This window comes from Pistacia vera, unplaced genomic scaffold (genome assembly GCF_008641045.1).
Source record: "Pistacia vera cultivar Batoury unplaced genomic scaffold, PisVer_v2 Contig122, whole genome shotgun sequence".
Taxonomy (NCBI): Eukaryota; Viridiplantae; Streptophyta; class Magnoliopsida; order Sapindales; family Anacardiaceae; genus Pistacia; species Pistacia vera.
The window spans coordinates 444273-586201 of NW_022195271.1; the positions used below are offsets into that span (position 1 = coordinate 444273).

The window sequence follows — 141929 nt, forward strand, 5'->3', positions numbered from 1 at the left end:
GTGAGACTTTTTGTTTAAATTAAGGCAAGCAATGGGAGATGAGCTCATAAGGAAAACGAACGTTTCCTACCCCATGGAAAGTTATAAAAGAAGAGAATGAAGATATATACCAAGGGTAGGATTGGATTTATCATAATATCAATTTGTATATTCATTCAATATAAAGTATATAAATTATTAAAGTGATAAATTGACATGTATGAAGCTGATTTTATTGACTGGTTGTGTTTTTTTCTGATAAATTGGCCGCCAAACTCTGAAAAACAAATTAAAGGTAATCAGTCAACATCTACATCGCAAAGATACGGCATACTGTTCAGTGTTCTTATCTTTTTGAAGGGGTAACTAGCTCTTGTTGATTATGAATCTAATCTTATATCACATGACTTTACTATTCTCGGCATTTTTTACCATTAAGCTGTGACTCCAGCATCGAGCTTCTGTGTTGTGTGTTAGCTTCATCCTGTGAGGTGCATGAATGATTATTAACAGCTTGCTTGCATTGCATCTCCAGAAGTTGGTGATATCCACAATTATCCTTTGAGGTACAATTCAACATCTATAATCTGGAGAATTGACCAAGTTGTTAAATAGTAGAATTAAAGCACAACTAATTAATGCTATTTTGGACTAAATTTAAGAAAGGTGAGATTTGTCCACTTCAGAGAGTAATTGTCAGAAAAAGACAACATATCATGGATTCTTCACTCACATACACCTTTCACATTAGACACTATCTGCTTAGGATTTGCAAGTTCATACACAATTTTATTTTATTTTTCCAATTTGTAAGTTTACTTACACCTCTACCTCCACAACCCTCGACGCACGTCAGATCTAGGGTTTCTGCATAAAACCCTTTATATACAGTAATTAAAAATAAATTTTATGGATTACGTTATATAATACCAGATTAATGAATGGATAAAGCAATTCAATAAATTAATAGATTAATAGCTCTAAAGTTTATAGCAGGTGCATCAGCAGCTGAGTTTATTGACTGACGAGGTGGAAGAGATTTGTATGGCTCATTGGCTCTGGTAAACAACTGTCAAAATTTTGAGCCACGTACTGATGACTCAACGTTAACCTTGAAGACCAAGTTCTCTTGTTTGTTAATGTGAGTTGAAAGCCGCTGAAATGCTTTAGTTTGATCATTAAACAATATTTTCTAATAATTATTTGTAGGATTAGGATTTATTGCGTCTTTTCTTTATCTTTCTCAAATCGAGAGAATGGCTTAAGATCATATTAGAGGGATCCAACACGACTTTCTATTGGTGACATGTGGTCCAGAACTAGGGGGAATGGGGTACACCAATCAGGAATACCAACACTTTTGACTATTATACATTTTGTATAGTCCAAAAAGTAAGGAAAGTAATGATATCAATGTTGAAAAAACCAATTAATTGAAATTAAAAGTCTTCGGTCCTTGATTTGATTTTGACGAGAAATTAATTAATGATTTATATTAAACAGTTCAAGTCTTTAAGAACCTTCGTCTTTGAAGACAAATTAACCACAAATTATTAGTCAATCTTCCTTTGCCAGCTTATAAATAGAATGGTCCACAAATTAAACCTCTTGCACGTCATCTCATCTCATTAAATGTGATATATATTGGCAAATTAATTGTTAAATGAATGGTTGTTCCTTGAAAGGAAAGCTCAAGGTTTTATAATATGAATCCATTTAATTTCAGAGCACACGTTTTGAAAATTTAATAAATTAACAAATATTTTAAGTCCACTGTATTTTATATATAGCATTGATGAAGTAGTTCATTTTGCTTGGCTGTTACGTAGATTAAAAATTGATAGATTGTGATTGTTTTGATCATCATCACCTAATTACACGATAAAAGAAGGGAAAAAGAGGGCAGAAAATTGTTGAGCATCAATCAAGTTGATGAAGCATGCAACACCTTTTGACCTAGCCATTTATATATTATTTAAATTACGAGTTGATGGAAATAGTAATCCAAATTAACATTCAGACTAACTACATGAGACAAATATAGTTACTTCATCTTTAATACATTGAATTTATCATGAATATAAGTTGTATACATACAACAAATATAATTATATTTAACATCACCACATATGTAAGAGGAGTATAAAAGGACGGTACAACTAAAATACGTAATAATAAGAACACATTATACATAATATAAAGCTTTCGAATAATTAATTAATTATATCTTATTTATAGAATTGTAAAAGAGTTAAATGTTTTTCCTATGTGAATTCACACACACACGTGTGGAGAAAACCTACCAAGAGCAACAAGGTAAATATTATCTACCGTCAACATAAAGATTATATAATAAATTAATCATATGTTTCTATATTATATGATGTTTCACCTTCATTTTGACCATAAGATAAAAGGGTACCGAGAGACATCAAGATAACGACAAACAATAGACATTTAAAATGGTAAATAATAGTAAATCACAAATGTATATGGATTGAAAGCTAAGGCCAATTAAGTATATAATAATATTGGCAATTAAAGTCAAAACATGCATCCTCTAACCCTTACGTCTTGCTTTGCATAATGAACAAATCATGCTCATCGTGGAATATTAAGGCTTTCTTGTTCCTTTAATCAAACAAAAGTATCATTGTTGTCTGTTGACTTTTGTTTGCCATGACAAAATTAAAATCAATTCATTTTCTTGTCTTCAGTATCCTAAGAGTTGTATAAGAATACTTAACATTACTTCTTTTTTTGCATTAAATATTAATTTTACATATATGCTTATATTACTTACCCTCACCGATAGAGATAATTGACAGTGTGTTTCTTATTATATAATAATTAATAATTATTATTCATCTTTGCTTGTTTGACTCAAAGAGATAAAAGAAATCATAAATAAATAATGCTATTTCCCAAGGTTGGTTTTGTGGTCTAAGTGTGACTAAGAAATACATGTATATTTCCTTATTCTAAAATTCAATTTTATTTATTCAATTATTTTTAAACCCCAAGATTTGTTAATTTAACTAAACACCTTAACAACAACAAAAAAAAAAAAAAGATTAAAAATTGTTAAAACACCCCCCATCCACCCCCATTTGCCAAATTTGGCCACCACTGTCGCAAGGTGGCGAATCTAGCGTAATTGCGCACTACCAGCTAGATTTGTCCGGTAGTGTACCAATCTATCTTTTTTCGTAGATCCACTGTAGCTAGTCGTCAACGCGACCATATTTTGCCGTCGTGACAACTAAATGTGGCCAGATTTGGCGATCTGACTAAAAAATGTCATATCGACACAAGAGCAGTCAGATCTACCGGTGTGCGCCATTATAGCAATTTGACATACCCTTCAGTGGTAGTGGCCGACTACAGTATTTAATGGAGTAGGTGGAGGTATTTGTTCACTCTCAATTTTTTATTAAAGGTGCTAAGCAATTAACAAACTTATATGGGATTTTTTAATTTTTAAATTTACCTCCTAATAATAATTACCATCTCAACTTTTAAAAAAATCAACCTAAAATAATGAAACAAACCATCAAATGCTTTTGAGGTAAGTAAAACTGTGTGAACATCCAGATGAAACCAAGTAACGTGTCTTGTAAAGGAAGCGAATTGATGTGAGCATTTGCATCTGGGTCAAACACGTGCAACAACGATTGCGATGTTGTTTGCATTATTTCTTGGATGCTTTTAAATCTAATTAATGACACATGCGGTGTCGTTTGCTTATGCGATTATTATTCTTCTCTTCACATCATTCCTTTGAAACTTTTCAGTTTCAGAAATAATTCTAAAGTAGATGTGAAGAGCAGTGTATATCAACTTAAGAGGTGAATTGAATAGCTTGCGTCAATTCCGATTAATATGTAGGGGTGGGATAAATAATTCGAAAATTGGACTGAACTAAAAATTAGGTTTTTTTACAAACCGATTCGGTTTTCAGTTTGTGAAATTCAAAAAACCGGAAAACCGGTTCGGTTTGAAAAAAATTTCAAACTGGTTAACCGAAAATCGATTTTTAAACCAGTTTTACCCTAAATATAAAAGCAAAAAAATTTTTTTTTACTACTCACTCTATTTCTCTTCACAGTTCGTCTTTCTCCGCCTCCGAATCTGAAAATTGAAATCTCTACACTTCATCTGTTCATCACTTCAAAAGTTCCAGACTCCAGTTTGGCAGTTCCAGTCTTCCACACCGTGAGCTACTCCATCCACAGTCCACACTGTGAGGCGTGAGCTCCTCCATCCACAGTTCCACATCGTGAGCTACTGAGCAAAGCTGACTCCATCCACTATCCAGTCACCATGAGCTACTCCATCCACACCGTGAGCTACATTCGTCGTTCGCCAGCACCCAGCACTCCAGTAGACTCCACTCTCCAGTCAAGCAGTCATGCCATTGTCCCACCGTGAGCAGGCTCGTCTCTCCAAGCTCCGATCTGGCGATCTTCACGTTCACAATCCACAGATCACTCTCCAGTCAAGCCACCATGAGGAATTAAAGGATAATTTGAAACATTGAAGAATTTTAAGGATTAAAGGATAATTTGAAAATTGGTTAACCGGTAACCGAACCAAAAATTCGGTTTGGTTTACATTCGGTTTTTAACCGAAACCGGTCCGATTCGGTTAACCGGATTATCCCTCCCCTATTAATCTGCTGATGTAATTAAAATTAGTAATCTTTTCTATTACTATATCATAAAATAAACCCATATTATATGNCCGTCATTTTGACCATAAGATAAAACGTGTAACGAATAGACATCAAGATAACGACAAACAATAGACATTTAAAATGGTAAATTAATTGTAAATCACAAAATGTATATATGGATTGAAAGCTAAGGCCAATTAAGTTATATAATAATATTGGCAATTAAAGTCAAAACATGCATCTCTCTAACCCTTACGTCTTGCTTTGCAAATAATGAACAAATCATGCTCGATCGTGGAATTATAAGGCTTTCTTGTTCCTTTAATGAAAACAAAAGTATCATTGTTGTCTGTTGACTTTTGTTTGCCATGACAAAATTAATAATCAATTCATTTTCTTGGGCTTCAGTATCCTAAGAGTTGTATAAGAAATACTTAACATTTTACTTCTTTTTTTTGCATTAAATATTAATTTTACATAATATGCTTATAATTACTTACCCTCACCGATAGAGTATGGGGGTGTTTGTCTGAGCTTATGAAAATTAGCTTATAAGCAATTGTTGCTTATAAGCTAAAATTAACTTATAAGCATTTAAAATTTTAAGCAATTACGTGTTTGGTTAAAATACTTATAAGTGATTGATAAGTAATTGACGTGTTTGGTAAAATATGGCTTATAAGTATATTTTATTATAAAATTACTAAAAAAAGTACTACATTAAACAAGGGCATACTATGGAATTTTAAAATTAAATAAGGATAATGTAGTAATATACTTAGTCAAACTAGCTTATAAGCAAAGTACTTATAAGCCAAAAAAAAAAAATACCTCCCCCCTAACTTATTTTTTTGAGCTTATAAGCTCAAAAAAATTACAAACAAATAGGTCAACTTAATTTTAGAACTTATAAGCAAGTTTGACCAGCTTATAAGCTTAGACAAACACCCCCTATAATTGACAGTGTTTTCTCATTATATAATCATTAATAATTATTATTCATCTTTGCTTGTTTGACTTAAAAAGAGATAAAAGAAATCATAAATAAATAATGTTATTTCCTGAGAGGTTGGTTTCGTGGTCTAAGTGTAATTAAGAAATACATATCTGTTTCCTTATTCTAAAAATTCAATTTTATTCTATTCAATTATTTTTAAACCCCCTAAATTTGTTAATTTAATTAAACACTTCCAACAAAACAAATAAAAAAAATTAAAAATTGACAAAAACACCCCCACCTACAGTTATTTGCCAGATTCCAGCCACTATCATCGGAAGGTGGCCGAAATCTAGCTAGATATGGCTGGTAGTGCGTCGATTTATCCTTTTTAGGTCAAATCCACCGTAGTCGATCGTCAACAATCAAATGTGGCCAGATTTGGTCGTAGATCTAGTTGAAAAGGCCATATCAGCACAAGACTAGCCAGATCTACCGGTTGTGCATCATTACGACAACTTCGGACCATCTTTTAGTGCTGGTGGCTGGCTACCAGCATTTAATGGATAGGTGAAGGTGTTTTTTATTCATTTTTAATTTTTGTTATAAGAGTGTTTAGCTAAATTAACAAGCCTATGTTATGTTTTTGTTAATTTTTAAATTCTACCTTTTAATAATACCCATCTCAACTTTTAAAAAAGTCTACCTAAAATAATGAAACAAACACACCCATTCAAAAGCTTTTGAAGGTAAGTAAAACTGTGTGAACATCCAGACTGAAACCAAGTAACGTGTCTTGTAAAGGAAGCGAATTGATGTGAGCATTTGCATCTGGGTCTAACACGTGCAACAACGATTGCGATGTTGTTTGCATTATTTCTTTGGATGCTTTTCTAAATCTAATTAATGACACATGCGGTGTCGTTTGCTTATGCGATTATTATTCTTCCCTTAACATCATTCCTTTGAAACTTTTCAGTTTCAGAAATAATTCTAAAGTAGATGTGAAGAGCAGTGTATGTAAACTTAAGAGGTGAATTGAATAGTTTGCGTTAATTCCGATTAATCTGCTGATGTAATTAAACTTAGTAATCTTTTCTATTACTATATCATAAAATAAACCCATATTATATGCACATGGGCCGTAAGCACAATAGGCCCAAAGTTGAAACATACAACCTCAGTATTATTGAGCTCCGGCCTAACTGTATATGGGCTTCAATGCAGCAAATTTGGGCTCTTACAAATTTTGTTTAGTCTATGGTGCTGGCTATCAAAACTTTGAAATTGTTTTGTTGTATTTTTATTTGTATAAATCATTATTGTAGTTGTCTTGCCATTTATTATAGAGTAACATTATACAATCTGCATATTATTACAAGCATTCTTTGATCCTGATATATTTACTTTTTATAAGCAAATACTGATACTGATACATAAACAACAGAAACCTCACTGAAAGTCTGAAAACACTTAATATAAGACTCCGTGCAGTTAAAAGAGTAGAAGAAAAACATACAAAAACCAAACCACATTTGGAAAAGGAGATTCAGAACTCCTAAACAAAACCTGATCTCAGGCAACTAAATGGAACTGTACAACTGTTGGATCTTCTTCCAGGATGGTCTGTTACTAATCTCATCCCACCAAATACTCACATGCTTTCTGTCTCTTATCATATACTCTCTCTCTATTGGACCTACCAAGTATTCTGTCATTGGAATTTAACTAAGATCGGCTAAGCTGAAGAATTCTCCACCTAAGTACTTGCTTTCTGAGAGTCTCTTCTCATAAATATCCAGAGCTTTTCCTAGCTTTTCTTCATTTTCGTTTATCAACTTTTCATCTTGAGTAAATCCCAGTTTTGAAGCAAATAAAATATGCATGGTCATGTCCAAAATTGGTGGGTGATAATTGTGTGCCTCAATCTCCACCCACTGCTCCACAACTCCTCTTTCTTCTATAGTTTTTCCCAGGAGATCAGTTCCTTGAGACTTGTACTTCTCTGCATTGTATCTTATGATTGCCCGTGATTCTAAAGAGTAATTGCATGAGAACGTTTCCATGTCAGCGAACAGTTTTATAATAGATATAAAAGAGAAAACAAAAGATATATAATATGTAATTAAGTAAAAGACAATTAATAATCTTTTTTTTGATAAGTTAATTATTTTTTTTTGATAAGTTACAATTAATTACAATAAACCACCAATATTTGATCAGACATGAATATAATCAAATAGACTATCTCATTAAAGAAAAACAAGAAAAAGAAAAGAAGTTTCTTAGAAACCTGTAACTCGAGGAACTTAGGAGTTTTATGCTCTCCTTTGAAGAGATCAATAGGGACAGGCTCAAATTTTATCCCTTTCTCAGCCAGGCATAACATCAGCCGTTTTGAGGAAGCGTAGGCAGGGCCGTACACCTTTACCACCATTACTGTTGCTGATATTAAGCTCTTAAATTTATCGAAACGCTTTGACTGTTGGTGTCAATGAGCATTCAGTTTCTCATCATTTATAGTGATTGTAGTATGAAGCTCTAGGCTAAGCAACGAAGTTTTTAGTCAAATGGCATACCTACGTGGTGTGATTATAGTAGAAAACTTGCATGTAAAATTGGATCTTTAAATTCCTTTAAGTATCATCACAAAATATCATCCATGACCATATCCTTTGTTCAGAATTTGTATAACTTATATACTCTCTATTAAGTTCTAGAGGTCAAGCAGATAAGGAAGACTCTTGGCTTCCAAGCTTACTCTAGTAAGTTGGTATGCATGTCCCTATCTTTCCTATGACCAAAAGAAATTAACGTGAATCATATAAATTGGGACCATTGAAAAGCTTATAACTACGTACTGGCAACATGTAGCAATTAATAGATATATTAATGGAGGGAATCAATTATTATATGAATGATATTGGTAATGTTCAACGAATGGATTATAAATACTAGTTTAAAAAGGATAACCAGGTTTATTGACAAACAATAATGCATCATTGTGTGTTCAGTAGAAGGCAATATTTTGTGATACACGTTGTGACTTGTAGGATATTGCACCATTCATGGTCGTTGGGACATTGATGGCTGTTGCTTTCATTACTTATTTAAGTAATTGTAACCTCTTGTGGTGAAGATTTGGTTCATTTACATTATTAAGTGTATAAGATAATTTATTAGCAAGACTATAATTTATGTGATAAGCCATATGCTACGACATCGCTCTTTTTGAGATAGATATTGAGATGGATTTGCCCAACAAAATGCTCTTGTGAAACTTTTGATGTATGTAGAGCAAAAGAGAGAACTTCAATTATGATCTCAGTAAAAGAAAATTCAAAGAGCAGGGCCAATTATAAAACATTAAGCTGCCCCAACGTTTCAGAAGTGACATTTACCCGCTCATTTGTAAAGGAATTTGAATATAGTGTTATGGATTGAGTTGAGAATATAAGAAAAACTAGTAGATGGAACCTGGAGTTATCATACTCTTAACTAATTAACAAGAAAAGCTCACTTATACCCTTTATTAAGCGAACAACTGAAAACAGAGTCGGGAAACAAACACAAACTGAAAACAAGCACAAAGCCAGACTTGTAAATAAAACAGCATTCAGAACATGATCACAACCAAACTGAAGTGGATAAAAGAAAACAAGCCATTTCTAGAACTGCATGATCTTCTTCCAGGATGGTCTGTTGCTAATTTCATTCCACCAACGACTCACATTCTTCCTGTCTCTTATCATATACTCCTTTCCCATTGGACCAACCAAGTATTGTGTAAATGGAAGGTGACTCAGATCAGCCAGGCTGAAGAAATCTCCACCTAAGTACTTGCTTTCAGAGAGTCTCTTCTCATAAATGTCCAGAACTTTTCCAAGCTTTTCTTCACTCTCCTTAATCAACTTTTCATCTGAGGGAAATCCAAGTTTTGAAGCAAATAAAATGTGCACTGTCATGTCATAAATTGGTGGATGAAAGTTGTGTGCCTCAACCTCTAGCCATTGTTCCACAACGCCTCTTTCTTCTATGGTTTTACCCAGAAGATCAGTTCCCTGAGACTTGTATTTTTCTGCATAGTACCTTATGATAGCTCTTGATTCTACAGATTCATTACATGAAAAGTACAATCTAATCAATATATGATTTTATAGGAAATGAAAGAAATATAGAACAAAGACTAATACATCCATTCATTAATTACCATATAAAGTATAATCTCCATCTTGAATCACGGGAACTGCTCCAAAAGGCTGGATTTTTCATGAGATTTCAACCACCAATTGATCAGAAAATGAAATTAAAACTATATGTATAAACAAATTGGTTATCTCTAAAACAAAAGTAAAAATATTTACTGTTAATATTTAACCTGTAACTTGAGGTACTCAGGATTTCTATGCTCTCCTTTGATAAGATCAACAGTGACAGTCTCAAATTCAATTCCCTTCTCAGCCAGGCATACCATCACCCGCTTTGGCGAAGCATAGGCTGGTCCGTACACTTTTACTACCATTGCTATTTAATTTCTCTAAAAACTCTGCTTTCTCGGTGTTAATGGACCCTCCATTTATAGTGATTTGTATGGCTTTCAGGGACTTATCTGTACACAACTCAGATTTCAGAAAATGACACTTACACACCTATTATTTGACGGACGGTTAAAGTAACGATTTCATAAGAATATTTGCTGAAAAGGCTAGTATCCTCCATTCAAAATCTCTAGCTAGTCATCCTTATCGCATTGAATTTACTCTTGTACTTTGAATATTAACAATAATTGAGTCAAAAATATACGCACTTACGTTTCCAACTTTAATATAATTTCTCGGCGTTAATGGACTCTCCATTTATAGTGATTTGTATGGCTTTCAGTCTGTATACAACTCAGATTTCAGAAAATGACACTTACACACCTATTATTTGACGGACGGTTAGTGTAAAGTAACGGTTTCATAAGAAATATTTGCTGAAAAGACTAGTATCCTCCATTCAAAACCTCTAGCTAGTCATCCTTATCGCATTGAATTTACTCTTATACTTTGAATATTAACAATAATTGAGTCAAAAATGGCTTTGGTTGGATTTTGGGAATACTACTTTTAATATTCCCAAAAAAATTAAATAGTAAAATACCCAAAAACTCACAATATTATTCAACTTTATTCAATATTTTTTAAACCCTCTAAATTTTTTAATTCAATTAAATACCTCTAAATATTTTTAATGTTTTTGTTACGGCGACTCCGGCCACCCTCCGGCGGTGGTGGCCGACTGTCCGGATTTGAGGGTGGATTAGGGGTGTTTTTGTTAACTTTTAATGTTTTATTATAAGGGGTGTTTTGTAAAAAAACAAACATAGGGGGTATTTTAAATTTATAAATCTTACATCGTAATACCCGCCCAATTCAACTTTTTTTTTAACTTTTTTCAAAAAACTTTTCCCAAAAACACAAAATTGTGAACCAAACGGAGCCATACGCACTTACATTTCCAACTTTAATATAATATCTATAGGTAAACAGTAACCAACTAAGATTTTTTGAATGACATTCAAGAGATTATAAGTTCGATCCATTGAATTGTTAACGAGGATTTCCACTAGAGAGATTTACTCCTACTGTTAACACCAAGAATTTCACATGATTACTTGAAGTGGAAGTGGTCATAAACTGACCGACGTTATGGACTATATAATAAAGAAAAAAAGAATTAAATATAATCCAAAATTTTAAAACCTAACCAACGTATCCAAAATCCAAATCCAAAACATTATCAGACGTTACTTGAAAAAAGTACCGGCTAAAATCTTTCAATCAAATAATAATAACATAATGAAACTCGCTCAGAGTCACCGCTACCTCAACAATCTTTCCTACACTATCTTGTATTTTTAGAAAGAACACCATCTGTTTGATAAAAGTCCCAACAATATTTAACAACAAAATACAATGGGTTTTCACATGTCGCACTTATCATTCACCCCCATTTCAAACCAAACCATACAACGAACGCAACACTAAATTCACAGCCAAGTCGTTAACCACCGCCACTAAATCAAACCTACAATGAGTTTCTAGATGTGATGACTTGAATATACAGAAATCCTTTAGTGAAAGAAAGATTAAATGTTCGGCAAAAGAATTGAACTTCAGGTGACAAATCTAATAAAACAAACTTGCAGAGCGAGAGCGCTAAAGAGACGAGTGCGTTTGGTAAAAGCTGTTGAGGTACTTTTGGTTGGTGGTTGGAGACCGGTGGATTGGTGGTGATCGATGAGAAAAAATAAAAAGAAAATGAAAAAACACGCGGGCGGAAACAGAGTGTAAGAATTTTGGGAATGTTTACTAAATTTATTTATTTATTTATTTTAAATTTTTGAATAGATTGTTGGTAGGCAGAAATCAAAATTATTTCGAAAATACATTAAATTGTCGAATGTGAAGTTAACAATTAATCTGTAAAAAAGAACCTTCAGAGCTTAGAGCTCATCATCACGAGGCTCAAAAGGAAGGATTAAGGGAAACTTATAGAGATTTTGAGAAACGAAGGAACACGAGCGGCAAAACATTGAATTCAGATTGAAAACTATCAATTAAGACAATAATTGAAGAACATCATGATCCCCTCAGGTTTTCGTATCCACATGTTGATTGCCGCTTCAAGTGTTCGCATTGTTTCTCTTTCACTCTTTCTAAAACCCTAACCCTCGCCTAAACAGCAATCGTGTTGCAGCTTCCTTTAAACGTTTTAAGGGCTTTATTTTTTCTTTTTTTTTTTTGTTTTTTTTTTTGAACCCTTGGTTTCTTTATTATTTTTCTTGATAACCCCATAAGGGCATAAGGCAAACGTTGGGTTGGCTGGGTTCTGAATTCTGATAACCCCACTAGGCTGAGAAGGAGCGGCCAACAAAGCTAGTTTAGACGTTTGTGAATACGAAGATATTTTGCGATTGAAATTAATGAGAAAATATGCAGGAATAAAATTCCATCATACATAAAAGAGAATTTAATTTAGTGTGGTGAGTGATTAAGTTCAATTTGCCCATACCACTGGTATATTAACATTTAGATTAATAGTTTTGGAAAATAAATTAAAATGATAGAAAATGCAAGCTCAATTAATTATGAGCTTTATCACTGTTCATAATCGATTTCAGCCTCCAAAAACATTCCAGTTGTAACTGAAACATTAGTTAATATGTAAAAAACTACAATGAAACTGAAATTGATTCAGAAAAACCCGCGCATCAGATCAGTGATGCAAAGAGTTGTATTACTGATTTACATCGCATCAGGATGCTTACAAGCAGTGTATCCAGAAAAAGCTTTGTTCAATGAATCGCTGCACACCAATCATCATGTTTCAAAATGTAGACTTGTATTATATTGACAGATCAATCTCAAACTCAAGAGCAGGACACTGGAAAAAGATCAGCATGAAACAACCGACTTAGAATGTGGGGAAGGCCGCAACTGAGAAAGAGCAGTATCACTTTCTTCATTCTCATCCAAAACCATGGGAGTCTGGTTTATATTCTTTCTGAAAATCAGATAACTAAAAGATCAGACTTCACATCTTAAATCCACGTTGACAACCTTTTACTATAACCAACAAAACAAAATAGAAATAGAGATCAAACACTTTTTATTCAATTTAAAAAAGAGCCTGTCCCGTATAAGCACACATCGATCTACAGTATGGGGTGTACACTACATTTTTATATTCTCTAATGACATTTAAGTTTAAAGGAGTGTCCATACCTTTGAGAGATGAAACTCTCTTCAGACAATGCCTTTTCTAACCTCTCCTCAAATGGTGTTGCATGCCAACTAACTTTCTGATCCTGCAAAGAAAACCAGCAGTTTAAATGAAACGTTCCATGAGTCAAAACAAAATGATAAAAAGCTTTAAACAACCATAAGATACCTCCTTGTATTTATTAGTTGAATTTGGAATGCCATTTCCATCCCACCACCTGGGCGGAACTTGAGGAGTTTCATCCTCATTCCAATGAGCAGCGACCATCCCAATGATAGGCCTGTCCGATGGAGTTCTACCAAAATAACGGTTTCGACCAGAAGCAACTCCAAGATTTTTATTTTCCTCATCGAGAGTGGATGCCGGTGGCTTCAACCAAGCAGACAAGCTTGCTTCCACCTTCAAGTCTTTACCGATAGAAGTTTCTTGTATCCCCTTCTTCGACATTGGGGTTGCATCTTCTGACTGTTCAAGAGATTCTCTCAACTCACCTGATAGTTGATGAGAGTCAAAATCACCTGTCTTCAATGCCTTCCACTGAGAATCATTCTCCACTGGGTTTGAAACTGAATATACATACTGAGACCTGATCCGAGTATTCCCATTAGCTAAACTTTTAAGATTTGTAGGAAACACAGTCCCAGGTGTTTGCATATCATCAGATAGCTTTAGTGGGGTTGGATTTGGTGAAGGCTTTGACACACTCTCAGTGCCTGGGGATTCATGTTTGGAATTTTGGCTACAATTTCCAGATGAAGACCCTTTAGATGTATATACGTCAAAATCACATTCAAAACGAACAGATTTGTTCTTGCCCTGGACATTAGTGCCTGAAACCCAAGGTGAAAGCGATGTTGTAACGTTTTCAGTCTGCGCAGCATGTGCCTTCCCTGCTACATTAGCACTCCCTGCTTCACTTCCTTCAACAGAGATGATTGAGATCCTTCCGGAGTTTTGTACATTTGATATACAGCTACAGAATGAGAAAGACATTGGACATATGTTAATTAGCAATAGAATTTTCGGAAATGAATTATATGGTATAATTTAAAAGGGAACATGCACATTGCAAGCATTTATACTTCTAAGAAACCATTATGCCCAAGACATAAAATAATAAAAACCGTCTCACCAAGCAACAAATTTTCCTCTTTAAAACCATCAGAAGGAAACCTAGTGGATTGAATATAAAAAAAAAATAGTTTTCCTAAGGCAATGAAAGAGTAAACCTCGTAGTTGAGACAGAGAGTTAAGATACAGTGATCTTCCTTCCATTTCATAAGTGTTCAAAGAGTAAATATTGTATACATTAACTGGTTGTTAACAATTTGTTAAATTAGAAGTCCAACCTGCTTGGTGAAGAAGCTGATTCCGTTCCCCACTCTTCAAAAAGTTTGGTGGGAGTAGGGCGCTGATCACATTGTCTGTCCAGCTGAAGTTTCTTTATGGATGTATTAGGAAGCCATGAATGGAACTTTGAGGGTTCTGAATCTTTATCCTGAGAAGGTGAAACTTTAAATTTCTCAGATGCTTTCCTGATTTCGGCTGGAGTCTCAGGTAAAGTACCACAAGCTTTAAGAAACTTGGCCTGCAAAACTTCGAGAGGTCTTTTAATACATCGAGGACTAGAGAGAATCTTTTTTAAACTGTGATGAATATTGAATAAAATTAACTATATAAGAGCCACTTTTCTCTTTTTATCCCTTCTTCCTCTAAATCCTAACTTAGCTTGCAACAACATCCAGTATGATATAACCCTTGTAACAACTGTTACAAAGTATGAGTACACACTCGTGTGAAGAGCAACAAAAGCAATAACAATAACAATAGTAACCCTTATAACAATGGAGTTAAAGTATAACCACACCCTTTATTGCAAATATATATATATATAGAGAAAGAAGAGGAAGAAGAGTCAGCAAAACCATAAAATGCCAAGTCGTTTTTCTAATTGAAAAACAATCTTACATTTCGTTGGAATCAAAAAACAAGACAACAATTTTCTAAAAGGGGTGGGTAATGGCATTATAATAGATTGCAACTGTAACCTACTCAACTCACAAACTAAGAATGTCAGCTGATCTAGCTCATTTTAGCTCTACATGCAGCTAAATTCCCATTTAACTAATTTATGTGTCACCTCATTATCAATTTTTCCAGTCATTGACTGTCAGACTAAAACAAAAAATTTCCTGGCACTACAAAAAGTACTTTTAGATAGTAAAATTACTTTCGTATTAGTTTCAGAATTTTGATGAAATACCTTAAAAAAAAAAAAAAAAAAAAAAAACTTAAAGTGCATTTTGAACGAGTGTTTCACTTCATAAATGTCGAAAGTGCTTTCATGAAAGTTGCTTTTGCTCAAAACAAACAGCATTACATCCTACAAAAACACTGCCAAACACGCCCTGCCTTCTTCTTCCAAAGGATACACCTCTGCTTCCACACGCAAAATTAACATAATAATTAACTTACAAAGATTTAGCAAACAATAAGAGAAAGAGAAATAACGCTACCAGTACACATACCTCATCCTTGAGCCCCTTTTCTATCTGCGGAGATCCAACACGCAGATTTCCCCGACTCCATGACTCTTCTTTCTCTTCAAAACACACATAAACAAATTTCAAGAAACCACAATGAAATCCAAACAAAACAAGAAACAAAAATATAAAAACAAACACGCACCTTCAGAAATAAAAAGAGCGGACAAGCGATTCTTGGAAACCCCAGGCTCCTAATAAGAACAAACAAATGCTGATCCATTACATTCCTTTGTTCACATAAATTTGAAAGACTTAAACAAAAGAAAAGCTTACAGTGTATCTAGGGATGGTAGAATGAGAGATACGAGAACGATCGTCTTTGATGCGAAAGCAACCGAAGAAACAGCCCATGGCTCTAGACACCGATCTGTAAAAAAATGTAAAAACTGATCTGCAAATGTTACGAATTCCACGATTTAACAGCTCAAATATCATATCATATTATCGGCAATTTCTCCTTTGTTGTCAGTGTCAATAATGAAACCCTATCTTTTTTGCTCTATTTCTTGAGGGTTTTATTTTTAATCGCTCGTATAACAGTGCGAAGAGAGTTGTTGCGTCGTTTTTAAAATTTGAACTAATTAAACGAGGGAAAAGAAACGCCTCGAAAATTAAAATAATTATTTAGTAAAGGGCCGCGCGTGTAGAAAATTCTCTAGACTCGCTATTAATATCTGACACATCCTGCGTTGATTCATCTTTTATTAGGTGATAGTTAAATGGGCGAGTGTTTATACTGTTGTGTGGGGTGCGAGTGGTAAGCGAGAATGGTAAGTATTGTTATGAACTTATATGTACTTACTAGAATGTGTGGAATCAGCGGCGTAATGTATAAAATTACACTTTTATTTTCTAATTAATTGAAATTATTTTTTTTCTTAAGTTGCGGATAAATATTGTTTACTTACCGCCCCGACTTTGACCTGTTGAGTAAATGCCAGAAAATGTTAAAAACACTACTCCTCTTAGATATGGCAATAAGCATGATATTTTCAGATACCCGACTCGATCTGACCTAAAAAGGGTGGGCTTTACCCAAAGTTTACAGGCTTGGGCTTGAGTCTGAGCTTGATTTTAAGGTTTAATCTCGGATACGGGCTGGATATGGGTATATCTTTAGGCCCAGCCCGTCCTCAAAAATTTTAGTATTAATTTTACTAATTTACCCTTATACTGTATATTTAATTACAATGTTATCCTATATATATATATTCATTTTTCCCAAACCCTAACCTCAATTTTCATCCCATATTGAAGGTTTAACATGTTAAAATTGTCTTTTAATGAGTTAGATGGGTTTGGTTCAACTTATAAAAGTGGATTTCACCATAACATATTATGCACAGCTGAAAAGTTAGTATAATCAAATATTATCGAGTTTTAATTGCTCACTTATTGCTTAAATTATTTGCGAAAATAGCTTCAATTAATATTTAAAAACTATTTCTATAATTAAAAGTATAAAAAAAATTTGAAATTTATTAATATTTAAAAATAAACATTATTAAAAAAGGCAGGCTTAGGCCGGGCCTGCGGTTATAAAAAACCTGTCGGGCCAGGCTTGGGCTTTGCCTATCATACTCGTAACGGGCTTGGGCCTGTGTCATGAGGTCGGACTTGGGTCTGGGCCAAGGGATATCCGGTCCCGGCTCGGCCCATTGCCATCACTAACTCCTCAACAAGTGTCAATTTTATTTCATTTTTTATACTTTATATAAAACAAACGTTATTGGTCCGTTTGGTTCATTATTTGATCGTTTTTAGAATAATATTTTGAAAATAATTAAATTCGACGGGTATTACGATGTAAGATTTAGAAATTAACAAAAATATCTCTTATGTTTGTTTATTTACTAAACACCCCTATAATAAAATATTAAAAGTTAACAAAAACACCCTTAATCCATCCATTAAATATGGACAATCGGAATTTGGTAAATGTGGGTTGCTGGGGTGTTTTTGTAATTTTTTAAAAAATTATTTGAGGGTATTTAGTTAAATTAATAAATTTAGAGGGTTTAAAATAAAATTGAATAATATAGAATAATATTTTGAGAATAAGTCATTTTGACTGTTTAACTTTATTGGGAATACTAATAATAGTATTCCCAAGAGTAAACCAAACGGACCCTATGTTGTTGAATTTGAGAGGGACTTTTGAACAATTTATAATGAAACTATATTTGAGTTTAACCGATATATCTAAGATTTTGTAGAGGGGTGGATTGTGATTGTGTGGTCTCTTTTGTTACCAAAAAAATGAAAGTTGGGAGTTAGTTCAACTCTACCTATTAGCTAAAGATTCTCTTCTAATTTAGGCAAAGATAAATTTATAACAAAATGAGAAAATATGTGGGGACATTTAACACTTCCTTTTTTTAAATCAATTATGACTAAAGCCACCACCATATTTTGCATCTTCAATTACCTTTCCTCTCTTCTTACTTGTCTACGCATTTCCCTCCCAAAAACTATCCTTCATATTTATTTATAACACCCTTTCTGTTTTCATATTCTAAATCATGTCACGATTACCTTCCAAATGATTTAGACCGGATTTAGTTTCCATTTGATTTCCCTTTTAATTTCTTCAAGTTTTCACTTCCTACTTCAACACTAGTACACTAAAATGTTGTATGGGCCAAAAACTATATTGGGTTTAACGAAGTCCAATAACGAAATAAATATATTACGGCTCAATTCTAGTTGGCCTATGCTTAAAATTCTCATTGTTGATTGACTACTCTATGAGTTGAGTATTCCTACAAGTTAAACCAAATCGGGCTTTAGCCCATTAGCCCACTTTCGTCTAAAAATAGGAATTATAATTCTATCACCTTCCTAATTCATATAAGATCTAGTATCTTACATGAATTAGTACTTTTGAACCGATAAATGTAAGTCACAAGACTTTTTTCTTGATTACCAAGTACGACTCAGGAATCTACTAGGACTCAAGCTCCTTTAAACTCCTATATAAACAAAAGTCGAGCCTCTTGTTATGCATTGAGAAATCACTTATAACTTTAGCTCCTAATTTTTTGCTCTCAAGAATCTCCGTTTTTCCCAATGTAAAGCTTAGTTCTGACTAACTTTACCCCCTTCAACCACCACAAAGCTATGCTCCAGTCATTTTGTGTTTCAATTTGTGTTAGTCTAGCCCTAGCCATATTACGGTAAACTCTTTCCTGCTCTTAACCCTCACTAAAATACCTTCAATCGTGCTGATTTGAGCGTCTAAATGCTTACGACAGACACTACACCGGTGTCACCTAAGCCTTCGCATTCATGCTTTCTTTTTATGCATGTCCATTCAATTGTCAATGGCTCACTTCTCATAAGATCTGTCATTTTCGAATCAACCGTAGATTTTACATCTACAAATACCATGACATCCCATTTTTGCATCAAGATAAAATCATTACAACGAGCATTCCTCCACAATCCTACAATGTTCTCTTTTGCGTTTTTGTAAAGTAATGACAATGCGTTTTTGATATTGTTGTGACGCTAGTTTTGTGTTAGAAAAATGATAGGATTTTATTAGTGCTAATGAAAGAGAAGTCTTTTAAAAAAAAAAAAAAAAAAAAAACCTAAAATTGACCTTTTGGAATGAAGAACGAGGGTAATCAATATTAATTATGACCATTTAGGATTGAATCTTAAAAATTCAAAGTAAATACATATGGAATTAATTACACTAGAAATAGTGAAAATTCACCTATTAACCTCAATAACGAGAATGAGTCTAGAAAGATCGTGAGAATTCACTATATTAATCGATAAGACCAAGGTTCTATGCTCTAATAACTAAAGTCCACCACAAGTTTCTAGTAATATCATGAACTAAGGTATCTGCTTTTTGGGTCATGTCGCTTCAAGTACATATAATTTAAATCCGTGGTGCAACTTACCACGTGAGAGAAGTGATGTCATTTTTTTATCCACACAAATATTTCCCATTAATCTTTATCACTTCTAGAATATATGCACGTGATTCATGTTTTTTTAAAAGAGTTATAAAACATTAACAATTACTTTTTACAAAATTTTCTCTCATAACCCTATAATCTTGACATAATAATTTATAATTAATTAATTTATAATTGATTAATAAAACTTATATGAAATCCGTTATAAACTAATCAATTATAAATTATTATGTACAAATTGTAAAATCAATTTTGTAAAAACGAATTATTGGTATAATATTATTTTTTTTAAATATACATTTAGTTGTTAAACCATTACGTCGACTTTAACTTTCTTTTTCATTTTGGGCATAAACTTTTAGACCAGCCTTGGGAGACCGACCACATGCACTCTAATCCACTAGTTAGCAATCTTTTCTACCCATGTCAGATGATAAAGGATAAAGTGAATTATTTATTTTGTTTTTATGCATGCCGAAAAGCCGTAGTAGAATGGTAGAAATACATCATTTCAATTAAAATATAGATGATAACTAATTCTGTGTCATATTGCTACCCAGATCATACCTAATTTTCTCATAGAAAGAGAGAGTAGTTAGAACTTAGAAACTTCTCCTTTGATTTTGGGTATCCTTTCAAAAAAATATTAAAACATTCTCTATTCAATTATGTGGATGAGTACTTCCAAAAACAATAATAATAATTAAAATTGCTTCTTTAGTCATGACCTAACAACGTGTGCCGGGTGGTAGAGGAGAATCGATATGTCAGTTTCAATGTTACGTGACAATTATAAAATAACAAATATAAAGATATCCAACAAGTTTCATGTGTTTGGATCGATAAATATACCATATATAAAATAGATTCTTGTACCATATTTTTTGCCTTTCATATACAATGTCCAACAAGTTTCATATGTTTGGATACATATACCATAGATAAAATAAAATATGTAATTCCATGGAAGCAAACAGAATTTATTCAATGAAAAATAATTTAATTATATTCTATTGACCCATCTTACTTACTATATTATGTCGTGCGGATATAATTAATTATAGGTTACAAGTCATTTGAAGGTATGAAAGTCGTCCACCTACAATCATTAAAAAAAAAAGAATAGACATTGTGGGGGATGATTCACAAATTAGGAGCAATTGTGTGAATGGAATTAATAGGATTAGACGCAAGTGCTTTTGAAAAGATTCCATTTGACTGACATAAGTTACCAAGAACCTTCCAGTATAATATCCTTATCATCTTTGATTAATTATACAATTATCTTAATTAATTTGTCTTTTTCAAAAATAATGCATCCTTTTATCGTAAAATTCCTCACAAAGAAAACGTATTAATTTATTGAAAAGGTCATAACCTCAATCTATTTTAATTGGAAAGGAGAAGAAATCGATATGTAAGAGTTTCAAGTAAATGAGTAAAAAGAAAAGGGTAGTTGATCCATTAAATAGCATTGACATTAATGCAATGAAATATGTATATACATCTAACCACCGTATGTTAATTAATAATGGCTTCGTGTTTTTTCTTGCAGATTGAATTTTGAGGGAGTGTAGTGTTGAACACGGCAGTAGAAGACAGAGCAATGGGTCCAAAAGTAGGCACCGTCTTTTATTGACATGACGGTGATTGGGGGTAGCTTTTGTCTTTCTCTTTTTATTTTTATTTTTTTCCCCACCTTGACTTTGCTTCTTTATCTACAGGCCATCACCACCCCCAATAGGCCATAAACTGGAGGAAATTCAATTAAAACAATAAAAAGATGAATGCATGTCCTAGGTTTTCCCGCATGAGTCGCCATACGAACTTGCGTGTAAAGAATATAATCATTGTGTTAATGATAAAACCATGACTTAAAAGTATGAAGTTGTTTAGTGGGTCTCATCTAGAACTACTGTATATATGCAACTGGAAGCCACTGTCTCTTTTAATTTTTTAATTATTTTTCAATAACTTTATTTACATAATCTAAATTTGTAAATATCATAAATACATAATCTAAGTCTATTAAATCTGTAAATAGAATATCATTTTGTTTTTGAAACATGCAGATAAAAATACTAGATTATTACACTTAATTAAAAGTTTCCACTGTTCATTTTTGACCATGATGTAGACAATTTATGACTTCTTCTTCATCAATCATCATTCAATTCTTATTGCCTCATTAATTATCGACAACTTCTTCGTCTTGGCTAATTCTATACTCCAAGGATTAATCTTTATTTCTGTTTTTCTCTAAATTAGATAAAGTTAAAATTACATATACTATATCGTTGAAGTTGAAGTAATTAAATGTTTTAGTTTATGACGTTAAAATAAATAGATATTGGTGAATATATCAAATCAAATTCAACCAATCAATTCGTGGCTTCAAGGAATAATCATTGACTCCTAAATATTTCAACGGTTTCTTTTTTAGCACATATAATAACAATTATTTATAGTAATACTATGTACTCTCGAATAGTATATAAAAATTTCCATTCTAAGTAACATATTTGCCTATTAAACATTGTTATATATGTAAATAATATAATAATGATGTTAAAAAATCGCTTTAAAAAAAGAAAGAAAGAAAGAAAAGGTGGCCGGATAAAGTTGGAAGAGAGTGGTATTACTCCTAATTTAGTTTAGTAAATGATTAAGTTAACCGCATTTATAATTAAAAAAATAAAATAAAAACTTGTTTGAAATATAAACTTTACGTGTTTACAAAAGTCTATGGTCTTAGACCCAGCCAGCATGTGTTGTTTTTTGCTGCTGCATTCATATTCAAGCTAGAGAGACAAAGTCCGGCGAATTTTATTGGCAATTAAGAGCTATCTTCTCTAATAGCTTGATGAACCAGATCAAATGATGAGAAATTCTCAGAGAACAACTGAAGTAAGGCAGTACAACAAATCTGATCTTCCACGTTTGCGGTGGACGCCTGAGCTTCATGAACTCTTTGCTGCAGCTGTTGAACGCCTTGGTGGAAAATATGGTAAGTTTGAGTAGTTTCAATGAAAAACTTTAGATGCTGGCTTAAATAAACAACGATCGTAGGATCATCCAACTTGGAGCAAGATCTTTAATTATTTAAAGAAGCTATTGATCGATCTCTTTTATTCTTCAAGTCAATGCTGTTTCTGGTCACTGTTTAGGGTATATGTAACCCTAAAACTTCTTTGCCTTTGCGTTTAAATTGGTTCCGAAACTGAGCATAGTTAAGAGTTGAATTGTCTGTAATTGGAGGAATATTAATTTAATTTGTTGTGGGGTTTGCAGAAGCAACACCCAAGCGCATTATGCAGCTGATGAATGTTAAAGGACTGAAGATTTCTCACATCAAAAGCCATCTGCAGGTACAGCTTCCAAAATCTGCTGAGGAAAAAACTTAAAAATTAATAGTATCGTGAATTATATATTCGTAATCAAATATTATTATATTTGTATGTTAGAAAAGAGAATTTTTTAATAAGCTTATAATGATGTTTGTGCAATTATGTAAACTACTTTTAGTCTAGAAAATCAATTAAAAGTTACAACATCTAATATTAAATGCTGATTGCTGAAGTGCTCTTTGAACTCTTACACAATTCTTTTTCTACGTGAGGTATTCCCACAGGTTTAATTTTGCATAAAGAAAAAGTTCGATAAATATACCATATATAAAATAGATTCTTGTACCATATTTTTTGCCTTTCATATACAATGTCCAACAAGTTTCATATGTTTGGATTCATATACCATATATAAAATAAAATATGTAATTCCATGGAAGCAAACATAATTTATTCAATGAAAAATAATTTAATTATATTCTATTGACCCTTCTTACTTACTATATTATGTCGTGCGGCTATAATTAATTATAGGTTACAAGTCATTTGAAGGTATGAAAGTCGTCCACCTACAATCATTAAAAAAAAAATAATAGACATTGTGGGGGATGATTCACAAATTAGGAGCAATTGTGTGAACGGAATTAATAGGATTAGACGCAAGTGCTTTTGAAAAGATTTCATTTGACTGACATAAGTTGCCAAGAACCTTCCAGTATAATATCCTTATCATCTTTGATTAATTATAAAATTATCTTAATTAATTTGTCTCTTTCAAATATAATGCATCCTTTTATCGTAAAATTCCTCACAAAGAAAACGTATTAATTTATTGAAAAGGTCATAACCTCAATCTATTTTAATTGGAAAGGAGAAGAATTCAATATGTAAGAGTTTCAAGTAATTGAGTAAGGAAAAATGAGTAAAAAGTTGATCCATTAAATACCATTGACATTAACGCAATGAAATATGTATATACGTCTAACCACCATATGTGAATTAATAATGGCTTCGTGTTTTTTCTTGGAGATTGAATTTTGAGGGAGTGTAGTGTTGAACACGGCAGTAGAAGACAGAGCAATGGGTCCAAAAGTAGGCACCGTCTTTTATTGACATGACGGTGATTGGGGGTAGCTTTTGTCTTTCTCTTTTTATTTTTATTTTTATTTTTATTTTTATTTTTATTTTTGTCCCCACCTTGACTTTGCTTCTTTATCTACAGGCCATCACCACACCCAATAGGCCATAAACTGGAGGAAATTGAATTAAAATAATAAAAAGAAAGAAAGAAAAGATGAATGCATGTCCTAGGTTTTCCCGCATGAGTCGCCATACGAACTTGCGTGTAAAGAATATAATCATTGTGTTAATGATAAAACCATGACTTAAAAGTATGAAGTTGTTTAGTGGGTCTCATCTAGAACTACTGTATATATGCAACTGGAAGCCACTCTCTCTTTTAATTTTTTAATTATTTTTCAATAACTTTATTTACATAATCTAAATTTGTAAATATCATAAATACATAATCTAAGTCTATTAAATCTGTAAATAGAATATCATTTTGTTTTTGAAACATGCAGATAAAAATACTAGATTATTACACTTAATTAAAAGTTTCCACTGTTCATTTTTGACCATGATGTAGACAATTTATGACTTCTTCTTCATCAATCATCATTCAATTCTTACTGCCTCATTAATTATCGACAACTTCTTCGTCTTGGCTAATTCTATACTCCAAGGATTAATCTTTATTTCTGTTTTTCTCTAAATTAGATAAAGTTAAAATTACATATACTATATCGTTGAAGTTGAAGTAATTAAATGTTTTAGTTTATGACGTTAAAATAAATAGATATTGGTGAATATATCAAATCAAATTCAACCAATCAATTCGTGGCTTCAAGGAATAATCATTGACTCCTAAATATTTCAACGGTTTCTTTTTTACCACATATAATAACAATTATTTATAGTAATACTATGTACTCCAAATAGTATATAAAAAAATTTCCATTCTAAGTAACATATTTACCTATTAAACATTGTTATATATGTAAATAATATAATAATGATGTTAAAAAATCGCTTTAAAAAAAGAAAGAAAGAAAGAAAAGGTGGCCGGATAAAGTTGGAAGAGAGTGGTATTACTCCTAATTTAGTTTAGTAAATGATTAAGTTAACCGCATTTATAATTAAAAAAATAAAATAAAAACTTGTTTGAAATATAAACTTTACGTGTTTACAAAAGTCTATGGTCTTAGACCCAGCCAGCATGTGTTGTTTTTTGCTGCTGCATTCATATTCAAGCTAGAGAGACAAAGTCCGGCGAATTTTATTGGCAATTAAGAGCTATCTTCTCTAATAGCTTGATGAACCAGATCAAATGATGAGAAATTCTCAGAGAACAACTGAAGTAAGGCAGTACAACAAATCTGATCTTCCACGTTTGCGGTGGACGCCTGAGCTTCATGAACTCTTTGCCGCAGCTGTTGAACGCCTTGGTGGAAAATATGGTAAGTTTGAGTAGTTTCAATGAAAAACTTTAGATGCTGGCTTAAATAAACAACGATCGTAGGATCATCCAACTTGGAGCAAGATCTTTAATTATTTAAAGAAGCTATTGATCGATCTCTTTTATTCTTCAAGTCAATGCTGTTTCTGGTCACTGTTTAGGGTATATGTAACCCTAAAACTTCTTTGCCTTTGCGTTTAAATTGGTTCCGAAACTGAGCATAGTTAAGAGTTGACTTGTATGTAATTGGAGGAATATTAATTTAATTTGTTGTGGGGTTTGCAGAAGCAACACCCAAGCGCATTATGCAGCTGATGAATGTTAAAGGACTGAAGATTTCTCACATCAAAAGCCATCTGCAGGTACAGCTTCCAAAATCTGCTGAGGAAACAACTTAAAAATTAATAGTATATATCGTGAATTATATATTTGTATGTTAGAAAAGAGAATTATTTAATAAGCTTATAATGATGTTTGTGCAATTATGTAAACTACTTTTAGTCTATAAAATCAATTAAAAGTTACAACATCTAATATTAAATGCTGATTGCTGAAGTGCTCTTTGAACTCTTACACAATTCTTTTTCTACGTGAGGTATTCCCACAGGTTTAATTTTGCATAAAGAAAAACACAAGTTGATCTTTTCATTGCCACCTAAAGAGAAAAATAAATTAACGATAAAAAATGGCCAGAACAAACTTGAACAATCAAGAAGTGCACAGAATTTTACTATGAAACCGGCCGCAACTTATATTAATTTCTAGTGTACTGAAAAATAAATGAAAACAAAAATATGTCTTTCTTGATTTGACATACGTACTGTACTGCATACATAAAAACCATTTAAGTTCTTTAATTATGAAGTGCACTACTAAAATCATCAACACCTTTTTATTAATCTTTATTATCAATACAAGCATAAGAATAATTTATCACATTATAATTAATTCGCTCCTTCGTTTTAGTTCTTTTCATCATTTCCTCATTTTTCCCATGCATTAAAGTTAAATCAGAACTTATTAGATTTTTCAATTTTGAAGTTATATATATATATATATATATCTTGGTTTGTAACTTTGTATATACATCTGTTATATTTAATCAGGTCTAGATAGGTACGTAGTATATAACTTTAAACTTTAATATATGCCCATGTGATATTTTTAAAGAAAGCTTAAAGTTAATGGAGATAGAGTGACAACTCAGTGTTCAGGAATTAGTCAGAATTTACGGGTTGTGAGTTGTGACCAGAAAACTAATTAGATAGAACTAACTGATATTGGTTAAATAAGTAGTGGGTTATGACCTAACCAGATTTTCATGCTTGAATTTTTTTATCAAATCTCTTCTCTTGTGTTATAAGTACTTAATACACTTTATTTCATAAAATACTATTACAACGTCTGATCATAATTACTATATTAACACAATTTCTATTTTTTCCTTGTATCCTTGGCATCATTATAATTTGGACCTTATTATTCCTCTTGAGTAATTCATTTAGGAGAAGAAATGAATCAGTTGGATAATATTATGGCTATGACCTAGCTAGGGTTCTTGGAATTAGATAATATACATATATATATAGTATTTGTCATGCATATTACGAAAGCAGAATGTTTATAGTATGTAAAATGTTTCTTGTATGAGTTTGGGTTTTTAATTGAAACAATTGTGGTTGAATATTAGATGTACAGAAGCACGAAGGGCTGTAATGACGATGATGAAATTATAGCGAAGGAGCAATTGCCAGCACAGACACCACATTTCAGTGATCATGGAGCCTTGTCCATTTGCTCCCCTCAGTCCCAGAGGTATATATATCAATCATCTTCTCAAATAACACAAATAAATAAATTATTATTCTAACATGAATATATTTTTTTTTATATAATTTCTTTTTGAATAAGAACTTGCCGTAAAATCCTAACTTAGTGGGTTGCTACCAATTAAGTTGGAAACTCATATAAACTGGTCCTTAACTTTAATTGACACTTCTATCATTTTCAGCTTACTATAATCACTGATATAATTGCACATGCATGGTTTGAAGTTATTTTTGTCGTTCTAGCGAAAAAGTTTGGCAAGGTCTATCATATATCAGCTATCAGGCAACTATCAACGCTTAATTAATTATATACAGGTAGGAAATTAACCACTGCATAATCAGATTTGGCAGTTTCCAGAGCCTCGTCAAATGTGGTAACCAGCTAAAGCTAGCCATTTGAAAAATTAAATAACGTGGCATCTTGAGTGTTGATAAGTCATCGTGAATATATAAAAAGTGTTGGGTTGATGATCGATGGCATCAAAACTGTGTTTGTAGTACTTGAAGAATAAGCTAAATAAAACATTTAAATCAATATTGTTGATGCATGAATCACAATTACATAAATATCTGCCATGGAGAAGAGATTACAAAATATACTTTTACATTTGTTAAGAGTTTTTGATGGAGTTGATGACTCATGCAGGCAAATAGGAGATGGATTGTTCGTCGATTTTGAATGTAGAAGTGAAAATATCAAACACGAATTAGCGTTTTCCGAGGTAAGTTACCGACTTCTGCATATCAAAAAACAGTAGTCGGTGACCATATGAACATCAATTATTGGTGGAGTACTAAGTTATCTTCTACAATTATTGGGGGGGTTGGTCAATTAATTGCATTGTAAAATTGGGTCCTCTTTAAATGTTGTACGTTGAATTTGTAAAAAGACAAAAATATTAGGAAAACTGAAACTCATGCACAATTTCCTTATAAAATAATTAACATATTAAACAATAATGAATTTTTATTGTTATTATATATAGTAATAGTAGGAATATGATTAGCAGCATCTTAATTTTGCAGGATTGTAGAGATATACATGGGAAAAGGAGGAACGAAGAAGAATATGGAAGCTTAGACGAAACTTGTCAGCTCTCACTATCCTTCACTCCCATGGAAATGGATCAAGAACAGGAAGAGAGAGAGTCTTGGCCTTTAACTGATGGGCTGAGCCGACTATCTCCTAGTACTTCTACAATAGATACCAATTTTCCAGATTTTCACTCTCTTGGGACCAATCATCACTTAAACTTGGACCTTACCATCTAATTAAACTTATTTTTCCTTTTAATTTAGAATTAGGATTTTTTTTTTTCTTTTTTTAAATTTTTAGCGTACATTATAACTATTAATATGAGGATCCTCGCTGTGTCTACTTTTAAATACGGTTTGTACTACAAAAATAAATAAACTACTGGTTAACATTATATGTTATAGAAATTTAACTTTGCATTACACACCTGATCTCAACACCAAATTAAGAGTAATATTATTTGACAAAATGAATGCATTGTAATTTAATGTGTCAATTCTTCCAGGGAAATGATCAAGAAACTAATATCCACATTCATTTCACCACATAAAGTCATAAACAGCTCAAAATTAAATTTTGCTTTTGAATGAGATCAATTTACCCATCTAGCATAAGGAAATTTCTTCTCAATTTCCAAACATATAAATACCACCATTTACTTCCACTTGTTTATGTTCAAACTTTACACCAAAATGATATCTGAACATATTCACATCAAAGTAAATTTCATGATAACTTTACTGTTCTATCTTTAACCTCTGAACCTTTTACATAAAGAGGAAGAATGTACAGGAATGGCGGAATAGAGGATCACACTCATCGATGTCGAGAATTTGAAATATCCTTCTGCCTCTCTTTCTATATTTTCTTAACCAATGTCACCAATCCATGAATCCTTCACTGTCTCTTTGCTAATGTCTTCGTTAATCCCTTGATAATTTTCATAAACCACACCAGGTTCATGATTGTTAGAACTATTGGTACAATGCATACTAATAATTGTCCACAGGTGTCCAATTCCTTAACCTGGTAAATGAGAAAACAGTTAGACGTGACTTCTGAAAGTGAATATATTATAATAGTTTCAGAGGTGATGTTTCTTGTAATTTAACCATGCTAATAAGGGCTCTAATGATTTTGCCCCCCCTGCCCCAGATTATCTAGGGTACCTAGGATTTTATTTTGCCTGGGTTTATATTTATATAGAAAAGAATATACCGTATTGTCTTGGAGCAGATAAATTTCCAGTAAGTAATTAAATCATGTTAACACCACCAACTTGGATTCTTAATTTTGTCTTGAAATATCATTAATACTGGAATTTCTATGATGATAGAAGAACTATCATCTGTGTAATTTCATTCTCGTGGGAAAGCTCAGTTTTCAAATTTTAGCTTGTAACCTTATAGTGTAATAGAGTTTGCAGGTATTACTTTACCTGATCATAGTGCAAGTAGACGTGGTAAAAAATGTACATGAACAGAAGTATTCTGGCAACCTGCACATAAAAACTACACTTCAGCCAAAGTCTATATATCAATGAACATATGACATAACATCAATAGCAATGGTTATTTGCATAAGGGATCTTCCACTAACAAGAATGTGAAAATAAACTAAAAGTTCTAAAGTATATTAAATGATTAACCTACCAGCCAAGCAATGAATATTACAACTCCATTGATGAGATAGGCTCTGGATCTCTTCATTCCAGCTGTGTCCAGATACCTAGATATATCCAATAGATGCATAAAATAGAATATAAAATATCATATATAATAGAAATGAATGAAGTATTGACATGAAATTACCATCTCAAATTGATTCCTGGGGTTGTTGTCTCAGAGATAAGTACCATATACGTATAAAGTTGCCCCTCCCCAGTCAACATAGAGTATGCTACTGCTCCTATTGAAAGAAGATGATGAATCACCTGAAAAAATGATAAGTCGTCAACATTTGCCAGACAAATTTAATGTTAAATTAGTTGAGATTAGATTACGATTCCCCTCCTTGCTCACTCTTCCACATCACCATTTGCCAGGACAATTTCATGTTTAAATAATTAAAGATAGAACATCATCACCCAAACCCATCCCACCATCCCCTGTTCAAAAAGCTTAACAGAAGTAAGAAACATTTTTCCAGGAGCAAATTTAATTTTTTAAAACAATGCACTTACATACTCCATTCCACCAAGAGAGGGATAAAACCAGATAATCATCCCAAGGTCCGCAAGGAAGTAACCAACTGAAACCTGTCAAATTTTCCCTGAAGCATTAGACTTAGTTACTAGATAGAACTAGGAGGTGAGATTGATTAAAATGAAGCACGTTTTTCTTGTTTTTTTCGTTTATCCAACTTTTTGCTAGGTGATTGTAGCAGGTAGAACACTTTGGAGTACAGCTAACATCAGAAGAATACTTTCAACAGTGTTAATATTCAGCAATATCTGAAATAGTGGCAACAAGTTCAGGAAGCAGGCACTGTATGGGTTTAGAATGTATTCTCACTACTCTGAATTCTGAAAGCCTCCTCCTAGGCAAACACGATGCAACCTAATATAAGTAACTAAGAATTGGTTATCATATATTTCTGCAACAGGGAAGGTTCAAGCTTAGACAGGACAATATCCTATATTCCTAGCACTTTAAAACCTATGGAAAATTCATATTTAAGAGAAAAGCAAAAGAAAAAATATCCTCACCCCCAATATAAATGTAGATAGTGACGAACTTCGAAACGTAATAAGGCCATACTGGTTGTCAGAAAAGAGCTCTGACCAAAACACAAAGTACAAAGACATAACTGTAATAAAAATGGCATGGATGGTTGAAACAGCCCTGCACAAGTAGTTCATTAAGACAAATGTTTAAAATTTATGTCAATGGAGAAAAGAAATGAATTTGGACTTAGAGAAAATGTTCAATTACCGGTTACTCCACTCAACGCGTTGAATTTTCGAGAAGCTGGAAAAACTTTTGAAGTGAACAGTACAAATCAACTGGGTAAGATCATAAACCTGAAAAAGAAAGCATGCTTAGGAAAAACACAAGAAATAAAAAAGAATCATCTATCCAAAATAACAGATTGCTAATAAAGAAGATAGACGGCTACATTCATAAGAATATGCCAATATCCAACTAATTAGCTTGATTACTGCATAACAGTGAGTATTGATTACAACATGTACCCGTGACAACATACCATCTTGCAAGCAAAAATAGCCCCAACAATTGAAGTGTATGGCATAAATGAATCTCCAAGTAAGTATTCCTTTAGCAGTAATTCAGCCTGGTTCTGGTAAGATTTGATCTCCATAGTCATGCCTTCAGAAATTAGCACTGTAGCATACACCACTGCCAATAGGTCTCACAATAGGCTCTTTCTGTTGTCTAAACTTTGTTCTGTATTCTTTCCTTTCACCTCTTTGTATGTAAACTACAAAGCGGAGGACAAGAAAACTTAGACTTATCAATTGGGGAACAAAAAGAAGTTGATAAAGTTACATATAAAATTGAAAGCATTTAAAACATTATTAAAATAAAAAGAATTGTTGATCTTGAAATGAACTGCATATTAGTTAACAAGAATAAAACATTAAAAACAACAATAAAATATCAAATAATCATCTTTCATACCATTTGAGATCCTATAATTTAACCCCATCTATGCATATATAACAATGATGAGTATACTCTCAAAAGCCTAAAATAAATAAAACAAAATGAATCATATTTCAACAACTGGTGAAGTATCATTACCTTAGAGTCAATGGCAGTAAAATAGATAAAGAAATGCAATCAAGGTGTTTCAATTTGTAAACATAGGTATCAATAACTATCTTGCGGTTCACCGAAGCAAGGGCATTCATATACCAGCCTGCCTGCCCGCTAACATCATATAAGTGATGACCGAAACAAGTTGTTAAAAGTTAAATAATACTAGAAAAAGGACAATAACAATTAAGTAAATTGAGTTGCTTCTGGGAGCGATTCCAGCGAATGAAAAAGAGAGGAATGGTAAAGGAAAATGAGGAGAGTATTTCCTCTTTTTAGTTGAAACAAACAATACAACGAAAGACGCGCAAAGAACTTATAATTCCTCCAGACGCTGGCAAAAGAAAAAAAGCAACATGAATGTTCTATATTATAACATAAGAGAGGTGTATCCCACTAACTATTTCAACTTTACAACCCCATTGGCAATAAACCCATCTAAACATGGCCATAACAAAAAATTTCCTCTAGACCAAATTCAAGTCTTTAGCCTTCTTGAAGTTTGTTGTTATTATTAATTATTATTTTTACTTGATCAGAAAGCCAATAACGAAAACCAAGAATAGAGAACGAGAAAACGAACAGATTAAACTCAACAAACAGAATTAAAACAGTTTATTGATTCTGTTCTGAAGAATATCAGAATACGTTAAAGAAAAAAATGGGTCGTTTATACACGTAAAGATGAATAACAAAGGAGTTTGTTTTGGTGATTTGGTTTACCTGAAATGGAGAAGATCAACCGGAAGTTACGGGGAAAGAGAGTGAAGTTGGTTTTGGTTTGGAGGTTGGAGCAGCTTTAGCCTTTAGTTATATATATATATATATAAATAATTATTAATTTGAGTTTTCTAGTATTTTTATCGTATAAAGTAAACTAAAAATTTTAGTTTCCTTAGGTTTAGACTTTCAAATTCGTGTTTAGAAGGTTGAAGGAGAGGCAGAGAAATAAAACAGGGTAAGGAATCAATCAACAATCAAAGCTTCCCAGCTGAAAGCTAACGCAACTCGAGTCCACTCGTTTAATGTAGAAATTTGTTATTATTGTATTATTATAATTACAGCTTTTTTAATATAGACCGGCCCATCGGCTCTACTGGACCGTTGTTCAATTCAAGCCTGCCAGTCAGAATTTTTAAAAGTATTTAGAAAACGATTTTCTAAAGTTAATAAAGATACCATTTTTTTTACTCAAATGACTCTTTTTAATGACATTTTTCCACCTACCCCACCAATCGTGGATTGATTATGACATTGTTTCGACCCCACATCACTAACATTTTTTTTTTTTTTTGTTTATCGTCATCAAAATCCTTCAAAACTTATTTTTGTTAACCTTGTCAATCGTCAATAATTTAATGATTAGGGTTTACACAATCGTTTATTTTAAGTCAAATTATGATCAATCACAATCACTAAAATTCAATCTTCTAGTATAAAAAAACTCATCGACATTCTTTCTTTAAAAACTCTAATAATATAGATCAAGTTTGCTTTCCGTTCACCGCTAAATCAGAAAATATTTTCTAGATGAAAAACTGATATTTTAAAAGTTTGTGATAAAAAATTACATTAAATCATTACTTGAATGAGCTTCTCTCTTAAAAAACTCTAACAGTATAGATCAAGTTTGCTTTCCATCCACCGCTAAATTCGAAAGTATTTTCTGAATGAGAAAGTGATATTTTAAATTTGTGATTAAAACTATCATTAACTCATTAAATCATTACTTAAGTGAGAAAAGTCGTCAACCCTTTATTAACTCCCATATGACTAGTGACTTGTTCCATATGCAAAGTGCTACTTTTCACATAGAACACGTCAATTTATTAATTATATATTTGGAAACAGTAGAAAAAGTATAAAACACGTTTCTCGCACGAGAAACTGTTTGGATATGGGAATCCAATTCTCCCCCACTCTAACTGTTGCATAATTATATCAATCAAAATCATAGAAAATACAAACACCTCTAATGTTCATAAAGTCTCTTGTAAAACGTTCCTTGCTTTCTAGTATTTGTCGAATTCTTTGATTTCCGACAAAAAAACTAATTTAGTGATATATTTTAGTCAAAATCATTCATCCAAATCCCATCTCCAGAAGTTTCAAGGTAAATTTAGCAGACGAATATGACAGATCATCCATACCAATCCCATCTCCAGCAGACACATCTTAACACAAACAATATTACATTGTTATCTGAACCAAAGTTCTAGAGTAAAGACTACATAAATTGTTACCGGAGTTTACACGAGGCAGCCAATTTTGTAGGGTTAAAAAGGAACAGCCCCAGATTGTAAAATACATAATCTGAATAAAAATGAAAATTACATGGCTCTGAAGTTAAGAAACTCATGCATCATTTTACTATTTTACATGCTAAATATCTAGGGAGAAGTTACCGCAGAACATAGGCTGGCTCTGAAGTATCTCTATGATTGAAAATACCAATCGAACCCAGTAAACTCTTGTTCTTGTTCTATCCTATCAAATGCATATTAACAATAACATTACTTCCTCCTAACCTTGCACTTTACACCTGCCTTTGGAGAGGAGGATGAGGACGACGATGACGACAAAACTGACCGGTTGTTTTCAGCCATGTCCTTGTAAAATGCCTTCTGCACATCATCTTTAAGTTCCATGAACCGCGTTTTCTTAATATTCTGTTCATCTGGAGTTCCCTTTTCTAGGAAGAATGCATCAGGGATATCGATGATATCATCGTCCAAAAATTTATCAAGCACTTCTGAGCAGTGAGGGAAGTAGTGTCGGCCAGTTTCCACTGCCATCATAGAATAGTCAGTAAATGCTCAGAGAAAATAATTGCAATATATCCAAAGGTGAGCTAATGACATATCTGCAGTCAATTTTGCAAGTTTTAATTTTCCACCATTTGACATTTTAAGGAGCTGAATTCATTGCAATAGGCTTAACTCTCGTACTTCCCTTAATGGATGATCCATATTGTACTAAGAAAAATAGTAAAAAAAAATTTTTCTTTTTTTTTTTTCTTGTCATATTTCTCACTTAAATTTATTATTAACAGACTTCCCATAAATTAAATTTCAGAATTTATGAAGACACAGCTTGAGGATGTAATAACTTTTGGCCAACCACAAAGCTGATACTAAACACATTGCAGGTTTAAACCCAGTGCAGCACTAACCATCAATATGCATACACAGTCACATACATACAACAGAGATGCTAAGATTCATGCATGCATGTACCAATAGGCCTCAGTTTCTCCCATTCCTAGATGTCAAGTAAATTACAAGGTACAAGACGTCTGCTGTAATAATCATGAAAATCGAGAACCCTAGGTCGAAAGGTATTGAATAGAAACTGACAGTCTGACAGTTAAAAGAGGTTAACCATTGTTAAGCTCCTTGGGCATAAATGAAGATGCTCATGGAGACATTGCAATAGCAATGATTCTAATGGCACCAAGGGTTCTATCACTTTCCAACCACCCAAAACAATGTACTATCGCAAAGCATAGCAGGACCTGCTGAAGTTAAGATTTTCCTATCAGTGCAGTTAAAAATTCATTTCAGCACGGTACATCAATATATTATGCCAACAAATTTCTTGGAAAAGGGGAGGTGGGGGGAGAGGGTGGACACACAGAGAGAGAGAGAGAGAGAGAGAGAGAGAGAAGAGAACCAGTTACTTTAGTGTACTACATAAATGACCAAAAGCTCTCCTTTCCACCCTCTCGGGTACTCATTTATTTACTTGTATGTGACAAAAATCACTTTTGATACATCTCATTGGCAAACAAATGAAGCATAAAGATTATATTTCACATTTCTCTTTAAATAACTGGGGAGCTAATGTGGATCATGTATTATTTTATTGCTAAACACAGAATCACAAAAAATAAAGGCCCAAAAACTAGTAATGCATATAATACCTGTTTTAAGAAGAGCTTGGAGTCTCATTTGCATTCTCCTTGCTTGCGCAGAGGGGGTTTCATTCAAATCAACCTCTCTTAAGTTCCCACTCGATCCTTTTGATTTTGATGCTGAAAGGCCTGTGTAAACTGAGGTTGAATATGCATCTGCTACCTCCATGGCTAGTCTAGCTTCAGCAGGAAACAACAGGCGTGCAAATGCCACTGCAATATCAAATCACTTTTAAGGCACTGACTATCTCTAAGAAGACAATTAACCAATACCAGTAAAGAAAAGTCACCTCTATTTTCCAGATAATCCAGCTTCATGTGTAAATCATCAGCTATCACTTGTGATGAAACTGACATGTTCCCAGACACTGAATTTCTTCTCATCTCTCTCTCAAGGACATCAATGCATATCCGATCTTTGTTGGATTCCTGCCCCCGGTTTGTTTTTTCATTATAATCCTTTGGCCTAGTCAACCTTCGACAGATTGCAACAGCTGCTTGCCCATCCAATGTAATTTCTGATGCAGAAGCTCCTTTGGTTAGAAGTGCCACTAGAATTGACGGCTCCTTTCGCCTTGCAGCCACATGAAGCACTGTATGTCCTCTACCGTTCCTAAGGTTAAGATCAGCCAAGCCTAGACCAAGCACCTCCTTAACAATCTTAGGATCACAGTAGGCAGTAGCATAGTGCAAAGCATAAGCCCCATCTAAAGTGACATTAGATTCATCCAGCAAAAGCTTGACTAGTTCAACATCATCAGAGTCCAGTGCCTTGTGGATTCTCCTGATTCTCTTCTCATGCACAGAGTCCAGTTCCATAACATCAGGTTCTGAGTCTTCTGGAGGTTTGGAGCGGATTGATTTGATTTCACTGAAAACTTCAGCAGGAAGCTCTTTCTCAAGACAGACATTGTCAAGATCTGACCTTACTACTCTATGGATGCAGTGAGTGCACAGTTGATTCAGTTGGCAATGGAATGCAGCCACAAGAATTGGGATTACATCTTCCACAAAAGCCTTCTCAACAAAGTTCAGAAGGCGACGCTACAAGGATAGACAGATTTTTTTGAGTCAGAACAAATTTTTCTGAATTTCAAATATCCCAAAGCTTGATTACAGATGGTAAATATTAATATAGGAAGGGAAAACATCCTAACTATTGTTTACTTGAAGATGGGATATCCTTAGACCAAATCGTTCTCTCAATTGTTTACTGGTATACTATGAATCTTTATCGTAATAATGAGATTCAAGCTTGCCTTTAAATGTCTTATAAATGGACATAGACACAAACCAGTAAAAGAAAAATGAAAAATAAGAGACTAATGAGTAATGAGTAATGACTGTCAACATAGCTATGGAGATTGTTTGGATCGTATAATCATAATTAATTCCAAGATGTTCTTCATTGGGTTGAAATTGCCTAATTGTTATCAGTGACTTTTAGTGACACGATCTTATCTTCTGCTAAACTTCCTTCAAGTTGAATATAAAAAACAAGAAGCATTAAACAAAATTATGGCAGTAACTCCAGGAGCTACCGCACTTCACATGTGAACCTTGTATCCTACGTATTATCTGAATACAGAAATTTGTGTCATTTCATCCAAATATCGACACATAACTAGTTAAACCATTCAAGCTGTTTAAAGTATTCCATTAATGGCCGTTCTCAAATTAATTAAATACTAATTACAAGGCACCAAAAAAAAATTACCATTTATGCTAGAGAAATAGCTTTAAACCCAAAAGGGAAGCACAATCACAACTTACCTGAGAAAGCAAAACCAGTTCCTTCATCTGAAAGGTTGCAGAAGCATACATCAACTCAATGGCGTAATCAATAGCAGGGCGGCATGCATCATGTGCACAAGCAGCATCAACACACGTGGAAACGTCTGGAGGAGATTGCCTAAGCTTTCCGGTGTACAGATAATTCAAGAAAACATTGAAAGCTTCATATCCCACGTTGCCAAAAGGCACCAATTCGGACATGAGATACTTGGGTTTGCCTTCACTGACAGAAGCATCATTTCCCTTCTTAAAAAGTTCATGAAAGAACTGACTCCGTGCAGATAAGATACACCTATGGACACCCACTGGGATGCCCTCAACAACAATCTGCGCATCCGTGTAATCATAATCATCATCAAGCAATAGCTTTTCAAGACTCCCACTGAGCCTGCTTAAGCTCAAATTTTCAAGATTCGCACCAAGTTCAGGACTTGTGTTGTGAGAGCTAGACCCATTAGAAATAATAGAAGATGAAGCAAAACTTATTGATGATGACAATTCGTTTGCATTTTCCATGATACTAAGTATTGGTAAACACCCCTAGCAAAAACTTTAGTGAATCAAGAACCATTAAAACCAAACAAAGAGTAGAGTTCAAACCGAATCATGGTAAAAATTTGAAGATGAAGAGAATTAAAAGAAGAAGAAGAGGGAAGATTAGATGCAAAGACAGAGAGGCTTGACTTGGTATTGACTTGAAAATGAATGAAGCAAATGATTGATTTTGAGATCAATGAGATGAATCTGCAGAAAAACAGGGGATTCAATAAAACTTAAAGTTGACTTGGAAGATAAACTGAAAATGAAACGAAAGTAAGGAGGCTAGTTGCACGTCGCTCTAATCTATAGATTAAGTAGAAAAAAAACCTGTGGATTGAGATGAATCTAACTGTTTAAAATTGTCTGAACGGAACCAAAAAAAAAAAAAGAAAAAAAAAAAGAAGGTTGACCGACTATTCGACGAAAATAAAATATGTCGAATTAATAAAGTGATATATTCTTTTAAAGCCGAAAGATGTTATTAGTAATTTATTAATCATATTCTATTCAATTATTTTCTATATATAAATCACAATGCCCTTTCGAAATCATTGGGGTTAATTAAAGATGAGAAAGGTAAGCGACAAATGATCAATCTTTTGATATCTTACAATACTTGGGAATGGATCAATTCATACGGTAATTTACCTGACAAAGTATCATCTACAAAAAGTATGTGCCTGTTCATTTTTAGTTTACTAAGTATAGAAATTATTAATTATACTGAGAATTAATATGAATAATGATTGGTTTGAATACTTTAAATGCTCAATTAAATTGGGTTTGATACAATAAAGATTGTCAATATTTGGAGCATGTTTTTAACTATAAAATTAAAGAATATTTAGTTATTTGAAATGATATAATATTGGTGAGTAAGATTAATAGCAATCTTATGATGGAAGCTCTGGGCTTTTCAGAATGACAACTAAAAGTCGAGAAGGGAGTGTGTTTGATTGGAGTTGGAGCTAGCTGTATTCAAGCATATATGCTTTTTTTTTTTAATTAATTTACGTCTTCAAACTATACATGCCAATTGCCAACCATCGTCACTTCATCAACGACCGATCATTATCTAAAACAGTCTCTTAAAAAAAAAAAAAAAAAAAAAAAGCTGAGAGAAAATTAGAATGCTTTCCAAATCTTGATATTGTAATAAAATTAGAAGAACGATGATAGATTACCGAGGAAATTTTTTTTAAAGAAAAATAGAGTTTTTGGATTTGTGTTATTAATATGTATTCTCATATGCATTTTTTCTTTTATGATTTTTCTCATCAGTTGGCACCCACTTTGGCTAATCTCAAAGTTAATTTACAAACCTTATATTTTAAAATATGTATAACTGATTTTAAAGTTCAAACTCAAAAAATAAAAATTAATGAAAGAAACAAATCTTGTTGCTTACCCTATAGTTTTCTACTTATTAGACCTCGGTGGCTCTAAATTTATGATGTAAATAAAATACCCTGAAATATTTAAATTTATTAATATAATATTGATTAATCAAGACAAAAGTTATGATAAAATATTGATTAATCAATATTCAAGATTTAGGTGTGTTTCTTTTAGTATTTTAGAGAGTATTTTTTAAAAAGTAAGAGTTGGATGGTAATAACGAAGTAAAATTTGAAAATTAATAAAAATATTCTTCTAGATTTGTTAGTTTACTAAACACCCATGTAAGAAAAACATTGAAAATTATAAAAACACCCACACCTATCTATTAAATACCGGCAGTCGGTCATCACTGTCGGAGGATGGTTGAAGTCACTGTATCGGCATACGATTGACTAGATCTGACCGGTTGTAGGTAGAGATGACATTTTTCTAGCCAGATTCACTGTGGATTTGGTTAGAAAATGCTAGATCTACAGCTAGATATAGCCATTAACAGTCAAATCTGATCGCGTTTGGTCGTCAACTATAACAAAAGATATGGTCGTCGTTGATGATTAGCTACATCTAAAGATCTGGCCATCAACAGTCAAATCTTGTCAAATCTTTGACTGTAGATCTAGCCAGAAAAGGTTGTATCGATGTATTACTAGTCAAATCTATCCGGTAGTGCACTATTATATAAGATTATGATCACCTTTCAGCGGTGGTGTCTGATAAATGTGGGTAGATATGAGTATTTTTGTTAATTTTTAAATTTTTTTTTAGAGTGTGTTTAGTTAAATTAATAAATTTAAAGGATTTAAAAAATTAAATAGTATGTAATTGTATTTTCAGAATAAGAAACCAAATCGTTTATTTTATTTTGAAAATGATTGGAATAAGAATGGACAAAAATACGAAACAAAAGCACATCATCTTATTTATCATCAAGAGGCGGCAACAAAAACCTCTTAGGAACCTTATCCAGCTGCTGATGACGACAGTATCAAAATCCTGAACAAGATAATGCACCAGTACCATCACCACAAGAATAAATGAAGTCGATAACGTCGGAAACAACCTCTTCAACTCTAATCGCTGCCGTAGTATCCACCACCAGCTTCGGCACATCACCCACCTCATAATCCGTACACCCTCTATATCCTTCCACTAACCTCTCAAGCTCCTCCCACGTACACGGCTTATGCCAGCTGGAGCTGGGTTCATCACTGGCCCCGCGCTTCTCCAGTCTCCTGGGCCACTCCGCCTCATCCGACGGCTTACATTCCACAATCACCAAGCGGGCTTTAGCCGATGAAGCCAATTGGAGGAGGCGGTCCAGATGGGCCCTACGCGAGAGGGGAGAGTCGATGATGACACCGAGGCCGAGACTGATCTGCGTCGAAGCAATTTTCCAAACGACGTCGTAAGAGAGCTGGTTGAGGAGAGAAGAAGCGGTGGCGGGAGAGGTGTGGAGAAGGGTTTGTTGGAGGGAGAGAGTGCAGTCACGGACGTCGTCTTTATCAATGAGAGGAAATTTAAGAGTTGAAGCTAAAGAGTGAGCTAAGGTGGTCTTGCCGGTGCCTGGATGACCTTTCATAGCTATGATCAATGGTGTTGATTGATTAGGTTTCTCTTCTTCTTTTGCCATCTTTAATTTCATTTCAAGGACTGTCTTAAAAGTTAAAAGTTAAAACCAAACGAGAAGGAAGAGTACGGAGGTGATGAGATTCTGTTTCTAAGATTTGATGATTCCACGTCGACATGACAAAGACTCAACCTTTCCCAACATTCAAACAGTGAAATTATTCCTAATTTTGAATTTTCTAAAGAATATTTATTATTTCTGTACTTACAAAGCTACTCAGGTTTGCAAGTTGGAAGTAGTGTAAATATCACAAGGGGGCAGGATATAAAGTGGTTTAAAGCTTATCTTGTCACATGCTTGCTATGGTCTATTGACCCTTTACCTAACTTAAACGCCCAGAAATTGTTAATATAAACAAACCAAAACTTATATGTATGTTAATATGGTCGAAATATATTTTAATAGTTATAAATTAAAATGAAAACATAAAAAATCCCTGTTTCTCCATATTCACAGTAGCAAAATATTTCAGTTGTCACGTCACTGGTCAGTGGAAGTATCAAGTAGCACAAAAAAGATCTGTATTCCTAATGATCTTCTTGTCTACAAAGTATAATCACATGTGATTAAATTACTAGTGCACTTTCGACCCACTCCCACGTTGCCTTTTGAAAGAATCTCCCCTAGGACCATGTGTTACGGACATGCCTGAACCAGACCCTACTATCGTTGATCCTGGTACTGCCACTGGTGGCCTACCATCATAGCTGCTTGATGTTTCGTTTCCTTTTCTTGATCCTTTGAAATGTTCCCTATTTTTGTGATTGTGCAAAGCTGAGTTTTGGTGGGTGTTGTGGTTCATAAGTGACCTAAGGAAATTATTTGGGCTATGACCTGTATCTCTGCTTCTCCCTCCCATGGACTTGTCAATCTCAGTTCCTTGTATCATTGAAGTGATCGAGTCCACAGGTTCTGATGGAAATGAGATTCCCGAGAGTCCATCATAAGACAGAATGCAGGCTATTCCATGTATAGAGGCCTCAAGAGCCGGAGGAAGAGCTGCCCGGGGATGTGTTACCTGTAAAATATAAACCAAAGAATTGAACTTGAGAAAAAAATTCACAATGCAGACAACCAAGCTTGTGTATCAACTTTACATGGCAATATTTCTTCTTGGAGAAACAGTGTAAGTACTTACTTTGAATAAGATTGCTTCTGATAATCGTTCTCTCAAGCAGTAGATTTGGGCAACATCAATGGCTGTTGATCCAAAACAAAGCCATCGATCTACAAAAACTAAAACTGAATTATCAGGAGATGACATCATATTCTCTCCATGTCCGCCTGTCTTATAATCCATCTCCATACCATCCTCATCACTGTCATCTTCATCAGCATCATCATCACTCACATCATCATCTGCATCATCATCTACATTATTGTGTGCAGGAGCCACAGCAATCTCTGTTGCAAGCAGTAGCAACGGGAGTGGCCCAACAACACTACAGTTTCTTATGTGCATACCGCCGTCCCCTCGGGTTACCTCATCAAACATAAATAATGGACAATCCTCAGTTTTCTTAAACGATAATTTGAAATTAATGGAATGAGGGTGCAATCTAACTCTAGCACCACTTGCAGTCTCAACAAATCGTTTTCCATTTTTATGAGGTGGACGCAACCTTGCCACCATTGGATACAAACCAGCCACAAGGACTGCATGTAGTATGCCTGGCACATGTGCATTCTGGCTACAGCTTGAGACATCTACATTACCGAGGTAATTTTTTTTAAAAGAAAAATAGAGTTTTTGGATTTGTGTTATTAATATGTATTCTCATATGCATTGATTAATCATAAAAGAAAAAATGCAATAAGTATTTTTTGAGTTTGAACTTTAGAATCACTCATAGGAGAATACATTTTAAAATATATATTAATACCTTGAAATATTTAAATTTATTAATATAATATTGATTAATCAAGACAAAAGTTAAGAGAAAATATTGACTAATCAATATTGTTAATGTAATATTGATTAATCAAGACAATTTATGTTGTTTGTTTTAGTATTTTGGATAATATATTTTTGAAAAAATAAGAATTTAGTGATAATAACGAAGTAGAATTTGAAAATTAAAAAAAACAACTCATATGTTTGTTAATTTATTAAACACCTATGTAATAAAAACATTAAAAATTATAAGAACACCTCTATCCATCCATTAAATACCGACAGCCGACCACCACCATCGAAAGGTGGTCGAAGTCGCCGTATCGACCCACGATCGACTAGATCTGATCGGTTTGATCGAAAAAGGTCAGATCTACGGCTAGATCTAACTATTGACAATCAGATCTGGCTGCATTTGGTCGTCAACGACGGCCAAAGATTTGGCCATCAACAGCTAAATCTTTGGCCATAGATCTAACAAAAAAATATTATATCGACGTACTATCAGACAGATCTATCCAATAATGTGTCATTATACCAAATTATGATCACCTTTTAACAGTGGTGACCGAAATCTAGTAAATATGGGTGGATGAGAGTGTTTTTGTTAATTTTTTAACTTTTTTGTGAGGTGTGTTTAGTTAAATTAATAAATTTAAAAGGTTTAAAAAACAAAATAAAATATAATATAACAGTATTTTCATAATAAGAAAAGAAACGTGTATTTTGAAAATGATGGAATAAAAAGGGACAAAAATATGAAAGAAACGCACATCATCTTATTTATAATCAGAGGCGGGAACAATAACCTCTTAGCAACCTTATCCAGCTGCTGATGACGACAGTATCAAAATCCTGAACAAGATAAAGCACCAGTACCATCACCACAAGAATAAATGAAGTCGATAACGTCGGAAACAACCTCTTCAACTCTAATCGCTGCCGTAGTATCCACCACCAGCTTCGGCACATCACCCACCTCATAATCCGTACACCCTCCATATCCTTCCACTAACCTCTCAAGCTCCTCCCACGTACACGGCTTATGCCAGCTGGAGCTGGGTTCATCACTGGCCCCGCGCTTCTCTAGTCTCCTGCGCCACTCCGCCTCATCCGACGGCTTACATTCCACAATCACCAAGCGGGCTTTAGCCGATGAAGCCAATTGGAGGAGGCGGTCCAGATGGGCCCTACGCGAGAGGGGAGAGTCGATGATGACACCGAGGCCGAGACTGATCTGCGTCGAAGCAATTTTCCAAACGACGTCGTAAGAGAGCTGGTTGAGGAGAGAAGAAGCGGTGGCGGGAGAGGTGTGGAGAAGGGTTTGTTGGAGGGAGAGAGTGCAGTCACGGACGTCGTCTTTATCAATGAGAGGAAATTTAAGAGTTGAAGCTAAAGAGTGAGCTAAGGTGGTCTTGCCGGTGCCTGGATGACCTTTCATAGCTATGATCAATGGTGTTGATTGATTAGGTTTCTCTTCTTCTTTTGCCATCTTTAATTTCATTTCAAGGACTGTCTTAAAAGTTAAAACCAAACGAGAAGGAAGAGTACGGTGGTGATGAGATTCTGTTTCTAAGATTTGATGATTCCACGTCGACATGACAAAGACTCAACCTCTCGCAACATTCAAACAGTAAAACTATTCCTAATTTTGAATTTTCTAAAGACTATTTATTATTTCTGTAATTACAAAGATGCTCAGCTTTGCAAGTTGGAAGTCGTGTAAATATCACAATGGAGCATAATAAAACGTGGTTTAAATCTTATCTTGTCCCATGCTTGCTCTGGTCTATTGACCCTTTATCTAACTTAAAACGCCCAGAAATTGTTATCATAAACAAACCAAAACTTATATGTATGTTAATATGGTCGAAATATATTTTGATAGTTATAAATTAAAATAAAAACATAAAAAATCCTTGTTTCTTAGAGACCATGCCATATTCACAGTAGCAAAATATTTCAGTCGTCACGTCACTGGTCAGTGGAAGTATCAAGTAAGTAGCACAAAAAGGGCTGTATTCCTAATGATCTTCTTGTCTACAAAATATAATCACATGTGATTAAATTACTAGTGCGCTTTCGACCCACTCCCACGTTGCCTTTTGAAAGAATCTCCCCTAGGACCATGTGTTACGGACATGACTGAACCCGACCCTACTATCGTTGATCCTGGTACTGCCACTGGTGGCCTACCATCATAGCTGCTTGATGTTTCGTTTCCTTTTCTTGATCCTTTGAAATGTTCCCTATTTTTGTGATTGTGCAAAGCTGAGTTTTGGTGGGTGTTGTGGTTCATAAGTGACCTAAGGAAATTATTTGGGCTATGACCTGTATCTCTGCTTCTCCCTCCCATGGACTTGTCAATCTCAGTTCCTTGTATCATTGAAGTGATCGAGTCCACAGGTTCTGATGGAAATGAGATTCCCGAGAGTCCATCATAAGACAGAATGCAGGCTATTCCATGTATAGAGGCCTCAAGAGCCGGAGGAAGAGCTGCCCGGGGATGTGTTACCTGTAAAATATAAACCAAAGAATTGAACTTGAGAAAAAAATTCACAATGCAGACAACCAAGCTTGTGTATCAACTTTACATGGCAATATTTCTTCTTGGAGAAACAGTGTAAGTACTTACTTTGAATAAGATTGCTTCTGATAATCGTTCTCTCAAGCAGTAGATTTGGGCAACATCAATGGCTGTTGATCCAAAACAAAGCCATCGATCTACAAAAACTAAAACTGAATTATCAGGAGATGACATCATATTCTCCCCATGTCCGCCTGTCTTATAATCCATCTCCATACCATCCTCATCACTGTCATCTTCATCAGCATCATCATCACTCACATCATCATCTGCATCATCATCTACATTATTGTGTGCAGGAGCCACAGCAATCTCTGTTGCAAGCAGTAGCAACGGGAGTGGCCCAACAACACTACAGTTTCTTATGTGCATACCACCGTCCCCTCGGGTTACCTCATCAAACATAAATAATGGACAATCCGGTTCTTAAATGATAATTTGAAATTAATGGAATGAGGGTGCAATTAACTCTAGCACCACTTGCAGTCTCAACAAATCGTTTTCCATTTTTATGAGGTGGACGCAACCTTGCCACCATTGGATACAAACCAGCCACAAGGACTGCATGGAGTTGCCTGGCCTGTGCATTCTGGCTACAGCTTGGACATCTTCTGGAAAACCCATTCTAACTAATTCTGTCTGAAGCGCTTACGCATACCAAGCAGCATATTCATGATGCTTGAAGAGACGAAATATAGAGAACAAACCGTGCTTCTTGACCCCTCTGTTTTGCATTCCTCCAGCACTCAAAAGCTGCTATGACTGCTGCTGATCACTCTGCCACCGTACAATGAAGCAAGCTCAAATTTAGCAGCAGTTGCTCTCTTCTTTTCATTTGGTAACATGGAAGGGTAAATGGATCCCTATAGTCAGAAGCACAAGCAAGTGTCAAAGCTGGGTCTAGACAGTTCATCATTATGGCAAAGAAAAGCATCTTGCTCATAAATGGATGAACAGAAAGACAACCTAGCTCTCGCCAAGTGAAGTAACTTTTCACAAGGGACAAAGCCCCAATATCTTGAAGAACAGCGATTGCATTGCATATGGTTCAGAAACTGGAGGGTCCAATGTCTTCTGCAAGAAATCTTTGATTTTGCAATTTGGATCAAGCAACTTCACCTGGCAAAAATATTAAATCACAAAACATCTCAACTATTTTCAAACTGGAAGAATATATATGAAACTGAAGTTAGAACGTCCTTACTAAAAATTGTTTTATATATATATATAATATATATATATATATATATAGAGAGAGAGAGAGAGAGAGAGAGAGAGAGAGAGGAGAGAGAGAGAGAGAGAGAGGATCTTAAATTTACCTGCAAACAAAGTTCCTCAATTGGCATTCTCTTAATTTCAGGAACCTGAAAATCAGGCAAAGAAGCCGCTCGGAGTTTAGAATAAAGATGATAACAGATTCCAGGCTGACAGCGGCCTGCACGCCCTCTCTCTGCTTTGCACTTGCTTTTGAAACCCAAGAAGACTGAAGAGTTGATACATTATTGTAAGGATCAAATTTTTTCTTTCATTCGACCACTATCTATGACATACACAACATCACTCATGGTATGGCAGTTTCAGCAATATTGGTTGAAAGAACAATCTCCGAAACCAAGAGGTGGCCGTTTAAAGACCTCTTTTGCTCCACCGATGGAACATAGAATGCAGAGATATTATAAACAAATTGGAATTATCTCTGAAAAAAGCATCTGCAGATCTCTCCCGAGTTCTATTTATATCTTCCACCCTGGAAGAAAAACAAGGATAGCTCCATTTCTGAATCTTTGCAGTTTTTCAACTAACTGCTCTAAAAGAACAAGATCTATAGTTTCGGGATTGACAGTTGCTAGATATTTATCCAGTAAGTGTGTTTTTTAAGTCTGAAAGGGCAACTTCAGGTTTTTTTTAATATTGAGCCACTTCTTGCTGATCTTCTCGTTCAGCCAACTCTAATGCTGTAGTTCCATCTTTGGCCTTTAAATGGCAGTCTGCACCATGAGAGAGAGCATGCAAACATCACCCACCTACCCTTTGCAGCAAATAACTAATGGTGTTAGACCAGTCAAGGAATGCTGGTAATTGTAGATCTTTGGGGCTCCTTCAGAAGAAACAAAATCTAGGAGCATATCAAACTCATCATTGACCAAGCCAAATTCTGGCTTCTCTAAAGTACTCTTATCACCTCTGTTAATTCAGTGTCCTCATCGGGACACTTATGGCAGCAGAGTCAAGGTGATTACTTCTGCCGATTTCAGGGGCAAGTACATCTTCCAAATAGAAACTTTTTACCTGAATTAGAAAAGGCAAGAGCAAAACAACACAAGTCAACTATGATGCAAAAGTACAGTGTACATAACTTCAGAAATGCATAAGCAACAATGGTTGAGTTTACAGGATGAGTGAACCCAGGGACCGAATATTGGCAGCACCAAAATATTGAGAAAATCATCAGCATCGAGAGTAGCACTCATTAATATCTGTTGGTCATAAATTAAGAGAGATATCATCAATCGCAAACACAATTAACAAAAAAAAAAAAATAATAAGGAAAAAAAAATAAAAATCTGAAAGAGTATACAGAGTTGAAAATGAAAAATAAATCTTAGAACTAACCAGCCGAAGTTGAGGATACACAGGAAGCATGTCTCTGCAGTAATTTTAGATAATCAGAAGAAAAAAAATCCAAAATGTCAAATATGCACGGCAAAATAGTGATGCAAATTATATAATTTTTAATTCACAAAGTTAACAAATATCAAAGCAACATGTATAAATCAAGGAAAGGGATAACTTAAGAGTAAATACCTCATAATTGCCAACATGAAATCAGAGTAGCGATCCCTTTCATGAATTTCATCCTACAAGGCAATTACAAATGCAATCAACACAATCAAACAAACAATGATAGAAGCACATATGTATGATATAGACATCGAAATAAAAGTTGAGGACATCAAAAATCATTAGTCTTCAAAAGAGATTCTGAAAATTAACAGATAAAAACAGCAACAACACTTAGAAAAAAAAAAAAATAAAAAACCATATGAGATAAGCCAGAGGGGGAGGGGTTACACTAAAAAATAGATAATGCAACTTTGATCAGTCTGGATGCAATTTGACCAAGTATAAAACTCTGGGTATAAAAACTAACTAGCAAGCATGCTTAATAATTATAACAATAATAAAAAATAATACAAACTGAACATATTATCCGATAACATGATGCAATTAGGAAGAACTGACCGAAGTAAATAAGAACATAATGATATCCGAAAAGGAATTTAGTAAATCTACAGAGGAATAAGTACAGTACCACAATGTGAGTTATTGCAGAAACATCATCCTTTGAGGGTTATTAGAAGCTTCCTCAAACTATTACACCTTTGGAGACCAGCAATCTCCAAAAGAACCCCATTGTGCAGAACACAATTGAAGAGTGCTTCCCACCTTTACTTTCCAGCCGGATCTGGCATCAAATGTACAAAAAAGATAGATATCAGAAGTATAAAAGTCCACAAGTTTCTATTTCCCTGAAATATAAAATTTTTCAAGTTCCTTCTGTGGAGAATTCTGTAAATCTCAGACTTTAAACAGCTGGTTATGCAATAAAACGTGTAGGTGAATCACCCATTGTTATTGACAAGACAACATTCAAATAAAATTTTATACCAATTTAAATAAGAAAATTCATGAAACATTACCTTGTGATCCAATATTCTCCAACATTTTCCTCTTCATAAGATATTCTCTCAGCCACTAACAAAAATAAGACCAAGGTCATGAACACACAAAGAAAAAAAGTCAACAAAAACTAAAAATATCATAGGCATCATGAGATATACGCACCTGATGTTGCAGAGATACGTCGGGGTTGAGTACAACATATTTACATGCATCACCCTTACCCCACATATGGTCTAACAGATATTGCGGGACCCGGATCACAAGTAATAAGAATACATGTTACATGATGATCAAGAAAGAAAAACATTTTTGGGGCTATCTCTTTGCCTCTCTAAATTCAACCTTTACACTCATGTAAATAAACAGTAATTTATTGAACACTGGACAACTTCGGTTTTTTATGAATAATACTTATCACAATGAATTAGTAGGATTCAGTTCAACATATGAGGAAATGGATGTACTAGGATTGTGAAATACATAAGAGTTGAGATACAAGTATGTTAAGAGCTATCGATAGAAGCTTCGTCTTTCCATGATTCTTGTCTTGTATAATTTGTTCATAGTTTTTGCTTTGTTTAGCTTTCACCATTTCTTCTGCTTTTCCATTTTTTTTTTTTTTTTCTGGTTAAGAGGCTTTCACTTGATTTTTAGAAACCAACAAACGGAAATTCAACCCACAAGTCCTGATGAAATAGTCCATTTTTTTTCTGTCCAATTACAAGTTAGGTTCAATAAAATTCCATATGGTTTTCACCCAACTAAACAGCCTCTAGCTTGGGACTCAATAAGGTTAAGAATAAAAGTTTGCCAGCCCAATGGACACAGCAATTACAGCAGATATATATCAGTTCAGACGATTGTATCAAGCCATATATATGAAAGCACCTATAAGCTTTGTAATAAAGCAATTTGTTCTTCAGTATAGCCATATCATGAATCAAATTAGTAACAACAGACAATTTATGAATCTACTAACAGGAATAACCTATTTTATTTTGCTTCTCATCAAGTGATTACATATGAATACTTCTGTCTACAAATCAGAAAAAGGGCATAATCAAAAGGGATTACTTGCAAACAGGCAGAACAAGCTCAACAAGACCACAAGGAAGAAAAAGATAAAAATCATAACCTGTGTTGTCTTTCCACACCGTTTCACCACAAATGAGGACAACCTATGTCAAACATGAAACAAACAGCAAGTTTCAGAAAATACACCAAAACATCTGACCACAAATAACTGATAGACAAGATTATTAGAACCAGACAACAAAGTTGCATGTAGTGCACCTATATTCTCATTTCCAAGAAAATCATTTAGAAACAAATGTACATAGGTCTTGAACCGGTAGTTATTGTGGAAGTGAGATATTCTTGAAGGATGCAATTGGAAGATTTGACCTGTTTAGTGACCTGCAAGAAAAATGTACATAAATTCTTCACAGTTACACAAGTTCACCGAAATTGTATGATTTTTCCATCGTTGAATGCAAATCTAACTTACTATCAAGTAAAATTTGGAAGGAGAACAATTATTAAGGTACAGCATCCAACCACGAAAATCCATAAATTTCTAAGTGTCTGGAAAGTCACAAGAACCTGTCTCAAGTTGCATCCTTCTCTATCATAGAGAGCAAGCAATCCACCTTCTTTGTAATTTCTGCCTTGTCATCGGAGGCTTGCAGAAAATAATCTCTTTTTCCTCGTTTTTTATTGTTCTTCCCATCATGTTTGCAACTAATTTCTCTCCAGACTCCCATCATAGGGGTAGTGTGTAATAAATCTTGCAAAAACACTTTTGACTCTTCTGAAAACATCAATGAAGTTCGATGTCCTCTCCTTCCTTCTCCGCATTTTTTTAGCTTTATAAACAGAAACACGTCGCTGCTTCCACGTCTACATAAAAATCAGGCCAATAAGCTATAAGGGAAAAGCAAAAACCAAACTTAAATAAAGATAAAAGGCATGCAGGTTTCCACTTCCTATGGTTACATAGCTTGGCATAATTGAAATAAGCAATGAGCACTCACCCAGAACTTTTGGATATCATGCCCATTTCCTGCAAACCTCAGCACCACAGCACGTTCATGATTCGAAAGATTGGCTTCAAACGTATACACTGCATCCAAAATTTACAATAAATCTAAAAAACTTCAATAACAACTTCGCCAAACAACCGCATAAAATGACAGTCAATGCCAAACACTACAAAATTCAAAGAAGAAAAACAAATGTTTAATAACAGTTCCCATTACAAGAGAAGCAAACAGCAGCCTCCAATCTTATAAAGCATTATTACATAATAATATCTTGAGAAGAAACATCGCAAAACTAATTTTAAGTGGCATTAATCGGCGAAGCACAAAAAAAAAAAAAAAAAAAAAAAAAAATTAGTATATTGATTTTGAAGCTTTACCATCATCTTTGGCGACACGAAAGTTCTGGAGTATTTGAGATATTCGAATCCTAGTAGCTTCAGCAATATTAGGGTTTTGCCCTTGTTGTTCTTCTCCTTTCTTCTGTCTCTTCTTTCCCATTGTCTCAGCTACTAAACTTGCGTCTTCTTGGTTTTAATTTGGTTTTCTTAGCCCAAAAGAATGTAAAATATATTTGCTCAGCCAATTTCTTCCGTACCGCAGGATGGCCCTTCTTTCTTTCGGCTAATATTACCTTTCTTTTTATTTTCTTTTTGGAGTTCAATGTTTTCCCTCTTGATTCTTGCCCACCGAATATCCTGTTTTCGTATTCGGCGCTTGCCCTTCTACCCTCTTTTAAATCAACTGTTCTACAACTAGGTAAAGTGAAATTGAGAGACGATAATTGGCATTTTTTAAGAATCTAAGTAACGATAGTATTTAAATTTAAATAATATAATGAATTAAATTTAGTTAAAATTAAGGATCCGATTGTTTTATGATGTTGGATAGGATTTTGGGAATAATATTGGGTAGTTGAATAGGGGAGTCTTACGAAGTAAAATTTATAAAAAAAATCCCTAATTTGCTAATTTAACTAAACACCATAATATATAAAATTTTTGTAAAATAACAAAAACACCCTTACACACTCACAGTGCTAGATTCCGGCCACCACCGTCAGAATCTGGTCGAAAAATGGTGTTACGATACAGACCGGTCAGATCTGACAGGTAGGGCTTCGATATGGCCTTCAGTGGATCTGGTCGGAAAATGCTAGACTGGTGAATTATTAGCCAGTCCCGATTGTTTGTAGGCCGTTGTGATAGATTCTGGCTATCACCGATAATGGTTGCCAGAATCTGGCAAGTATGGGTGGGTGGGGGTATTTTTGTTAATTTTTAAACTTTTTCCTAAGGGTATTTAATGAAATTAATAAACTTAAGAGGTCTAAAAGTAATTAAAAAAATATACTAATGTTTCTCCAATAACAAAACAAACAATATTTTGAGACTAAGATTGGAAATATGGGTAGAAATAATGTGCCAAACGGAGCCCTAAAAATTCTTGTCATGTTTTATGCGTAATTTTCTTCCCATTCTTACCAAATGTGCTACAATAATTAATTATATATTTATTAATATAAACGTCTCCTTGTCTAACTTTTCTTTATTTTATTCAATTCAAAACATTTAACAATTATATTTTTCAATAAAAGTTTATAAATTAACAAAAACACCCTCACTCATTTAAGCAATAGTCACTTGCCAGCAACACCGTTGGGCACCAATCGCCACCGTCGACATCTGAATGAAGCATGATCGATCGGATCGACCAAAGATATGACCTTTGATGGCCAGATCTAACAACTGTCGGCCACCGTCCAGAGGTGATGGCCGACAGTCGGTAATCAATTGGGTGGATATAAGTGTTTTTGTTAATTTATAAACTTTTATTGTATGGGGGTGTTTAGCTAAATTAACAAATATAGGAGGTTAAAAAATAATCTAAATATTATCCAAAAATATTTGCTAATAATATACTAAACATATTCTCAAAATCCTATTATGTTCTATTCAGAATAGGATTTCAGAAATCCTATTAAAAAAAGCGTACCAAGCGGGCCTTAATTCATCAATTATCACACCTCTTTAGCCCATTCCATAAGGGTTATCCATTACTTCCTATTGGAATTGCCTCAAATACAATACACGCTTGAATGACGTTATTTCACCAAAAGCTGAGCGCATATCCAAGTAATTAGGCATGGGCAGCCCAACTAACAAACAGGGTGGGAAGGCCCAAGGTTCAGCCCCATACAAAACTCTGAAAATCCATCTCTCTCTACATAACCCCTGATTGAGGTGGTTTCCTCCACGCCAAGAGTCCTGAGAGTGTTGTTTTTACCCTTTGCAAAGGTACCAAACCCTTTTACTTCATTTCCCGTACAACAAGTTCCCTTCAACTTTACACCTNAGAAATCTTTGATTTTGCAATTTGGATCAAGCAACTTCACCTGGCAAAAATATTAAATCACAAACATCTCAACTATTTTCAAACTGGAAGAATATATATGAAACTGAAGTTAGAACGTCCTTACTATAAAATTGTTGTTATATATATATATATATATATATAGAGAGAGAGAGAGAGAGAGAGAGAGAGAGAGAGGATCTCTAAATTTTACCTGCAAACAAAGTTCCTCAATTGGCATTCTCTTAATTTCAGGAACCTGAAAATCAGGCAAAGAAGCCGCTCGGAGTTTAGAATAAAGATGATAACAGATTCCAGGCTGACAGCGGCCTGCACGGCCCTCTCTCTGCTTTGCACTTGCTTTTGAAACCCAAGAAGACTGAAGAGTTGATACATTATTGTAAGGATCATAACTTTTTTCTTTCATTCGACCACTATCTATGACATACACAACATCATCAATGGTAATGGCAGTTTCAGCAATATTGGTTGAAAGAACAATCTTCCGACAACCAAGAGGTGGCCGTTTAAAGACCTTCTTTTGCTCCACCGATGGAACCATAGAATGCAGAGATATTATAACAAATTTGGAATTATCTCTGAAAAAAGCATCTGCAAGTAATCTCTCCCGAGTTCTATTTATATCTTCCCACCCTGGAAGAAAAACAAGGATAGCTCCATCTTCTGAATCTTTGCAGATTTTTCTAACTAACTGCTCTAAAAGAACAAGATCTATAGTTTCGGGATTGACAGTTGCTAGATATTTATCCAGTAAGTGTTGTTTTTTCAAGTCTGAAAGGGCAACTTCCATGTGTTTTTTAATTATTTGAGCCACTTCTTGCTGATCTTCTCGTTCAGCCAACTCTAATGCTGTAGTTCCATCTTTGGCCTTTAAATGGCAGTCTGCACCATGAGAGAGGAGCATGCAAACATTACCCACTCTACCCTTTGCAGCAAATAACATTAATGGTGTTAGACCAGTCAAGGAATGCTGGTAATTGTAGATCTTTGGGGCTCCTTCAGAAGAAACAAAATCTAGGAGCATATCAAACTCATCATTTGACCAAGCCAAATTCATGGCTTCATCTAAAGTACTCTTATCATCCTCTGTTAATTCAGTGTCCTCATCTGGGACACTTATGGCAGCAGAGTCAAGGTGATTACTTTCTGCAGATTTCAGGATGGCAAGTACATCTTCCAAATAGAAACTTTTTACCTGAATTAGAAAAGACAAGAGCAAAACAACACAAGTCAACTATTGATGCAAAAGTACAGTGTACATAAACTTCAGAAATGCATAAGCAACAATGTTTGAGTTGTACAGGATGAGTGAACCCAGGGACACGAATGATTGGGCAGCCACCAAAATATTGAGAAAATCTATCAGCGTCAAGGGTAGCACTCATTAATATCTGTTGGCTCATAAATTAAGAGAGATATCATCAATCGCAAACACAATTAACAAAAAAAAAAAAAATAATAATAAGGAAAAAAAATAAAAATCCTGAACAGAGTATACAGAGTTGAAAATGAAAAATAAATCTTAGAACTAACCAGCCGAAGTTGAGGATACACAGGAAGCATGTCTCTGCACGTAATTTTAGATAATCAGAAGAAAAAAAATCCAAAATGTCAAATATGCACGGCAAAATAGTGCATGCAAATTATATAATTTTTTAATTCACAAAGTTAACAAATATCATAAGCAACATGTATCAAATCAAGGAAAGTGGATAACTTAAGAGTAAATACCTCATAATTGCCAACATGAAATCAGAGTAGCGATCCCTTTCATGAATTTCATCCTACAAGGCAATTACAAATGCAATTCAACACAATCAACAAACATATGATAGAAGCACATATGTATGACATATGACATCGAAATTAAAAGTTGAGGAACATCAAAATCATTAGTCTTCAAAAGAGATTCTGAAAAATTAACAGATAAAAACAGCCAACACACTTAGAAAAAAATAAAAATAAAAACCATATGAGATAAGCCAGAGGGTGAGGGGTTACACTAATAAATAGATAATGCAACTTTGATCAGTCTGGATGCCAATTTGACCAAGTATAAAACTCTGGGTATAATAACTAACTAGCAAGCATGCTTAACTAATATATAACATAATAAAAAATAATACAAACTGAAACATATTATCCGATAACATGATGCAATTAGGAAAGAACTGACCCGAAGTAAATAAGAACATAATGATATCCAGAAAAGGAATTTAGTAAATCTACAGAGGAATAAGTACAGTACCACAATAATGTGAGTTATTGCAGAAACATCATCCTTTGCAGGGTTATTAGAAGCTTCCTTCAACCTATTACCACCTTTGGAGACCAGCAATCTCAAAAGAACCCCATTTGTGCAGAACACAATTGAAGAGTGCTTCCCACCTTTACTTTCCAGCCGGATCTGGCATCAAATGTACAAAAAAGATAGTAGTATCAGAAGTATAGAAAAGTCCACAAGTTTCTATTTCCCTGAAATATAAAATTTTTCAAGTATCCTTCTGTGGAGAATTCTGTAAATCTCAGAACTTTAACAGCATGGTTATGCAATAAAACAGTGTAGGTCGTAATCACCCATTGTTATTGACAAGACAACATTCAAATAAATATTTTATACCAATGTAAATAAGAAAATTCATGAAACATTACCTTGTATCCAATATTTTCTCCAACATTTTCTCCTCTTTCATAAGATATTCTCTCAGCAACTAAACAAAAATAAGACCAAGGTCATGAAAACACACACACAAAAGAAAAAAGTCAACAAAAACTAAAAAATATCATAGGCATCATGAGATATACGCACCTGATGTTGCAGAGATACGTCTGGGTTGAGTACACACTATTTTACATGCATCACCCTTACCCCACATATGGTCTAACAGATATTGCGGGACCTGGATCACAAGTAATAAGAATACATGTTACATGATGATCAAGAAAGAAAAACATTTTTGGGGCTATCTTCTTTGCCTCTCTAAATTCAACCTTTTACACTCATGTAAATAAACAGTAATTTATTGAACACTGAACAACTTCGGTTTATTATGAATAATACTTATCACAATGAATTCGTAGGATTCAAGTTCACCATATGAGGAAATGGATTGTACTAGGATTTGTGAAATACATAATAGAGTTGAGATACAAGTATGTTAAGAGCTATCGATAGAAGCTTCCGTCTTTCCATTGATTCTTGTCTTGTATAATTTGTTCATAGTTTTTGCTTTGTTTTAGCTTTCACATCATTTCTTCTGCTTTTCCATTTTTTTTTTTTTTTTTTTCTGGTTAAGAGGCTTTCACTTGATTTCTTAGAACTCAACAAACGGAAATTCAACCCACAAGACCTGATGAATAAATAGTCCATTTTTTTTTTCTGTCCAATTACAATTAAGGTTCAATAAAATTCATATGGGTTTTCAACCCAACTAAAACAGCCTCTAGCTTAGGTAACTCAATAAGGTTAAGAATAAAAGTTTGCCAGCCCAATTGGACACAGCAATTACAGCAGATATATTATCAGATTCAGACGATTGTATCAAGCCATATATATGAAAGCACCTATAAGCTTTGTAATAAAGTCAATTTGTTCTTCAGTATAGCCATATCATTGAATCAAATTAGCTAACAACAGACAATTTATGAATCTACTAACAGGATAAACCTATTTTATTTTGCTTCTCATCAAGTGATTACATATGCAATACTTCGTGTCTACAAATCAGAAAAAGGGCATAATCAAAAGGGATTACTTGCAAACAGGCAGAACAAGCCGTCTAACAAGACCACAAGGAAGAAAAAGATAAAAACCAATAACCTGTGTTGTCTTTCCACACCCTGTTTCACCACAAATGAGGACAACCTATGTCAAAACATGAAACAAACAGCAAGTTTCAGAAAATACACCAAACATCTGACCATCAAAATAACTGATAGACAAGATTATTAGAACCAGACAACAAAGTTGCATGTAGTGCACACTATATTCTCATTTCCAAGAAAATCATTTAGAAACAAATGTACATAGGTCTTGAACCTGGTTAGATTCTATTGTGGAAGTGATGATATTCTTGAAGGATGCAATTGGAAGATTTGACCTCTGTTTAGTGACCTGCAAGAAAAATGTTACATAAATTCTTCACAGTTACACAAGTTCACCGAAATTATATGATTTTTCCATCGTTGAATGCAAATCTAACTTACTATCAAGTAAAATTTTGGAAGGAGAACAATTATTAAGGTACAGCATCCAACCACGAAAATCCATAAATTTCTAAGTGGTCTGGAAAGTCACAAGAACCTGTCTCAAGTTTGCATCCTTCTCTATCATAGATGCAAGCAATTCCACCTTCTTTGCAATTTCTGCCTTGTTCATCGGAGGCTTGCAGAAAATATCATCTCTTTTTCCTCGTTTTTTATTGTTCTTCCCATCATGTTTTGCAACTAATTTCTCTCCAGACTCTCCATCATCAGGTGGGTAGTGTGTAAATAAATCTTGCAAAACCACTTTTGACTCTTCTGAAAACATCAATGAAGTTCGATTGTCCCTCTCCTTCACTTTCTCCGCATCTTTTTTAGCTTTATAAACAGAAACACGTCGCTGCTTCCCACGTCTACATAAAAATCAGGCCAATAAGCTATAAAGGGAAAAGCAAATAACCAAACTTAAATAAGGAATAAAAGGCATGCAGGTTTCCACTTCCTATGGTTACATAGCTTTGGCATAATTGAAATAATGCAATGAGCACTCACCCAGAACTTTTGGATATCATACCCATTTTCCTGCAAACCTCATGCACCACAGCACGTTCATGATTCGACAGATTGGCTTCAAACGTATACACTGCATCCAAAAATTTACAAATAAATCTAAAAAACTTCAATAACAACTTCGCCAAACAACCGCATAAAATGACAGTCAATGCCAAACACTACAAAAATTCAAAAGAAGAAAAACAAATTGTTTAATAACAGTTCCCATATACATGAGAAGCAAACAGCAGCCTCCAATCCTTATAAAGTCATTTTCATTACATAATAATATCTTGAGAAGAAACATCGCAAAACTAATTTTAAAGTGGCATTAATCGGCGAAGCACAAAACAAAAAAAAAAAAAAAAAATTAGTATATTGATTTTGAAGCTTTACCATCATCTTTGGCGACACGAAAGTTCTGGAGTATTTGAGATATTCGAATCCTAGTAGCTTCAGCAATATAGGGTTTTGCCCTTGTTGTTCTCTCCTTTCTTCTGTCTCTTCTTTCCCATTTCTCTGCTACTAAGCTTGCTCTTCTTGGTAATTTGGTTTTCTTAGCCCAAAGAATGTAAAATATATTTGCTCAGCCATTTCTTCCGTACCGCAGGATGGCCCTTCTTTCTTTCGGCTATATTACCTTTCTTTTTATTTTCTTTTGGAGTTCATGTTTTCCTCTTGATCTTGCCCACCGAATATCCTGTTTTCGTATTCGGCGCTGCCCTTCTCCCCTCTTTTAAATCAACTGTCTAACTAGGTAAAGTGAAATTGAGAGACTATAATTGGCATTTTTAAGAATAAGTAACGATAGTATTTAAATTAAATAATATATGAATTAAATTTAGTTAAAATTAAGGGTCCATTTATTTTATTATTTTGATAAAGATTTTGAAATAATATGGGTAGTTGAATAGGAGATTTACGAAGTAAATTTAAAATTTATAAAAAACTCCTATTTGCTAATTTAACTAAACACCTCAATAATAAAAATTTTGTAAATAACAAAATACCCCCATCTACTATAGTGTAGATTCCTAGCCACTACCGCCAGAATCTGGCTGAAAATAGTGTTACGACGCAGACCGATCGAATCTGACAGGTAGGGATCATATGACATTTTTGACCAGATTCACTGGGATCTGACCGAAAAAAGCCAGATCGGTGAATTACCGGCTAGTCACGATCGTTTGTAGGCCATTGTGAATATTCCGCTATCACCAAAGTGGTTGCAGAATCTAGCAAGTATGGGTGGTGGGGGTGTTTTTTGTTAATTTTAAACTTTTTCTGGGAATTTAATAAATTAATAACTTAAGCGGTCTAAAAATAATTAAAAAAATATACTACGTTTCTCAAATAACAAAACAAACATATTTTGGGAATATTGTAGAAATAATGTGCCAAACAGAGCTTTAAAATTCTTGTCATGTTTATGTATTTTCTTCCCATTCTTACCAAATGTGCTATAATAATTATATATATTTATTATATAAACGTCCTTGTCTAACTTTTCAAACTTTATTTTATTCAATTCAAAACATTTAATAATTCTTCTCAATAAAAGTTTATAAATAACAAAAACACATTACTCATTTAAAAACAGTCACTTGCCAGCAACACCATTGGCACCAACCACCACGTCACATCTGAACGAAGCACGATCGATTGGATCGGCCAAAGATATGGCATAACAGCTAGATGACAACTGTGGCCACCGTTAGAGGTGATGGCGACAATCAATTGGGTGGGTAAATGTTTTTGTTAATTATAAAATTTTATTTGTGGGGAGTTTAGCTAAATTAAAAATATGGAGTTAAAAATAATCTAAAATTATAGAAAATTTTCTAATAATATACTAAATATATTCTCAAATTCTATTTCAGAATCCTATTAAAAAAGCGTACCAAGCGGGCCTTAATTCATCAATTATCACACCCTTTAGCCCATTCCATAAGGGTTATCCATTACTTCCTATTGGAATTGCCTCAAATACAATACAGCTTGAATGACATTATTTCACCAAAAGCTCAGCGCATGTCCAAGTAATTAGGCATGGCAGCCCAACTAACAAAACAGGGTGGGAAGGCCCAAGGTTCAGCCCCATACAAAACTCTGGAAATCCATCTCTCTCTACATAACCCCTGATTGAGGTGGTTTCCTCCACGCCAAGAGTCCTGAGAGTGTTGTTTTACATTGCAAAGGTACCAAACCCTTTTACTTCATTTCCCGTACAACAAGTTCCCTTCAACTTACACCTTTAATAAACCTAATTCTTATCACTTTGCAATATAATTTCTTCTATATTTATTGGGTTGAATCCACCTTAGTACTGTTAAGTGAAGACTAATAAGCGAAACTCCTTCTGTTTGGCTTCAATTTTTCACCTTTACCCTATTCTGATAGCTGGATTATTCTCTATCGATTTCTGTGTTGGGTTTGTTTTCATCTGATCTGAATGGCTCCAAACACAAAATCACTTATTGGGTATTTCAGATTTTCTTGCTTTGGTACTTTATTATCATTCAATTGGGTCTGATTACGTTCATAACATGTTTTTCTTATCTTGCTTTGATTGTGTTTAGTTTGGAGCTTATTTTATACTAATTTATGCCCCTTAGACTGGTATTTTATGATTCATGAGTCTTTTGACTGTATGTTGTGTGATTGTCTGTATTGATTGATGCTGATGAGGGTTTTGAGTAATTGTTGTTAAGGACTTTGTTTGTGTGCTGAAACCGAAATCACTTATTTTGCTTTTGAGTAAATTGACTGAATTTTTTATGTTGAAAAGTTATGTCTTTCTTTTGGACCTTATGTTAAGGTAATGTGTGTTGCTTAAACACCTGGAGTGATGGGCATTGTCTATAATGGTTTGGTTATTCTTGTATGTCTTTAACATGTTATGATGGTTCGGTTCTTTTATTGGTTGAAAATGATTTTGGTCTCTCCATCTGGGCCTTTCTATTAAACGAATGGCAAAGGCATTGAGACTTCCACTCTGAACTTGTTGAGTTCACTAGGTAAGTTGCATTGATGTTGCTACTACCATCCAGGTCAACACTGTTGTGGATAATATCGGTAAACTTATTTAAGGATACTGCTTTGAGAAATGGAAACAAGATCAGTAAAAAAAAAAAAAAAGTAGTTTTTGACATATTTCTCATGACAATGGAAATGGTGGAGAGTTTACTTCTTATTTTTACTTTGGAAATGTTCATAAGCATTATTATTTGATCATCTGGCCAATAGGAATATTACAAAGAAACGGTTCTCTGGTTATAGATATTAATGTCATTTTGCTGTATTTTGACATCTTTTAGCATGATATAATGCTACATGACTTGTATTGCCTATTAGAATTTGGACTCGTGTCTATGTGAATAGTGAATTCAATTTTGCACTGGGAAGGGCATCAATTTTTTTTTTTCTTTTTTCTTTTTCCATCTATTGGATCTTTGGTAAAGGAAATAGCAGTTAGCAAGTTTTGAAAGCAGTATTCAAGCCTTAAAAGGTAAGAATAAATTTATGATCTTATATAGAATTCAACAGCTGAAAGGCCCTTGTATTCTGTTTGATTAGGCTTTATTTTTGAGGTAGATCACAAATATTGTGTAGCATTGATGGCATAACACTGGAATGAAACATTATTACGATATTTTTTATATGGTCATTAGATATCTGAGAGAATCTATGTTAGTGCCTTCCTTCCCAACTGTGGATATCTTAAAAGTTACTGTGCTGTGGTTGAATTTTTCTTTCAAACCTCGTTCCTTTGTTTAACGAATCTTATTTCTCTTGTTGCTTTCATATTTGCTCTACACCTATATAATCTTAAAGTTTTGAATTCCTATTTTGTATTGGGGAGACTCAGCTCCTCAAGAGTGCCACTCTTTGGATCCTGAAAAAATCAATGTTAGTTTCCAACTGGCACATAATTTCAAATGATATACAAGCAAGAGCTGTGATAGTGTAAAGGGAATTGAGTCAACTTCTGGTACTAATGAAATTAAGAGAGTGTGGTGGGTAGGATTGGGGAGATAGATCTGATATTTTGGAATTTTATGCCATGAAAATATCGCTATTGCTTCAGTAATGACTAATTGTAGAAACTGACCCATAAAAGTTAACGCTTCTCAAGCTTTGATAGAATTGATTATTTAAGTATTACATTAGTGCCATGATTATGATAGAATAAGCCATTTTGGATTTATATGTATATAGTTATTACTTCCAGGAGTTTATTGATATTGTTAAGAACCTTGTGTGACTGTATTTAGATTTTTTTTTTTTTTGGGTTTTCTTATATGATATTGTGTTAATCTATGAGAACCTACTATGTCATGCAGGAAGTTATTCTTGATATTGATTGGAAGCTATTAATCCCCTATTTTTGTCTTGCTGCCTTTCTGATAATATATGGGCTGAGGTGCACATTTCATGGGAGGTGTAGGGGATGATGAACCAGCCTCAAAGCGCATGAAATTATCCTTTGTAGAACTGAGAAGCCTTTCAAACGGTTCCGCTGTAACAGAGCCCATAGCTGGGTCGTCGAGAGGCTTGATGGCTCGGCCCATAAAATCTGAAGGGGATGAAGAAGTTATTGGTCCAAAAGGAGTTATTAAAAGAGTGGAATTTGTCCGAATAATAGCCAAGGCTCTATATTCTCTTGGTTACAAGAAGAGTGGTGCTCTTCTTGAGGAAGAGTCAGGGACACCCTTGCACTCGCCAGTGGTTAATCTGTTTATGCAACAAATTCTTGATGGAAATTGGGATGAAAGTGTGGCAACACTACCTAAAATTGGTGTACTGGATGAGAACGTTGTTAAGTCAGCTTCTTTCTTGATATTGGAGCAGAAATTTTTTGAACTTTTGGATGGGGAGAAGGTCATGGATGCTTTGAAGACTTTGAGGACTGAGATCACTCCTCTTTGTATTAATAATGGCAGGGTACATGAGCTTTCGTCCTTTATTGTGTCTCCTTTTCAGTGTGTTTTGGCAGGGTCTCCAAAACGAGATATTGTGAGGGCAAAGTCTCGGTCCAAACTGCTGGAGGAATTACAGAAACTGCTTCCCCCAACGATCATGATACCTGAAAGAAGGTTAGAACATTTAGTTGAACAAGCCCTTATATTGCAACAAGAAGCCTGTTTGTTTCACAACTCATTAGACAAGGATATATCATTGTACACTGATCACCACTGTGGAAGAGATCAGATTCCATCTCGAACATTACAGGTTAGATCTCATTTTGCAGTCATTAGATGTTAAATTTCATAAGTGTTATTACAGGTTATTTTGGTACTTTAGCCGAGTCTGTGGTGAATTTGGGCTTATTGTCAGGTTCTTATATTATCACTTTTTGTTATCTCATTTTCAACAGGTATTAGAGGCTCACACAGATGAAGTTTGGTTCTTGCAATTTTCACATAATGGTAAATACCTAGCTTCATCATCCAATGATCGGTCAGCAATCATATGGGAGGTATGGTTTTTTTCTCTGGATATTTACATTAAATTGCTCTCTCTCTCTCTCCCTTACTCTACTACTTTTTCCATTCATGCCTATAATTTATCTCCTTTTTTTTAGGTAATATGAAAGTAGCTTGATATGCTTTTTTTAATGCTAGGACATAATAGTGATATATGAATTATAGTTGTTTATATATTTATAGTCATTATTTTCATGACTATTGCATTAAATAACCATAATATCTTGGACTCCCACCAACGGTTGGCATTTTTAAGCATAATGGCTGGAAGTTGTGATCACCTGTTAGGTACAGTTATGAGGTAGGACTTGAGTTAGTTTATTAATCTTTTAGAATCTAGTGTTGGTGCCCAGATACTCATCTGTAGTAACTTGTCAGTGTCATGTAATTAGCTTTGTCTCTCAAGTAGGGTCAGATAGAGATGCTTGTATCTAAAATGTGTTATTTGAACTCTGATAAAGTCTATAATTGATTTTGTGTAGGTTGATATGTATGGTAGAGTGGCATTAAAGCATAAATTATCTGGTCACCAGAAACCTGTTTCCTGTGTTTCATGGAGTTCTGATGACCAGCAGCTCCTCACTTGTGGAATAGAGGAGGCTATCCGGCGTTGGGATGTTTCCTCTGGTGAATGCCTCCAGGTCTTTGAAAAAGCTGGTGTTGGCCTGGTGTCTTGCGGATGGCATCCAGATGGGAAATGTATATTCTCTGGTGCTAATGATAAGAGTATCTGCATGTGGGAAGTAGATGGGAAACAGCTCGAGTGTTGGAAAGGGCCTCGAACTTTAAAGATTTCTGATTTGGAGATAACTAGCAATGGGAAGCAAATTATAAGTATGTGTAGAGAAACCACAATACTATTACTTGACAGGGAAGCAAATGCTGAGAGATTTATCGAAGAGGACCAAACGATAACATCATTCTCATTGTCTAGGGATAACAGGTTCTTGCTGGTTAATCTTCTGAATCAAGAAATCCATCTTTGGAACATAGAGGGAGATGTTAACCTTGTTGCCAAGTACAAAGGGCATAAACGTGCTCGTTTTGTTATTAGGTCCTGTTTTGGTGGGCTCGACCAATCTTTTATTGCCAGCGGGAGCGAGGATTCACAGGTATGACTTTTCTCTTGTCAAATTATTTGGGTGTGTCTTGGTTCCTGGTTTTGGTGAAAAAGCTGTGTTCTTGTTATATTTGAGCATACTAACTGCACATACATATGTGTACATGCATGTTGAGTATTTTTGTGATTTATTAAATTTTTATTGTTAGTTTGTGATATTACATTATTAAGCTGTTGGGATCTTCTGGATTCTCGGAAATTTATTAGCTTCTTTTATTAGTAAATCAAAGTGCTGGAATACTGAAATGTCACTTCTCAAGTTCAATGATGGGGTTTTTAATATATCTGTAGGTTTATATATGGCATAGAGCCTCATGTGAGCTCGTAGAAGCATTACCAGGTCATTCTGGGGCTGTTAATTGTGTAAGCTGGAATCCAGCAAACCCTCACATGTTGGCATCAGCCAGTGACGATCGAACAATTCGGATCTGGGGCTTGAAAGATCTGAAATATCTGAATGTGAAGCGGGCAGAGTGTCACAGCAATAGCAATAGCAATGGCAACCACTATTGCAATGGAGGAACTTGAAATCTCAAGTGTGGAATCTTCATCCCGGATTTCTTTGACCATTGCTTGTATGTAAATACATCATTTTCATTCCAAGCTGACATTCATATCAAACAGGCTTGTGAACGGTGCAGCATTAATAAATCTGCTATTTTACTTTTAACATTCAATTAATTGATTGATTATTTGTGGCCATCTGAAATTCCATTCTTCTTCCAAGCATTGGACTAATATTTCGAGTTGATCTAAATAATTTTTGTAATTTAAAGAAAAAATGTTATAATTTATTTTTGTTATAATAACTCTTGGGGTTTCGTGTACCGTGATTTACCTCCTGTTTTTAACAGACGTCTAGGAAAACTGTTAGCTGGAAGAGTATGCCTCCGATAACGACTATAATACCCGTCTTTCTGATAATAACTGGAATAATATTTTAAGGTGTAATGTTATATTCATAATCTAATGTCAAAACCCGTCCGCAACGCAACCTCCATCAACTTTTTAATTATTATCAAATAAAAAACAACTAAAAGTCTAATAACCCTTCGTCAACATTTTGATCAACACCCAAAATCCAATATCCCTTCAAGCAACTAAACTCGTCTCGTGAAAGCTAGTCTTCTTCATAATCATCGGAATCAGTGGCCTCAATTATTTATTTTGGTGATGAATGGCGGCAAGAATTGTTGATTTTGGTGAGGGGTGGGGTGGGATGGGGTCAACGGTGCGGGAATGGGGTGGCTGCAGGCAGGTGGAGAGGGATGGGGTGGGGTGGGATGGGGTCAACGGTGCGGGAATGGGGTGGCTGCAGGCAGGTGGAGAGGGATGGGGTGGGTAGCCACGGTTGCCGATGATGAGAATCAGTGTGTGACAGTGTAGACTGTAGTAAGAGATTTTTTTGAGGGTTGAGGATGGGTTGAGCTGCGGTTGGTGTGCGTTTCTTCTCATTATTTGCAAGTCCCCTTATATCCTTGACTGTCAACTCCTTATTAACGTCTGGTGGAGTTGAGTAAATACCAGTATTTTTAACGGTAAGACCTGAAACTGGAAGACTGGACCGAAACCCCGTGGGTAAAGGAAGTTATCTCCGATGCGTTAGCAATCCCGCTAAGGAGCAGCAATTTACAGAAATGGTTTTTATCTCCTGGAATGACTACAACTATTAATGCCGACCTTATCAGTTCTTCAAATCCTTTAGACATTCGGGCATGTCCATATGATCTTAAACTCAAGTTTGTGGATGTGATTCTGGTAATGAAACCAGAATTAGCAGCATTACTCCAAGCACAGGTATAACTTTTGATTATCTTAATGCAATTGTGACAAATGCGGTTATAATTAGTACAGCGAACAAAGACCATAATTCAGTCTGTAAACAAGGCAGCTGAAATTCTAGAGTTTGATGAATTAGATGCCGCAAATATTCTAAGAGATGGACTAATGGTCCTTATATGCATCCACAAGATTTTTGCAACATCCCTCAATTAGAAACTCAAAACCCTTGGATGAAGATGGACAATACAACTCGAAAACAACATAATATATTAAGTTGATTTACATGATAATGAAAAAACTCATTAATGTCTTAAGCAACACTGAAAGAATTTGCGGCGCTCTCCACGAATTTTCTTGCACCCTTAAACCACCTCTTGTCTCCAGCTTGTGCCTTGCAAATGTAAAGCTTGCCATCTTTAACAGTGGCTATAATTAACTGATGTTTCCCCCCTTCATCTCCATCAGCTGTTCTTGTCAATATTGACAATGTGTAGTATTGTTTCCCACCAATCACTGGGGTTGAGCTCTCCAATATGTTAGCTGTCGCCACGGCATCGTTTTCGAAACCACCCTGCAACAACCAAATATTCAAGTTAATGTTTTAATTAGATTACTCATATTCTGCTGACTGAAACCCTTTTTCCAGCCTCAGTAGATCACCTCAGAAGCAGTTTTGCCAAAGTAGGCTTGTTTTCCTAGTAAATAGTCCACCTGCAAAGACCCGGCCAAAGCGTGTAAATTTATATCAATTTATCATAAGACATTTGATTGCAAAACTCGTAATGAAGGTTAAGAATATAGTATTTATACCTTAGCGAGGAATTCGTCAGGGGAACCGTAATCGGTGATGGATTTCTTATCAGTTGGGGTGACCATGACAGCAACATTAGTGGTGGAATCAAAGTTGTCTTCATATCTTAGAACCTGTCCAGGGTATTCTACTTCTTTGCTTGGGTTCCATTTTGCGGGGATTGACAGCTTGAATCCGTCTCCATTGTACGGCAAGAAGTCAGTGTTGCTCTTTGGCTTGCCAAACACATTGGCTACAACAAATTTTTTAATCAAATTAATTAGACAAAAATCATGAAAAAATTACATAAATACATCTATAATTTGAGATTCCACTAATTGATTACATTAATATCTCTATTTAACATAAAAAAAAAAAAAAAAAAAATAGATTCAAAGAATATTTATACATAATTAAACTAGTGATGGTACGAGAATTGATAGAAGCTTACCAGCTTCACCATAAGCAGCATCAGCAGGTGAAACCTTGGAGCCAACAGCTGCAGCACCGATGAGAACAGTGAGAGCCAACCGGCGAGATACTACACTGCCNTGGGGTGGGTAGCCACGGTTGCCGATGATGAGAATCAGTGTGTGACAGTGTAGACTGTAGTAAGAGATTTTTTTGAGGGTTGAGGATGGGTTGAGCTGCGGTTGGTGTGCGTTTCTTCTCATTATTTGCAAGTCCCCTTATACCCCTTGACTGTCAACTCCTTATTAACGTCTGGTGGAGTTGAGTAAATACCAGTATTTTTAACGGTAAGACCTGAAACTGGAAGACTGGACCGAAACCCCGTGGGTAAAGGAAGTTATCTCCGATGCGTTAGCAATCCCGCTAAGGAGCAGCAATTTACAGAAATGGTTTTTATCTCCTGGAATGACTACAACTATTAATGCCGACCTTATCAGTTCTTCAAATCCTTTAGACATTCGGGCATGTCCATATGATCTTAAACTCAAGTTTGTGGATGTGATTCTGGTAATGAAACCAGAATCAGCAGCATTACTCCAAGCACAGGTATAACTTTTGATTATCTTAATGCAATTGTGACAAATGCGGTTATAATTAGTACAGCGAACAAAGACCATAATTCAGTCTGTAAACAAGGCAGCTGAAATTCTAGAGTTTGATGAATTAGATGCCGCAAATATTCTAAGAAATGGACTAATGGTCCTTATATGCATCCACAAGATTTTTGCAACATCCCTCAATTAGAAACTCAAAACCCTTGGATGAAGATGGACAATACAACTCGAAAACAACATAATATATTAAGTTGATTTACATGATAATGAAAAAACTCATTAATGTCTTAAGCAACACTGAAAGAATTTGCAGCGCTCTCCACGAATTTTCTTGCACCCTTAAACCACCTCTTGTCTCCAGCTTGTGCCTTGCAAATGTAAAGCTTGCCATCTTTAACAGTGGCTATAATTAACTGATGTTTCCCCCCTTCATCTCCATCAGCTGTTCTTGTCAATATTGACAATGTGTAGTATTGTTTCCCACCAATCACTGGGGTTGAGCTCTCCAATATGTTAGCTGTCGCCACGGCATCGTTTTCGAAACCACCCTGCAACAACCAAATATTCAAGTTAATGTTTTAATTAGATTACTCATATTCTGCTGACTGAAACCCTTTTTCCAGCCTCAGTAGATCACCTCAGAAGCAGTTTTGCCAAAGTAGGCTTGTTTTCCTAGTAAATAGTCCACCTGCAAAGACCCGGCCAAAGCGTGTAAATTTATATCAATTTATCATAAGACATTTGATTGCAAAACTCGTAATGAAGGTTAAGAATATAGTATTTATACCTTAGCGAGGAATTCGTCAGGGGAACCGTAATCGGTGATGGATTTCTTATCAGTTGGGGTGACCATGACAGCAACATTAGTGGTGGAATCAAAGTTGTCTTCATATCTTAGAACCTGTCCAGGGTATTCTACTTCTTTGCTTGGGTTCCATTTTGCGGGGATTGACAGCTTGAATCCGTCTCCATTGTACGGCAAGAAGTCAGTGTTGCTCTTTGGCTTGCCAAACACATTGGCTACAACAAATTTTTTAATCAAATTAATTAGACAAAAATCATGAAAAAATTACATAAATACATCTATAATTTGAGATTCCACTAATTGATTACATTAATATCTCTATTTAACATAAAAAAAAAATAGATTCAAAGAATATTTATACATAATTAAACTAGTGATGGTACGAGAATTGATAGAAGCTTACCAGCTTCACCATAAGCAGCATCAGCAGGTGAAACCTTGGAGCCAACAGCTGCAGCACCGATGAGAACAGTGAGAGCCAACCGGCGAGATACTACACTGCCATCATCTTCTTGAGCACCTTGCTTCTGTGCACGGCAAACCAGCTGGGTAGGCTTGATGTTTGACACGTGGCGCTGAGACGATGATGATCTAGTGGGAGTAGAGAGTGCATGGTGGTGCAAGAAGCATGCAGTGGAGGCCATTTTTTCTTTGTTCTTCTCTCGAACTTTCAACACTTCACTCAGACAAAGCTTTGTTTGTGAATAAAAAGAGAAAATAATAAAATGTGATATGTGAATGGAATTGGTCCGCTTTTGGATATTGGATGATGAAAGACGATTGGATTATTGATCTGGGATAAGATTGTAGGGGCTTTGATTGGAACACGTGGCTTCTTTTTACTTCTTGTCAATTGCCACATCAGAGTGAATGTGGATGTGGATGCGGACCTTTTTTCTCGCACGTGCTTCTCTAGTGCATAACATGCCACACGTGTGTTGTCACCAACCTCTGCTTTTTGTGAAGTGGGATCATTTTATTAAATGTATATCAGTTTCACAATTGATCAGAAATATCTTATTTATAAAGAGAAAAAAAAAAAAAAAAAAAAAAAGAAGATTTTCTGAGTATTTGTGAGTGGATTTCATGTGTAGTTTATAATGCCTGAAATTGTTAGAAATAATTTTGATACCCATAATGACAGTGACGAACGAAGAGCTCAATAATTATATAAGAAGAAAATAAACAATGAAAAATAATTGGTTCATGCCAAACCACATGTCCTTTACTGATCTTATCTCCATTTCTGTCATTTATTTGGTCACTCATGCCAATTAGCGATTGAGCATTTTCAACAATATTAAAGTCCTTTAAAACTTTTTAATAAATTTACATCCAATTTGTTTGTGTGATTTGGAGACGCTAATATCTAATTTAATAAAAATAAAAGAAAAATTGAAGTAAAAACAAATCATCTCTCAAGGATGACTTTCATAACATATTTTCTAACAAAAGTTAATGAAACTAGAAGAGTAATATGCCACCATAAAATAATACAATATCTCACAGAAGACAATGAGTTTTGTTCAATTCAATCCCTCACCAATTAAGATCAACAAGGCAACTTTTATGATAAAGCAAATATTTTACAAATGGCAATAACATGTTTTGTTCCGTCTCTACTAAATCTATTCGCTCTTCTTCCCTTTGAACTTTCCTTTTGGGATCTTGCTGAGCCAACCAGCATCAAGGTTTTGATATTGGTTTTGAAACTGCCCAAAAAGATTGTTTACAAAGCTGTCAACTTGATCTTCATACTTCTCATAAAGGACCGGCAATGTGTGGGCAGCAACGAAACCTTCAATCAATAGCAACAAAATCTTTAATAAAATACCAAATAGAAACCAACTCATTCTACAAACCAGAGGAGACTAGCTTGGGGTTCAACAAATAAATTTAATAAATTTGGGATGTTCAAAATCATCAAACAGAAGTTGGCAAACTCTTAACCTAGCGCAGAATGTTCCAAAAAGAAATTTACAATGGGGCAATAACAGTTGTACTGTGTAAAATTCAAATGATATCTTACCAACATATAAAACGGTCAGAAAGTTGCACCAGCTCCCTATCACAGCAGCGACCCACAAGCTTGCTACAACCTGGAAGAATATGTTGAGAATCAATTATGTATCTCCAAGACTAGAGCAATATTGTTCATATCATTCTTGGAGATTGTGTATATGACCCTTTATTTGAAAATGAACAAATAGAAAAGATAGTTTATGTTCTCCCCAACTACCAGAAAAACAATAGCAAACCAAGAAAACATTGTTCGTCACATCACCATCAGTTTTACAGTTTTGATGACTTGATCAATTTCGCAAACTAACAGAAGTATATTAACTTATATAAACCTAATGAGATCCTAAGCGTCCTGTTCAAATGAACATGCGTTTTGTTATGCCTAGAGGGCAGTAGCAGAAGGGAGAATTGTCCAATATGCAACAAAAAGGAGTAAAGGGATAATTATCAAAAAAAATTCACAAGTCCAAACTTACCCCAAGAAGTTGTTTCAAATTTCCTCCACATGAAACATCTTGAAGAAACCCCAGAGCCTGGTTAACCAGATTACCAACTGAAACACCAATGTTGACAAATAACTCTGAGGGCAGAACAAGGCGGGGTACTTTAGATGGTGATCTGATGCCATGTAAAAATTGCGGAGAAGAAATTAGAATCCATCATCACAACAATTAACATTAAGCTGACCAAGATAAGCAGCCGAAGGGGATAGATGTTTATACCTGTTAAATAAGCCAGCGAAATTTAACCAAAGAAATTGAACAAGCATACCGAGTACCATAGCAACAAACAGAAGGGTTAGAAAATGGTAATTGAGCCATTCAAAAATCACCCAAATTGCTGTTGCACCCATTAAAAAGCTGGCGGAGATCTTCTTGTTCCTCCATAACAAAACATCAGCAGCTACACGTTTTATGAGAAAACATTAATAGGTGCAAGAATGAAAGTGATTATAAGAAAGCAAATAAAATGATCTTACGTTTTCCGCCCCCTAAAAGATGATGGACAGGCTTCTGGCGTCCAAACAACCGATTGAAATGAGAATTGACCGAGCTTGATGTCTGCTCCTCGAAGAATGATGAAACAGATTTCTGCTTTGGAACATTTTCCGCAATGGTTTCGACAAAGTTCTCCAAAATGTTGTCAACTAGTTTCTCAGACATTCTTACTCCTTTTCAAGTATAACCGAACAAATTATAGCATAATCAGAATGAAACAAAACCTCCTGAATCTCAAATCTATTTAGTAACATAAAAAAAAAAAAAAAAAAAAAAAATCAATCAATATTCAAGGCAGATATAATATCTCTAATTGAGGCCCAAAAGTGGTCGACAATATTACAGAATGTTGTACGGATATTCATCATAAGGCATATAACATAATGAACAGATTAATAACAAGAACTCGACCTCTTAATTGTTTAACCTTGGTCAACAAGAATCTTTATCAGCTTGACCTCAGTCAAACCAGGATGTTTATAAAAATAAAACATGACCTAGCCTACTCACTAGAGCTTTTTCTTATTTTTTCTACATCCAAACACCTTTTTCTTATTTTTCTACATCCAAACACCAACATCTCAATAGTCATATTCTAAATCAACAAACTTAAGTAACAACCTCGTTTGACAGAAAAATTAAAAAAAAAAAACCGAAAGAAAGAAACAGAATAGTAACGGATTCCAAATCTTGTTATTTAGAAACTTCTTGCTCCCGCACAAAAATCTCAAAGATCAGTTCTAATCATCTGATTTTTTTTTTTTTTTTTTATAAAAAACGAAGCCACCAAAGGCTCCAACTCAGGAAACAGACGATGATAAAATAAAAACACTTGACAGAAGGTAGAGAAGTAGAAAGAGATACTTACTTGGTTATGGCGTTAAAGAGAAGGAGGATCGGAGAAGAAAATGGCTTGGCGGAGAAGCAGACAGTGATGGTGTTGGGAAATGCGTGAGAGCAACTACGAGTGTAACGGCCCACCAACCTTTTCATGTTAGTTGATAAAGCTAAATTACGTATATTGGTTTTTTTCATTTTGTTTTATATTTAATTGCCGCTACCCGAAGTTTGGCATAAAGACGTATTGATATCACAAGGTTTCTAAATGACAAATAAATATTTTTTATTATATTTTATTAGGAATTTTTATCTATTAAAAGATAGTATAATAATTTTATCTATAGTCATAGAATTTTTAATTTTTTAAATCTTTTTCTTAGTATCTATTCTCACCCCAAGCCCGTTTGTACAGCCTTCTTGCATCATCGATCGATTTTTTGATTAGATTTAGCATTTTTTTGTGAAGTTCGGTAATAAACAGTGACATTGGCCTTTGTTAGTGTACGCGCGTTTTGAATGGAGATCAATAGGTATTTTTGTCTTTTAGCATTTGAAAATTCTTAACAGAACATGATGAAAAATGGGTGTTTGTCATTTTTAAACTTTTTAGGTATTACTTTGTCTATACAACAAACTTAGGGTATGTGTACGTTCCTCCCTATTTAATTTTTAAAACCTGTGTAACGTGTCATAACTCATAACTTAACTTAATAAAAAAGGTACTTTTGTGCAAATCACGTTCTTTAAGCTGACTGGGAAATCCTTGTCTCATTGGTTATCCTTTCTATTCGATTTTCATTACGCCAATGCCTTGATGCTTACCACGTGAGTAATGATCCACAGCTTAAAATAACAATTATATATAATCATGTTGTTATCTTTTCTAATTTTACCTAAAATATATTTATTTATAATTAGTTCAATTAAAAAATCTGATATGTTAAACTTAAAAGAAGATTTATATAGTAGCATTAATTTTATTCTATAAAAAGAATTGGCCCCTCTAATCATTTATAGTAATCAAACTAGATGAATATGAGCATGTTAAGAAGACCGTACACCTTTTAAAAAACTTTTAATAAGAGATAAATTTTTATTTTAAGTGGCACACCTAACTCATGCCACTAATAAATGTAGCCTCACTTTTACAAAAGGAATGTGGTTTTTCTCTAATAAACGACAGTCTACTTTGAAATCAATCATCCATGTAAACACTCAAAGGATAAAATGGTCTCAAGGCTAGACTTAATGTGGCCAAACTCAACAAGTCCGAACACAGTTAGGACTCCAAACTTAACATTGGTTAACGAAAATACTTAGTTAATGAAATTAGTTATCGAACCCAATCATTGAAGACCCGTGAAAGGTTTGATTCAGATTCCCATCTGAGTAGTGCGTAAACTATGTATCAAGCTTCTGCTTGAAAACACATGTTGTGTTTGGAAATAGGGTTATCTAATTTATATTTCTAAACATATTATAATGTGAATTTGGTCAGAACTAGATATAAACATGATAAAAGTGTTTTGAGTTTTGTTAGGTAGTGTGTGGCATATTTGGACTCATCTCATTTCCAAAGGTTTTTTTTGTTTTGTTTTGTTTTTGATTTTTTAAATTGTTCTTTGGGTTAGTTATGAATATACAGGACGGTGTTGTCTATTTCATTTGGTGTTTGGGAAAGTTTTCTAATTTTCAGTTCTCTCTGTGTCCCAATACAAGTAATAACTTGATAAATTCTGGAATTGGACAAAAAGCTACCCAAACTGAGTTAAAGACACTTCCCCCCCGAGTCTTGCCATATGAATTTTTAACGAACATTTTCCCCCAAAAACTAACGGACGTCTGAGTCGGCTACCTAAATTTTATTACAAAGTCCGAAATACCCTCAATTTGTCTCATTTCATTAAAAAAATAAAATATCTAACTTTTCTCACTCCATTTATTAAACGTTGATATATTACTTCGCTCCTCTAGTAATGAATCAAATTTATTAATTAAAAATCAAAAGGATATTTCATTTCTCTCACCTTTGTTTTTTCTTTCCAGATCAATATAATGTTGTTTCTCTCACGTAATTTATTAAAAACTAATATGATTGATAACTCTTCTTTATTTCTTTTTCTTCTCCCTCCAGTCCAGTTCAATTAAATTTTCCTTCTCCTTTCGTCTCTTTATTTCTCATTCACTTAAAAAAAAAAAAAAAACCTTATCAGCATCCGACACATTGATTTGTATTTTTGTAAAATCAATAGTTATATTTTTCACACCCTATGAAAAATTCATCAATCAAGAAAAAAAAAAAAACTCAGAAAACTCTCAACTTTCCAAACAAACTTATACCAACTATAAAAACACCACAAATCTCAATCATCCAAGGAAAAGAAGAAAATCCGAGAACCATGAAAACCCGTAGTCTTCAAAGCTACCACAACCATCACCAAATCGGCCACCATTCACAGCATTACCACCACCAGTTTCAAGCCGTCAGGCACCAGCGCAACCAAGAACACATTCACCGATGGTGGCCTGGCTATGGTGAGACCGAAAATTATGGGGAAGGAGAGATGAAAGGAGATGGAGTCATGGAGGGAGAAAAGGGGGATAAATTAATTGACTTAGGAATTTGTGTTTTTCAAGGAGATGGCGAATGAGAGTGAATACTTTTGATCGAAGATAATATATATATATATATTTTTAATGACGGGTGTATTTATACTGTACATTTTAATTAATATTTTCAGACTTTAAAATTATTGATTAAATAATAGTTTTAATGACTACTCTAATTAATATTTAAAAAGAAAATTGAACTAATAATTTTTTTAATAATACATTTAAGAGTCTTTATCGAATTGTTTAACCATTCAAAGATAGTTATCAAAAACAAATCTTTCTGTAACATGGGGTTTATAGGAAAGCAATAAACCCATTTCCTTAAAGAAAAAAAAATCATTAAATTATCCTAGATAGATAATGAAATGGATTCTGTTAATTTTAAAATATACTACTATTTTTTTAAATGTAAAAACTATCATATGCAAATATAATCTCTTAAAAAATGTACGAAATATGTTTCTTTTTTTAATAGTGCTATTCTTACAAAGAAGCCTACAAAGGAGACATACAAAGTTAATCTCCACCCTTCATTTTCATCATTTCTCTCTCTCTCTTTCTCTTTTTTCCGTTTTTCTTTTGTTTTTTCCTTTACTTTGTAAGCTACTTTGTAAACTTGTTTGTACGGATAGACTTATTGTTCTTTTTTTATTTATCTTTCAACTTTCTCACATCGTCAGGATGTGTGCATGATCTAATTAAACCTGGAATTATAAACTTATTGTACACCTAGATTATTTATAAAAATGTTATTTAAACTTTTAATAATTTAGACGAGCCATTCGGCTATAACTGTATTGGGGCGTCGATATGCATAGAGTTCATGAACTGACGTGTCCTTTCTAATGGCCAAGTAAAGTCCTCACTCCTCAGTACTCAGCCCACCATTTATTTCCCCTTTCTTTCAACATTAGATTTCACCACTTCTTCATTCTGCGAAACAATTAATCTCCATTATTTATATTTTACATATATAGCTTCGAAATTGCGCGAATTGGAAGAACCCTTCTGCGGTTTTTCCATTAAAAAATGGCTATGCAAGTGAGTGGTGCATCATGTTTCTGTGTGTTAGGACGAAGGAGATCAGTTGGTACAGTAAGAGCGGTTGCTTCTGAGGATTTTACTACTTTGAAAACAACAGAGGAGAAAGTTAAATTAGGTGGGTCTGACTTGAAGGTAACAAGGCTTGGAATTGGAGCTTGGTCTTGGGGTGACACCAGTTACTGGAATAACTTCGAATGGGACGGTCAGTTCAAAACTACTTATTTAATTACACAAGTTTGTTCTTTGTAAGCCTGTTATATGTTTGAAACTCTGCGTTTGAATAACATTTTCTACATGTCTCCGTGATTATGTATCTGTTGTTTTTTATGATTACAGATAGGAAGATGAAGGCTTGTAAGGCTGCTTTCGATACCAGTGTTGATAATGGAATAACATTCTTTGATACCGCTGAAGTTTATGGCTCTAGGGTTGGGAAAAATGTTTCATTTATTTCTTAATTCCGTTACATGGAAAAGTTAATAAAAATGCAAAATTAATGGTCATCATCTGTTATTGCAGGCTTCATTTGGTGCCATAAGTTCTGAAGTATTATTAGGAAGGTACATTCTAAGAGTTACAGTTCTCCTTTGTACTTTTGTTTTGGAAATTAGAAGTAATCAGCAATTAATGTTTTTTTCTTTGTGGAAATTATGATAGTCAAATTTAATGATTCTTTTCTGAAGGTTTATAAAGGAAAGGAAAGCAAAGGATCCAGAAGTGGAGGTGGATGTTGCAACCAAGTTTGCAGCTTTACCGTGGAGGCTGGGCCGTCAGAGTGTCCTTACAGCCCTTAAGGATTCCCTCGGTCGGCTTGGACTTTCTTCAGTTGAACTTTATCAGCTCCATTGGTCTGTGTTTTATGAGCCTGTTACATGATTTTATTTCTGAATATCTTTGAGGAAAATAGTTGCTAATCAAAAGTTGGCATGGATTTTCAGGCCTGGAATATGGGGAAATGAAGGTTGTTCTTTTTCATGCCTGATGCCATTGTTTCATTGAACGGTTGAAATCATGTAGCTAGTAGTATCAGATGTTTATAGAAGCCAATCCTTTGAGCTTCAAAAGAAGCTTAGTGTTTTTTAATCACTTTTCAGGGTACATTGATGGTCTTGGAGATGCTGTTGAACAGGGCCTAGTGAAGGCTGTTGGCGTTTCAAACTACAGTGGTATATTTCTAATTTCTACTATTATAATTGACTCAATTTTTCCAATTGGATGTCCAAAGTTTGCTACAAATGATTGCTTTTTTCGTTTGTACTATGGAGTATATTAGCATCTATATGCAGCAAAAATCTAATTGTGGCTTCATATATGACTTGAATTTCCTTGTCCTCCCTTATCATAGAGAAATATTATGATTTATATAGTAGCTTATAACAGAGAAGCGACTTCGTGAAGCTTATGAGAAGCTTAAGATAAGAGGAATTCCACTTGCTTCAAACCAAGTGAATTATAGTCTCATATACAGAGCACCGGAAGAAAATGGTGTGAAGGCCACCTGTAATGAACTTGGGATCACTTTAATTGCATATTCTCCTATTGCTCAAGGTGAACTCTCCTTCTGTGTGTTCATGCTTCATTTTGTCCAAGGAAATCTAAAGATATCAGTGCATCCAGTATGTCAGCCTAATAACTCTGTCATTAAGATATGTGAGAGAATGTAATATTTTTTCTTGTTCACCATACCTAAGGTCTTTTGGGCATTATATGATTAATTTAAATACATATAGAATCCATCTATGAAACATAAGGAACTGTACCTGTTTTAGAAATTGAAATAAGCACTGATGTTGGACAGAGATGAATTCATATTTGGGGGGCCAAGTTAGATTTTGTTTAGATGTAACTCTTAAGAAGATCTTGGTTGTTAATCATCACTCAGTTATTATTGAGGTGTATATTTTCTATATTTAGCCCCCAACTATTCCAGGATTTGAATTTAGGTTGGGCAGATCACATTTTTAGCTCTTGTTAGATGGGGCTGTGACACAGTTAAGAACCGAAAAGATTGTTTGGATATCAAATCTTCCTATTATCAACCCATATTGGAATTTCTGAAATTAATAAAATAAATCACAGATGAAACAAACAAGAGAAGCCTATCATAGCATGTCTATAGGAGTGTATTTTCTAAACCAATCTCAAAATTTAGGAGTCCCGAAACCTCAATAAGTTGATTTTTTGTGTTCAACTGTTGAATCTGGTCTGATGAAGCTTATATTATGATTTAAATTTATGCAGGTGCTCTTACAGGAAAGTATACCCCAGAAAATCCACCAACTGGTCCTCGAGGCCGGATTTACACTCCCGAGTTTCTAACAAAGGTAAGGCATTTCCAAAGTTATGAGAACCCCATCACGAATTCCAACTTGATTACTGAACCATATTTGTATCATTCAGCTCCAACCACTGCTGAACAGAATTAATGAATTAGGAGAGGCCTATGGCAAGACTTCCACACAGGTACGTTCTTGTCTTGTTCTTCTACTGGAATCTACATAGTTATTTGATGTGGTCACTTGGACTTTCGTATCTGTTTGAAAAACAAGTTATTAGAGAAACTCATGTTTTAGCATCGGTTTTTTTGCACACGTCTATCCAAGACAGTGAAAGTTGTTTTACTCAGCCATTTTATATTACCATTTTGCTGTTATAGCAATTGACCTTACAAGCAAACTTCTATATGATCATAGAACTCTTACTCTGTGTATAGGTAGTCCTCAATTGGTTAATAGCACAGGAAAATGTTGTGCCAATCCCAGGAGCCAAAAATGCAGAACAGGCCAAGGAATTTTCTGGTGCATTAGGTTGGAGACTCAGTGATGAAGAGGTGAATGAGCTGCGCTCTATGGCATCAGGGATAAGACCAGTTGTTGGTTTCCCAGTTGAGAAGCTGTAAATTTTTATGACTGGCATTAGCCGCATGAACTTTTGAATACAGCAAACAAGCAATAGAATTACACTGATATGAGCTCTGAATGTCAATTACAATTGTAGAAGGGTCTACTCTTTTTGACACTCATGTGAATGATAATATTTCCCTACTATCTGCACCATACATTATTTGTTGCAAAGTCAGGGTTAGTAAAAAAGTTCAAAATCATTTGTGAGAAAGAGAAAATAATTGGAATTTAAGGTTAAAATATCACTTATGTGAATGCCCCACTTAAATATAGTTAAGTTCATTTTATTTCAAATTTTATCAGGACTCTCCTTATAACTGTCCAAAAAAAGAAGAATCTCTTCGAATTGATGAAATCTTCAGAGTTCTCCTTAAAATTACAAGCAAATCTTTTTTTTTTTTTTAATTAGAGAAAGTTAATTGCTTTATTTTCAAATTTTTTTATTTAAATCATAATAAAAGGAAAACCAATTATATTTGACTAATAATCAAAGGGTGAAAAAGAAAAAAAAATGGTATTTTATAAATGTGATTGTTTTATTTTATTTTATTTTTTTTAAAAAGAAAAAAGACAAATCGTCTTGCATCATCCATATCAGAATTGATTAGTTGTCAAAAAAACATTTTTCCTGACAACATTGTCCCTAATCATTGTGTAATAAAATACAGCCTGTTACTGCGCACGTGGTACCACCTCTGTTTACTTTCAGATCACACCTTCAATGCCTCTGTAGTTGTAGATTTCCTATCTCAAACTGGACCCACTTTCCCCATAACCCTCTCATATTTAGCCACGTGTACTTCACTGAAGTGGTTATTATCATTTTACATTTACGGAACTCCAAGTAAGTACATTTTAAAAACTGGTCCCGGATTCTCTTAAATTTTCTCATCAACTTTTCTTTACAACTATACCAGTACCAGCTTTTTAAAGAGAGAGAAACCACAACTCAAGTGCGCTTCTGTTTCAGTTTTCTGTACAAGAGAAGTCATAGATTTAACTTTTGGTCAGCTTTGCTTGATTTCATTTACATTTTCTATTCTGGGTATGTTTTTTCAAGTGTTGTTTATTTTGTGTTTTGTTTGTCTGGTTTGTTTTTGTAAAAGAAACTGTTTTTCCTTGTCAAGTTCTTGGTTTTTTGGTCTTCAATGGTGGCCTGACGTCTTTAGCTGTTTTTCTTTTTCTTCAATTTTGAAATTTCTTTGCATGATTAATGATTTTGAACGCTTTAACATGGGCTGCTATATCTTTTCTCTCTCTTTGCTTCAATTTTCAATCATTCTTTTCCCTTTCTTTGGCAAAAGGTTTGAAGATTGGTGTTCTTTATTTGTTCTAAACTTNTGGTCCCGGATTCTCTTAAATTTTCTCATCAACTTTTCTTTACAACTATACCAGTACCAGCTTTTTAAAGAGAGAGAAACCACAACTCAAGTGCGCTTCTGTTTCAGTTTTCTGTACAAGAGAAGTCATAGATTTAACTTTTGGTCAGCTTTGCTTGATTTCATTTACATTTTCTATTCTGGGTATGTTTTTTCAAGTGTTGTTTATTTTGTGTTTTGTTTGTCTGGTTTGTTTTTGTAAAAGAAACTGTTTTTCCTTGTCAAGTTCTTGGTTTTTTGGTCTTCAATGGTGGCCTGACGTCTTTAGCTGTTTTTCTTTTTCTTCAATTTTGAAATTTCTTTGCATGATTAATGATTTTGAACGCTTTAACATGGGCTGCTATATCTTTTCTCTCTCTTTGCTTCAATTTTCAATCATTCTTTTTCCTTTCTTTGGCAAAAGGTTTGAAGATTGGTGTTCTTTATTTGTTCTAAACTTGCTTTGCCATTAAAATATTAGTGAGATTGGTGATATTTAATTATGATTAAATCTAGTCTTACTCCTTTAGGAATGGAGATTCATTCAACTCTTACTTAAGATACTTCTTTATATGGTATAAAACGTTTCTACATAATACCAGTTGCTCTTATTTTTTATTTGGGTTAGTCAACTAATTAATTAAATAATTTCACTGTGTTTAGTGGGATCAAGTATTATATTATTCTCCCACTGTTAATTATAAAGAGTACTTCAATTATGTTTATTAATATAATTAATTTACTGGTGTTTTCTGTCTTGTTATGCAGAAATCTTTGTCTCGGAGCCATGAATCCATGTATCCCTGAATGGAATTTTGAGGTTGATCTCCCTGTCACCAATCAGAATAAACCCATCGGGTCTGTTCTCTCTCTGAAGTTAACCTAAGTTACCCCTGACTGTTTTTTCTGTTTTCTTTTTCTCTTAGAAGAAAAATGAAGAGTTGAAACTTATTTGCCTTTCTTAGTTTTCATCTTATTTAACAGGCCAGAGCATGACCTTGTAGAGCTCTTATGGCGAAATGGGCAGGTAGTTTTGAACAGCCAAACGCATAGGAAACAAGGTCTAAATCCTAATGAGTCTAGACAAGTCCAAAAACAAACTTTAAGGGAAAGTAGCTCATATGGGAATTCAAGTAATTTGATTCAAGATGATGAAACGATCTCATGGATTCAATACCCGCTTGAAGACTCCTTCGAGAAAGAATTCTATTCCAATTTTTTTTCAGAGCTGCCATCTGGTCCGATGGAAACTGATAAGCACACAAAACAACTTGGAGAAGAAAAGTTGGTTAAATTTGGTGCTTCAGGTGTGGCCACAATTTCACAACCACCAAATGTTACCAATCCGGTCGTCCCTGGAATGAGTAGGAATACAATGCCTCCTCCAAGATTTGAGCTTCACGATGCAGCCCAGCAAGACAAAAATTTAAGTGGCTTTGGAGTTGTTAATTTTTGTCAAACCACAGCTCCCTTAAAGGGCGAACTAGGATCTTCTAATGGACAATTTGTTCAAAAAGGGACTGGAAATATGACAAAGGGGGAGGTCAGGGAGTGTTCAATGATGACAGTTGGGTCAAGCCATTGTGGTAGCAATCAAGTTGCATATGATCTTGATATGAGCCTAGCTTCCAGCAATGGTGCGGGTACTACTGGTATATCTCCTGGAAATTTAAACAGTGATGTCCGGAAAGTAATTTCTCAAAGTGAGAGAGGTAAAACTGAGACACTTGATGCAACTGTTACTTCATCTTCTGGTGGATCAGGCAGTAGTTTTAATAGAACAAGCAAGCAATGTACTGGGGATATTAGCCGCAAGAGGAAGAACAGAGATGCAGGGGAATCTGAGTGCCAAAGTGATGTAAGACTGTCTTCTTCCGCATTCTTCTTGTGAATTACTGTTGACTCTTGTCTAGTCTCATTTACACATTACATTTTATTATGTTATAGGCAGCTGAACTTGATTCAGCTGGGGGGAACAAATCATCCCAAAGATCTGGGTCATGCCGCAGGAGCCGTGCTGCTGAAGTGCATAATCTCTCAGAGAGGGTATGATACGATAAGTTTTCTAACGTTTTAAATTGCAAGAATTTGTGATTGAATATTAGAAAGTACATATGTGCAGAGACGAAGGGATAGGATCAATGAGAAGATGAAGGCATTGCAAGAGCTCATACCCCACTGCAACAAGGTCCTTCCTTTACTTTTCTGGCTGAAATTTGTCAGTGTTTTTACCTTTTACTTCCATATATTATTAATTGAAAATTTTCTAAATTAGCTAGTAGTCCCATGGTGGAATTTCTTTCTTTTCTTTCGAAATTGTTATTTATTTTCATCATTCATGAGAAACAATCATGCTGAATATGATATTGTCATTTGTTCATTGAGCAAGAAACTCTATATTCCATGAGATTAGCCGTGATTTGTTCTACAATTCTACTGACTTAAAAGTTGACCTTTTTGTTAATGACGTGTGGAAAATGAAAATGTTAGTTTATAAGTAGGAAAACAATAAACTGTAGAATAGAAAATGAGTCGTAGGAAGTTAGAATTAGTACGTATATAAAGGACAAACAAGTAAGAGAAAATGCACTCTGATAAATTATTGTCGAGTTTGACTATGGTATAATAATGGCAAGAGAAAGACAGAAAATGGGTAAAAAGAAAAGAGAAAGAAAGACTAGTAAATAATAGATGGGGCAAAGTCAAAAAAATAATCTGACTCATTTCCTTAGAGGCCGTGCTGAGTTCTGTTTGAGTTTTTCATATTAAATCAAGCTGCCAAAAGAGTAAAATAGAAACATCCTAATTTTTTTTTTTTTCTCTGATGTTACTCCATTTTAATAGATTATTAATGGTTATTACTCATAGAAATTAGTTTCAATCTTGCAGACAGATAAAGCATCAATGCTAGATGAGGCAATTGAATACTTGAAGTCTCTCCAGTTACAACTTCAGGTATGATATCAGAGAGTCTTATAGGTGTTTACCTTATATTGTTAGTCACTCATGCCACTGACTATTATTTCTAGCTTTTTCAGGTCATGTGGCTGGGAAGTGGTATGGCCCCCATGATGTTTCCGGGAGTTCAGCATTATATGTCTCGCATGGGTATGGGAATGGGTCCGACACCGTTGCCATCTATGCCCAATCCTATGCATTTGTCTAGGGTCCCGCTAGTTGATCAATCCATGTCTATTGCCCAAGCACAAAATCAGGCTGTAATGTGTCAAAATTCGATGTTGAATCCAGTTAATTACCAAAATCAGATGCAAAATCCAAACTTCTCTGATCAATATGCACGTTATATGGGTTTTCACTCTATGCAAACGACCTCTCAGGTTTTGCTCTGTCTGTCACAGCTTTGTTTATGCACTCATGAGAAAATAATCTGCAGTCTATTGCTTTGTAGGAATGTAAATGGCTCTTATAGTTCTTTTTGTTGAGTACAGTTTTACAATTATCTTCTTGCTTTATGTCTTTCAGCCAATCAACATGTTTAGATTTGGTTCTCAGAGTCGAACTATGTCACCGCCTAGCACTAGTTGTGGACCCGTCACGGGAGGAGCTGCAACAGATAATGCCTCGCTAAGTGGCAAGACGGGTACAACATTTCATTTCAATCTTTTTTCCATGTTTCATAGTGTTGGAATCAGGAAGGCTGCATTATTCTTAGGAATCATAATGCTGTTGTCCGTAAGTGGATTTAAACTTCCAAGTTAACCGTTGTTTCACAATAAAGCAATTGTTTACAGAACGGTACTTATTTTATGGACTTCAAGAGAAAGTTAATTTGTTTTCTTTTTTCTCTTAATTTTCACCCCCCTTATGAATTGAACAGTCAACAACCTTTTAGGAACTTGGCCACATATCATAAATCCCTTTATAAATCATTGTGTAAGATTAAGCTATATCGATTTTGTATTTTTTTTTTTTTTCTTAAAGCTAAACTATAGATCATAAATTCAGTTATCTGTGATTCTGCTAGTATCCTTTTCAAGTTTTTTCATTGTTCCTACATTTTTGGTAAAAATTGTTTTAATGTATTTATGAGTGTCTTTTTCTTACATGTTAAATCGTGTCCATTCCTCTAATGTCACAAGCGTCTTGTCCGTATACTATTCTTTTTGATAGCACCATTTTCTCATTTTCCACAGGTTAATCAATGAGAAAACCAGGAAGGAAACTTATGACATACTTATGGTCCCCCTATATTTATAATGGGACCATAGGAAGATGGTGAAAGCTTTGTTCATGCTGGTGGCTATTTGGTACATTTATTTATTGCATAGCATATCAATTCCACATTGATTGCTCTGTTATAAGTTCTCACCGGATAGGTAAAAGAGTTATAGCTCCGATGGGTATTTATGAGGGGAACAAACAACCGTCACAAGAGTCGAGTCGTCATGTCTCAATCACAAATTGGTTCATTGAACTTGCTACGTAAGGTTACGATGGTGATGGAATGAGTCAATTCGAACTTTAGTGCTGCAAGGATTGAGACGGGAATTAACCTTCTGCTGGAATATTTTTTTCCTGCCCTCGCAAAAATCAAGATTGTTGTTGCTATTACATAATATGTATAACTAGTTACATGCATTTTCTTGCCTGTTGGCATTAACATGTAAAAGCTCCTGCTATCCCTCTTACCTTACAAGTAGAACTGGATGTGTAATAATTCTTCAGCCCCTGAAACTTAAAGCATGAAAACTCCAATAACATTTATTGTTAATTTTTTCCCATTAAATTAATTTGCTTCCATCATTTCAAGCTGCGGCAACTAGTTATCAAGATTATTCTTCCACCAACGTTAACTGTCCGTAAACCACAACTAGGTGGTCTTGCGGTTAACCAGAATTCTTGGATATATTACTCAAAAGATCTTGAGTTTGATCCATCTGAGTTGTTAATAGGGGTGGTCACTGAGGGGATTTGTCCGACTGTCAACTTTAGGATCTTGAAAGATTAATTGAGTTACGTGTAAACTGATATAAATACTCTCGATCAACAAAAACAAAAAAAACCGTTAATTATCGTATTTGATTAAATAAATTAAGCATGGTATCATTGTCAAAGAGTAAAGGAAGCCAACAACCTCGTGATTCTTGAGATACCATGCATGCATCTGTAAGAGGCAGAGCATGTTACCTTGTTATGGGTACTTGGGAACAGACTCATGAATTGTGGGGACTCATAAAAACCAGCAGCATTAAATTCTTAGGTATTTATATTATTACAATTGGTGGATTAAGTTAATCTTATTTGTTTGTTTTAGAGTACATATCTATGACTATGCTAGTGTTAAAGTCGTTATCTGTAAATCCCAGAGACACCATTGAAAAGTTGGTATCATTTCATTTTATGCATCTTGGATTCGTTATCTAAAGATGGTTCCATACTTTTTCTTATTATCTTGTCTAGATTCGTGTCTCCAAAATTCTCTCTCTCACGCTCAGCAAGGATAGGTGAGCCAACCAACTGCTACTTCCGTGAAAGTTGAGTTGTGATTGATCTTTCACCACCATTGACTTGACTCATACTTGCTTCTTCTCCTTCATAAAGTTAGCACAAATAAATATAATATCAACCTAAATACTAATCCCGCGCTGTATTTACTATTTAGAACCCGTTTTTTATATGTTAAGGTAACAATTTTCTTTTCTTTTGGTGCTCTACTCAAACAATCCCTTTGTCAAATATATAATGCTTTAGCCAAAAATAAAAGATAAAAAGAAATCTTCCTCCGCCTAGCAAAATGTGCAAAGGATTTTTGTTTTTGGCTTTATACTTCGTGTTTGTATTCTTTGTTCTCAATATTCCCTCTCTCTTGTCAAAGCATGCATTCTCCATATTGATGTGGACCCTCTTAACCATTATCATTTTTCTTTTCTTCTCTCGATTGAAATTGTTACAAATTTTTCAATTAATTTTTTTTTTCAAAATATATTGAATATTTAATTCAAAAAAGCTAACTAATTATTAAGATTGTAATTTAATATTTATCCCAAAATAGTATTTAGTCATAAAGTGATGTTAAGTACAGGTCAGGTCAAAGACAATACAAGATGGAGTAAAATTATTTATTTACAAGCAGAAATAAGTAAGAATTAGGCACTGATACTTTGTGATTGTTACCTTCATTTCCTTTCCTTTCCTTTTCAATTCATTTCACCGATGCTTTGTCAAATCCCACTTTATGTGTGGACAAATCAAGACTCTGATTGAAGTTGATGCAAAGGCTATATAAAAATTAGGCACTAAGGTCTAAGGATTTGGCACTCATATTAGCATTAGTTTGCCCAGCACTTAGTTCTATATTTAGTTGCCTCTCTCCCCTTCGTTATACTTTTTTTTTGAGTGCCTATGATGAGTATCACTTTCAGTTCAAAATGGCTAAATTAGAACTGTCATTTCCACCACCTAATTTAAATATTCGTGTCGCCAAGTTTGAGATTTAATAACATTACTAAATTTATTCTAGAAAAACCTTATCTTCTATTGCTAAAGCTGCCTGTTAACATTTTAATTTAAGTGATAGGGCCCCTGAAGTCGATTCTTTTTATTGCGTTTTCTCCGGAAATAATGACCACCGCAAAGACACACATTTGTTGACCCCGTGGTTGCACACCCATGGCCCCATGCGACTGCAAACAAAACGTGACGCAAATCCTTTTCCTCGCCAACATATATTAATTCAATCCATCTACCTAAGAAAGACACCGCCTGTTTCTTCCTTCCTCACTAACTTAATTATTTATAACAAATTAAATTCTTATTATAAAGAAAATGCAACAGTCAAATTCATAAAATATAATATTGTTTATTTGCAAGTGGCCATGATGTCCATTCTCTTATTTCCAGCTTGCCAGAACTAGGAATCACTTGTATTCAAATTGATCCCAGCACGCCATTGGACCATCGCTACCCAGAAGCCCTTGAGAGCTAGCCATCAAGGGTTACGATTGAATTTACTTACCTGTTGCTCAACTCTAAAAAGACATCATCGGCATCTTCATCACCATCAACTTAAACCTTTCGTATTCCCCCTCATCATCAAAGATATCTTGTTGCTAGTTCTACTTTATTACTTTTTTTTTCTTTTTTCTTTTCTTTTATCTTCTTTTAAACCCAACAAAGATAATCATTTTTCAGGGAATCATTTTGAACCAAAATTATCTGCCTAGGCAAGTTGTGTTGGACTTGGACCCATAAGAATAATAATAATAAGCATATCTAACCATATAAATAGATGCCACTCAAAGATAGTGGTACAGACAATTCTCTAGTTTTAAGAGATATCTCTTCTCTTGCCTGATATCCTTTTTCTTTGATGTTGGAAGGTATAAAGAGATTGATGGTCCACTCTTTTCAAGCTTGTGGCCAAAGCCATTTTGTGTCCACAAGTTGGAGCCAATATGTGTGGTCTGGTCATCTTCAAATCCTGCAATGCCACAAACTTTATGTCCCACTTGATTTCAAGTCAATACAACCAACTGGGCAGACTTGATAGTTTGCTTTCTGAAATGGGCTTTGGCCAATTATTGGAATATCTTGTTCCCACTCAATGGTTAATCTTCTGTTGATTACAAATGTTGTATTGAGATTTTCCTCAGCTCTAGTTACACAATAATACATTATATTTTTTTGCCTTTGTAGTTTCATTTAAAGTACGAATATGTCCTCGGGTTTTCAGAGACAAAAAAATAAAAAAAAATAAAGGATAAATTATTAATTATTGAGTTAACCCGGCCAGCAATGCACAATAGAATATTTAGAGCATCTCCAAATGACTCTTTATATGACCTAAACTCTTTATTATAAAGAATTTATCCATAAAAACAAAAGTCCAATATGCTCTTTATCTTTAAAATATAAATTAGAGAGCGAGTTTAACTCTCCACATTTAAGGAATCAAATTTCACTATTTATCCTAATTTTAATTAAAAAAAATTACAAGTACTTATGTATTTTATTTATTAATTCTCTCTCCTATTAAGTCTCTTTCTTAAAAATAAAGAGCACCTTCATTAAATTTAAAGAGTCTATTGAATTTGAATAAAAATTATATATTTTATATTTAAAATTAATAAAAATACTATTTATTTATATAAAATATGCTCTTCAAAATAAAGAACACCATTAAAGATGCTAAGGTCAAGGTCCTTAAGGATGCTGGTTGCTTGCTGAATTAGCAACTTTTGGTTTTCCAGTCGGTATAAGGCATTATGAGAAATATAAAACGACCAACAATACACACCAAGTCCATTTTTCCCAAATTACCCCCAAGGATTTAGGATTTTTTTTTTTTTCCTTATGCATCTCAACCTATATAAAGTTGTAAACAGGCTAATTAAGTTATGGTAAATGCTATTCTTTACACTGTTAATACAAACCAAACCCAATCCAAATATAAAACTTTTAATTTTTTATCAGTTTATGATGCAGGAAGATTGATTTTTTAAATAAAAAATGTGCCTCTCACAACAGCAGCCGACAGGCTTAATGACCTTATGGTGAAAATAAGCTTAATCTAACAAACAGTGAAAACAGATGAAGCAAATAGCGCAAGCTTTCATAATATTCAGATGAGCATGGTTTACACTTGCATGTGCAAGTACTTACACAAGAAGCTAACACATATGTATGCAATTGAGAAAAAAAAAAAAAAAAAAAAATTTAAAAACATCAATCTACCAACACTAAATTAATATAAATACCTAACCATGTACGGAGAAAAATATACTTCAATCACTTTTATTTCACACTGCTTGTTTTCCTTCCAATTTGTCCTTGCTACTGTACAATTAAACTCTTCTTAATCAACATGAAGTCATCTTTCATTCATATATGTATTCCAAGCCAGCAATGCTGCCCCCACAGCAGGCTCAACCTGATGTCAGTACAAGAAAACAGGAGCACGAATTTGTATAGATCAACGATATGAAAGAAATCACATCCGCAACCAATCAGATAAAGGTAAACGATAAATCAATTCAATATTTAATTTCTAATTTGCACCATACTCTATATGTAAGATTATTGCTCTAGGCAAAATCTGTAACCCTTTCTTATGATTAGGCTTATGCACTCATGTATCTAAGTGGAACTACACATAATAAACTCTATAAGCCAATCCACTTGAACAGAAGTTACAGAACATACTCTTTATTCAAACAAGAGAAGTACGTCTTATATCAGGAGATGCAAGTCTTGATCAGAAATCTTTTTCCTTGTGCCTGTGTATCATCGCTTCCTCCTAACCATGAGCTATGTTGCTAAGATATCGTTTTTTTCATTTAGGTTCTTGATTGTGAAAATTTTCACTAAAATCTTTATACATAAAATTCAGTTCCAGCAGCTTAACAGCTTCTTAACTTTGGTTAATCAAGAGCTGATAATTTGTACAAAGCCCAATGTCTACAATTGTCACCTGCATTATATACTTAATGCAGCTCCCGGAAAGATTACATTGTAACAGACTAGATGCATACCTTTGGTCTAATTGAAACTGCTCCAGGAAACTCCTTAGAGATGTATTTTATGACTTCTTTTCCTATATCCCAGCTTTTGTTTGCTTCAAGAACACCACCAACCATGACAAGAGGAAAGGAATTTTTTCCTTCTGCAATGATTTATTCACAGACTTAGCCCAATGCAATGAAAGGATTTATGGTAGAGCTATCATAGATTAGATGACAGAATTATCCATTAATATTTCTTTTCTTTTTTCATAAGAAGTTACCTTTTATTATTTGCAAGAACATAAGAACTGACAGGGGTCACAAACAAAAAAATATTTCTCCTGATTAGCACAATGTTAATAGTGTCTATCGATAATTATAACCCCTATGGATTGGGATTAGTAGTAAAACCCCTAGGTTACAACTAAGAGGTCAAGGACTAAATCTCCTTCGGCCACCTACTTGGGATATTATATCTCACAAGTTTTCTGGCAAATAAGGTTGTAGGGTCTGGAAGTAGCCCCAGTTTACAGAAGGAAACAACTTCATACATTTAAAACACAATATTTCTTATCATTCAAGTTTCACCATGTTTTACATGCTTAATATTACCTAGGTTGTATACTATGTAATATCCAGGCTTAAAAGCAAAACCACAATGATCAAATTAACATAGCGTTAAAGTGTTGAAAATTTTCCCTCTGCTCCTCTTGAACATTGTATCAAACTCCTTCTTTGACATACAGCAGCAAATATCTTAAGGGAAAAGTCAAATCCTTTCATACAAAGCATAAATATAAAGCCCAAATTTATGAAAACACAAAACAAAAGGTGGCACATATTCTTTAAAATTTGAGTGTACCTTCGCCACACAAACCAAGTCTCTTAACAACAGCTTTCACACTTAAAGCCAACTCTTGTACCGAATCTAGCAGAATCTTATTCGCAACTTCATCGCCTGCCTCTGCACAAGATACCACAACCGGAACAAGTGCAGCAATGCGAGCCCAAGATGGATCAGCATAGGTCCACCTAAATACCAGTGCGAGAACAAGTTTGTGAAACAGAATAGATATTACAATATGTCGTGTGCAGTACAGATCCAATTTCAGAAGAAGATATATCTAAGTACTTTCTTTCAACACTACAAATTTTAAATAGATAGCTACAAACCACATCTGTTCCTCCTAAACAATTTTCAGATAAATTGTTACATTAGAAGAAAAGAGAGAGAGAGAGAGAGAAATTCAAAAGATATATATATAAAATAAAAATTCCATAAATTTTCTATTCACCCATTTGTTCCTCCTAAAATAAATTTCACACAAACACATAAAAAACAGGTTAACATTAAGAAAAATAAGAGTATGTATGCACCGGACATTTAACAACATTAGCATTTAGCCCAACTACAATAGACAACCAATAAACTTAAAATAAGTAATTCCTAAGTTTGAATCAGTACCTTTTACAAGAATAATGAGATAAAAATACAGAGGTAATTTAAGAAGAATCATGCAATATTATGGAATGTAAGAGAATGTGACAATATCCCAGATACATAACTTAAAGCAATGTAAAGAAATTAGGGCAAAGCCAAGAAAAGAAACAAAATAAGCATGGGGGTGGAGAACATATGAGGAATTTGGAGAAAGATTCTCCTCAATAAGGTGGGAAAGGTGTGGGACCATGCTGATTTCAGGATAGGAAGGAAAAAAACAAGGATTTTAAGTTGAGAGAAGTTGAGAGAAAAATAACTTTTACAAGTGAGCAAAATGAACCATAACATCTCCTAGACTCCTAGAATGAAATGGTTAGGATAGTTAGTGTTTGAGGTGACCTCTCCAACAGAAGACCATAAAGGTGCATCATGCCAGATCAAAATTGGTTTTCTCTCTCATAGATTGCTAACAGTTTCGTTGCTTATCCTTCAAGGGTTAAGAGCATTAGAGTAGATAGTGATAATGCATGTAGAATTTTTTCCTGCACGAAATGGATATTAATTCTAGAGCATATACCCGATTAATTCATCAGGAGAAGAAAGATGAAGTGTCCTTAAGATATGAGATGTAAGCGTTGTATGTGCGCCACGACCATCATAAGCCCTTATTACTGCAGTTAATGCCTGTGCAGCTATACCATATCCACTGCAAGTGAACCAAAGATCAGTTCATATAGGGCACATTATAAACAAATACACAAATGCATAGACACAGAGAAAAATGTAAGAAACATTCTCAAAAAGTATATCAACAAAAGTTTGCTTATGCATGGTCTTACCTTATGACCATCATTTACTTCAGAAATTATTCAAATTTCACTGTCCAAAAAATTTCATTTGAAATCCTAATAAAATTTCAATATCTAAATCTCTTTCCTGTACATCTAAATTTGTCCAAAATCAAATTGTCCACCCCTGTGTGACACTTAATTTTGGGACAAACAAAGAAGAAAACTACGACTCTTCTTTTAGGATTACGGAAAGCATAAATTTACAAATTTAGTATTTTTTTTTTTTTTTTTTTGAATTTCGGGAATATGGTTTGTTTTCTGAGAGTAACGTCTTCTCCAACCAATGACAAAGAAACTGTCCCTCATTATCCATTGAGGCCAGAACTGAAGTGCATAGATCAGAAGGTTTCATGCCTGAGAATAAAGTGATACTTTATAAACCCTGGCAAAGTGATCTCGTNAAAGATGAAGTGTCCTTAAGATATGAGATGTAAGCATTGTATGTGCGCCACGACCATCATAAGCCCTTATTACTGCAGTTAATGCCTGTGCAGCTATACCATATCCACTGCAAGTGAACCAAAGATCAGTTCATATAGGGCACATTATGAACAAATACACAAATGCATAGACACAGAGAAAAATGTAAGAAACATTCTCAAAAAGTATATCAACAAAAGTTTGCTTATGTACGGTCTTACCTTATGACCGTCATTTACTTCAGAAATTATTCAAATTTCACCGTCCAACAAATTTCATTTGAAATCCTAATAAAATTTCAATATCTAAATCTCTTTCCTGTACATCTAAATTTGTCCAAAATCAAATTGTCCACCCCTATGTGGCACTTAATTTTGGGACAAACAAAGAAGAAAACTACGACTCTTCTTTTAGGATTACGGAAAGCATAAATTTACAAATTTAGTATTTTTTTTTTTTTTTTTGAATGTCAGGAATATGGTTTGTTTTCTGAGAGTAATGTCTTCTCCAACCAATGACAAAGAAACTGTCCCTCATTATCCATTGAGGCCAAAACTGAAGTGCATAGATCAGAAGGTTTCATGCCTGAGAATAAAGTGATACTTTATAAACCCTGGCAAAGTGATCTCGTTTTGATCCACGTAGATCATCTGATGAGATGAATCCACAATTTTTCACTTGAAAAATTCATTTTGCATAACCAAAAGATAGCCTCAATACCTAGAACTGTTACAAGTATATACCTTCCCCAATCACCTAGAATAGGTCCCGCACCAGCAGCCCGGGCTTCTCTGCCATCTTCTGTAAACCCATAAGCAATTGTCCCTGTACCAGCAATTAGAACACATCCGTGAAGCTTTCCCATTGTTCCACTAGCTAAAGCTGCCACAGCGTCGTTATGGACATATAGTCTTACATTGCTGGGAAATATATCTCTGCACAAATCAATACGCTAAAACATTAGAAAATGGATTATTAAATAAAATATTCAGATGTAGAACAAGAAAAAAAAATATATTATCATGGCATTATAGACAGCTAAAACTAAATAATTGTTAAGCAGCAAAGGCCTGAAGTTGCCAGCACAAAAGGATAGGAAGAGAAGAACAACTACCTTACCAAGTCATTTTAATCCTTTAAAAAGTTGTTTGTTGACCTATTGTACAGTCTACCATGTAATCACAAGTTTGAGAAGGCATAGCATGCATTCAATCTTTCATTAAAAGTAAAGAAGCATACTCATCTGCTTTCCATATTCCAACCTTTTTGCAATATTTTCCATATCAATTCAACATTACAAATAACACTATCCTTAAAATACAAAATCCTAGTTAATCACAATATTGAAAAAGCAAAATATGCTTAGCGAGCAAACCTAAGCCAATTCAGTATTCTTTGCTGATCTGTGGGATGGTTAACACCAGACACTGCAAGACAAACAGCTCGAACTGCAGCTCGATTGGAACCTGACTTTGAAAGGGCGTCGGCCATTACTAGCTCCAATGTCTCCCGTGCAGCATCTTCTGTAAAATAAAAAAATCGAGGATCATTCGAATAAAATGACTAATGATACATGCTCTTCATATGTTTTATCCCTTGCATTGCCATACACATTAGAATGTTAAGTCTTTTCATAGTAGTTATGTATTAAATTACACAAAAATCGGTGCTACTTAAGTGAACCAAAAACATGAACAGAAACACCAGAAAGGAAAACTAAGATCTAACATTCAATTGTTTATATATTAAGAAAAACAACAAGAGCATTGCTCTACAATGCCCAAAAAGAGAAAAACTAGGACCATACTTCACAGACAAACTAACAATTCAATAGCAAGTGGTCAACAAAATAGCTGTCTTTCAAACACATGAAATACCAGTAAATAACACTTAACAAATTTTTGACAATTTGCCAACATATTGCAATAGTTTACTCCGTTCTAACAAACCATTATCAACCCATATAAAACGACCAACAAATACACACCAAGTCATTTTCCCAAATTACCCCCAAGGATTTAGGATTTTTTTTTTTTCCTTATGCATCTCAACCTATATAAGTTGTAAACAGGCTAATTAAGTATGGTAAATGCTATCTTTACACGTTAATACAAACCAAACCCATCCAATATAAAACTTTTAATTTTTTATCAGTTTATGATGCAGGAAGGTTTTTTAAATAAAAAATGTCGTCTCACAACAGCAGCCGACAGGCTTAATGACCTTATGGTGAAATAAGCTTAATCTAACAAACAGTGAAAAGATGAGCAAATGCGCAAGCTTTCATAATATCAGATGAGCATGGTTTACACTTGCATGTGCAAGTACTTACACAAGAGCTAACACATATGTATGCAATTGAAAAAAAAAAAAAAAAAAAAAATTTAAAAACATCAATCTACCAACACTAAATTAATATAAATACTAACCATGTAGGAGAAAAATATACTTCAATCACTTTTATTTCACACTGCTTGTTTTCCTTCCAATTTGTCCTTGCTCTGTACAATAAACTCTCTTATCACATGAAAGTCATCTTTCATTCATATATGTATTCCAGCCAGCATGCTGCCCCCACAGCAGGCTCACCTAGTGTCAGTACAAGAAAACAGGAGCACGAATTGTATATATCAAGATATAAAGAAATCACATCCGCAACCAATCAGATAAAGGTAAACGATAAATCAATTCAATATTTAATTTCTAATTTGCACCATACTCTATATGTAGATTTTGCTCTAGGCAAAACTGCGTAACCCTTTTATGATAGGCTTATGCACTCATGTATCTAAGTGGAACTACACATAATAACTCTATAAGCCAATCCACTTGAACAAGTTACAGAACAACTCTTTATTCAAACAAGGAATACGTCTTATATCAGAGATGCAAGTCTTGATCAGAAATCTTTTTCCTTGTGCCTGTGTATCATCGCTCCTCCTAACCATGAGCTATTGTGCTAAGATATCGCTTTTTTTCATTTAGGTTCTTGATTGTGAAAATTTTCACTAAAATCTTTATACATAAAATTCAGTTCCAGCAGCTTAACGCTTCTTAACTTTGGTTAATCAAGAGCTGATAATTCGTACAAAGCCAATGTCTACAATTGTCACCGCATTATATACTTAATGCCTGCCAGAGAGATTACATTGTAACAGACTAGATGCATACCTGGGTCTAATTGAAACTGCTCCAGGAAACTCCTTAGAGATGTATTTATGACTTCTTTTCCTATATCCCAGCTTTTGTTTGCTTCAAACACCACCAACCATGACAAGAGGAAGGAATTTTTTTCCTTCTGCAATGATTTATTCACAACTTAGCCCATTGCAATGAAGGATTTATGGTAGAGCTATCATAGATTAGATGACAGAATTATCCATTACATTTCTTTTCTTTTTTCATAAAAGTTACCTTTTATTATTTGCAAGATAGAACTGACAGGGGTAACAAACAAAAAATATTTCTCCTGATTAGCACAATGTTAAGTGTCTATCGTAATTATACCCCTATGATGATTAGTATAAAACCCCTAGGTTACAACTAAGAGTCAAGGACTAAATCTCCTTCGCCACCTACTTGGATATTATATCTCACAAGTTTTCTGGCAAATAAGGTTGTAGGGTCTGGAAGTCCCCAGTTACAGAAGGAAACAACTTCATACATTTAAAACACAATATTTCTTATCATTCAAGTTTCACCATGTTTTACATGCTTAATATTACCTAGGTTGTATACTATTAATATCCAGGCTTAAAGCAAACCCACATGATCAAATTAACATAGCGTTAAAGTGTTGAAAATTTTCCTCTGCTCCTCTTGAACATTGTATCACCTCCTTCTTTGACATACAGCAGCAAATATCTTAAGGGAAAAGTCAAATCCTTTCATACAAAGTATAAATATAAGCCCAAATTTATGAAAAACACAAACAAAAGGTGGCACATATTCTTTAAAATTTGAGTGTACCTTCGCCACCACAAACCAAGTCTCTTAACAACAGCTTTCACACTTAAAGCCAACTCTTGTACCGATCTAGCAGAATATTATTCGCAACTTCATCGCCTGCCTCTGCACAAGATACACACCCGGAACAAGTGCAGCAATGCGAGCCCAAGATGGATCAGCATAGGTCCACCTAAATACCAGTGCGAGAACAAGTTGTGAAACAGAATAGATATTACATATGTCGGTGGCAGATCAGATCCAATTTCAGAAGAAAATATACTAAGTACTTTCTTCACACTACAAATTTTAATAGATAGCTACAAACCACATCTGTTCCCCTAAACATTTTTCAGATAAATTGTTACATTAGAAGAAAAGAGAGAGAAGAGAAATTCAAAAGATATATATATAAATAAAAATCCAAAATTTCTATTCACCCATTTGTTCCTCCTAAAAAAATTTCACACAAACACATAAAAAACAGGTGAACATTAAGAAAATAAGAGTATGTATGCACCGGACTTAACAACATTAGCATTTAGCCCAACTACAATAGACAACCATAAACTTAAAAGTAATCTAAGTTTGAATCAGTACCTTTTACAAGAATAATGAGATAAAAGTACAGAGGTAATTTAAGAAGAATCTGCAATATTATGGAATGTAAGAGAATGTGACAATATCCCAGTACATAACTTAAAGCAATGTAAAGAAATTAGGCAAAGCCAAGAAAAGAAACAAAATAGCATGGGGGTGGAGAACAATGAGGAGTTTGAGAAAGATTCTCCTCAATAAGGTGGGAAAGGTGTGGGACCATGCTGTTTCAGGATAGGAAGGAAAAAACAGATTTTAAGTTGAGAGAAAAATAACTTTTACAAGTGAGCAAAATGAACCATCAATCTCCATACTCCTAGAATGAAATGGTTGATAGTTAAGTGTTTTTGAGGTGACCTCTCCAACGAAGACCATAAAGGTACATCATGCCAGATCAAAATTGGTTTTCTCTCTCATAGATTGCTAACGTTTCGTGCTATCCTTCAAGGGATAAGACTTAAGTAGATAGTGATAATGCATATAGAATTTTTTCCTGCACGAAATAGATATTAATTCTAGAGCATATACCCGATTAATTCATCCGGAGAAGTTCTTTTCTTTTATCTTCTTTTAAACCCAACAAAGATAATCATTTTTCAGGGAATCATTTTGAACCAAAATTATCTGCCTGGGCAAGTTGTGTTGGACTTGGACCCATAAGAATAATAATAATAAGCATATCTAACCATATAAATAGATGCCACTCAAAGATAGTGGTACAGACAATTCTCTAGTTTACAGAGATATCTCTTCTCTTGCCTGACATCCTTTTTCTTTGATGTTGGAAGGTAGAAAGAGATTGATGGTCCACTCTTTTCAAGCTTGTGGCCAAAGCCATTTTGTGTCCACAAGTTGGAGCCAATATGTGTTGTCTGGTCATCTTCAAATCCTGCAATGCCACAAACTTTATGTCCCACTTGATTTCAAGTCAACACAACCAACTGGGCAGACTTGATAGTTTGCTTTCTGAAATGGGCTTTGGCCAATTATTGGAATATCTTGTTCCCACTCAATGGTTAATCTTCTGTTGATTACAAATGTTGTATTGAGATTTTCCTCAGCTCTAGTTACACAATAATACATTATATTTTTTTGCCTTTGTAGTTTCATTTAAAGTACGAATATGTCCTCGGGTTTTCAGAGACAAAAAAATAAAAAAAAATAAAGGATAAATTATTAATTATTGAGTTAACCCGGCCAGCAATGCACAATAGAATATTTAGAGCATCTCCAAATGACTCTTTATATGACCTAAACTCTTTATTATAAAGAATTTATCCATAAAAACAAAAGTCCAATATGCTCTTTATCTTTAAAATATAAATTAGAGAGCGAGTTTAACTCTCCACATTTAAGGAATCAAATTTCACTATTTATCCTAATTTTAATTAAAAAAAATTACAAGTACTTATGTATTTTATTTATTAATTCTCTCTCCTATTAAGTCTCTTTCTTAAAAATAAAGAGCACCTTCATTAAATTTAAAGAGTCTATTGAATTTGAATAAAAATTATATATTTTATATTTAAAATTAATAAAAATACTATTTATTTATATAAAATATGCTCTTCAAAATAAAGAACACCATTAAAGATGCTAAGGTCAAGGTCCTTAAGGATGCTGGTTGCTTGCTGAATTAGCAACTTTTGGTTTTCCAGTCGGTATAAGGCATTATGAGAAATATAAAACGACCAACAAATACACACCAAGTCCATTTTTCCCAAATTACCCCAAGGATTTAGGATTTTTTTTTTTTTCCTTATGCATCTCAACCTATATAAAGTGTAAACAGGCTAATAAGTTATGGTAAATGTATTCTTACACTGTTAATACAAACCAAACCCAATCCAAATATAAAACTTTTAATTTTTTATCAGTTATGATGCAGGAAGATTGATTTTTTAAATAAAAAATGTGCCTCTCAAACAGCAGCCGACAGGCTTAATGACCTTATGGTGAAATAAGCTTAATCTAACAAACAGTGAAAAAGATGGAAGCAATAGCGCAAGCTTTCATAATATTCAGATGAGCATGGTTTACACTTGCATGGCAAGTACTTACACAAGAAGCTAACACATATGTATGCAATGAGAAAAAAAAAAAAAAAAAAAAATTAAAACACATCATCTCCAACCTAAATTAATATAAATACCTACCATGTACGGAGAAAAATACTTCAATCACTTTTATTCACACTGCTTGTTTTCTTCCAATTTGTCCTTGCTACGTACAATTAAACTCTTCTTAATCAACATGAGTCAGTCTTCATTCAATATGTATCCAAGCCAGCAATGCTGCCCCACAGCAGGCTCAAACCTGATGTCAGTACAAGAAAACCGGAGCACGAATTGTATATATCAAAATATGAAAGAAATCACATCCGCAACCAATCAGATAAAGGTGAAACGATAAATCATTCATATTTAATTTCAATTGCACCATACTCTATATGTAAGATTATGCTCTAGGCAAATCTGTAACCCTTTTATGATTAGGCTTTGCACTCATGTATCTAAGTGGAACTACACATAATAAACTCTATAAGCCAATCCACTTGAACAGAAGTTACAGAACAGACTCTTATATCAACAAGAGAAGTAACGTCTGTATATCAGGAGATGCAGTCTTGATCAGAAATCTTTTTCCTTGTGCCTGTGTATCATCGCTTCCTCCTAACCGAGCTATGTTGCTAAGATATCCTTTTTTTCATTTAGGTTCTGATTGTGAAAATTTCACTAAAATCTTATACATAAAATTCAGTTCCAGCCGCTAACAGCTTCTTAACTTGGTTAACAAGAGCTGATAATTCGTACAACCAATGTCTACAATGTCACCTGCATTATATACTTAAGCAGCTGCCAGGAGATTACATGTAACCGACTAGATGCATACCTTTGGTCTAATGAAAAGCTCCAGGAAACTCCTTAGAGATGTATTTTATGACTCTTTTCCTATCCCAGCTTTTGTTTGCTTCAAGAACACCCCAACCATGACAAGAGGAAAGGAATTTTTTCCTTCTGCATGATGATTTATTCACAGACTTAGCCCAATGCAATGAAAGGATTTTATGGTAGAGCTATCATAGATTAGATGACAGAATTATCCATTACCATTTCTTTTCTTTTTTCATAAGAAGTACCTTTGATATGGCAAGAACATAAGAACTGACAGGGGTACAACAAAAAAAATATTTCTCCTGATTAGCACAATGTTAATAGTTCTATCGATAATTATAACCCCTATGGATTGGGATTAGTAGTAAAACCCCTAGGTACAACTAAGAGGTCAAGGACTAAATCTCCTTCAGCCACTACTTGGGATATGATATCTCACAAGTTTTCTGGCAAATTAAGGTTGTAGGGTCTGGAAGTAGCCCAGTTTACAGAAGGAAACAACTTCATACATTTAAAACACACATATTTCTTATCATTCAAGTTTCACCACTGGTTACATGCTTAATATTACCTGGTTGTTAACTAATGTTATCAGCTTAAAAGCAAAACCACAATGATCAAATTAACATAGCGTTAAAGTGTTGAAAATTTTCCTCGCTCCTCTTTGAACATTGTATCAAAACTCCTTCTTTGACATACAGCAGCAAATATCTTAAGGGAAAAGTCAAATCTTTCATACAAAGTATAAATATAAGACGCCAAATTTATGAAAACACAAAAACAAAAGGTGGCACATATTCTTTAAAATTGAGTGTACCTCGCCACACAAACCAAGTCTCTTAACAACAGCTTTCACACTTAAAGCAACTCTTGTACCGAATCTAGCAGAATATGTATTTGCAACTTCATCAGCCTGCCTCTGCACAAGATACAACAACCGGAACAAGTGCAGCAATGCGAGCCCAAGATGGATCAGCATAGGTCCACCTAAATACCAGTGCGAGAACAAGTTTGTGAAACAGAATAGATATACAATATGTCGTGGCAGTACAGATCCAATTCATAAGAAGAAGTTCTCTAAAGACTTTCTCAACACTACAAATTTAAATAGATAGCTACAACACATCTGTCTCCTAAACAATTTTGCAGATAAATTGTTACATTAGAAGAAAAGGAGAGAGAGAGAGAAATTCAAAAAGATATATTATAAAATAAAAATTCCATAAATTTTCTATTCACCCATTTGTTCCTCCTAAAATAAATTTCACACAACACATAAAAAAACAGGTATACATTAAGAAAAAATAAGAGTATGTATGCACCGGACATTTAACAACATTGCAAGATTAGCCCAACTACAATAGACAACCAAAAACTTAAAATAAGTAATTCCTAAGTTTAATCAGTACCTTTACAAGAATAATGAGATAAAAATACAGAGGTATTAAGAAGAATCATGCAATATTATGGAATGTAAGAGAATGGGACCATATCCCAGATAATACATTAAAGCAATGTAAAGAATTAGGGCAAAGCCAAGAAAGAAAACAAAATAAGCATGGGGGTGGAGAACATATGAGGAATTTGGAGAAAGATTCTCCTCAATAAGGTGGGAAAGGTGTGGGACCATGCTGATTTCAGGATAGGAAGGAAAAAAACAAGGATTTTAAGTTGAGAGAAAAATAACTTTACAAGTGAGCAAAATGAACCATAACATCTCCAGACTCCTAGAATGAAATGGTAGGATAGTTAAGTGTTTTGAGGTGACCTCTCCAACAGAAGACCATAAAGGTACATCATGCCAGATCAAAATTGGTTTCTCTCTCATAGATTGCTAACAGTTTCGCTGTACCTTCAAGGGATAAGAGCATTAGAGTAGATAGTGATATGCAATAGAATTTTTTCCGCACGAAATAGATATTAATTCTAGAGCATATACCCGATTAATTCATCAGCGGGAAGAAAGTGAAGTGTCCTTAAGATATGAGATGAGCATTGATGTGCGCCACGACCATCATAAGCCCTATTACGCAGTTAATGCCGGTGCAGCTATACCATATCCACTGCAAGTGAACAAAGATCAGTTATATAGGGCACATTCTATGAACAAATACACAAATGCATAGACACAGAGAAAAATGTAAAAACATTCTCAAAAAGTATATCAACAAAAAGTTTGCTTATGTACGGTTTACTTATGACCGTCATTTACTTCAGAAATATTCAAAATTCACCGTCCAACAAATTTCATTTGAAATCCTAATAAAATTTCAATATCTAAATCTCTTCCTGTACATCTAAATTTGTCCAAAATCAAATTGTCCACCCTATGGCACTAATTTTGGGACAAACAAGAAGAAAAACTACGATCTTCTTTTAGGATTACGGAAAGCATAAATTTACAATTAGTATTTTTTTTTTTTTTTTTTTTGATGTCAGAATATGGTTTGTTTTCTAGAGTAAGTCTTCTCCAACCAATGACAAAGAAACTGTCCCTCATTATCAATTGAGGCCAAAAACTGAAGTGCATAGATCAGAAGGTTTCATGCCTGAGAATAAAAGTGATACTTTATAAACCTGGCAAAGTATCTCGTTTTGTGCACGTAGATCATCGATGAGATGAATCCACAATTTTCACTTTGAAAATTCATTTTGCATAACCAAAAGATAGCTCATACCTAGAACTGTTACAAGGATATACCTCCAATCACCTAGAATAGGTCCGCACCAGCAGCCCGGGCTTCTTGCCATCTTCTGTAAACCATAAGCAATTGTCCTGTACCAGCAATTAGAACACATCCGTGAAGCTTCCCATTGTCCACTAGCTAAAGCTGCCACAGCGTCGTTATGGACATATAGTCTACATTGCTGGGAAATTATCTCTGGCACAAATCAACACGCTAAAAACATTAGAAAATGGATTATTAAATAAAATATTCAGATGTAGAACAAGAAAAAAAAAATAATTATCTGGCATTATAGACAGCTAAACTAAATAATGTTAAGCAGCAAAGGCCTGAAGTTGGCCAGCACAAAAGGATAGGAAGAGAAGAACAACTACCTTACAAGTCATTTAATCCTTTAAAAAGTTGTTGTGACCTATGTACAGTCTACCATGTAATCACAATTTGAGAAGGCATAGATGCCTTCAATCTTTCATTAAAAGTAAAGAAGCATACTCATTGCTTTCATATTCCAACTTTTGCAATATTTCCATATCAATCAACATTACAAATAACACTATCCTTAAATACAAAATCAGTTAATCACAATATTGAAAAAGCAAAATATGGCTTAGGCGAGCAAACCTAAGCCAATTCAGTATTCTTTGACTGATCGTGGGATGGTTAACACCAGACACTGCAAGCAAACAGCTCGAACTGCAGCTCGATTGGAACCGACTTGAAAGGGCGTCGGCCATTACTAGCTCCAAGTCTCCCGTGCAGCATCTTCTGTAAAATAAAAAAATCGAGGATCATTCGAATAAAATGACTAATGAACATGCTCTTCATATGTTTATCCCTTGCATTGCCAACACATTAGAATGTTAAGTCTTTTCATAGTAGTTATGTATAAATTACACAAAAATCGGTGCGTGAACCAAAACATGAACAGAAACACCAGAAAGGAAAACTAAGATCTAACATTCAATTGTTGTATATTAAGAAAAACAACTAGAGCATTGCTCTACAATGCCCAAAAGAGAAAAAGTAGGACCTTATTCACAGACAAACTAACAATTCAATAGCGGTGGTCAACAAAATAGCTGTCTTTCAAACACATGAATACCAGTAAATACACTAACAAATTTTTGACAATTTGCCAACAATTGCAATAGTTTACTCCGTTCTAACAAACCATTATCAACCCTAAAACTCACAGCAAATTTCAAAAAGTCTTCCCACCCACATTGACCATAACATAGCCAACATATATCAAATCAAGATTCTCCAAATCAATTGTCGCCACAAATGTAGCCATGAGTTTTACTCGAAGCAAGACCCTCTTTGAAGACATCAATAGAAGCTTTATAAGTTAGGATGATTTCAGATGTATAAAAATACAGAAGCATAAGTTTATATCTTTTTTTAGCTATTATGTTTAAAAAAAAAAAAAAAAAAAAAAAAAAAAAAAAAACCTAAGAAGTCTACAAACATTACAAAATGTAATTTTGTAGCAGTCATACAAACAAATTCAAATATTAAGAAATCAACGCAATTAGCAGAATCCCCAATCGCAAAAAACTAAAAATCTTTTCGAAAACTAATTAACAACAGAATAAAGAAATTAACTGTCAACAAAATTCCAGACACAATTCCTATTGGAAATCAAATCCAATGCCATGAGTAAAACATAAAAAAGAAGTAGTACCGCCGACGCTGTGTGTGATGGAGCAGCAGCGACGGCACGAGCAAGAAGCGGAAGAGGGTCAGGGAGAGGGTCAGACAAGGATATTAAGGGCATAAAATGCAGACAGTGAGGTGGTTCCCATCCAACCCCAAAATAACTTCTCTTCCACCCTCCCACCTCGAAATCCCAGAGTTTCTCCATTCGTATCTCTTCATAACTACGCTCAATTCTACTCAAACCAACAAACAACAAGAAGGAGGAGAGGGTGAAGAGATTTAAAGCGAAGGGAGGAGAGAGTGAGTGTGAATCCATTCTGAATTTGTTATTCAATATCAAACACATGGGTATTATTATAATATTAGAGTTAGGATTCGGACGGCTAATTCAGCCAAACGCTTAAGTGTGACGTTATGTGAATAGGAGACTAATGACGATCATCAAGAAAATGGAGTTCTGCTGTTTTTGTTTTTAAATTATTTTTGTCTTTCTTTGACTGTGGAGTTGGATTGGAGCAGGAGGTGCAAATATCCTCTACAACCATGTATGGATAAAGTATAGGCTTTGTTTATAATGTATGATGTATGTAAGATAGATTTTGTCATTAGCTTTTTTCTATTATACATCCTAGTAATATACGAAATTTTTTTCATTAAAAAAAAAAAAAAAAGCTCTGTAAAAATAGTAAATATAGTAATTATGTTTTATGGAAGTCACATTTAGGTTAGAGGTAAAGATTTAATAGTATCTAACAAAACTAAAGATTGGTTGGCTTATTAGATTCGATTAACCTGTTTATTGCATGCTAACTAAGTTCATATTGTAAATTAAATTAATATGAAGCTTGGGATGATTCAGTTTGACAAATACTTATAATTAATCCAATAATAACAAAGTGAGGGTTATTATAAATATTAAATACCCGACACAAAATTGAAAGTTAATTGGCAGTAGATAAACTTGTGAAATTGGTTGCGGCTAGAAACGAATCTTATATGATTTTTTTTTTTTTTTTATTGACCAACGGGTTTGAACCACATTTGCGCACCTCAACTAAACCTTGAAGTTGTTAGTCAGGTAAATCCCTCAATAAACCATCCTATAAAAACAAGATTGAACTCAGGACATTTGGAGTAATATATCAAGAGTCTTAATCGACTATTGGACCACCAGGTGGTGGTTTTATATGAATTTTTATTACTCGATCGTTGGTCGAATGTTTTCTACCTTTCTTTCAATTTACGATGACAATTTTATTTAATTACTTTAATAAATTCAAAGGAATGAGATAAATCTATAATTAGTGATAATTAATAAATCAAAGGAATGAGATTCTTAGCTATCTCAAATCTCAAATCTCAAAGAAATTCAAAAAATCACACACTTCACTCTTAAGTGGGATATACGAGTCGAGTCAAACACTACAAAACTTGAAACTGGTTGGGAAAATTTAGCAAACTTGAGCTCGAGCGTGGTCCACGAGCTGGAAACTAGGCTTGAAGTCAGCTCGAGATGCTGAGCTTGATTCGGCTGTTTAACGTGTTAGTCCAAAAACAACCACCAACAATACTAAAAAAAAAAAAAAAAAAAAAAATTCAATCAAAGCAACCCACTAGTTCTTCCAAACCTTAATGATAATGTAAAAAACAACAAAAACCGAGCAACCATAAGAACAAAATCTCACAGTCTCATTTCGCAAAGAAAAGGCGGCTTGGAGAGGGGGAGCGAGACAGGATTTGTCATGCCATAGAAGAGGTAGAAGAACTAAAGAAAAAAGGAAGAGAAAGGAAAGGAAAGAAAGAAGAAGGAAAGAAAAAGGAAAAGGAAAGAGAAAAGAAAGGAGAAGAAGTGTGATAAGAGCTTGAAAATCATATTACTTAGTGGTTTGTGGGGATATTTGTGAGAATTGGTTAATTTGGAAAAAATGCTTGACATTTTCATAATTGTTTTATGAGATCACAGGCGTGTTTGAGTGTTTTTCAAGTTTGTTTAGATAATCATGCAAAATCTTACAAGTATTGCATGATAAGTGTATAAATCTATAATAGGATATTAAGATTGTAATCAATACATGTTAGGAACAAAATCTGTAAAATATGAAGTTAGAATATTTATTTCCTAGATAGTCTTTATTTTCCTATATATATTGATGATTATTTGTCAATACAATAAGAAAAATATATATCAGTTCTTGTGTTGTAACATGGTATCAAAGCAATATAGGTTGTTCTTTTCAATTCGTTTTTTTTTTCTTTTATGCCCAAGGTGAGTATTATTTGTGAGTCACCTTGGAGAGTGGCCGTTTTTCCACGCTGCATAGGAAGAAGCCTCTTCTGCTTTTGACCATTCCCTGAACTTTGATCACCCTTCCTGACTTCCGTCTTGTTATTTCGACAATTCTGCGTGATTAGTTCCTCAGTAGCTTAGCTGGTCAAAACAATTTTCTTGGGTTTCTGTTGGTATAGAGTTCGTTCTTTGAAGAGTTTTTGTTGGCTATTTTGTCTTCTTACCATGACTGATAAGTCTATAATTGATATGGTTCCTGTATGTCAAAAATTTGGAACATAAGCTTAATGGGTCTGATAACTATTTTGATTGGAGTAAGACAATTCGTCTATTGCGAAGCATTGATAAAGATGATCATCTCACCAAGATTCGTCTGAAGACGATTCAAAGCAAACATGGTTGAGAGGATGCCTAGTGTTCTGCATACGGAACTCCATCAACAGTGAGGTACTTGGTTAATTAATCATGTGGAATATGTGAAGGAATGATGGACTATCTAGATTTTTGTATTCTGGGAAAGGGAATGTTTTCGTATTTTTTATGTATGCAAAGCTTTATCGAGCTGAGAAACAAGATAGGTCTTTCAGGCCTATTTTATGGATTTTAAAAGGATATATGAGAACTTAACATCTTTACCAGGGAGTATGATGTGAAACTTCAAACAAGCTCAACGAGAGAAAAGCGATATGAGTTTCCTAGCTGGACCTCTGAGTTTGAATCTACTAAATCTCAGGTTCTTGCTAGTTCTGAGATCACCTCCTCCGAGACATATTTACTAGGGTTTCCATACAGAAAGCACTCCATTGTTCAATCGAGTAGTGTCTTGTAAGTCAGAATCATGACAACGGGCATTTCATATAACAAGAGCAATAATAGAGGAGAGGGGTCGAATTATCGTGAGAATCAGAGTCAGGAGTCAGGAGGGATTGTGTGCTACTATTGTCATGAAACCCGGTCATACAAAGCGCACGTGCAGAAAGTTGTAAATAAGGCCAAGAACCTCAGTTAGTCATGTTGCCGCTACTGATACTTCTGAGAAAAAGGTTATGATTTCAGTTGATGAGTTTGTCAAGTTTTCTCAGTATCAAGAATCATTGAAGTCCTCATCTACTTCCATCAATGCTCTCGCCGAGTCAGGTAAACCAAATACATGTCTTATTTCCTCATCCTCCAATGGGTCATTGATTCTGTGCCACAGATCATATGACAAGTAATCGTAGTATCTTTTATCATATCAGCACTAATTCCTCGTCTAATGGTACTTTAGCTGATGGGTCAACTTCTTGTTTCTCGGGTCGGGTCTGTTAACCTACTCCGTTATTTCCCTATCCTCTGTATTGAGTCTACACACAGTTCGCTTTAATTTAATTTTGTGAGTAAATTCACTCGTATCTTAATGTTGCATCTTATTTTCCCTGATATACTTTCAGATCTTACGACGAGGCAGATTATTGGTAAAGGACGAGAATAGTGAGAGGCTTACTCCTTGACACATAGGTGCCTAGAACTATGGCATGTTCCAGTATTTCGACGCTTTTGAGGGTATTGTCGGTTAGGGACATCCTTCTTTCCATTGTTAAAGAAACTATGTCCTCATGTTTAATAAAATATCTTCGTAGATTGTGAGTCATGTCAAATTTGCCAAACATCACCGTCTTTCTTCAAGTCCAAGAGTCAATAAAAAGGCTTAGTGTCCTTTTGAATTAGTTCATCAGATGTTTGGGGCCATGTTCATTATGTCTAAACCTGGATTAAAATTTTGTTTACTTTGTTGATGACAACTCTCGTGTAACTTGGCTTTATTTAATGAAAAATCGTTTCTGAGTTGTTTTCTCATTTTTGTGCCTTTGTGCTGAGGTAAAAATCAATTAATACTTCTGTCAGACATTAGAAGTGATAATGCTAAAGAATATTTTTCGAGTTCTTTTCCGTTTATATGAGCCAGCATGGCAGTCTTCATCAATCCTCTTGTGTTGACACACCGTCCCAAAATGGAGTAGCCGAGAGAAAAATAGACACCTTCTTGAAAATGCCGCAAGCCTATTATTTCAAATGCAAGTTCCTAAACAGTTTGGGCCGATGCAGTTTCCACGGCTGTTTTCTAATTAACCGCATGCCTTCCTCTATTCTGAATGGTTCTACTCCTTCAGTGTTATTTACCGTCTAAGCCTTGTTTCCTATGGCCCCCAAAGATATTGGTAGTACTTGGTTTGGTCGTGATGTGACCCCAAGTAACCAAGTTAGATCCCAAATCTCTTAAATGTGATTTTTCTAGGGTACTCTCGCTTCAGAGAGGGATTCGTGTTATTGTCCTAGTCTTAATAGAATCTGGTGGTCACCTGATGTACTTTCTTAGAAAACACCCCCTTTTTTCCTACTTCGTCTACCATACACATCAGAGGAGCGATGGACTACTAATTATACTGCCACAATCCCTACCAGCTATCCTACACCTGAGGCTCCCACCTACTGTTCTTCCTCCGGCACCACCACATGTCCGTCCACTTACTCTATTTGCATTGTTATTCTCGTCGATAGGAACTTCTATACTAGTCCTTGTCGTTAGTAGACCAATCTCCAGTGACCAATACATGTGTTCTTCATCAAGAAGACACTCAGATTCCTGTCCTACCCAAGACTCTTCGTCGTTGGATCCAACCTTGAGTGATCTTGATCTTCTTATGCTCTTCGGAAAGGTAAACATCAGGTGACTTAACCTATTCCTTCATTGTGTTCTTATGATCACCTACATCTTCTTTTTGTTCTTTTGTGGCATCACTAGACTATGTGTCCCTTCCTTTAAACTAGTCATGAAGCCTATTACATCCTGTTGGCGTGATGCTATGATGAAGAGATGAATGCTTTAGATGTTATGGTACTTGGAACTTGGTTGACTACCTACTGGAAAGAAAACCTATTGGATGCAAATGGGTGTTTGCTGTTAAAGTAAATCCTGATGGGTCAGTGGTAGGCTTAAAGCGTCGTCTTGTAGCTAAAAGGCATGCTAACTTATAGAGAGATATTCTGACACTTTTTCCCCTGTGGCTCAATTGACTTCGTTGCTTATTTATTCATGGCGGCTACTCATTCTTAGCCATTACATCAGTTGGACATCAAAAATGTCTTTTACATGGGACTTCAGGAAGAAGTCTATATGGAGCACCACTGCATTTGTTGCTCACGTGTAGTATGGGTAAGTTGTCATCTTCGCAAATCATTGTATGGTTTGAATGCGCATCCACGTGCTGGCTGGAAGTTCAGTGAGGTCGTTGCAAAGTTCGGAATGACAAAGAGCAAGTCTGATCACTCAGTCTTTACAAACTAATCGACAGTTGGCACATTCATTCTCTCCTTGTTGTATCCATGCTTACCACCCTGACATTATCACTACACTAGGCAGTGACACACAGGGATTCATTACTTAAGTCATTTCTTCACACTTATTTCATAGACAAAAGATTTAAGATATGTGAGTATTTCTAGGTGTTGAGGTAACAAGGACAAGAAAAGGCATCTTCACTCTCTCTCAAATGAAATAGGTACTTGACTTATTCTGAGACAAGAAATTGAGTGTCTAAGTCATGCAGTACGTTCAAATGTTTCCTAATTCGCAAATTACCCAAGATGGTGAACTATGTGAAGATCTGAAGGTATAGAAGCTGGTGGAAAGTTGAACTATCTACAGTCTACGTCCTGATATTGAGTTAATCTGTCAGTATAGTAAGTCAATTCATGTCTTCGCAGACTGTGAACAATTGGCAGCGTTTTCCTTTAGATAGAACAGATTTTGTGCTTACTGAAAGGAGATCCAGGCCGTGGGGGTATTTGTACGAAATCATGGACATAATAATATTGAGTGCTTCTCTGATGCATATTGGGCGGGTTCCAAGATAGATAGGAGATCCACTACGCGCTACTGTGTTTTTACTAGTGGAAATTTGGTCTCATGGAAAAGTAAGAAGCAAACTGTTGTGTCCAGATCTAGTGCAGAATCATAATATAGGGCTATGGCCCAGTCTGTGTGTGAAGTAATATGGATATATTAGTTTTTGACTGAAGTTGGTCTTATGGCCTCTTTGCCAGCAAAATTGTGGTGTGATAACCAAGCCGCTCTTCATCTTGCTTCTAATCCCATATTTCATGAATGAACTAAGCACATTGAAATTGACTGCCATTTCATTCATGAGAAAATACAGCAAGGTTTAATTTCTACAGGATATGTGAAGACTGGACAGCAACTAGGAGATGTTTTCACTACAGCTTTGAATGAGGTTCAGATTGATTATATTTGTAATAAGCTAGGCATGATTAACATCTATGCTCCATCTTGAGGGGGAGTGTTGTAGATAATCATGCAAAATCTTACAAGATATTGCATGATTAAGTGTATAAATCTATAATAGGATATTAAGATTGTAATCAATACATATTAGGAACAAATCTGTAAAATAGGAAGTTAGAATAAGGTTATTAGTGCTAAATGTTATGCTCAGATGAAGAATCATGTTGGCAACTGAATAAGTGATGAGTAGAAGCAAACGGATCGAAAATCGAAGTTGAATTGAAGAAGTTATGGAACTTTGAAGTAAAGAGGAAATTCTAGATTACGCTTCAGTTTGAGCATGTTTCAGTGTTTCGACAATATCTCGAGATATGGACCTCATATCAAGACGATTCTTTGATGGTTGGAAAGTTAATTCAAAGGGCTACATTTCATATGTTTACCACTTCTCCAGATTCCATCGTTATCATCATCTCTGGAGTGCTAAAGAATGATGCGAGATTTGGACTAAAGAAGAAGAGTTATCACTGTGCCGCAGCACACTTTGTCTAGAATCGATTGCGCCATAGCACAGTGTCAAGGCACAGTCACGACAGTTAGAAATTTTTCTTTCCTTTTTTTATTAGGAAAACAGGGTTAAGATTCCTAAACAAAATAGAATTAAGGAAAATAAAACCCTAACCATTGTGAGATATAAATAGAAGTCTTTTAGCATTATTTTGGGGATTCTTTGGGGAGAATAAGAGAAGAAAAACCTGTAGAGAAGAAAACTGTCATAATTTCTAGAGCTTTGATTCACAATATAGGGAAGTTTTTCTTGTTTCTTTCTTATAAACTCATGTTGATTATTTTAATAAAGATGATTGTTTCTTTCATGTTTATTATGAACTAAATTTATTCTCTAGGGCTAAGATGTAACTCAATCTCTTGATTATGTGTCGATTTATGCTTGTTAATTTTTATTAAGAATTTTTCCTAAGTTTTGCTATTATACCTAATGATTTTGATTCTTAAGATCCCAAGAATTGAATGAACTAATAGACTAAGTTGAGATCGAAAGATGATACTTAGTTAGTCTACGGTAGTAAAACCATAGGTTGAGTGAACGTTAAAGATAGGTTACCGCGACTTGTGAGGTTCTGGTAAACTCCATAGAGCGTAATGATCTTCAGTTGTTTAAATCTGATTAGAGATAATTAGGTTTAATGATTAGGAGTTAATTCGATAATTGTTCGAGAGAAATTTATTGGAAATTTTGAGAGTTTGACCTTTAAGAAGAACTTAATAAAATTAGCATAAGTGATCGATACATATAAATATGAGTTGGTATAAAATCTATGCCCTAGGTCTAGTCATCTTGTTTTAACCCAAAGATTTATTTTAGTTGTTTTCTTTTCAATTTTCTTTTAAATTCAATTATTAATTTTAATTTAGTTTAGATTTTTCTTGATAAAAACTGTGATTAATCAAATAGTAATTAGATAGTAAATTTTGATAATTGATAGTAGTAATTCCCTCGGGTTCGACATCCGTATTCTTACACTTTATTACTTGCACGATTTCGTACACTTGCGAAAATCCACAATAAAGTGTCGACTGTGAAGAAAAATGTGTAAGGGTTTTTGGAATAAACAATTTATATGTAAAATAATAAATTACATATACACCCTTATACTTGAAAAACTTACACTCATACCCTTTCGAGTCATGGAGGCTCATGAGCCTATTGAGCCGAGCACTAGGTGGCTCAGGCTCGGCTCGAAAAGGCAATTGAACAGCTCGAGCTCGAGCTCGGCTCGAAAAGACACTTGAGCAGCTTGAGCTCGAGCTTAGCTCGAGACTGGAGCTTTTCTCGCAAACGACTCGAGCTCAGCTACACCCCTACTTCAAAAGAATGAGATTCGAAACTATCTAAAATCTCAAAGAAATTCTTAGCATGATATAATTCCATAACATTAACCGATAATTTACAATATGAAGAATAACCCTTTTCTTACTACACTCAACACTTGAAGTAAAGCCTGCAACACACAAGTAAATAGATCAAATTTCGTTAATGTGCCGGCAACCCCACCATCCCCAATCTCAGCCCATATCAAGAAACATTTCCAATAACAAACAGAGAAGCAAGCTTCAGAAAATATAAAACAAATGGACCAACGAAAGTGCATCCAGAAAGAACTCAAATTACACCCATGCCAAGGGCCTGGGTTTTGAGTAAAAGCAAAACACGCGCTCACAATTAAACCAACAAAATATCTTATTAGTTGGAACTGTAAATTCTCCAAAAGTCCTTCCCACAATGTTCCTAAAACATTATTCCTTTCATGAAGGAACACCAGTATTTAGATTCATATTTTTTACTTTTATTATTATTGTCCAAATATCAATACATATAATTATGTCACAGAGGTAACTACACACATGAACCAATTCTTTGACTGATTGGTCAAGAGGAAAACAGCAATTTATGACAACATTGCCCAACCATCACTAAATGTGGCAATTCTGTGTTAGCCAGAACCCATGTTTACATATCTCAGCAATATACTATCATATCTAAGATCAATGAGGGGGTGCCAGGAACTCTTGAATCACATTCGAGAGATCAAAAGTGGTACCGAAACAGGAGACTCCTCACCCATGACTGGTTGGAACAAGTCTACCTCCCCATACCGCTCCAGGACACGCATCCGGCAGTCCTCAGCAGCCATCAGTCCAGTCGAGAATGCACCATGCACTGACCCTGGATAGCTCATACTGGTTGCCTCCCCGGCAAAGAATAGGTTGTCCACTGGAATCCTAAGCCTTTCATACAGATCATGGGCGTTGCCTACTGTATCATAGCTATAGGAGCCAAGTGAGTTAACATCTGTGCCCCAGTGAGAAACAAGATAATTAATCTGCATAATCAAAATATAAAATTAGATTTTGATTTAACAAATAGTTTGAAGTCTAAATTAAGTAGGAAATCTTAAGCAGTACAACAAATTTTTAAAGTGACAAGCACAATAATAATGCTGCATGCGGTGGAATTACCGGAGCAGATGCATCAGGAAGGATCTTCTTGAGTTGCATAAAAGCAAAATTAGCAGCAGCTTCATCAGACATTTTCTCAATGTCTTTGGCCAACTGCCCGGCAGGCATGTAAACAAGGACAGGATGACCTGTAGCCTTGTGAAGATTTAGAAAGTAGCTGCATCTGTAAGATGTCTCTGCAACCACTCCCAGAAACTCCACATTGGGCCAAAACACCTTACCAAAATGCAACACTATTTTATTTTCAATCCCCACCCCAAGGTTGTCAATGGCCGCTTCCTTCCAGTCTGGGAGCCTTGGCTCAAACTTGATTGCCTTGGACTTCAACACACCAAGAGGAACAGTAACAATAGCAGCATCTGACACAAATGTAGTTCCATCTTCCACAGTTACCTTCACTCCATTGTAGCGTCTATCAATCCTAGTAACCCTGTAAAGAAATCAGGTCAGGATATGGTTGCCTGAAACAAGTCACAAGATAACACATGATGTACAACTTGGAAGATTACTTTAGATAAATAATCCATACCTGCAGCCTAAGCGGACGTCAAGGCCTTTGGCAAGGGTGTTTATAACTGGAAGATAGCCCCTAACCATGAGCCCATGACCACCGGGGAGCAGTACTTCCTGTACATAAAGAAAAATCACTACTAAAATTTGAGGTAATTAATTAGAGTACGCAACAGCTTGTAGCTCAATACAATATTACAAAACAAGAATCAACATACGCAAAAGAGATATAAAGATGAGCCCACCCACTGCAGACATATCTCTGAAGATATCAGAAATTACAAGCTTATCCAGGGGTCAGCCATTGTAACCTAACCCCATCACTCAGAAATTAATAAATAATAACAAACAAAAAAATTTCAGAGAATTTAGGACACACCAAGTTGTATTATACACAACTTGACCCAGTCCAATAAAGATGCAATTAAATCATCCACCCCTTGGTTTACAAAAGGTTATGCAATTTTGGGAGTATGATGTGTCCAGGACTGTATTTATGTCAAATAGCTCCACTAAAATGAACATGCATTATATTTTAAATTACCAGGCATATAAATTACACTGTTGATATATAAAAAAAATGGATGACAATATAAGGAGCTTTAATATTTCACATGCGAAACAAGCACAAGAGAAAAACAGAGAGAAAGAAGAGAAGGACCACACGTAGCAACACAGTAATAATAAATCAAGTGACCCATAATTGAACCCCAATTTTTCTATTTTTTCTGCACTCAATTGATTATGCAGAGTAACTCTCATAACAAACCAAAATTCTGTGAAATATAAAAAATCTCAACTTCTAGCACAAACTTGCCTTATCCCAGGATTTAACTGAGATGGTATCGGCATCTGCAGCAAACCAGCCTTCCATTCTGCATAAATACCATTGAAGCACCTTATGGCCAAGCCCCTCTAACCTGTTGGTTCAAACAAAATTCAGTTACTCAAATTCTGTAACTTAAAAATGATTAAAGAGAGCTCAAAGCATGCTGCAACCTTAATTCTGGCCTCCTTTCAAAAACAATTGAAATGGTGTGTTGTATAGACTTATCTTCACTGAATTCTTGTCTTACTTTATCCGTCTGTATTCAAGAAAACAAAATTAACTCAGAATAATGCACAATGCGAACACACAATAGGTTAAAGATGCTAGATTAGTAAACTTTTAACTAAACTCAAAGAACCCTCAAAGTGGAGCAAAATAGCAATCTTCTCCTCAAGCCTTAGCTAGGATGACCCAAAGATCAATCCAGGAGACTACTATACTATATTTAAGCTCCAGATTGTGACAACAGTACACATAAAGAGAAAAAATTCCATAAAAAAGAAAACTTGCCTCTGCCAATATGGTCTCAAAAACTTCCCCAACCTTTGTGACCAACTCTTGAGGAACTTTGTTCCCATCCATATCAAAAAGCGCATAGCTGCAAAGAGAATATGTGCTCAGCACAATCCATTGATAGCTTCAAACTAAAATTAAGTTTTTGCTCACTTGGGAAAATTTGGACGAAATATTTTAATAAATTGAAAACAAGAACGTTGTAGAAATAAAATGACGCCTTGATGACACAATCATGGACAAATAACTTGTCACTTGGATACTCTTAACCACTGATGGCTACTACCCTACTATGCTAAGTATGATTTTAAAATAAAGTCACCACTAGTATAGAAATACTTTAATATTTTAGTTGAATTATTAATTTAGGAGTTGCAAGAAACGCAAGTCAACCCACAAAGTAAAGCAAGCTAAAACTAATTCAATCAACTTAAACCAGGTTCTATTTGGTTTATGAAATTAACAAAACAAAAATAAAAAATAAAAGATGTTCATACAAACAGGTTGTTTTTTGGTTTAAGAATTTGACCATACAAAATTGTCAAGTTGACTTTAAACATAAAAAATCAAACCGATGATAAACTATAGATTTTAATTAGGCTTCTATACATGAACTGAACTGTGATTCATAGGTAGCTATTACCGGCCAAACCAGAGAAAATATGATCAAACTACAGGCACATAAAGAAACAAAATTGACATATCTTCACCTTTCTAAATCATGGTCATACAACACAGAATTATCACCGCTAGTGCGGTATAGAGGTAACCCTAGTCTCCCAATCACTGGTGCCAGTGGATTCTCATTGCAGACTCCATGCAGCCTGAAACATCAATATTGGAAATTAAAAATTATAACACTAAAAAGAAACGACAAAGAGATTTATTTTTTAAGGAAATAAAATTACCAAGATGCACCCAGGTCAACGGGAAAACCAAACGAATAATCAGTGTTAACTCGACCACCAAGTCTATCCCGAGATTCCAAGATGACAACCTGCCCATAAAATGCAAAAGTGCATTGAAAAAAAGTGAACCTTTACAAATATTTTAAGGCCCAATCAAGTGTTGCCTGTAGGCACTAATCAATTAAGGAGTGTTGTTAACTACGACTCCTTAACAAGTAGAAAACGGAGAGGGTTTTCATTGAGAATGCTTCAAATAAAATAAAGAGAGACAAAAAGGATCAGCAACAAATAGCAAGTACGGAGCACATTTTGATTCCCTCGACATATACCAAGCATTTTCCAACAATTCCTATCAACGCTAAATCAGCTAAGCCTCAACAGGTAAAAGCTGACAATTGAAGCCTATGCTTCCCACAAAAGTTGGATGGATAAAATAATAAGACAGCTATAAACAGTTGCTCACTATACAAAAAGGTCGCCAGAGTTTTTGGCAAGTAAAAATCAAACATTTCTTTGCATTAATCAAATGGCAATAATGCAAATTTGCGTGGACTTTTAGAGCCAAGCTGATGGCAAAAATGAGCTCGTAGTTTTAATAAATAAATAATTAAAGTACAAGTAAAAGTGTAAAACACGAAACTCATATTCATTCCACTTTTACAAATACAAGCAAACATGAACTCTACGAAAATATTAATTATCGATGTACAATAATTTAATATTTTTTTACCTTAAATGACGCATCATGGAGAGCACGAGCCGCCGCAACTCCAGCCATGCCACCGCCAATGACAATAACAGATGGCGACCTTGCTTGCCTCCTCTCCACATTCGAACAGCAAAGAGCTTCACGACACAACCAAACAAAACTTAATCATGATTCATGCCACCGACAGACATGAAATAATAAGAATAAACCAAGCAACGGTAAAAACAATCCAATCATTACCAACCTCTACTTAATTGACGATTACTCCTGTTTGTTGATTCCATGGTTAGACGAAACTATTAACAGAGGATTAATAATATTTTGAATATGATTGCGTATGCTGATTATTAATAACGGCTCTGTTGGTTTTTTTTCAAAATTAAATAATGATGGAGGTAATTGAGGAGAGTAATGAAGGGTGAAAATCAAGAGACACGTAATGAAATGGTTCGAATTCGAGGACAAGAAATAGCAACCCAGCTTTCCCAACCAGCTCATGCAGAATTCTTTGTCCGATTTTCTTTAAAATTTCGCCGAATCAAATCGTTTGCAGAATCGATCAGGAGACAATAATGATAATATCAAAATTTTGATACAGAAAGCCGGACGGAGATCGGGTGATTTGATGAGAAATCGGAACGAAAACGAGATGAAGAAAGCGAAAGATTTTAAAGTGAGAAAGTTAGATAGATTTCTAGAGAGAGAAAATGGGCCGGGTGCTTGGGTAGTTGGGTGAGATTACTTGCTGGTCTCGGGTTGGCTGCATTTATAATGTCTGTCTTGCCAACCAAACGTTACAGCATGGAGATATTTATACGCGCGAGTGTAAGTTAAGAGTGTACTCGTGTGAATGTTTGGCCACGTTTCATAATTTTTATAGGATATTCTCTGTATTTTCTGATATGGTAAAGTGGATAGCCTCCAGAGCGAGTGGATTACATTCTGAATCATATTTGCTGTATTTTGGACGTTTTGAGAAATTTTTATTTCTCTTTTTCACCATTGCATGTAATTGAAGAAAGGGAGTAATTATATTACCTAAGTTGCACTGAAAGAACAACCTACTATTTGAAATATACAGGGCTGAATTACATCTGGCAGTGCCACTTGTAAGAAACAAATGCAAGATTTTAGATTTCTTTCCTGTATTACATAGAAAATATTTATTATTTAATGAGAGAACGACTTACACATACCTAAGGTTTACTGAAACAATAAGTTAGTACCTAAAAGGTTTTAAAACGATAAATAGGTACTTTCTATCATATGCTGTTAGTGATTTTCGTTTGATAATAGTGAAAAGACTAGAATGCCCTTGAAAGTTTATATTTTAGTTTTTTATAAATTTAAAAATTTCTAAAAAACCTCCTAGGTTTACTAATTTAACTAAATACCCCAATATATAAAATTTTTGTAAAATAATAAAAACACCCCTGCCACCAGTAGTGCCAGATTCCGGCCACCACCGCCGGAATCTAGCCGAAAATTGCGTTACGACAAAGACCCGTCGATCTGTGTCGTAACACTTCGATCTGGCCTTTTCCGGCTAGATCCGTGGCTGATCTGGCCGTCGACGTTGCAGATGGAGTTTTGCGGCCTCGACGGCTAGATCTAGCCATAGATCTGGCCTTTTCCGGCCAGATCAGCCATGGATCTGGCTGGAAAAGGCCAGATCTGGCCGTCGAGGCAGAAAACTCCATCTGTTGCCTCGACAGCCAGATCTGGCCTTTTCCGGCCAGATCGATACGTTACGACACAGATCCGACAGGTCTATGTCATAACACAATTTTTCGACCAGATTCCGACAATGGTGGCCGGAATCTGGCACTGCGGGTGGTGAGGGTGTTTTTATCATTTAACAAACTTTTTATATATGGGAGTGTTTAATTAAATTAGCAAACCTAGGGGGTTTTTTAGAAATTTTTAAATTTATAAAAAACTAAAATATCAAACTTTCAAGGGCATTTTAGTCTTTTCACTATTAATAAACAGAAATCACTAACAGAACATGACGGAAGGTACCTATTTGTCATTTCAAAACCTTTTGGATACCAACTTGTCGTTACGACAAACCTTAGGTATGCACAAGTCGTTTGGCCTTATTTAATTAGATAAATTTGCTAAATAGACAATCTCCAGCATTTCGATCAAGGCAAATTTTATTGAGTAATGCTATGGACACCAAAATTTTACACCAAAATTTTGTACCAAAAGACATGGCATCCAATCAGACGTGACCACGCTAGAGTCTTTCGTGAATGAACGGTCATCCAACATTTTATGGACGCCTATACATATTTAATGGACTCCCATCCAAAAAAATTTAAAAGAAAAATAATGGACGCCCGTCCATAAAATTTTAAAAAATTTTATTTTTTAAAAAACAAAAGTAGTGGATGGGCGTCCCTCTTAGATGGACACCCGTCCATTAAATAGGGCCAATTTTCATGCCACTACCATCTAATACCAGTCCACCACCCTCCGTCCACCAACAATCCATTTCACCCACTGTTGTGCCACCTCCACCACCCTCCATCCACCACCATCTAACACCAGTCCACCCCCATCATCACATCCATCTTCTCCACCTCCTACAACCTCCTCACCTTTTGAGCCCGATGCAAATCAACCTGACCCCTTCACACCTTCTACTCCATCGCCTCCTGCATAGCCACCTGTCTCACCACCACCTCCTCAAAATGCATCTCCACCCCCATTGACATCTACACCTTCTCCCCTCCTCCTTAATAATCCATTTCACCTACATCACCACCATCATCTCCACATGTTTCTTTGTAAATGCAGATTACCTCTCCAGCAGCATCAACATTATCTAGGGAAAAACCCATAGCTTCTTTTATCAGACTTCTCTCCAGTGTTAATGCACGTAGCATGTCCTTGAATTCATCCGTCTGTGCATCAGTTAATGTTCTTTCTGGTTCCACACGCTAGAAATGTTAATGAGGAAAATGAATTATGAAATGACTAAGAAACTATAATCTACAATTGTGTAATGCAAAAGAAAAATTATTTAATTATCCACGCCAAAATTATGACAAGCACCCTGCTTCTTCCTGTAGCAAATGTGGTGCCAGATTCCTTTTCATGCTTAGGGCTTTTTGCAATCGACTTCACCTCCACCACAAACACCAACTACTTCCCCCCAACCAAAAAGAAAAAAAAAATTGAGTATTGATGAGGATCAAGAATAGAATAAAACCTTGGTCCTTAGTGGGTGTAGTTGGAGTTGTATAAGATATTTTCTTCAGGCTTCTTTAGCTAAATCAGACATGGTTGGTTAAAGGGGCGTGAAGTGTGATCAACCTTCCTTAAAAAAAAAAACTCAAGGACCCTTTACTCTCTCTCCAAAACTTGGAAAGGCGAAATCTTTAGAGAGAAAGAAGGAAGATTGGAAATAGAGAGTCACAGATGGAGTTTCATTAGAAGGTGGTAAGTGGCGGAGACGAAGACAGTAAATAGAGAGAGAGAGTTTTGACTTACAAAATAGTCTGCTCCAAGAATCCAATATTTTGTTTTTAATTTAAAGTTTTAAACAATGGGATGAGTGTCCATCTAATAGGGACGCCTGTCCATTGTGATTTTTGTGTAAAAATTTTTAATTTAAATAATGGACGGACGTCCATCTAATAGGGACGCCCATCTATTCAATAGGCTGCCCGTCCATGATTTTTGTTTTCTATTTTTTTTAATTTAAATTATGGACGAGCATCCATCATAAGTTCAAATGAATGGTCGTCCAATAATAATGGACGGTCGTTCATTTATAGAATATTTGTTAATGCGATACGTGGCTCGTCTGGTTCAGTAGACACGTCGTTCGGTGTAAAAATTTGGTGCACAGCATTGATGTCCGTAGCATTTTTCAATTTTATTTGGCAATGCCTCTCATAAGGAAAAATATTTCGAGACGTAAGATTTCTGTCCTATTCTGCAGAGACAATATTTACTATTTAATTTGATATTTTTGCTAATCATTTACTATTACTATTAACAAAACCTATTTTTTATAACTGATATTTATTATTTAATTTGATTTTTTTTGTTTTTTTTTTGTTTTTTAAGGTTAGAAATGGAAAAGGTAAATAATTTTGATATATAAAATATTGTAGGTTGTAACAAACTGTAATTATAGTTAACAGACCTTTTAACTTTAAAGTTTGATTACATAGTTAAATCATTATTAAAGACTTTTTCCCACTCAAATAATGGTCTAAAGACATTTTTTCATCCACGAACTTTCAGAATAACACTTTATTATGTAAAGCACAATTTTATTGGTAAATTTCATTGTGAAGAAATGTAGAATGGTCAAAAGTTCATTACAAGTAAGGACAGGATTGTGAATTAAGGTTAAAAATCCACCCAAAAGCATCCCTCAAATGACAGCCACCGCACTTCATTTTTTCGCACGTCGAAACCAAATTTTCGATCGACTCTGGCATCGGAAATCACCCTACTCACCGCCATCGCCATTCACCTCACCAGCTCCATCCCTCCAAAACCCTTCTTACTCCCACCCACGTTAACTTCTCATTCGTCGACGCAGCTCCTAGGGTTTTATTCAGGAGTTTCCGTGCTCTTCCATCCAATTTACGGCTGGTCTAATCATCGAAAATCAGCCTTTCACCTCCACCTGCTCTACGGCGACTCCTTTCAAAAACCCACAACAGGCCAGACTTCAATTTTAGGTCGTTCATCGTCTGTCACTCCTTAGGGCTTTTGCGATTTTGGCAAAAATTGGGATTGATTGTTGGTCGTTTTAGTGTTTTGAAAGAAGTTTTAGTGTATGTGATTGGGATTGTTTGTAATTGTCTGTTTGGTGATTGTTTGTGGTGGTATTTTTGGGTTGTTCTTCTTGTCGGTAATTGCTGTTTTTTTTGCCTCTTCCCAAGCACACTTACAGCTCGACAAATTGTCTCAAAAAGTTTCATCTTTGATTTCCAATGATTGAGGAGTGATTATGGGTAGGGGTTAGAAGGGTTTTGGTAGGGGGATGTCAATGAGTTGAATGGTGGTGAAAGGGTCAATTTCCGGTGCCAAAATCGGTCGAAATTTGGGCTAAGGGGCTCAAAACTTTGATTTGCGATTGGCGGCAATTAGGGGTTGATTTTTGGTGAGGGTATTTTCTCTTCACAATGAACAGCATTGCATTTAATATAATTTATTAACGAAATATAACGTTTGGTTAGTAAAGTGTTATTTTAAAAGTTTGCATGTGGAAAAGTGTTATTAGTCCATTATTTGGGTGGGAAAAAGTTATTTACTCTTTGCATAATCAATCAATTGGTCAATCTATGATGACACGAACTTTTAAATTTGTAGTATAGTATATAGAAACTTCAAATCCAATCCAATCTAATGCTTTATAAATTATCTAGATGAGATTAAAAATAATTTTTCAACTTCTCTGTATGAATCATTAAATTACCTTAATCCAACAAATAAGATTTTATGTTGTAATTTCATGATAAATTACATTAATCTTTAACTAGTAATACATTAACAAAACTATCTTATATAGTTTGAATATTTTTGCAAATAACTTATTAATGAATATGTATATGCTTTTCTATATTGAACATGCAAAAATATGACTATCATTATAACAAAAGAAACTAATATGATCTGTGCCATGAAAAATCATTAATCCGTGTATATAATAAAGTATGTATACCGAAAGTAAAATCTTCGAATTTAATATCGATATTGATGATTGTTGATGGTTGAATATGATAAAAGAATCTTTGTAAAATCATGCGTTTGTTTAGTTATTTTAGTAGTATTTTTGAAATATTATTATAAAGTTGAGTAGGGTTATTATTTTGAGAATATGATTTGAAAAAAATGTGTTTGATTGGGAATCTAGTTGGGTTATTATTACGAGAATAAGATTTGATGTTTGATAAAGTATCGAGGATAATATATTAGAGTTGAATAAATTGTAGAAAAATTGTTTAGTATATTATTTTATAAAGGATTTATTGATAGAATTCTTTGTTGTTTTTTGTTAAATTAATTTTTATTATTATACCATAAAAACTTATCAATTAACGTTTTAATAGTATTAAATATTTAATTGTTAATTTCGTAATCACTAACTTAAAGACAAATTTGGAACTATTAATTTCAAGTACAAATACATCAATTAAAAACACCACATTAGTACATCTATGACGAAGCTACTGATTGTCAACCCTTAGAATCGATTATACAACTATACTCCATTAACAACTATGACATCAGTCATATGTTGTTCCAATATTTCAGTCGTTATGTTATCCCGCACATGTGCCATGTCATCAATAATACGTTGCTGCGGTTGACTCAATCCCTCCCCATTTCCTTCATCTGCTACCCGTTTTGGTCGCAAATATACTTTCGCAGGAGGCTGTTCGAATATTTCATCCTACATATTTACCTTCTGATAAAATTATGAAGTACACAATATGTCATAACAATCTAAGCTTGTTTCTCCAACAGGTAATTATTCATGCCATCGAGAATTCTGAATCTTTTCTTTAGAACACCAGAGGTTCTCTCAACAACATTGCGGAGTTATGCATGTTTTTAGTTAAACAACGCCTGTGGATCATTTTGATTATGACGGCGATCATGTAGATGGTAAGGAACTTGTCTATGAGGGGCAAAGAATCCCCCTCTATTTGCATAACCCGCATCAACCATATAGTATTTACCTATAATCAACTCACACATATTATTTGATATTTCAATCCAAAAAAGGGAGCAAATACGCTATAATACATAAAGAAGCTAGTTGTACCTGGTGGAGGATGCGAGAATCCAGAATCAGGATCATCAAGAACCGAATTTAAAACCTTTGAGTCGTGGGCAGATCCTTCCCAGCCAGTGATGACATAAGTGAACATCATCCTGAAGTCACATATAGCCATGACATTTTGCAACAACGTTCTTTTACGATTCCGAAAGACATCGGCTAACTCAACTGGAACCCACGCATCGACATGCATGCCATCAATAGTCCTTATACAATCCTGTGAACAAAAGATAACATTCAATAATATCAAACGACTGTCAACATAAATAACACAACGAATTGAAGTACCTAATAATAATAATAATAATAAAAGTACATTAAAGAACGGGTAATATTTTTTGTTGGTCAATATTTCCTCTAGAACTTCACTGAAGTTTGGTGCCTTGATAAAATTGTCTGCAACTCACATATCGCATTGCAAACTTTGCCCATAAATCTAGAGATTGTCTCACCCGATGTTGGAAATCCTCCATAATAGTACTATATGTCTCGTTTTTTCCAACGGTTGTAAAAAATATCATAACATGTTCTTCAATACTAATCCTCTTGGAGTCTCACAAGTTCCCTTGTTGTGCCAAACTATAACATAAGTATCTAAAACATTGTTTGTCCATGCAGCACTTCGCAAATATTCTGTCAAGATGGCCATTAAGTACTTCTAACATGTTATTATGGCCAGTTAATGTAGATGTATGTCGTAATCATCATCCATGTGTTCTGAAGTTTGTTTCCAACGTGGCAACTGTAGACAATGCAACCACAACATCTACTAGAATTTTCCTTTCTTCATCAGCATCATTTCGGTTACAAGCTATACACCTAAATGACACCATCTAAACCTGCACATTTGTAAAACATTAATCATTAATTCATACTGTTGTGGTACTTAGGAAAATATAACATTCAATATTTAATTGTACTTCCAATCTCGAACTTATATGAAACATGCTATAACATTAAAACAATAACATATTGTATAAGTACATACAATAGCAAACATAATTACATCAAAACTAAATCAAGATGCTCCAAAAAATAAACAACCGTATAAGAGATTAGTGCCCACTAGTTAGTACAAAATTGTGGGACTACACATAGGACAAACAGGCTCATCCTAATCAATTCGAAAACCTAGTATAAACCCAATTTAACCTATGCTCGAGTGGCATTTGTACGAATCCCTCCCTAAACCCTAGATTTTCATATAAGTGATCAACAACTTTGATGTAAATATCTGTATGAACTTGCATAAATGTCAAAATGTCCAAATAGTTGGACATGGAAAATGGATCAAATTGACGACTGGTGTTCTCTCCGAACCCCCCCCCCCCCCCCCATCTTCACTACGATTTCCAGCCCAGATCCCCTACTCCTATAAACAAGTACGTCTGTCAGTTTGCCAATCACATCCACAAGTTCTTGTCTCGGGCCGAATTTCTTCCTCCTCCTCTTGGGTCTTCCATGACCAGAGATGTTTGATCATTTTTCTCCCGTTGTTTGATCCGGATCAGGTTCGAACACACTCTCATCATTGTCAGTCGATCCATGTTCAGATGAATTGTAGTTAGAATCCACTAGTTGGGACATTGATGTGTCCGCGAATCTCCCAGTGGCGCTTTGCTTTTAAAAAATGTCCTCATATAACTCCTTATACAGAAGAACTACGTCGCCTGTTTGTTCTGTTGGTAATGAAAAGACACGTACATTAATATGTGTTTGTCAAGGAAAAATGCGTAAAACGTACGATGTCGTAGATTAATATGAATTTAAAATATGAAAAGTTACTTTGACATATTCTCCCCAAACCTCTAAGGTACACGTTGGGATTTGGTTCTAATGATCCCAATCGAAACCCGTGTGTTGAATAAGTTTGCGCCAAGCATTATATGTATTTTTCAATCGAAGAACTTATAAGCTAACTGTCCTATGTCAAGCTTCTTCCCAGCCAACGGTTCCAAATCAGACAACTTATTCTGGTAATCCATCGTTTTAATTGCAGTACCATGGGCATTTTTTGCACGCTCAGACAACAGAATCAGAAATTGGTGGTCATCTCAGCGGACCAGCTAACGTTATTACTCATCTAACAATGGTAAAATGGAACGACAAACAAAATTGAGACATTATAATAATAAAGCAAACACATCAACACTCACATATGCAAATTAAACCCTCATAAACTAAACATAGAGAAACTGTTACCTCGTTTGATCCGACACTACTTGAAGGCATCAATACAAGGGAAGATACGGGCAGGGTCTACGACAGACTCGAAGTCTGTAAAAATGTTGAAACTGCCTCATTTGCCTATAGTAGTACTAAATCGTACGATGTGGCGCTTTCATTACAAACACATCTTTTCATACGACAACTCCAAACCTTGCAAAACAAATGGATATCTTGTATTACTAATAGTTAATTATATAATCAACGAAGACGGTATGATTTAACAGTCTCTAAACGCACCATTTTGAAAGTATTTCCAAATGTTACAAAAAAATAAACGAATTAAATTAACATAATATGTTGTGATTTAAAATAAAAAAAATAGACGTCCCAACTACAAATTTTCTTGTTACCAGAACTTGATCATAAAATAGCCAAACCCAATTTTGCAAATTTTGATTGACGAAATAGCCCCTTTCGCTTTTCTTTACCTCCTAAAAAGCCATTTTAACCTATTGTCCATATAATTTTTTTTACTGCAAATTGCCCCTTTCACATTTTTCTTTAGTTCACATATTTCATATAATTTTCGTTTCCCCCCTCATCTTCCCTTTTTATTTTTTTAACCCTTTCAAAAACCCAAACCCGGGCTAAAGGTGGGTGTGCAGGTAGATGGCTGACGGTGGGTGAACTTCATTGGAAAATGTGCACCGGTGGTGGCAATCGGAAGCTGGTGGCCTCGGGTTGGAGGAGGGTGGCCGACGATGGGTGAATTTCACTAGAAAAGGTGCGCCGGCAGTGGTTAAAAAGGATGGTGGGCTCGCGTTGGATAAGGAAACCAAGATGGTGGCGGATCTCGAGTTCTGGGCCCCAGTGGTGGAGCTTGAAACTGGTGGTCTGGGGCCCAAGGCAGTCCGAAGAACTCGAAAATGGTGGTCGTACATACTGGCCTCAGTTTGTCGGAGGAAACCGAAAGATGGTGGTGTTTCTTGAGTCTTAAGGGAGGAAGAATGTGTTTTTGGGTGGTGTTTTTGAATGCAGGTGGATGAGGGTATTATGGTGGTTGTAACGTGGAAGAGGGTGGCGGTTTCTTTTGCAATTTTTGAAGAAGAAATGTGGAAGAGGGTGGCAGTCGCTAGTTTTGATCTTTGAAGAAGAAGGTGGAATCCGTAGATAAACTGAAGAAGAAGGAGACAAAAAGAAAAAAGAAGGAAAAAAGGAAGTGAGTTGCAGCGCTGGTTCTGATCTTTGAAGAAGAAGGTGGAAGCCGTGGTATATGAAGGTGGAAGCCATAGATAAACTGAAGAAGAGGGAGAAAAAAAAAAAAAGTAAACTGCAACGTCGCCTAAATCAGAAGTCAGGAATAAATTTTCCCTAAATAATATGACAAATTCATATTTTAAAAATCTGACTACAAAAATTAAATACAATACTGAAATCATATACTATTATTATTATTATTATTATTGGAATTCAAGTGAATATACTGATTTGATATTTTAATCATTTTAGTATTCATTGTCATAGGTATGGCTACAATTTTATAACTGAATTTGATTAAATATGTATTTGAATTCTTCTTATCACGTAAGGCTTTCTTGTTGCTGACATCTTTGCGTTATGTAATGTCATTCTCGAATTCAAACTCCGATTAATGATGCAGCATAGTATGATATTTGGCGTGAAACTCGTGTGTCGCGAAAAAGTTAGAACTACCTGGATATTTCCATTTTATTCCACGTGTTTTTTGAAATTTTTTACATATAAACTTTATTATTATTTACTCGTTAAATTAAATTAAATATTGTGTGTTTAGATTTAGGGAACTAACGAATGTGTTTAAGGGAATAAAATTTGACATGACAATTAACACACATATCATATGATATAAATTAGCTTCCATATCACTAAAGCCATCTGTCAGTGAATGAAATCTTTTTACTTTATATTATCTTCAATTCAGTTTCACTTATATCGTATTATATTACGTCACTCTATGCATTATCTCACGTGGAACTCCTATTTTATTAATAATGTCATCACTTTGTGAACATTATACTAAATCACTTACTTCAAACGTCTTTTATTATAATAATAATTCCACTAACAGTATCAGCTTTGATAAAGTTACAAGGTATTGGGGTGGCCGTGGGCGGTGGAGGGAGCGCTGAGATTTCGATGTTGAAATTAAAACGCCTTTTGTGTGTGCAAATAAATTATCGATTGCAGTGAAAACCAACCACGTGTCTGACCTAATTAAATGGGGAAAGAGAACGTTATTGGGATAAGGATAAAGATGATATATTACTCCACTAAATTTATTTATTTATTCATCATTTTCTCCTAATTTCAAAGTCAGATTCAGATTAACAGAATCAACGTCAATGACAGTGGTTACTTATTGTTTTCTCATGATTTCAACTTTTATTAAAATTTTAGCTTTTATAATGTTAATAATGTGCGTACTTTGAAAAAAAAAAAAAAATCCTTGTTAAAAATATTTTTTAATGGAGTAAACAATTTTTCCCACCCAAGGTTTGACTTCACGACGCTTTCTCACCCAAACAATATCAAAACGTCACTTTTCCATAAAAAAAATAATATTCAGTTACTATCCAAAGCCGGTAGTGAAATTTCTTTCTGCCACTACCATTTAAACATCTGGTCTTATTTCTATAAAACCCCTCTCTTTCTGACATCTAATTTCTTGTCGATTGTCGATCATCGCAAAACTAGAGTTTTCTATTTTTAGTTAATTTTCGGCTGATTCCGACAACGAATATTAAATCTGTCACCACCATTCGAGCCATCAACCTCTATTCTATAAAACCTTTCTTATCCTGACTCTCAGTAACTCGTTGAACACAAATTAAGAAAATGAAAAGTATTTTTAGTATTAACAAAATATAAACTTTTGATGGAAAAGTGGTATTTTGTGGTATTTTGAAATTTTTTTTTGTGGAAAAATGACAAACCTTTAGTGGAAAAAATCGTTTACTCTTTATTGTTTAAACTTGTAGCTTAAGACCGTATTAAAACAGTTTTAAATAATAAGTTAAAATTACTCACTATGTAAGAAAATAATTTTAATTATTTACTTATTTAAATAATAAGTAATTAATATCAATTTAAAATTGATTAGTAAGTAAAATTCCAGATAGAAGATCAACAAAATTCGACTTAAGATGTTATTTAAATCTTTAAAATATACCTTTGCATTGAGGATGATAAATTTAAATAATAGAAAATTCAAGTATATCTTGAACTTATAGTATATTTTAGTATATTTTGGTTTTAAAATAGTATATGAATATACTCTTAACAATTGACAGGGACGTATATTTAAAATCTTTTAACTTGATTTGTTAAAGCCATTTGTGAGTTGTCCATTAGTTTCAATTAAATGGTGTTGAGAAGAAAGATAAAATAATTATTTTTGTCACTTTTATTTTAAAATAGTAAGTTAGCATATAATGGCTTACGTTTTTTTTTAAGATTATTGGATAATTCATCTATGCTAATAAAATATTTATAAGAGAAATGTTAAATATTTATTTTTCAATGTTATTGGATTAAAAAAATGAAGGATTACAAAAAATGTCAAAAAAATTAAGAAATTTTTTTATCTATAATACTTATTGTTAATGCTGGATTTTGACATCAACGATTTTACATGTGTAAAATGCTAAAAATTCATATGTGAGCCGATTATAGTGAATGGGTGAGGTACTGTGAGCACAGTAACATGCAAAGACATAAATGTGAAGTTGACAAGATAATTTTTATAGCAGTTCAGATGTTTAAAACGAATCATACATCTATTGTGTTTGTTTATATAAATTACTTTCTAATTGCTAGACAAGCTTACAAAAGATCGCGATTTGGGATTGCAAGTATTTAGTGTTTTAAGTATTATTATAGAATGTCAAGTCAGTCTCTTTTTATTAGTGTATCTTTGCTATTTATACCGGTTTAGTTCAAGGTAATTATTACACTTTCGTAAGTGGCATGACTTCGTAAAGATCTATCATGCCTTCTTATTCGTTGAGAACTCAAATAATATCTTTAAATTAAATCGGGCTTAGACAGGTGTGTAAACCAAATTTATCTAGGTACAAATTATTGAGTCGGTTTGGATTTGTGATTGTTGTATTTATTTTGCTTGTAGAGACGTGTCATGTTTTGGACGATGGAATAATTTCCTGGATTCTAATTAGTGTTTAATGATATCAGCATGTATTAGTTCTTATTTTAGACATAACACTTCTAATTTCCAATCCTATAATAAATTACTAATTAATAAAAATAAATTAAATACAAAATTGAAGTTAAAATATCAATTCAACTAGCTAATACATGTTGTAGGTGAGATGCACGCAATACAGTGTGAACCATTGAAGTGTTTTGATGTGATGATTCACAATAAATACAATTCGCATAAAAATCAAGGAGCAATCGATCCAAGTAATGCGGCAGATCCCACTAGTAATATATAAATTGGCGGTGAAACAAACAAACAAAAGCGTCCACTGGACACTACTCTTGCATCATTTTCACGGTATAGTGCATTCATGAGAAGATGGAAAATGTGGAATTCGAAAAAGTTGAGCGAGGGCCCACCCACCCACTTAATAATTTAAAAGGCTAAACTCAAACTAGTGTCTGGGGACAGAAAATTTTGACAGTGTTGTGAGGTTGCTAGACAATAACGTGGGGGGGGGGGGGGACCTCTGATCTGAACTCACTGAAACAAAGGTCAGCGCCGTTTGGCGCGTTGGAGATAAAATCAACCACTGATGGGCCACCCATTTATAGCCGTGGCCTACGTGCCTTGCGGTACGGGTAATAAATATCCCAGGAGACAGGAGACTGATGATTTAAAAAAAAGGGCCACTCCTTTCACTATACAACAGCGATTTTCTTACCACTGACTCGTATAATTAGAGAAAAATTACACAAAATAGTCATTCTATCTTTTGTGTTTTATCTAGTTGTATGATTGAATTAGAAGCATAATATTGCTCCTACATGCTATATTACTTGTAACTTCTCGAGGATTATCAAGTTTGTGGGATAATTTTACTTATGAGATATTGGTTTATATACAAGTTGGTAGGCAAGTTCAGCTGACAATTTTTTTTTTTTTTTAATTGGGATATCCGGACTAATTTGTATGTACCTCAACTAATCTCTGAAATCCAGTAAACACCTTACAAGCCCCTCAACTAATCCCCAGAGTTTATTGAATATCCTACAAGCCCAAAAAAACCACCTAAGCCACAATATTATTATGATAAATTGAACCCAGAAACTAAAGAATTAAGCAAATCTCCTTGACTGACAGACTAATCCCTTTGAGTTAATTTAGCTGATAATTACTTATTTTGAACTTATTATTTTCGTTAACAGCCTCTTATTTTCTCTACCTGAAAATTTTCATATCATTTGTATTTCAATCAAAATTCCACACGAATTCACAAGTCCTACAAAAGACCATGCAATATAGTCTATTTGTCTACGACTAATTTAGAGACTAAAGCAAAGCACAAAAAAAGAGTAACTCAAAATAAAAATAAGAAGCATTAAGGAGTGCTGGGGCTTGGGTTCAAATTCTCTCAGACAAAGAGGCCAGGGCCTGGGCCGCTGGTAAGCATAGAAAGAGGATTTCTGCCAACTCTTTTCCACTATACATATTTTCAGATCTCTTTTTTCCCATTGTGATCAGATAAAGTATTCTACTATATTGCACACCCATGCTTTGTTTAAAAAATTATAAGAGCAAATCAATTGTTTCTTTTCTTTCAACTCAAAAAAATATGGCATAATTTTAAAACATTATGACTTCAACCTACACGACTAACAATTGGGTGATTATCTTGTTATGCACTTGATTGATCGCAAAATTAGTTAAAGTTAACATTCATCACCTAAATCATGCAAACGATTAGCAAACCCAGATCCCTCCGATGAATAAAATACTGTTCTACAAATATAATACAAATGATCAGTTTAGTTAATCATATGAAAATTTACATATTTTGTATAATTTATTACCAATCTTACACTCAATACCACTGAATTTACTGGAAAAAATATGTTTCTGTAATGAACCCTCAACACTTAATCTATTTGTTTCTTCTTCAACCACTCTCTTTAAAGAATTGCTGATGTCTCCTGATGCCCAAGCTAAGGATATATGGGGGCGTGGATTCTGTTATCAACATTCAACAAAGCATACATGAGACATAACAGATACCGGGTGCTTAAGCAGTTGTGGTATATATATTCTAAACATGTTATTAGCAACATGGCAAAAAGTCAATAACATTAATAACAAACCTTGTAAAATTCAGGAAGATCATGAAGCCTGTAAACCTCGTTGACCACTTGAATCTGCTTAGTGATCTGAAAGGTTTGAAACCAATCAGTATCATATTTATGGCAACTTAATGGAAAATAGAATGAAATCATTTGAATGTTGAGGATGCATGATTAAATGAAGCTCATGCCACCAATTATTCATCTGCCTATACCCACTTTAAAAATTGAAAACACAGAGCATGTAGACTTGCAGATGATTTAGGTATCTAAGCTCTGGAGCTTCCCATAAGCAAAAGCTAAGGGCTAATTAGGAAATAAATACATAGAGCATACCTCAAGTAATCCTCCTGTAAGAACTTCTATGGAGAGAAATGATCGTGTACAATCATCATTTATAAAAACCTCCCACTTGCTAAAATCAATCCAATACCTGCTTGCAATAAAACAATGTGTTAAACCGTATCATACAATTGAATTTTAACGAAATCTGCAAGAGAATATAATCTGACCGCCTCTGACAATGAAGCTTCTGGCGAAGCATCGATACAATAGAGTCAATCTGGTGCAAGCGTATTGGGACAGTTCTTCCTAAACTTATGTGAAACTCCCTTCCCAATGTAATTTGCTGAAACTTAGAATCATCTTTATACAGACTATTTAATGGAATGTCAATGCCAACAACATGAAGACCTGGCACAATAGATGACACCTTCTTCAAAAGCTGGGCCAGCTCCTTCTTTAGGGCAGATGGTATAGTAACTAAAGAAAAAACTGCTGTTAAGTCTCGCATATCACAACATTAAAAGACTATGAATGGTATATTATGGAAGCATAAACCCGGTAAATTAAAAAAAAAAATAATAATGGTTTCACCGTTTTAGTAACCTAAAATGTTTTGCGTAAACCTAAATTCCATTGCAAAAAAACAAAGTCGAATCTCAAAAGGACCTGGGATATAGACGTGTAAAGCATAGTTGCCTTCAACATGGGGAAAGCTCCGGACTCTGCTCGGCTGAGGCTGACTAATAGTAAGATAATCTACCGTACCTTTCATAGGCAAAATATAACAAACAGTTGGCGACCACAGAAGAAAATCGTAAGATTAGTAGAAGATTTCTGAAATTTACCCGATGAATTGGAAGGATTGAGCAGAGAGAGAGGCGGCGGTGGCAAGGGCAAATTGATAGTCTCCGGCTGACTATTTGAATTTGTAACACCGATGCTTGTAATTGTAGTTGAGCAATCGAGTTCTGAGTCAGAGTCGGACGATGTGCCACCGTACGAGGCGATCAGGGCTTCCATTTTACATTACTCCTTGTTTCTCCACGCTAGTTTTCAGGGTTCCAACTCCTGAACTCTGACATCACCGGTTGAGCCCAATTATTAAGAAACGTGTAATTCCATTTCAGGTTCGCTGGTTCTAATTACAAAATATACCTCAAATTGAAATTATATATGGGCCAAAAACTCGGATAGCCCAAACCCGAAGACCCATGAACCAGCCTCCACTCTGATTTTCCCTCCAAAAACAATTTTGAAGATTTTTTGGAATATTATCAATTTGAATATAAACTTTTTAGACTTCATTGGGAGGATAAAAGTAACAATTTATTCAATTAGNATTTGTTTATAATGTAATGTTATAATTAATTAAGTAATTATATTATAAATCTATAATGTATTGTTATAATTAATTAAATTTCTAATTATTTAATTAAGTAATGTACTAAATTACTAATATAATGTTATCAACTTATAATTAATTAAGTAATTATTTAACTATAATGTAATGTTATAATTGATTAAGTAATCATTTAACTAGTAATGTATTAATGTTTATTAATATATCATATATAATTAATTAATTACTAATTTACTACAGATATACTTAGAACTTATAATTGAAGTAACTAACTAAATATTATATTATTATTCAATCAAATATATTATTTTATTCAAAAATAATTCTTTTAATAACATTAAAACACTTTTAATTTGTCCTAATTTCAATTATACGCTTAATTAATCAAAACTTTAATATTAATATATTATAAAGTAAAACCTCTCTATAGTGATACTCTATGTAGGAATAAACTCTACATAGTCATAAAAAATTCTAGTCCCAATTTGGGATAGTTATAAATAAGAATAAACTCTACATTATAATAAGTTATAATTTTTCTAATTCCCCTCTTAAAGAAAGTTACCTCCACATAGTAATAATTATTTGTATATTGCAAAAAAATATATGCTACGTTACATTAAAGGTTTAAAATGAAATAAAATATTTATCTAAAGTTGTTTGGAACAATGATTTTTGCTTTAGAATTGTTACGACACTTTTTAACTTGCGGGTATGTAATAATTCGTTAGTATGGACATCTTCTTGTTGAAACTAATGGTGCGTTTAGTTCATTATTTTGGATAGGACTTTGGGGATATGATTGGATAGTTAGATAGGGTTATGATTACGAGAATAGGATTTGCAGAATATGTGTTTGGTTGAATATTTTGACCTTGATATTTGTGTTGAATATTTGATTAATATATTTTTTTATAAATGATTTATTAATATAATATTTTGTTGAATTTTGTTAAAATAATGTATTATTATATATATAACTTATCAAGTTACATTTTAATAATACTAAATATTTTATTGGTAATTTTGTCACCCGTAGATATTAAAAATCAAAAACCCATATTAATTTCAAGTACTAATCTAACTATTTAAAAACATCACATTAATACATATATCACAAAAGTACTAACTATCAACCCTTACAATCATTATTACACGTATACTTCATTAATAACTACGACATGGTCCACTGTGCTGCCCACAGTGCATTCGTTATGTTATCCCGTATAGTCGTCATGTTGTCTACAATACCTTGTTGCGGTTGACTCGGTCCTTCTCCATTTCGCCCATATTCTGCCCCGTTTTGACGATCACCATATACTTGCTCATTACCCGTACTATTATTGGTTTGTTCGAAGATACGGTCGTTCATATTGTACATTCTGATAAAATTATGAAGTACACAACATGCCATAACAATCTTCCCTTGTTTGTCCAACGGGTAATTGTTCATTCCATTTAGAATACGGAACCGTCTTTTCAAAACACCAAAGGTTCTCTTGATAACATTGCGGAATGAAGCATGTCTGTAGTTAAACAACTCTTGTGGCCCCCTTCGGTTATGGCGGTGATCAGAAATATGTTAAGCCACTCGCCTATGAGGGGCGAGGAACCCATCTCTATTTGGATAACCCGAACCAAATAGTATTTCCCTGTAATAATATCAGACATTTTATTTGAATTACAAGGCCTCAACATTGGATGTAATACGCTTTAATACGTCAAGAAAATACTTATACCTGGTGGAGGATATGGGAATCCAGAATTAGGATCATCAATAATTGAATTTAAAACTCTTGAATCATGCGCATTTCCTTCCCATCTAGTAACGACATAAGTGAACATCATCTTAAAGTCGCATACAACCATTACATTCTGTGACATCGATCCTTTGTGATTCCGGTACCTATTGGCAAATTCACGTGGAACTGAAGCGTATACATGTGTGTCATCCATGGCTCCAATACAGTCCTATAATGAAAATTGAATTTTACTCATATTAACCTACTATAAAAATTAATAACACAATGAACTTAACTATCTACTAATAGCAAACATAATGAACCAGTACCTTAAAGAAAGGGTAATATTTTCTGTTAGCTGATATTTCCCATGGAACATCATTGAAGTCAGGTGGTCTGATAAACTCTGTCTTCAACTCACATATAGGGTTGCAAACTGCGGTAACATGTCTAGAGATCGTCTCACCATGTTGGAAATCCTCCATCATCGTTTTGATTGTCTCGTTTTTTCCAACGATGGTTAGAAATATCATAACTTGTTCTTCCACACTCGTCGTCCTGGTTGGTTGTAATTTGCCGTGATCAGACAAAATTTCACATAACAATGTAAAACAGTCTTTGTCCATGCGACACTTGTCATAGATCCTGTCAGGATGACCGTTGAGTACTTTCAACATGTACTGATGACCAGTTAATACGGATGTATGTCGTGGTTCATGCCTACTTGCTTCTAACGTGGCAACACCACAGAGTGCAACGACTATATCTGTTAGTATTTCTTCTTCATCCCTCTCATCTGTAGCACGTCATCTTCTTCTTGTACGGCTAGACGATGCCATTTAAACCTACACATTTGTAAAACATTTATCAACAATTATCAACAATTAACAGTTGTTGTACTACTTAGCAAAATATAACAGTCAATATGTAATTGTAATGACAATCGAAAATAGTGTTTACACATGTAATATCACATACATAAGTTCATACAGTAGCGTTATAAATTGTAATTATAATGACAATTGCCCATTGACGCATACAAAATTGTTGCCAAACACTTATAAAATATAGTGTCATCTACTTACTATTGGGAAACTTGGTAAAAATCCAATTAGCCTTTTCCTCTATTGGGAGTTTCACGAATATCTTCCGCCACCCTGGATTTTCATATAAGTACATGACAACCGGTAGGTAAAACTGTGTCGGTACTTGCATGGCCGTCATGATGTCAATACAATTGCTCATGGAAAAAGGATCACATGGAGCACTGGTGTTCTCTTCTTCCCTCTCATCTGCACTGCGATTGCTAGCCCTCGATCCCATAGTTTGCTTCTCCGTAAGCTCGTCCGTCAAGCTAAAAATGGCATTCGCAAGTGCTTGTCCCTGGCCACTTCTATGCCTCCTATTTCTCGCTCTTCCATGGCCAGATGTGTTTGGCCGTTTTTCCCCTGTCATCCAATCAGGATCAGGTTCAAAGTCGCTATCATCCATAGGAATCGCGCCGGGATTGGAATAACTGGAGGTCTCCACCGATTGGGATGTAGATGTGTACACATATCTTCCGGTGGCAGTTTGCTTCTCAAATATTATTTCATAAAGCTCCTTGTGAGAAAATCCCTTGTGGTAAAATTGTTGTGCCAATGGGTTTTACTGGTAAGTTAAAATAATAATATATTAATATTTAGCAGTCCGAAAAAAATGTGTACATTTACGGTGTCGTTGAATAATGTTAGTTAAAAAATATGAAATTTACCTTAACATATTCTTGCCAAACCTCAACGGGACACGTTGGACTTTGTGACTCGTGATCCCACCCAAACCCCGTGTGTTGCAGCAATTTCTGCCATGCTTAATAAGTTCTTCGCAGGCGAAAGAACTTAGAGGTTAATTGTGTGACGTTGAGTCGCCTGCCAGCCACTGATGATATGTCGTCCGACATTGCCTGGTAATTTGCTATTTTTATTGTAGTACCGTGCGAAGTTTTGGCCCGCTCAGATAACAGGACCAAAAATTTGTGGGTCATCTCAACGGACCAGGCCACATAATCACTCATCTAAGGACAGTACGGTGAGGAACAACCAACATTAGGACATCATACGAATCACCAATCACATTACAAAATATAATACTCACATGTTAACGTAATCAACTAAACACATAAACTTATAAACTTATACCTCGTTCGATCCGACACTGCTTGAAGACATCAATGCAGGGGAAGATACAGACAATGTTGACCAACAGGGTGTATGACGAACTCCAAGTCTAGAAAAACGTTGAAACTTTCGCCTCTACTGCAAGTAGTAATCAATCCTACGACGTCGAGACAAATTATACTGACATCTGTGCATATGAGCGTAATTTCTTGTTACAATTAAAGAACGATGTCGAATCTACAAAACAAATATATCAATTAGTGAAATCCGAATAAAATATTAAAAACAGTAAAACAAAACAAAAACTTATTAAGACAAATCATTCGTGTGCCAAACAAAACAAAAACCTCCCATTTAAAAGGATTAATGCGTGTCAAAATAAAACAAAAACATTTATCAACCATTTGCCAAACAAAACAAAAACGCAATTAAAATAAAACAAAAACATTTATCAACCATTTGCCAAACAAAACCAAAACGCATTTAAAAGGATTAATGCGTGTCAAAAATAAAACAAAAACTCAATTCCAACAATGTGCCAACCAAATAAAAAACGCAAAACACCTTTCCAACAATTTGCGAAACAAAACAAGATCTGAGGTGGGTGTGTGACAGATCTGGGTTCACGGTGGTGGCTAAACGGTAAAGGGTGTGTGACAGATCTGGGTTTACGGTGGTGGCTAAACGGTAAAGGGTGTGTGACAGATTTGGGTTCACGGTGGTTGGGGATTGTGGGTTCACGGTGGTTGGGTATTTAGGTGGGTTCACAGTGGTTGGGGAGCTGAGGTGGGTTCACGGTGGGGAGCTGAGGTGGGTTCACGATGGGGAGCTGACGTGGGTTCAAGTGAATAAAAAATGGATACTGAGAAAGTTGTGAAGATGCAGTGAAGAAAATGGTGAAGCAGTGAAGAAAAGTGAAAGCTGTAACTGTCAAAAATGGATACTGAAAAAGCTGTGAAGATGCAGTGAAGAAAAGTGAAAGTTGTAACGGTCAAAAATGGATATGAGAAAGCTGTGAAGAAATGTGAAAAGCTGTAAAGTTCAAAAATGTGTCAGGATTGTATTTTGGGGACTGAATTATGTTAAAAATGAACCAAACACTATCCTAATAATCCGGTCCAGAATATGGAAAATAATAATGAACCAAACACAGTGCAAAATATTTCTAGCTTTTCAAGCATGTTTAGAGCTTCATGACACAAAACTTTTTGTATTTCTATACTATGATCCTCAGGATTATTTCTTTTCTCTTCTTGTCTAATTGCAGCAATGATTTCTTCTTCAGTTAAAGCATATACGACTTGTTGCTTATTTGGATGGTCGAGGAAGACATTAATATGCATTCGATTAGTGTAGTGAATTTGTCGAATCTGATCACTCAATTTTGCAATGAGTCTTTTATTCTTCACATCCACTTCATTTGTAACTTGCAATTCATCGATACCGAGAGTCCTAATTTTGTAGTGCTTAAAATAATTGACAATTGTCTGTGGCTTCACATCAATTGACTATGCAGCAGCTGCATTTACAATTTTATTAAGGATACTTTTCTTTTATGATTCCAATACATGATCTTCTATCCATTTCAAAAATAGGCGATTAAAACGTTGACTATAATAACCTTTGAAATTTCTAATGATGCCTGCATCACACAGCTGGATTTTGAAAGTGCTAGCTGGTGGTAGGAACAAAACAGTTGTGTGATACTAATATTAATACCAATACTACTACAACAATTAATTGAAATCATAATAGACACTATTAAAACATGAATTATAAAATAAGAAATCAAAATATTAATTTTTGTAATTATATCTATATTAAGTTATAACCTCCTTATAGTAATAAATTAGTTTGATCCTACCATTATGACTCTAGAGAGGTTTTACTGTAGTTTTTTATATGGTATAGTTTATATGTAATAAGTATAATTGTATATTTATTTAATTAAGTTATTGTAAAAAATTAAACTTTTTTCATTTTAAATTTTTTTATATGTAAATGACAATAGACCACCCATTTTTCACAAATATTTCATTTCAGGCCAGGTTCCAAAAATTGTTCTAAACTAGGTACCTGCTACAAGTTCCAAGCCAAGTACCAACTACAGGTTCTTTTTTCCAGGTTCCGGTTTTGGTTCCTCCACATGTAGGAACTAGAAGCATACAGTGTCGGTTCCAAAAAAATGGAACCGGAACCTACCCGCACAATGTCGGTTTAGGGTAGGTTCTACCCGCTACTCGTGCTCACCCCTAGTTTAGACTATTGTCTTAAAGCTAATATGACATAAATGCCCTTAATATGTTTTTATTTTT

At 34.5% G+C, this 141929-nt stretch overlaps 15 protein-coding genes and 2 pseudogenes across 27 annotated transcripts; 4 read left to right on the top strand and 13 right to left on the bottom strand.

Moving 5' to 3' along the window:
* Positions 1–7214: 7214 nt before the first annotated feature.
* LOC116114402 (glutathione S-transferase F9-like) lies at positions 7215–8028 on the bottom strand. The gene is made up of 2 exons (XM_031400544.1): positions 7885–8028; positions 7215–7696 (listed from the first exon to the last, which is right to left on the bottom strand). Exons 1-2 carry the CDS (start codon positions 8026–8028, stop codon positions 7316–7318), a joined length of 525 nt encoding a protein of 174 aa, XP_031256404.1. The 3' UTR covers positions 7215–7315.
* Positions 8029–9055: 1027 nt separating this feature from the next.
* LOC116115000 lies at positions 9056–10163 on the bottom strand (annotated as a pseudogene).
* A 2506-nt stretch (positions 10164–12669) lies between these two features.
* On the bottom strand, positions 12670–16440 carry LOC116115357 (protein JASON). Of its 2 annotated transcripts, none has more exons than XM_031401522.1 (7): positions 16178–16440; positions 16047–16095; positions 15887–15960; positions 14708–14856; positions 13527–14331; positions 13361–13443; positions 12670–13139 (listed from the first exon to the last, which is right to left on the bottom strand). In XM_031401522.1, the coding sequence occupies exons 1-7, from the start codon at positions 16337–16339 to the stop codon at positions 13031–13033; spliced, it is 1431 nt and encodes a 476-aa protein (XP_031257382.1). In that variant the 5' UTR covers positions 16340–16440; the 3' UTR covers positions 12670–13030. The 2 variants fall into 2 exon arrangements, with proteins under 2 accessions (XP_031257382.1, XP_031257377.1); XM_031401517.1 differs by having other exon boundaries at positions 14708–14946.
* Positions 16441–22566: 6126 nt separating this feature from the next.
* Positions 22567–28945, top strand: LOC116115398 (protein PHOSPHATE STARVATION RESPONSE 3-like). Of its 2 annotated transcripts, none has more exons than XM_031401549.1 (5): positions 22567–22843; positions 23128–23204; positions 27392–27516; positions 28177–28252; positions 28557–28945. In XM_031401549.1, the coding sequence occupies exons 1-5, from the start codon at positions 22714–22716 to the stop codon at positions 28800–28802; spliced, it is 654 nt and encodes a 217-aa protein (XP_031257409.1). In that variant the 5' UTR covers positions 22567–22713; the 3' UTR covers positions 28803–28945. The 2 variants fall into 2 exon arrangements, with proteins under 2 accessions (XP_031257409.1, XP_031257416.1); XM_031401556.1 differs by lacking the exons at positions 22567–22843; positions 23128–23204 and adding exons at positions 25426–25702; positions 25987–26063.
* Positions 28946–29172: 227 nt separating this feature from the next.
* LOC116115473 (TLC domain-containing protein 4-like) lies at positions 29173–33183 on the bottom strand. Of its 2 annotated transcripts, none has more exons than XM_031401625.1 (9): positions 33069–33183; positions 31774–32007; positions 31500–31588; positions 31274–31409; positions 30749–30823; positions 30378–30499; positions 30219–30294; positions 30005–30064; positions 29173–29592 (listed from the first exon to the last, which is right to left on the bottom strand). In XM_031401625.1, exons 2-9 carry the CDS (start codon positions 31891–31893, stop codon positions 29464–29466), a joined length of 807 nt encoding a protein of 268 aa, XP_031257485.1. In that variant the 5' UTR covers positions 31894–32007; positions 33069–33183; the 3' UTR covers positions 29173–29463. The 2 variants fall into 2 exon arrangements, with proteins under 2 accessions (XP_031257485.1, XP_031257492.1); XM_031401632.1 differs by lacking the exon at positions 33069–33183 and adding an exon at positions 32331–32984.
* A 1322-nt stretch (positions 33184–34505) lies between these two features.
* LOC116114899 (BTB/POZ domain and ankyrin repeat-containing protein NPR1-like) lies at positions 34506–38966 on the bottom strand. The gene is made up of 4 exons (XM_031401033.1): positions 38032–38966; positions 36549–37302; positions 36268–36471; positions 34506–35133 (listed from the first exon to the last, which is right to left on the bottom strand). Exons 1-4 carry the CDS (start codon positions 38566–38568, stop codon positions 34859–34861), a joined length of 1770 nt encoding a protein of 589 aa, XP_031256893.1. The 5' UTR covers positions 38569–38966; the 3' UTR covers positions 34506–34858.
* Positions 38967–44361: 5395 nt separating this feature from the next.
* On the bottom strand, positions 44362–45006 carry LOC116114797. The gene has a single exon (XM_031400947.1). The coding sequence runs from the start codon at positions 45004–45006 to the stop codon at positions 44362–44364; it is 645 nt and encodes a 214-aa protein (XP_031256807.1).
* Positions 45007–53982: 8976 nt separating this feature from the next.
* LOC116114806 (DExH-box ATP-dependent RNA helicase DExH6) lies at positions 53983–59433 on the bottom strand. The gene is made up of 13 exons (XM_031400959.1): positions 59349–59433; positions 58953–59043; positions 58501–58813; positions 58237–58311; positions 58018–58062; positions 57007–57097; positions 56850–56908; positions 56446–56604; positions 55929–55981; positions 55731–55764; positions 55499–55588; positions 54391–55392; positions 53983–54219 (listed from the first exon to the last, which is right to left on the bottom strand). The coding sequence occupies exons 2-13, from the start codon at positions 58976–58978 to the stop codon at positions 53983–53985; spliced, it is 2184 nt and encodes a 727-aa protein (XP_031256819.1). The 5' UTR covers positions 58979–59043; positions 59349–59433.
* LOC116115010 (WD repeat-containing protein 26 homolog) lies at positions 54062–66235 on the top strand. 3 transcript variants are annotated; one of them, XM_031401160.1, is made up of 5 exons: positions 54062–54121; positions 63296–64184; positions 64330–64431; positions 64921–65550; positions 65850–66235. In XM_031401160.1, the coding sequence occupies exons 2-5, from the start codon at positions 63387–63389 to the stop codon at positions 66084–66086; spliced, it is 1767 nt and encodes a 588-aa protein (XP_031257020.1). In that variant the 5' UTR covers positions 54062–54121; positions 63296–63386; the 3' UTR covers positions 66087–66235. The 3 variants fall into 3 exon arrangements, with proteins under 3 accessions (XP_031257020.1, XP_031257024.1, XP_031257011.1); XM_031401164.1 differs by lacking the exon at positions 54062–54121 and adding an exon at positions 61129–61456; XM_031401151.1 differs by lacking the exon at positions 54062–54121 and adding an exon at positions 61129–61433.
* A 1186-nt stretch (positions 66236–67421) lies between these two features.
* LOC116115235 (oxygen-evolving enhancer protein 2-1, chloroplastic) lies at positions 67422–70691 on the bottom strand. 2 transcript variants are annotated; one of them, XM_031401404.1, is made up of 5 exons: positions 70464–70691; positions 68582–68681; positions 68151–68383; positions 68001–68051; positions 67422–67911 (listed from the first exon to the last, which is right to left on the bottom strand). In XM_031401404.1, the coding sequence occupies exons 1-5, from the start codon at positions 70602–70604 to the stop codon at positions 67651–67653; spliced, it is 786 nt and encodes a 261-aa protein (XP_031257264.1). In that variant the 5' UTR covers positions 70605–70691; the 3' UTR covers positions 67422–67650. The 2 variants fall into 2 exon arrangements, with proteins under 2 accessions (XP_031257264.1, XP_031257256.1); XM_031401396.1 differs by lacking the exons at positions 67422–67911; positions 68001–68051; positions 68151–68383; positions 68582–68681 and adding exons at positions 69338–69703; positions 69793–69843; positions 69943–70175 and having other exon boundaries at positions 70364–70688.
* A 724-nt stretch (positions 70692–71415) lies between these two features.
* LOC116115126 (reticulon-like protein B8) lies at positions 71416–73984 on the bottom strand. Of its 2 annotated transcripts, none has more exons than XM_031401280.1 (6): positions 73849–73984; positions 72962–73153; positions 72705–72885; positions 72459–72600; positions 71990–72059; positions 71416–71758 (listed from the first exon to the last, which is right to left on the bottom strand). In XM_031401280.1, the coding sequence occupies exons 2-6, from the start codon at positions 73143–73145 to the stop codon at positions 71589–71591; spliced, it is 747 nt and encodes a 248-aa protein (XP_031257140.1). In that variant the 5' UTR covers positions 73146–73153; positions 73849–73984; the 3' UTR covers positions 71416–71588. The 2 variants fall into 2 exon arrangements, with proteins under 2 accessions (XP_031257140.1, XP_031257145.1); XM_031401285.1 differs by having other exon boundaries at positions 72962–73220.
* A 3258-nt stretch (positions 73985–77242) lies between these two features.
* Positions 77243–80493, top strand: LOC116115215 (uncharacterized oxidoreductase At1g06690, chloroplastic). Of its 2 annotated transcripts, none has more exons than XM_031401384.1 (10): positions 77243–77679; positions 77814–77905; positions 77997–78037; positions 78161–78325; positions 78416–78438; positions 78572–78643; positions 78858–79025; positions 79719–79801; positions 79878–79940; positions 80195–80343. In XM_031401384.1, the coding sequence occupies exons 1-10, from the start codon at positions 77463–77465 to the stop codon at positions 80207–80209; spliced, it is 939 nt and encodes a 312-aa protein (XP_031257244.1). In that variant the 5' UTR covers positions 77243–77462; the 3' UTR covers positions 80210–80343. The 2 variants fall into 2 exon arrangements, with proteins under 2 accessions (XP_031257244.1, XP_031257237.1); XM_031401377.1 differs by having other exon boundaries at positions 77244–77679; positions 80191–80493.
* Positions 80494–81272: 779 nt separating this feature from the next.
* LOC116115059 (transcription factor PIF4-like) lies at positions 81273–86459 on the top strand. 4 transcript variants are annotated; one of them, XM_031401217.1, is made up of 9 exons: positions 81273–81386; positions 82507–82596; positions 82723–83596; positions 83686–83784; positions 83861–83926; positions 84628–84693; positions 84768–85076; positions 85222–85339; positions 85893–86459. In XM_031401217.1, exons 2-9 carry the CDS (start codon positions 82526–82528, stop codon positions 85895–85897), a joined length of 1608 nt encoding a protein of 535 aa, XP_031257077.1. In that variant the 5' UTR covers positions 81273–81386; positions 82507–82525; the 3' UTR covers positions 85898–86459. The 4 variants fall into 4 exon arrangements, with proteins under 4 accessions (XP_031257077.1, XP_031257069.1, XP_031257061.1 ...); XM_031401209.1 differs by lacking the exon at positions 81273–81386 and adding an exon at positions 81413–81425; XM_031401201.1 differs by lacking the exon at positions 81273–81386 and adding an exon at positions 81734–81864.
* Positions 86460–90289: 3830 nt separating this feature from the next.
* Positions 90290–105912, bottom strand: LOC116114814 (N-acetyl-D-glucosamine kinase-like). Its single transcript, XM_031400965.1, is given in 10 exon segments — positions 90290–90628; positions 91230–91360; positions 92062–92231; positions 93218–93253; positions 93907–93999; positions 94655–94846; positions 95287–95434; positions 105719–105745; positions 105748–105813; positions 105816–105912. Coding segments are annotated over 10 exon segments (1020 nt in total). The 3' UTR covers positions 90290–90568.
* Positions 101981–104768, bottom strand: LOC116114422 (annotated as a pseudogene).
* An 8694-nt stretch (positions 105913–114606) lies between the features above and the next one.
* On the bottom strand, positions 114607–119515 carry LOC116114956 (polyamine oxidase 2-like). The gene is made up of 10 exons (XM_031401094.1): positions 119015–119515; positions 118792–118907; positions 118062–118150; positions 117864–117977; positions 117151–117238; positions 116811–116896; positions 116629–116731; positions 115831–115928; positions 115302–115731; positions 114607–115165 (listed from the first exon to the last, which is right to left on the bottom strand). Exons 1-10 carry the CDS (start codon positions 119052–119054, stop codon positions 114857–114859), a joined length of 1473 nt encoding a protein of 490 aa, XP_031256954.1. The 5' UTR covers positions 119055–119515; the 3' UTR covers positions 114607–114856.
* Positions 119516–133720: 14205 nt separating this feature from the next.
* LOC116115304 (U6 snRNA phosphodiesterase-like) lies at positions 133721–135478 on the bottom strand. 2 transcript variants are annotated; one of them, XM_031401460.1, is made up of 6 exons: positions 135202–135478; positions 135023–135121; positions 134584–134833; positions 134408–134504; positions 134093–134158; positions 133721–133964 (listed from the first exon to the last, which is right to left on the bottom strand). In XM_031401460.1, the coding sequence occupies exons 1-6, from the start codon at positions 135374–135376 to the stop codon at positions 133767–133769; spliced, it is 885 nt and encodes a 294-aa protein (XP_031257320.1). In that variant the 5' UTR covers positions 135377–135478; the 3' UTR covers positions 133721–133766. The 2 variants fall into 2 exon arrangements, with proteins under 2 accessions (XP_031257320.1, XP_031257328.1); XM_031401468.1 differs by lacking the exon at positions 135023–135121.
* Between the last annotated feature and the right edge of the window lie 6451 nt (positions 135479–141929).

Coding starts and splice junctions, on each gene's coding strand:
- LOC116114797 (XM_031400947.1), bottom strand. CDS start 45,006: ATGGCAAAAGAAGAAGAGAAACCTAATCAATCAACACCATTGATCATA.
- LOC116115235 (XM_031401404.1), bottom strand. CDS start 70,604: ATGGCCTCCACTGCATGCTTCTTGCACCACCATGCACTCTCTACTCCC. Junction 68,052..68,150: donor CTGACGAATTCCTCGCTAAG/GTATAAATACTA, acceptor GGGTCTTTGCAG/GTGGACTATTTACTAGGAAA. Junction 67,912..68,000: donor TTGGCAAAACTGCTTCTGAG/GTGATCTACTGA, acceptor TGGTTGTTGCAG/GGTGGTTTCGAAAACGATGC.
- LOC116114956 (XM_031401094.1), bottom strand. CDS start 119,054: ATGGAATCAACAAACAGGAGTAATCGTCAATTAAGTAGAG. Junction 116,732..116,810: donor GAAAGGAGGCCAGAATTAAG/GTTGCAGCATGC, acceptor TTGAACCAACAG/GTTAGAGGGGCTTGGCCATA. Junction 115,166..115,301: donor TTCCTGATGCATCTGCTCCG/GTAATTCCACCG, acceptor TTGATTATGCAG/ATTAATTATCTTGTTTCTCA.
- LOC116115059 (XM_031401217.1), top strand. CDS start 82,526: ATGAATCCATGTATCCCTGAATGGAATTTTGAGGTTGATCTCCCTGTC. Junction 83,785..83,860: donor TGCATAATCTCTCAGAGAGG/GTATGATACGAT, acceptor ACATATGTGCAG/AGACGAAGGGATAGGATCAA. Junction 84,694..84,767: donor CTCTCCAGTTACAACTTCAG/GTATGATATCAG, acceptor TATTATTTCTAG/CTTTTTCAGGTCATGTGGCT.
- LOC116115398 (XM_031401549.1), top strand. CDS start 22,714: ATGATGAGAAATTCTCAGAGAACAACTGAAGTAAGGCAGTACAACAAA. Junction 22,844..23,127: donor ACGCCTTGGTGGAAAATATG/GTAAGTTTGAGT, acceptor TGGGGTTTGCAG/AAGCAACACCCAAGCGCATT. Junction 23,205..27,391: donor ACATCAAAAGCCATCTGCAG/GTACAGCTTCCA, acceptor GTTGAATATTAG/ATGTACAGAAGCACGAAGGG.
- LOC116115304 (XM_031401460.1), bottom strand. CDS start 135,376: ATGGAAGCCCTGATCGCCTCGTACGGTGGCACATCGTCCGACTCTGAC. Junction 135,122..135,201: donor CAATCCTTCCAATTCATCGG/GTAAATTTCAGA, acceptor TGCCTATGAAAG/GTACGGTAGATTATCTTACT. Junction 134,834..135,022: donor TTTACACGTCTATATCCCAG/GTCCTTTTGAGA, acceptor TTTTTTCTTTAG/TTACTATACCATCTGCCCTA.
- LOC116115215 (XM_031401377.1), top strand. CDS start 77,463: ATGGCTATGCAAGTGAGTGGTGCATCATGTTTCTGTGTGTTAGGACGA. Junction 78,439..78,571: donor TGGAATATGGGGAAATGAAG/GTTGTTCTTTTT, acceptor ATCACTTTTCAG/GGTACATTGATGGTCTTGGA. Junction 78,644..78,857: donor TGGCGTTTCAAACTACAGTG/GTATATTTCTAA, acceptor AGCTTATAACAG/AGAAGCGACTTCGTGAAGCT.
- LOC116115473 (XM_031401625.1), bottom strand. CDS start 31,893: ATGACTATGGAGATCAAATCTTACCAGAACCAGGCTGAATTACTGCTA. Junction 30,824..31,273: donor TATCTACATTTATATTGGGG/GTGAGGATATTT, acceptor AAAATTTGACAG/GTTTCAGTTGGTTACTTCCT. Junction 30,065..30,218: donor TAATATTCATTGCTTGGCTG/GTAGGTTAATCA, acceptor TTTTATGTGCAG/GTTGCCAGAATACTTCTGTT.
- LOC116114402 (XM_031400544.1), bottom strand. CDS start 8,028: ATGGTGGTAAAGGTGTACGGCCCTGCCTACGCTTCCTCAAAACGGCTG. Junction 7,697..7,884: donor CTAAGTTCCTCGAGTTACAG/GTTTCTAAGAAA, acceptor TATATATCTTTT/GTTTTCTCTTTTATATCTAT.
- LOC116115010 (XM_031401160.1), top strand. CDS start 63,387: ATGGGAGGTGTAGGGGATGATGAACCAGCCTCAAAGCGCATGAAATTA. Junction 64,185..64,329: donor TTCCATCTCGAACATTACAG/GTTAGATCTCAT, acceptor CATTTTCAACAG/GTATTAGAGGCTCACACAGA. Junction 64,432..64,920: donor GGTCAGCAATCATATGGGAG/GTATGGTTTTTT, acceptor GATTTTGTGTAG/GTTGATATGTATGGTAGAGT.
- LOC116115357 (XM_031401517.1), bottom strand. CDS start 16,339: ATGATATTTGAGCTGTTAAATCGTGGAATTCGTAACATTTGCAGATCA. Junction 14,332..14,707: donor TCAGCTTCTTCACCAAGCAG/GTTGGACTTCTA, acceptor CTCATTCTGTAG/CTGTATATCAAATGTACAAA. Junction 13,140..13,360: donor GAGAGTTTCATCTCTCAAAG/GTATGGACACTC, acceptor TCTGATTTTCAG/AAAGAATATAAACCAGACTC.
- LOC116115126 (XM_031401280.1), bottom strand. CDS start 73,145: ATGTCTGAGAAACTAGTTGACAACATTTTGGAGAACTTTGTCGAAACC. Junction 72,601..72,704: donor TTCGCTGGCTTATTTAACAG/GTATAAACATCT, acceptor ACATGGCATCAG/ATCACCATCTAAAGTACCCC. Junction 71,759..71,989: donor TCTGACCGTTTTATATGTTG/GTAAGATATCAT, acceptor TATTGATTGAAG/GTTTCGTTGCTGCCCACACA.
- LOC116114899 (XM_031401033.1), bottom strand. CDS start 38,568: ATGGAAAATGCAAACGAATTGTCATCATCAATAAGTTTTGCTTCATCT. Junction 37,303..38,031: donor AACTGGTTTTGCTTTCTCAG/GTAAGTTGTGAT, acceptor CTATCCTTGTAG/CGTCGCCTTCTGAACTTTGT. Junction 36,472..36,548: donor GGATTATCTGGAAAATAGAG/GTGACTTTTCTT, acceptor TTGATATTGCAG/TGGCATTTGCACGCCTGTTG.